Source organism: Arachis hypogaea, chromosome 8 (genome assembly GCF_003086295.3).
Source record: "Arachis hypogaea cultivar Tifrunner chromosome 8, arahy.Tifrunner.gnm2.J5K5, whole genome shotgun sequence".
NCBI lineage: Eukaryota > Viridiplantae > Streptophyta > Magnoliopsida > Fabales > Fabaceae > Arachis > Arachis hypogaea.
Window position 1 is genome coordinate 1,647,091 of NC_092043.1, and position 131,198 is coordinate 1,778,288.

At 35.8% G+C, this 131,198-nt stretch overlaps 6 protein-coding genes and 2 long non-coding RNA genes across 18 annotated transcripts in view; 5 read left to right on the forward strand and 3 right to left on the reverse strand.

Moving 5' to 3' along the window:
* The window catches only part of LOC112705608 (floral homeotic protein DEFICIENS), a 4,785-nt gene extending 900 nt beyond the window's left edge, over positions 1-3,885 (forward strand). Inside the window, exons 3-7 of the mRNA XM_025756480.3 lie at positions 19-80; positions 153-252; positions 2,850-2,891; positions 3,001-3,045; positions 3,416-3,885. Of these exons, the coding sequence (XP_025612265.1) occupies positions 19-80; positions 153-252; positions 2,850-2,891; positions 3,001-3,045; positions 3,416-3,595 (429 nt within the window). The 3' untranslated portion in view covers positions 3,596-3,885. The remainder of the gene's footprint in view (positions 1-18; positions 81-152; positions 253-2,849; positions 2,892-3,000; positions 3,046-3,415) is intronic.
* Positions 3,886-13,857: 9,972 nt separating this feature from the next.
* Positions 13,858-20,144, forward strand: LOC112705609 (uncharacterized). 5 transcript variants are annotated; one of them, XR_011864430.1, is made up of 8 exons: positions 13,858-14,199; positions 14,681-16,627; positions 16,726-16,780; positions 17,055-17,354; positions 17,463-17,611; positions 18,633-18,719; positions 19,048-19,176; positions 19,737-20,144. XR_011864430.1 is itself a non-coding variant. In XM_025756481.3 (7 exons), the coding sequence occupies exons 1-7, from the start codon at positions 14,131-14,133 to the stop codon at positions 19,818-19,820; spliced, it is 2,520 nt and encodes an 839-aa protein (XP_025612266.1). In that variant the 5' UTR covers positions 13,858-14,130; the 3' UTR covers positions 19,821-20,144. The 5 variants fall into 5 exon arrangements, 2 of the variants coding, with proteins under 2 accessions (XP_025612266.1, XP_072056486.1); XR_011864431.1 differs by having other exon boundaries at positions 17,105-17,354; XR_011864429.1 differs by having other exon boundaries at positions 17,294-17,354.
* A 7,812-nt stretch (positions 20,145-27,956) lies between these two features.
* On the reverse strand, positions 27,957-32,508 carry LOC112705610 (uncharacterized). Of its 6 annotated transcripts, none has more exons than XR_011864432.1 (4): positions 31,962-32,508; positions 31,753-31,883; positions 31,554-31,646; positions 27,957-29,098 (listed from the first exon to the last, which is right to left on the reverse strand). XR_011864432.1 is itself a non-coding variant. In XM_072200386.1 (3 exons), the coding sequence occupies exons 1-3, from the start codon at positions 32,380-32,382 to the stop codon at positions 28,960-28,962; spliced, it is 657 nt and encodes a 218-aa protein (XP_072056487.1). In that variant the 5' UTR covers positions 32,383-32,507; the 3' UTR covers positions 28,077-28,959. The 6 variants fall into 6 exon arrangements, 3 of the variants coding, with proteins under 3 accessions (XP_072056487.1, XP_025612269.1, XP_025612268.1); XR_011864434.1 differs by having other exon boundaries at positions 31,958-32,505; XM_072200386.1 differs by lacking the exon at positions 31,753-31,883 and having other exon boundaries at positions 28,077-29,098; positions 31,958-32,507.
* A 13,115-nt stretch (positions 32,509-45,623) lies between these two features.
* Positions 45,624-48,647, forward strand: LOC112705611 (leucine-rich repeat receptor-like protein kinase PXC1). The gene is made up of 3 exons (XM_025756485.2): positions 45,624-46,690; positions 47,076-47,496; positions 47,571-48,647. The coding sequence occupies exons 1-3, from the start codon at positions 45,758-45,760 to the stop codon at positions 48,251-48,253; spliced, it is 2,037 nt and encodes a 678-aa protein (XP_025612270.1). The 5' UTR covers positions 45,624-45,757; the 3' UTR covers positions 48,254-48,647.
* Positions 48,648-58,082: 9,435 nt separating this feature from the next.
* Positions 58,083-61,748, forward strand: LOC140174771 (uncharacterized). Its single transcript, XR_011864435.1, has 2 exons — positions 58,083-58,527; positions 61,507-61,748. It is a non-coding gene; the product is annotated as an uncharacterized lncRNA (long non-coding RNA).
* Positions 58,849-61,104, forward strand: LOC140174772 (uncharacterized). Its single transcript, XR_011864436.1, has 2 exons — positions 58,849-59,846; positions 60,303-61,104. It is a non-coding gene; the product is annotated as an uncharacterized lncRNA (long non-coding RNA).
* Positions 61,749-87,753: 26,005 nt separating the features above from the next.
* LOC112705612 (uncharacterized) lies at positions 87,754-93,079 on the reverse strand. 2 transcript variants are annotated; one of them, XM_025756486.3, is made up of 15 exons: positions 92,665-93,079; positions 92,494-92,578; positions 91,703-92,194; positions 91,426-91,594; positions 91,183-91,335; positions 90,930-91,024; positions 90,736-90,827; positions 90,460-90,530; positions 90,224-90,359; positions 89,734-89,793; positions 89,554-89,639; positions 89,380-89,456; positions 89,220-89,290; positions 89,015-89,072; positions 87,754-88,925 (listed from the first exon to the last, which is right to left on the reverse strand). In XM_025756486.3, exons 1-15 carry the CDS (start codon positions 92,889-92,891, stop codon positions 88,779-88,781), a joined length of 2,019 nt encoding a protein of 672 aa, XP_025612271.1. In that variant the 5' UTR covers positions 92,892-93,079; the 3' UTR covers positions 87,754-88,778. The 2 variants fall into 2 exon arrangements, 1 of the variants encoding a protein (XP_025612271.1); XR_003155519.3 differs by having other exon boundaries at positions 88,465-88,925; positions 89,554-89,658.
* Positions 93,080-96,421: 3,342 nt separating this feature from the next.
* On the reverse strand, positions 96,422-98,443 carry LOC140174888 (zinc finger BED domain-containing protein RICESLEEPER 2-like). Its single transcript, XM_072201634.1, has 5 exons — positions 98,061-98,443; positions 97,390-97,924; positions 96,934-97,050; positions 96,571-96,822; positions 96,422-96,466 (listed from the first exon to the last, which is right to left on the reverse strand). The coding sequence occupies exons 1-5, from the start codon at positions 98,441-98,443 to the stop codon at positions 96,422-96,424; spliced, it is 1,332 nt and encodes a 443-aa protein (XP_072057735.1).
* Between the last annotated feature and the right edge of the window lie 32,755 nt (positions 98,444-131,198).

The window sequence follows — 131,198 nt, forward strand, 5'->3', positions numbered from 1 at the left end:
TTGTTCTCTTTTTTTCAGCATATGCAAGAAAACTTGAGGAAGCTGAAAGATGTAAACAGGAATCTTCGTCAGGAGATTAGGTATTTAACAGCTTCCTTAATTTCTTTTTTAATTTCTTTTCATATGTTCAAGTTGTTATACATACGGTGCAGGCAGAGGATGGGAGATTGTCTGAACGATCTGGGCATAGAAGAGCTTAAACTCCTTGAGGAAGAAATGGACAAGGCTTCTAAGGTTATTCGCGAGCGTAAGGTTAGTAATAAAATTGCCAGAGTACTTAATAAAATTGAGAGAGTACATAATAAGAACTTGCTTAAAAATATATACATATTGATTGAATATTTTTTATAGAGATACTTTTATGTGTTCATGATTTTTGCCTATTTATTATTAATGGAAAAAAATTGACAAATTAACTTTTCTTTAATGCAAAGTATATAAATACTTAGCTTCAAGTGGCCACAAAAGAAAGTATTATTATTAGGTGGATACTACAATGAAGATGGCAAAAATATCTTCTCATGAAGATGCTTTGGTTAAAAGTGTGGTTTATTTATTTAGCCACACTTTAAACAAAAATAACACTTTTATAAATATCAAAATCTAACCATTCAATCCATCATCCAATGGTCAAAAAGAAATATATTCACATGAAGACAATTATAAGATCTTCATTGTAGTATCCACCTTATTATTATATACCCATACATCATAATGAAAATAAAGTGTGTTTATTTTAAAATTTTGCTAAATATTTCATTCAACGGGAACCTAGCTTTACATAGGTACAGCAATTTGCTATACCTCTTGTTGTGCATTAAAAAATAAAATTATCCAATTCTAGTTAGGTAATTAAAATTTTTAGAAGAGATAATTTTGGAAATACTATTAAATCTTTCAATAATTTAACTTTTTATAATTAATTTGGATTGGTCGATTGGTCAGCTCATTCGATTGTCTAATAGAGTTTTTTTTAGAACTTTAAATATGGAATTTATAAAAAGTGATTTTTTTAATTTTATTTTACAATAAAAACGATTGATGAAATGAGATCAGTCTTTTCATAGAAAAATAGATAATTTTATTTTAGTCAAATATCAATTAAATTTTGTTATTTTGTATAATTTTTAAATTGAATTGAAATCAAATATTAGAGTTACAAATTTCATGTTTAATCTCAAATCACTAATTATAACATATAATTTCACAAATGCTAATGTGATATTTCATGAGACCTAAAATAAAATTGATCTGGGATACTGAAAATTGCTAAAGTCATTTATTATTTGGAAACAAAAGTATGAAGTATTGTATTTTAAATTTGTGAACACTAATTATGAACAAAAAATTGTGATCAACAAGGTAAGATAATTTTTAATAAAAAAATTCAAGGATAAGCAATTTTAATATATATTTGTTAGTATTTTTAGTGGGTAATTCAACCTATTTAATCTAACAATTTAGCACTATTTGGTGCTAACTAAAATTAGCTAGAATTTATCTTATTTAATATTTATTAATTATTATAATAATTAATAAATATTAAATAAAATAAACTTTGACTATTTTTTTATTTTCCTAGCATTACCGTTTTTTTATTTACCCGATATATATGGTAAGTGGAAAGTGATGCTAACTTGCCTCAAATTTTTGGGACCTCGCCTGTAATATGGTTTGGAGCATAGTAGCTAGAATCTCGATTTAACTCTTAAAATCTTCCGATATTATGATTTTAAATGAGTTTATCGATTTTACGAAATTTGTACTAAATCTGACGATTTTACGATTTTAATCTTGTTAAGATTTTACGTTTTACGTTTTTTATTTACTTTTTCGATTTCACGTAAAATCTCGATTTTCTCTACTTTGGTTTGGAGGCCAGTGTTGTATTATTAAAGTGATATTTAATCTCAAATTATTAATTATAATATATGATGCTTATGTGATATTTTGTAAAATTTAAAATAAAATTGAATTGATATTGAATATTGTTAAAGTCATCAATTATTTGGGAACAAAAATTAAGAGCACTTAGTATTATATTTTATTTTCTTTGCAACTTGCGATCAACAAGGTAAAGTAATCTTTTAATATAAAAAGAAAAACTCGAGGATAAGTAATTTTAATATATATTTGTTAGTATTTTTGGCCAATAATTCAACACAATTAATCTAGCAATTTTTTTTTGTGACAATTAATCTAGCAATTGAGTACTATTCAGTGCTGAGAATTTTTTTTATTTACCCAATGTATATAATAAGTGTAAAGTGATGCCAAGTTACCTCAAATTTTTGGGACCCCATCCGTGTGGTTTGGAGGCCAGTGTATTATTTTCATTTGAGGAATCACCGGGTTCATGACCAAATTGAAAACTAAAGAATCATGTATTAATTTTTTATTAGGTGAAAATTTAGGTATAATCAACTTTTCAGTAAAATTGATAAGTGAGAGCCTTTAAATTAAAATTTATCATTCAAATCATTTAATAAATTTCAGTTATCAACTTTAAGTAAAATTTACAGCATTTGAATTTTCACTTTTCTATTATTGGTGAAGGCGGGTCGGGTAGACCTGCGTTCCTATTTCAATTTTTTTACTTGATGGATAGGATCTTCATCAAGTATATATGTAACGTAAATATCGTAAATCGAAAGTTAACCATTACATACATTAAACACTTGTGTCAATTAATGCATTCAGTAGTTGTTTTTCACTTTTTCTTTTTCAGAGAAAAAGGAAAGGAAACATTGCTACTTGACTTATTTGTCATCCTGTTTAAGATTGCGAAAATACTATATTATATTCTGTTCCGTTATGCTAACGAGTTCCTTATCACAATGGGTGGACAGTACAAGATGATCACAAATCAGATTGACCAGCACAGGAAGAAGGTATGTAAAAATGGTTACTAATTATATATTCTGCTAGTTTAGTAATATATTCTTTTAGAGGTTGCTTGGTTAACTTAATTTAACTTTTTTACCTTTTTACCTTTTGCAGTTTAACAACGAGAAAGAAGTGCACAACAGACTCCTGCGTGATTTAGTATGTATTTCTGCACATGCTTTTTTGTAGATTACATATATGCTTAATATAATTGAGTAATACTATACATCTAAGTATTTTTATGAATCAAGTCCAACCAAGTTAAACAATAAGACTTGGGGTAATGTTATTCATAATTGATTTTTGTTGATGTTAGATCAACTTAGTTGGACTTAGTTAACAAAAACACTTGAATGTGTATCATTATTCTAATATATATATCTGTCTCTCTCTATATAGTATTTGTTCTTGACTTCCATCTTCTAAAGTTAAATTAAATAAATATACTCTGTAACTGCAATGATATGGTTGATTATTATTATTATTATTATTATTATTATTATTATTATTATTATTATTATTATTGTAGGATGCAAGAGCAGAAGATCCACGTTATGGATTGGTGGATAATGGAGAGTATGAATCTGTCATAGGATTCTCGAATTTAGGTCCTCGCATGTTTGCATTGAGCCTACAACCTAGCCATCCTAATGCACATAGCGGAGGAACAGCAGCCTCTGATCTTACCACTTACCCTTTACTTTTCTAGTAAGCAATATCAAAGCTCAGCTCTCGCATCAACAAAAGGAAATACTACCATGTTCCTTCACTTCCCAATAAATTATTAAATGACTGCTGAAATTTATGTTATTACTATTCTGTTTAATTAAACAATGCACATGCCCATGCAGTTAAGTGTGTATCCATAGAACACTACATACTGTATGTCACGAATCTTTATGTTCCAAGGTAAGCTCATGGGTGATGAATTATAGCTGCTGAACTATTGTTATCTTATAATCTGACTACTGCTGTTTAGTGATGCTTTCTTTTGTGAAACATTATTGTGTATGTGCTCATAAGACCAGTATAACTTAGATACTATGTTTTAATTAGAAAAATGATATATATTTTATATATATATAGGTAAGGTAAAATGCTTTTTTTTTTCTTCATTCTTTTATTTACATATTTGTAATGGGATAATTAAACACCCATAAAAATAAAGTCGAAATAAGTCCTGTTTTATAAAGGTTAATCCAATTATTTTTTAAAATCGTTCCTAACGGTTTTGCAATATCCAATATTAGAGTGGTTGATATTTTATTACTAATCGTTTTGTGACAATTTAAAACTATCACTATCTGTCAACAATCTTATAGGGCATTATTGTTATATATATAGAGCATAATAAGAAGTGTGATTTTTTTTTTTGAAAAAAAAATATAGTATAGACGTTAACAGAAGAAGTAACACATAATTATACAATAAAAGATATTATTTTTATTCTTTTAAAGAATGCATAAAGAATAAAGAAATAAAACAATAAGAAACCTGATTCCGTTAAATAACTTTTCTTATTTTGCATATAAATCATTCACCTCTCTATGCATTGTTGGATACTAGGTAGAATAATGCACTAAAAATTTGTGGATGGAAAATGAAAGAAACTGAACTGATAAATTTAGACATTAGTAAAAATAATATGATTAAGTGATAAATTTAATTATAATTTCTGAAAATATATAGAAAAATCTACAATAGATCCTCTCATTTATATTATGGAAATAACACTTATACAAAGAGACGATTATATATATAAAAAACTTTACTATTATTTTTTTTTCCTTAATGTTTACTCACAAACTTCTTATTTGTAACAAAGCTAATGGAGGCAAAAATAAAATCTTCCGCAATCAACTATTAGTTAATTGCACCCAATTTGTAGCAAAGCTCATCTTTCTTGTTTTTATACCATGTATATATAGTATTATCTTTTATCAACTTCTATTTTGATAAAAGCTATTTGCATCATACTTTGACTCTAATTAAAGTTTATTTGACTGTAATATTCTTTGATTTTCTTCAAGTTTCAACAAGGATATGTCTTCTCCAAATATCAAATAGTTCACACCTAAAAAAAGTAAAAATACTCATCATAGAGAGATTTCCAGAGCAACACATGAACCATTCACAATACATCCAAAATCAGCAAGATGATTAAGCTTAACAATGTTCAAGGAGGCTTCCAAGAATTCAACAACAACGATGAAGGAATCGGATTTTGCTGAACTGTCGTACCTTGAGAGAATTCATTAGCAGCATGACGAATTAGTATACTCACTCTCTCTTTTTGGGTTAAGATTTTGTTGGATATGGTTACTCACACTTAAATGCCAGAATTCATGATATCTAATCTTCTTCAAAATCTAAAGTGTGGGATCTAGGCAATATGTGCATAGTAACTTGAGTTATTATACAGTTGGAAAAATTGGACAAAAAATGCGTTTTTGACTGTCATGCACAGTGATCCGAGTTATTGTGCATGTTTGAAAGTTTGACCGGACGAAAATTTTTTTGAAACGTTATACATAGTAACTGAATTACTGTGCAAATAATAGAATTTTTTGGTTATGTGCAAAATACATTTGTGCACAATAACCACAAAGTTAAAAATGCGTAAAGATTAAAAAATTTTTCAACGATGCATAGTGTTCTTGTGTGAGTAACCTAGACTTAACTCGATTTTTAGAAGTCGATGCCGAGCTGTTGCCTTCAACGTCGAGCTATAAGCTAGGAAGATTCGAACTCTTCGTTCAGAGAGATGTCGTACGCGTCCCTGACGCGTGCGCGTCATTTGCACAAATGTTCATCCACGCGTGTGCGTGCATGACGCGCACGCGTCGTATGAAAATATTGGTTTCCAAGTCACGCAAACAGAGAGTTGTGCGAGCGCGCGACTGCCTTCACGCGAATCGCGCAAAACCCAGGGCACGCGGACGCGTGCCCGATGCTTACGCGTCATTAAGAAAATTCCATGACCTACGCGTACGCGTCGCCTACGCTGCACAACTACACTATTTCGCCGCCCGGTTTTAATTTTCTTTCCCCCTCTCCCAATCCTAATTCTCTCTTATTCTTTTATCCTTTTCTTTTTCTTTCATCATAATATTTGTCTCTTTCTATTTTCAGTTCTTCTTTGTTTGAGGACAAACAAACCTTTAAGTTTGGTGTTAACGCTTCGCTTAAGGGTTTTCTGTTTATTGCTATGGCACCAAAAGGTAGGCGAATCATCTTCACTGAGGAACACAACCTGAAGAATAAAATGACCACTAGGATAACTAAGGTGGTTGAGTTCTTTTCATTTTTATTCCTCCCCTCTTTTTCTATGTTACGTTCCGGTTTTCTGCTATTTTGCTTTGTTTGTTGCATGATCTTTTATTAGTTAGAATCCTAGGACTAGTTTAGTTCTCCCTATTGCTTTAATTCTGAAAAGATGTCTCATGTATTACTCACTGAGCTGGAATCCAAATAAAGAAAATACAGGAGCGATATGCTGCATGAGAAAGTGGGTCTATATTTAAGAATATTCTTATTTACTTAAATGTGGTGGTATTTTCTGTAATTCTGAATACATGACATGAACAGTGCATATTTTTTATAGTGAATTTATAAATGTTAAAATTGTTGGCTCTTGAAAGAATGATGAAAAAAGAGAAATGTTATTGATAATATGAAAAATCATAAAATTGATTCTTGAAGCAAGAAAAAGCAGTGAAAAACACGAAGCTTGCAAAAAAATAAAAAAATAAAAAATAAAATAAATAAAAAAAGAAAAAAAAGAAGCAAGCAGAAAAAACCAATGACCATTTAAACTAAAAAACAAAGGGTAAAAAGGATCCAAGGCTTTGAGCATTAATGGATAGGAGGGCCCAAAGGAATAAAATTCTGGCCTAAGATGCTAAATCAAGCTGTCCCTAACCATGTGTTTGTGGAGTGAAGGTGTCGAGTGAAAAGCTTGAGACTGAACGGTTAAAGTCGTGAACCAAAGGAAAAAGAGTGTGTTTAAGAACTTTGGGCACCTCTAATTGGGGACTCTAGCAAAGCTGAGTCACAATCTAAAAAAGTTTACCCAGTTATGTGTCTGTGTCATTTATGTATCCGGTGGTAATACTGGAAAAACAAAATGCTTAGGGTCACGGCCAAGACTCATAAAGTAGCTGTGTTCAAGAATCAACATACTGAACTAGGAGAATCAATAACACTATATGAATTCTGAGTTCCTATGGATGCCAATCATTCTGAACTTCAAAGGATAAAGTGAGATACCAAAACTATTCAGGATTGCAGTTGTAAACCCCACTATAAGAAGAGACATGAGCTTAATCGAACTCTCATTCTCATGCAAATTCACATCCTAAACTTATATTAGTTTTGGTTGCTTGAGGATAAGCAACAATTTAAGTTTGGTGTTGTGATGCGTGAGCATCTTTCCTATATTTTCCTAGTGAATTTGCATCTAATTTGTTGAGTTTAATAAAGAATTAATTATCTTTTTAGCCAATATGGATACTACTTTGAGTCTTTTGCAATTTTGTTTATTTTAGGTAGCATTTGGCTGGATTTGATGGAGTTTTTGCAGCACAAGAACAAAATGAGATGGCAGCGAAGAGCGACATGTACGCGTGATTGACGCGTACGCATAATTTGGAGCTTTCCATGGCGACGCGTGCATGTGACTGACGCGTACGCGTAATTTGAAGATTTGCTCAGCAACGCGTACACGTGACCAACGCGTCCGCGTGATTTGCGAAGAAGACCAGCGACGCGTACGCGCGACTGACGCGTACGCGTGACATACACCACATGCAGAAAATGCAGAAAACGCTCGGGGCGATTTCTGGACTGCTTTTGACCTAGTTTTCAACCCAGAAAGTACAGATCAGATACTGCAGAGTGAAGGAAACCAAGTGGTCCCCACGTTACAAGACGCGGAGTAGTTAATTAATTCTGATTTAAATTCAAATTTGAATTTAAAATAGGAAAATATATTATCTTAATTTTAGATATTAGATTTTAAATTAATTAGGATTAGTTATAAAAAGGAGAGACTTCTCTTCTATTGAGATTACATTAGGGAGATTCCATTAGGGAATTCTATTCCAATTCTATACAAATTTACATTCTGCATTCCATGAGCAACTAATCCTTCATTGTTAAGGTTATGAGCTCTGTCTATTTGTATGGTTGATTTTATTGCTTTTTCTATTTTAATTTATACATGGATTTATAATTTAAGAATTGTTTTCGCTCTTTATTTTATGAATTTGGGTGGAACGGAAGTATATCCCTCTTTCTATTTGAGTTCTTGTATAACTTGGAAAAGCTCTATACTTGAACAACAGCTTGAAAACAAATTCTTCTAAATTTTAATTATCTGAATTTAACAGGATACATGACATATAATCCTTTTATTTCTTGGGTAATTAGAGTTTTTGTGGCATATAAACTATAAATTGATTATCACCATCTAATTGGAATTAATTGACCAAGGAATTGGTAGTTAATGAATTTTAGAGGAGACTAGGAAGGTCTAAGAAATTAGGGTCTAGTCACATACATTTGCCATAAATTAAATCCTACATAATTAAAATAGTTAGTAAGAAAAGTAAATCCGGAAAAATAGATAACTCTGAAGCTTTAACTACTTTCTCAATATTTTATTCCCAACTTATTTCTTTGCCTATCTTTAATATTCCAAATTTACTGTTAATGCTTTTGAACTTCCAAACACTATTTTCTGTTTATCTAACTAAGCCTATCAAACACTATTGTTGCTTAATCCATCAATCCTCGTGGGATTGACCTTACTCACGTAAGGTATTATTTGGTATGACCCGGTGCACTTGCCGGTTAGTTTGTGGGTTATAAAATACCGCATCAGTCATCAAACAAAGCCGGAAGTGGAGCAGGTGTTACTTTTAGAAAGCAACCAAGGAACTCGGATAGAACTCTCCCTAAGGTTTGAGTTTTCTGCTTCTAACAACCAAGTAGAGTACGAAGCCTTACTTTCTGGCTTGAAGCTGGCTAAAGAAGTGGGGGCGGAAAGATTGATGGTGTTCAGTGATTTGTAAGTAATAACTTCGCAAATTAACGGCACCTATCAAGCAAAAGACCCCACTATAAAGAAGTACTTGGATGAAGCCCGAGAACAACTAACACACTTTGTAGAAGGAGAGGTCTGACATATATCCCGGGATCTAATGTCCGAGCTAACGCCTTCTCTAAATTAGCCAGCACCAAGCCAGGGGACAACAATAGAAGTCTTATTCAGGAGACTCTGCAAACACCATCAATATCAAAAGAGGAGGATAATTCAGAGGTATTGACCATATCCAATCAAAACCTAGGATGGATGACTCCTATAGTCAACTACCTCAAATTTGATGTCCTCCCCAAGAATGAAAAAGAAGCCAGAAGGCTCGTAAAAGAGGTGCAAAATTACATATTGGTCCACAATATTCTATACAAAAGAGGGATCTCAACACTCCTCTTGAAATGTGTCTCGACCTTCAATACAAAGAAAGTCTTAGAAGATGTGCACAGTGGCATATGTGGAAATCACTTGGGAGCTCAGGCACTGGAAAAAAAAGTGATCCGAGCCGGCTTCTTCTAGCCGACCTTACAACAGGAAGTGACCGAGTTCGTTAAGAAGTGTCCACCTTGTCATAAACATGCCAACTTCCACGTTGCGCCACCTGAGGAACTTATTAGCGTTACCTCACCATGGCCATTTGCAAAATGGAATCTCGATCTGCTCGAACCATTTCCACAAGCACCAGGACAAGTCAAATATCTCATAGTAGGAATTGACTACTTCACTAAATGGATCGAGGAAGAGCCCTTAGCAATTATCACCGCTCAGAGAAGTTGAAAATTCTTGTATAAAAATATTGTCATAAGGTTTGGAGTTCCTCACTCCATCATCACGGACAATGGGACTCAATTCAATGACTCAACCTTTAGGAATCTGGTGGCCGACCTAAAAATAAAACACTAGTTCACATCGGTAGAGCACCCCAGGCCAATGGACAGGTTGAAGCTGCCAACAAAGTCATACTGGCCGGGTTAAAGTGCCGACTACAAGATGTGAAAGGGACTTGGGCTGATGAGCTCCCTCAAGTCTTGTGGGCATATCGGACCACCCCGTATTCTACAACAGGGGAGTCACCTTTCCGACTTGTTTACGGAATGCAAGCAATGATCCCCATAGAAGTAGCTAAAGAATCACCCAAAGTCGTATTCTACAATGAAAGAGCTAACTCCCAAGCACAAAAAGAAGAGCTCGATCTCCTCCCCAAAGTCTGAGAAAGAGCTTGAATTAAGAAGGAAGCCCTAAAGCAAAGGATGGCTCTAAGATACAACCAAAAGGTGATCAAGAAGAGCTTCGTCACCAACAACCTCATCCTGATCCGAAATGACATCGAAGTACAAAAATCAAGAGAAGGAAACCTAGCTGCTAATTGGAAGGGACCTTACAAAATAGTTGATGTCTTAGGCAAAGGTTACTACAAAATGTCCAACCTCCAAGGGCAGGAGCTCCCGAGGTATTGACACGCATGTAATCTAAGAAAGTATTATAGTTAGACAGCGAAACCTTTTCCATCACTGTACTCTTTTTCTCGATTTTAGGTTTTTTTTTAATGAGGCACCAGCACAGGAACTAGGAGTACTCAAGCCCCTAATACGTAGATTTACGTAAAGGAATTTGTTGACTATTAATAAAATTCCTACTTCTTTCTTTAAAGGTTTCCTATTAAAAATGCATTAATTTAAGGTCGACAAACCGCGAAAGTCATTGTCCGACCTAACATGGTCGGCAAGATGAAGTGACGAGGTACAAATTAATGTAAGAACTTATATAAACAACTAGTGAAAACAACCTCAATTGTTAGGCCAGGTAAAAAATGAGATGTAGAAGTAACTTAATAAAGACCGACTACTCGAAATCGGAATTAGGAAAGGAAACTCATAAAAGAACTACTCATTTGACAAAGTTGCTAAGATTCAAAATCAGGCAAACCATATTTAACTTAAAAAACCTACCTCCATTTCAAAAGCAGAAGTGTTATTTGAGATATAAAGAAAATAACTTGAATACTACTTTATAAAAGTTGTGAAGCAACTAAAACAAAAGGTAAAGTGTTCAAGAAACTACCAAATATTACAAAAGAAAGTAAAGTGTTATAAGACCCTCTGGTCGGGTCATTCCAAATAGGTTTAATTTCTCTGTTGATCCCTATAGTTTCGCAAAATTTTCAATTAAGTCGCTATACTTTTTTTTTCTTTTTAATTTGATCCCTACACCATATTTTTTTTTAATTAGGTCCTTCTTGGTAGTAATTGGCTTAATTGTATAAGGACACATCTAAAAAAATTGGTGGAGGGACTTAAATAAAAGGAAAAAAATGTAGGGACTCAATTAAAAAAAATTGGTGTAAGGACTCAATTAAAAGGAAAAAAAGTATAGGGACCTAATTAAAAATTTCGCGAAACTATAAGGACCAACAGAGTAATTAAACCTTCCAAATATCTAAAACAAAAACAAAGAGAATTTAAGGTTTCTTGCCAAGCAGCGGGTTGAGATCCTCGCCTTTAGTAGCATCTTTTCCCTTGACAAGAGGGGTCGGAGGATGCATAGAAATCGGCACGGCCGGGATAGACGCAGATGGTGAAAAAGAGGCCTCCACATTGACGACCTCGGGTTGGACCTCGGACAGTGCAGAAGCTTGACCGACTTGGGGAGCAGAAATCTTCGGGTCGAGAGGAGGCCCCTCATCCTCATTAGGGGCCGGCATAATCTTCCCGTCAACAACAATGTTATCTTGACTAAGTGGGGAAAGGTCTAGGTTGGGGGCAAGGACTTGGACTTGAGCCTTTAAATTTTCAAACATCTCGTCCATCCCCCCGACCACATTCTCCTGAAGATCGGCATACTCCTCCCGAGTTGCTTTCAATTCATCCCTGAGGTCAATAAGCTCCCGTAGGTCCTAGTGTAACTTTCCTCGGCCTTCTTCTTTACCCCTTCCGCCATCAATGCTGCTGCTTCAGCCTTTACTGCTCGAGAATGAGCTTTCTCTAAGTCAGACTTCAGCCTAGCGTTCCCCTCCTCTAACTCCTCCTTCAAGCCATTTAACCTTTCCACTTCAGCTCAGGAAGAGTCAAGGAAAGCCTAAATAGCATGGACATGAGTCTTTCTCAGCTTCCTAGCCAAAGCAGTACTCACCCCCGCCATACGGATACAATTACGGGCCATATGGTGCAGGTGATTCTGGATAGCCACGTCGTCCATAGCTATTTAGCTATGGGCAAGATGTTCTTTTCACTCCAAACAAACCCGTCAAAATCCTTATCATTAATGCTCGACTCCCCGTCAGTTTTCTATTTTTTGGGAGGAGGCCCTGACAGTAACGGGGAAGATGGAGCACCCGAGCTCTCAGAAGGCATGTCAGAAGATATCAACCAAACGGAAGGAGTTGGGATTACCTTATTCTGGGCTATGGGGCCAGGGTCCGACTTCTTAGAGGAAGGTCAGGAAGAAGCACCCCCAGCCTCCTTATCCTGAAGGCCCCCGAGCCACAACCGTTTTTTGGGTTTGGCGCAAGTATTTCATGGACGAAGTTTTAGAAGTCATTGTATCTGCAAAAAATGAGAGGCATATTAGAACAACAAATACAATTTGAGAAATCATAAAGGGGGTTTGAAATGAAGAGGGGCACGTCAAGCAGCAAGACATTAATAATCCTCTTTAAAGAACTCTTCCGAGAAGAATGAGATTAGGAGAACCTTGAAAAATGGAGTCGCAAAGTAAGACGAAGGAAAAGAAAGGATCTTTTTTCACAATGATAGCAAATGAAAAGGCTTTCAGAAATGGAGAAAAGGAGAAGAAGAAAGGCCACGATGCTTTTATAAGAAACAAAGAGTAACAGGCCTATTTATTCATCTTTAAAACGTGCGCACAATTCAAGGAAACTGCCGTGCCAACTTAGCCCCTCGTTTAAAGGGAGGCAACATTCAAATTTTCAAATACGTCGAGTACTCGACCTCTGGAAAGATGGGAAACCCGATGTTTAAGCAAAAATTATGAAATGCTTGAGCTTGACCTATAGAAGGCTCAGGACTCAAGCAGGGGCACTGCTCATACTCTGGCCCAATAAGCAAAGCCAGGTCCAACAAACAAAAAGGCCCACCAAAAACGGTGGCCTCTACAAACATACCCGACCTCTTTAAAGAGGTCGGACACCGACAAAAGAGCCCAACTCTACGTGTCCAAAGCAAGAAACCGACTCCGCGAATCTTGCCTGCAATCTCTATCTTTACTAAAAGATATCAACTTCCAAGATCCGTCAGAAAAGATGGAACTACTCCAACAAAGGCGGTTATCGACCCTACTATAAATACACTGACATCCTTTAGGTATAATTCACGTTTTAATCTACTAAAAATCTGTATAAAGTCCTTGCTAACTTAAACATCGAAGTCTCTTACAGATACCACCCCCATCTCCTCACAAAGAAATCGAACAGGCGGTATCTTGACATCAACAAATTGGACATTGCCATACAAAAAAATTTGGACTCACGTCCCGACCCAATTCCACGTTTCGAACAACTCTTGAAACAATTTCTATTCTTTTAACAATTATCACCATCATCATGTAAACAAAATTTTGAACTGAATCATTATAAAAAATCAAATATATTTCATTATTAAAAAAATAATTATACTAAGTATATAATAAAATTAATTATTAGAGTGAAATATACGATAAAATTTAAAATATATATTAAAAATAAATTAAATATATATTTATTATAAATATTTAATGATTGATTTTGACATATAAATAATATTTTTGCAAAACTACTATAACAAATCGAATCACATAATATTGGATTGTTTACACGAAAATGTTACATGGTATGATTTAGTTATTAATTAATTTATTATAATGAAAAGGAAAAAGGAAAAGAAACAAACAAGTATCTGCCAAGAAAGAAGAATGTAACGTTATCCCATTTTTCCATGCGGTCTGTTATACTAATTAGTTATTATTATGCTTTTATTTCTATCGTCTTTGTAAACAGCATTTCAACTTTTCCGAGTGTATATAGGGGTTTTGTGTTCTGTGATAGTGTGATGTGAGCTAAGAGCTCTTAAGTCTTACATACAAAGAGAAAGAAAATACCAAAAATTCACAACAAGACGACGATAGACTGTGTCAGTGGTGCCGCCGCCGCTGCAATGGGTGCTCTTGCCACTCTGCCTCCTTGGACTTCCGAGGACGACCCTCTCCTCAAGAACGCCGTTGAGGTTCTCTCTCTCTTTCCAATTCACTCTTAGCTTTCGACTTCAACCTCTATTCCTAATCTTTGCCTTTGCATCCGCATGTCTGCTTAATTTGCCATCTACCTAATGTGCTTTAGCGCCTTTTCTGATGAATAATAGTTGTACTGTTAGGTAAAATTGGCGCGTACGTTAAAAGCCAGGAACGTGTGTCTTAGAGGGTTCTTAGGTTGGGATCAACGAGTTATATTCATTGCACATTCATGCTATTTATCATATAAATGTGGATTATTTGAGGTCTTGGGGATAGTAGACACTCGTATCATGGGGCAAATGTGTTAGTCCTTCACATATTGAAGAGTGAATCTGTTTGTGTACGATTCTGAATGTTGTGGTTTATGTATGTCAAGGGGCGATTTCTCTGAATTGGATAGATGTTTGTTCTTGCCGTCTGGTTTGAGTTTCGAAGGGGGACTCCATGTTTAGTCTTTGACTTGTCTATTTGCAGGCCGGTGCTTCTTTAGAGTCACTAGCAAAAGGTGCGGTGCAGTTTTCTCGAAGATATAGTTTTAGAGAAATACGCGATAGATGGTACTCTATCCTCTATGATCCTATTATTTCTGCGGAAGCATCTGCAGGCATGACAGACTTTGAGATTTCTACTTCACCTCTCCCATCGAAGTTCATCAAGTTTGGAAATTCAAGAGAATGCAAAATTGATTCTGCAAAAAGAAAAGCTGAAAGTGTACGGACTTCCTATTATGCTATGCGGAAAAGAATTCGCAATGACGCATTTAATTCCATAGATTTAGGTTTCCTTGTTGATCCTGAAAATGACAATTATGGTGTAAATGGAAGTGAGAGTTTGCCTAAAAACTGTTTGGCCGAAGGTGAAACGTCCAATCATTTTGGTTTCCATGGTTCACATACTGATCCTGCTCAGTATTCTTTTCCTGAAAATATGATGAATGGTGGTGCTATAACGAATGGAGTTACTGTCCATGCATATTACACCGGAGCTAAGGATCCAGTTCAAGACAATATCCCTGCTGAGCAACAAGATGTACTTAGAGAAGAACCTCAATTTCTTCGAGGTGATGTTTCCAATGGAGCTGCAGAGGAGATGGGTGTTCCAGAAGAACTAGCCATTGATAGCTTCATTGATGACGATAATTTAGAGACCCCATTTGATCAGATCAACAGTGACCCTGGAAACCTGTGTTCTGAGTTTGATGGAAATGATGTATTTGATTCATCTGAAATGGAATGTGGTACATCATTTAATAGCTTACATTTGTCTCCACTCCCGGAAATGCCAGTGTGGAAAACACATGCGAGCATTCAAGAACCTGAAATGCCATGTGGTGATTTTAAGGATTCTATTGCTTGTGGGGAGGCTTACCTGGCAGAACTGTCCAATTCTCTCTTAAACTTCACAAATGAGGAAGAACTCTATCTGATGGATGTTGATGGAAAAGACGGGATTGATAAGTCTTATTATGATGGTCTGAGTTCACTTCTACTAAGTTCTCCTAATGATGTTAGCCAAGATCAGATGCCTGAAAAGGCTGAGGCAGAGTCTTCAGTGGCCTCACAAGCAAAAGTTTCAAATCTGTCAGTTTCATGTCATGCAAAAGTAGATGATAACAATAGACTACAGTCTAGCGATGCCCAAACAGTTCAAAAATCAGATATCCAAGTATCATCTTCTATCTCTGTTAAAGATCCTCGTTTTCCTGAACTAATCAATGGAGTTGTATTCTGTGCTCTAAACACTGAAGAACCAGAAGTTCCATGCAATGTTGATGTTTTCTTACTACCCTTGGATGTGCCTCCTTCAACATCTCCGTATTCATCTGAATGGGTGTATACAGAATCCAATAAGCCAATTTCATCATGTGTTCAGGATTATGGATTTAGTAACCATAAGGCTCTTGAAAGAAGTAGAATGACAAAGGTAGAACAGAAAAAACCCGCAGAATTTCGTGGATCTTCTCAGGTGATGGGATCTCCTCCCTTTCCAGGGGTAAAGTGTGAATTTTCGAATGCTCATGCATCACACATAGCGTCCAGGAGTGCTGTGACTGTTTCTGGTGGGTTAGGTGGAAATAAAGCTAGCACAACCAATGCTATCATGCATGCAAACCCAAAGGACACACCTATCAATGTAGGCTCGACACATTGTCTAAATAGTCGTGTGACAAACTGTTATAGTGAGAAACCAACCCTTGGGTCTAATGACTTCAGAAATCATCCTTATTCTGATGGATCTGGCATGAAACAGGCAGAAAACTTACCCTTGCCAATTCAAGATCGTCATTTGCAACATGCTGAAGTGGGGTCTTCAGATGTTCCCAAGTCTCATCTGGTGGCAATTTCTCCAACTTTAGATGAAGAAGAGCAATATATGGAGAGTGATGATGATGTTCCTTGTTATTCTGATATAGAGGCAATGGTAAGGCGTGTGGTGCAGACCTTTCAATCAACAGTAACCTTAACCTTGTTTCATAACTGTAGCTATTTTCTGAGTTATTCCTTCATTTCCATCTACAGATACTTGATATGGATCTGGATCCAGATGATCAGGATTTGTTTTATAATGAGGAAGGTATTACAAAGAAGTTACTTTTGTCATTGCTTCTTGCATGATGCTATCTGCATCTTTTATATTTTGTTTATTTGGAGTACAGATAATTAATTAATGTCCCAACTGAATAACATTTCTGTTTTGTGCTGCTTGTCTTATTCTGCCTCATGCCACAGAAGCATGGCTCAGTTACTTGGGATAATCTCATAAAAACTCATTTTGCTTCCTTATGGTTGCCTATTTTTTATTCAGCTGTTGTCTTAACTTATTATAGTACACTGATAAAATGTGATAGACCCTTGGGCAGGTGATACTTTTTAATAGTATCTTTTCTTTTTGACGAAGCTTGCAAAATTTGATGCTTTCCCCTGATGAGTGCCAGTTCACTAGTGACATTTTAGAAACATGCTAGTAGTTATGAGGCATATGGGTGAGCTCTTTGTTGTGCATTATGGACCAGACTTCATGTCATGATGTTTGATGCATGACCATGACTTCTGCTACTTGTTTACATAATTTATGGAACTTGGGCAGTATATATGCAGTTTATGTGTGCCTTTGTATGAATATGCTTTCCTTGATCAGCAGATATTCAGTAAGTATTCTGTTTTTAAATGGTTGGATATTTTTCCTTTGTTGTTGATTTCACTGTGTATTTTCTTTTATAATAGCTTAACAATATTATATTCTGATTGCAATATAGTATCAACATATCAACATGAGGAAACTAAGCGGACTATCATAAAGTTGGAACAGGGTGCTCATTCCTATATGCAGAGAGCCATTGCTTTACATGAAGCAATTGCCATTTTATATGGTCACCATTCAAAGCATTATATTAAGAAAGCCGAGGTATTTTACATGAGTGTGTTTTTTAATTTTGGGTATATCCATGTATTGAATTTATTTCAACTATAAGAACTGAGACACACAACATGTGTCTATAAACAGATATTAGTTGCTTTATTCTGATTTTGTTTCTGATTTGAGACTGATTTGATTGTAAATTATGGAGTGAACTGTGGTGAAGGTATAATAATTAAAGAATAGTTGGACAGATCTGTTCTCTGCCCTTCAGTGAAATCCATTTCTATGTTTGTGTGCGTGTTAATCTTTGAGCCTTTAAATGTCTAAGCTGTGATGGTTCTTTTTGGAAGTAACACCAACCAAATGATGCAAGGAAAGTAACTAAATTACTATTCTCTAGGAGGCAATTTACCTTTCCATAGAACAACAATCAAGTTAAAGTGCCAATAGAGAAATGATTGAATTTTTATTGCTCAAGTGATTTGCAGGGAAGCTATAGGATGGTAAGACCTAGGAAAAAGTGATATTGGCTCTTAGCTTAGCAGAGATCTGGGTTTACAAGTATGAAAAAGAAAAAAGAGGGGGGGGGGGGGGGGGGGATCAAAATCAAGGAAGTTATAGCTAGTGTACCATTAAGGGAGTCCACTTTGAAGATGGAAGGGGGACAGAGAGAGCTTATCCAGCTCAGATAGGATAGTAGCGAACCAGAAAAAATCCCAGTAGATTAATATGGTGGACGTTGAAAATTTTCCAACAGATAATATGGAATACTCTTATCAAAAGACGAGCATTGTACTCTTCTTTGGGGCAGAAAGATGCTAACTTGGTTTCGGGCTAATGAAATGACAATTACCATAAGCCTCCAGAAAGAAGACAGGGAGGGGATCGGTTATGAATTTCATTCTTTGAAACTACGTGTTAGGCTAAGAATCCCTCTCTATTTTTATCTCTTTTATGGGCACTTCAAAGGGTCTGACATGTGAATTACTATCAAACCATAATGATGATGGAAACTGAATCTAAGACTTGGATAATGCTTTTAGTGATATCTCAATTTCTCCTGCAGGTTTTACTTGGACGGGCAACAGAAGGTGTTCCAGTAGATATTGACTTAGGCAAAGGAGGTTATGCAAATAAAATATCTCGACGCCAGGTTAGTCATATTACCAAATTTGACTTGGTTCATGATGCAAGAACGATTTTGGTACATTCATATATTTTGTTAAGGACATAGATAGTCTGCTCCTCATTTCAGATTCGTATGATGTGTGTTTGCATTAGCAAATTAGTTATGATATACTAATCAAGTCAATATGCTTTATGAAATACATAGAACAATTAAGCACTATTATAGCCTCTCCTTCCCCCCGGCAAAAAAAAAAAAAAAAAAACCAAAGTTTTGGCTTCAATGTAAAGTCTCTGCCATACAAAAGTTGACCTGTCGACATATAAATGATGTTTCTTCCCTTGCTAACTTTCAGGCAATTATAAAGCTGGACAATGATGGATCTTTCTACATTAAAAACTTTGGCAAGACTTCAATATTGGTGAATAACAAAGAAGTGCAAACTGGTCAGTCTCAAAGACTACACTCCAATTGTTTGATCGAGGTATGATTCTATAGCCTAGGTATTTCAGATTTGGTTATTCACTTGAATAACCTCATATCCTCTTTGAAAAACTTTTCCTGCATGCATGTACACATGCTCTTAGTATTTGTGCATATGGATAAAAGTTTTTTACTAGTTCTCAACCATGTGTTGTCCACAATCAAAATGAGTCTCAGATTTTGATTGCGGAGTTAATAGGTGCTGGATGCTCTGCAAATTCCGTTTTTTTTTGTTTCTAGTTGTTGGTGGAATTAAGTGTCATGGAATCTTTGTGCTACCAATATCCTTAGTAGGAAAATAAAAACACAGTTTTTGTTATGAGAATGAGCATGTTATTGTTTGTTTATTTCAATTCCATCCCTGCTTTCTTCCAGTTTACAAAATAATCAAATATACGTAACTCACTACCACTATTTTCTAAGTTGAGGGAGGTGGAGGCGGTTGGAATTATAAGATGCCCTCTGGATTAGTTATATAAAATAGGAATGAAGTCTTAGTTAAATTGCTACAGTTATCTCGAAATATGTGTGAAATAAAATACAATTTGTTTTATTTTGCAGTTGAGGGGGATGCCATTCATATTTGAGACAAATCCTAGTCGTGTGAAGCAGTATCCGGATCAGCATATTACAGACAATTCATAAACCTTGTAGTGTCAAATGTAAATGTTAGCAAGAGATCCACTAGAACAGAAAGTCAGAAAGTGCTTATTTTTATTGCACTTTCTGAATTTTGGTAAGGAAGCGTTGATGATGTATGTCAATGCTTTTTGATGCTATAATGGTGTTTCCATGGGAATGGGAATGGGCTTCTGCAACTCGGTGCTCTCCTTCCCCCCTGTTTCTCTGCCGACGTAAGTAAATAGTTAATTTAGCAACACACTTGTATTAAGTCAAATTTAACCCCTAACCTGAAGTGAAAATGCTTGTTCACTCGCGAATGCTGAATCTGAATCTCATTACTAGAAACAGCATTCTTAATCTATTTTTTAAATTATTTTTTTAATTAGAAGATAATTAGGAGGATAAGTTAAAAATCTAATTGTTTATCTTTTATATTTTTTATCTACTTTTCTTACGGGTTGCTTCCACTTAGAGGGAAATTCTGCCCCATATTGTCAGCATGGAGATGATGATAACGCGTGGTGGATTGGGAGCATGACATTTGGTTAATAACTCTTGAGAAAAGCATAGTATACAAGCGATTAGGGCTTGTAACTGTTACAAGTTCATTAACGCCTAATCCACTAAAACGCGCTGCAACTCCTACGTCACTTACACGCGCTATACAAAGATCCCGCGTTTGTATAACTACTAAATTTAAAAGATTTGTTTTCTTCTTTGTTTTCTTTCTTTTTAAATTTCATCGTTCTTCTTCTCGCGCGTCTTCCCCTGGTTTTTCGATCGTTCTTTTCCTCTCCTTTCTCATTGGTTTGTTCTTCGTCATTGACGTTAGTTTTTCTCTCTGTAACTCCAGCTTCGTTTTGACATGGTGTATTTATAGTTTTTGACATGGTGTATTCTGCAACCTTTCTGTTGTTGATGACCAGTTTGTTCCGAAGGTTGGAATGACATTTACCACCCTTGAAGATGCTGGAAAATTTTACAGGAACTATACCAAGGTTGCAGGTTTTTCTACAAGAGTTCGGAGCACAAATAGAAAGGAAAACGAAATTAAGAATCAATTGATTACATGTAGCAGAGAGGGAAAATGAAATTCTCATAGCAAAGACTCATTTGATAGGAATTGGAATGATTTTCTGCTAAACTTTGGTCTTGTGGACAACAAGTGGCTTTCATGTAGTGTTGGGTTAAAATCTGCAGCAGAGGTGTAAATTTAATTTTTTATCAGGTGTATTTATAGTCTGTGTTTGGGTGTATTATGCAGATCTCTATGCAGACCGTCATATACGGGTTTCAATCTATCTGATCACCACTTCATATTATAGTACCTGTAAATCAGACATTTTGAATACACCAGAGAGAGTTTAATTAATTTTGGTCTTGTGGACAACAAGTGGCTTTCAGGTAGTGTTGGGTTAAAATCTGCAGGAGAGGTATAAATTTAATTTTTTATCGGGTGTATTTATAGTCTATGTTTGAGTGTATTATGCAGATCTCTATGCAGACCGTCATATATGGGTTCCAATCTATCTGGATCACTACTTCATATTATAGTACCTGTAAATCAGACATTTTGAATACACCAGAGAGAGTTTAATTATGGAAAAAAAATTTACTTATAATTGGATCAAATATATTTACACCATGTGTTCAATTTCTTAGAACAAGAAGATCAATAAAACCTAGAAGAACATAGAAGAACAGTAAAACATAGTTCTTCGATTTCGAAATCAGAAACAGAAATGTGGAAAATGTACAAGATGAGTAAAACAATAACGTACCTTGAATAATATTTTGTTGATGGTTTCTGCTATTATTCGCGACGAGTTCAAATGTCTCTTCAGTTTGGAATGTTGCTCGAAACTTGAGGATTTGTGTTATCTTTGAAGGAGAAGAGGAAGAGTGAGCCATAACGAGCGATTTTTTCGAAGCGTAATCGTTCGAGTGACGCGCGTGAAATTGACGCTCCATTTAAAGGGAGGGAGTGCGCGTGGATTAAACCTGAGTTGGGCCAACTTGTAAAAATTGTATGCGTTATTTGCTTGTATGTGTAGCGGGGCCCATAACTCTTCTTTCCCTTGATGTTATTTATTTTTTGTTCCCATCACTTTGCTTAGTTATAATTAATGAAATTGCTAAGTATTTTTGGTTTGTAGGCTGGTAATAGACCATAGTGAATAATACTTCATACCATTTTCAATAAAAAAGAAAACATTATCCCAAATAAAAAACATAAATTCTTTTTATTTGTTTTATAATTAAAATTCGCTAAAGAATAGAGCTTTTTTTTTACTTTGAAATATATAAAATAGATTATTTTATTTTATTTAAGAATTTCAATTCACTTGTCTTTATCTTTTTCAATGTATAAAATGTCAAAAAAAATTTTTTATAAATAAGTGTCTAGCAAAAATAATTTTATTAAAGATAGAGTTATTTACAAATTAAAAGAAAATTTAACATATTTAACAGTAATTTCAATCCAAAAGGTAGAATTCAATTCTACTTATATATTTAAATCATTTCAAATCAAGAAATTGAATTTCAAATAAAAATAAATTCTTTTCTTCGTAGAATGCAATCCTTATCTCATATTAAAAAAAATTTTCAAAGACACTCTTTGAAAATACAAAATTATCAACACACCAAATTAAAGGTATAATCTGCAAATGTGGGATGTTTTATTAAATTGAATATTAATTATAAAAATATGATTAGTTAATTTAGGTCTATCTTTAGTAAACTCAAAATTTTTAAACTCTTTTTATGTGCACAATAAATTATTTATAAATATGACCTATTAGAGATTTAATAATAATAATAATTATTTTACATTTACTCCAAATTTTTTTAAATTTATAACGGATAATCTTAATTTTTTAGGGTTATTTCTTATGAATTTAAAAATATTTAGGATAAATATAAAATAATAATAATTATTATTAAATCTTTAATGGGTCATATTTATAAATAATTTATTGTGCACATAAAAAAATCTCAATAAAAAACTTGTACTTATAAAGACAGTTCCAAATCAACTAATTATATTTTTAAAATTAATATTCAATTTAGTAAAACACCCCATATTTGTAGATTATACCTTTAATTTGGTGTGTTGATAATTTTGTATTTTCAAAGAGTGTATTTGAAATTTTTTTAATATGAGATAAGGATTGCATTCTATAAAAAAAAGAATTTATTTTTATTTAAAATTCAATTTCTTAATTTAGAATGATTTTAATATATAAGTATAATTGAATTCTATTTTTTAGATTGAAATTACTGTTAAATATGTTAAATTCTCATTTGATTTGTAAATAACTCTATCTTTGATAAAATTATTTTTGCTAGACACTTATTTATTAAAAAAGATATTTTTGATATTTTATACATTCAAAAAGATAAAGACAAGTGAATTGAAATTCTTAAATAAAATAAAATCATCTATTTTATGTATTTCAAAGTAAGGAAAAAAAAGGCTCTATTCTTTAGCGAATTTTAATTATTAAACAAATAAAAAGAATTTATGTTTTTTATTTGGGATAATATTTTTTTATTGGAAATGGTATGAAGTATTATTCATTATGGTCCATTACCAGCCCACAAACTAAAAATACTTAACAGTTTCGTTAATCATAACTAAGTAAAGTGATAAAAAGGAAAATAAACAACATCAACGAAAAGAAGAGCTATTAACCAAGTGTCACGCTCTCAAGTTGCCACGCGTTATCATCATCCCATACTGACAATATGGATCAGCACGGTAAAATCTCTCTCAACTTAATATATTATTGTGGGTTAAAATCTCAAAATTCATTAGTCCATCTCGTAATTAGGTTTTTGAATTCTATATTTAGTATAGAGAAACAATGATAATTGGAAACAACGAATTAAAAAAAAGTAAAATTAAAATTAAAAATTAGATCATTTAATTATTTAGTACGAATTATTTGTAAATTACAAAAAATCCCATTTATCAAGGCACAACTTCATGAAGTTGTTTTTGAATTGTTGATACTAATTATTATTTGGTTTGGGAAAAAAATCAGTTTATTGTATATACATAAAATATAAATGGTTGAATTAAAAAAAGTCAATTTAAGTTGAACTCAGCGTTACTTTTATTCCTTTTTTTTGTTATGTTCTTGAGTTTTGTTTTTTTTTAAATACCAAATTTTACTTTTTCAATAATCTATATACATATATTTTACGAGAATTAAATAAATAATAAAAATAAAAAATAAATTTAATCAAGAAGGATGAAAAAAAAGAATATACCAAATTCATTATTTAGGGATAATATGTAGAAAAAAATTGAAAACAAAAACTTTGAAAGATGGTTATTTGATTGATCCAAATCGATTTTTTTCAAACAAAAAAAAGTATTTATATAAAATAAACCGATATTTTTATCAAATCAAATAATAACATACTTCATTAATTTAAAAACAATTTCATGTAAAATTGACTACAGGTAAATTTTCACTATTTATCAAAGCATCAGACAGTTGTTTGTAGTCTGGTCAAAGGATGTTGTGCTATATTCTTTTGTCCACCTAAATGAAACCCCTCCTGGCCTCAAATACGTCTCTTTTTTTGTTTAATTACTCTGTTGGTCCTTATAGTTTTACGAAATTTTCAATTAAGTCTCTATACTTTTTTTCCTTTTAATTGGGTCCCTATACGTTAATTTTTTTTAATTTAGTCCTATCGCGACAAAATCGTTTGATATAACAGAATATTCTGTTCAAAAATAGAATATTCTCTTAATTAAATTAAAACAGCTAATTGAACCCACATCCATTTTTTCAAAATACCAAAATCACCCTTGACATTTTGTCCCAAAAGTAAAAATCCTAGCTAGCGATTGTTCTCTGAAGTAAGTGGCGTTTTTCCTCCCTTTGTTGGTGTCGTCGTTGTCGTCCTTGGTGGCGTGAGCGTCGTCGTCGTTATTGTCCATCGTCCTTGGTCTACGCTGCACTGCTCTGCTCAGCGCTGATGGTGTGTCGCTTCCATCGCGTTCCATCGCCGTGGATCGCCGCGCCATACCTCGCGTCGCCGCACCACGCCTCACCTGGCCACACCTCGCCTTGTTGCCTGAGGTCCTCGGTCGCAATTGGTCAGTTTCACCTTCAATTGCACTTTCCTTTTTAGCTTTTTGCCTCAGTTTGGTTATGCTCTTTTCATGTGGAACGGATTTTTTGTGGTAGCTTTAGGTTTTTAGAGGGAAGGAGAAGGAATCAAACATAAAAAGAGGGTTTAGAGAGGGAACAACTCTGTTTTTCCATTACAATTGGGGTTAATAATATTTTAGAAAAAAATATGAGGGGATTAGGATATCCATAATATTTGTAAGTAACAGCAAAAATTAATGAATATATAAGGCTCTGCCTCCGAGTCTGACCTTGATTGCAGCAGTTGGGTTTATTAGTGTCCTTTAGAAGGAAATTAACATTATATGCTACTAACATTTAGCATTTAGGCAGGTTTTGATGGGTAAATAGTCTTGAAATTTTAGTGTATATATAAACTAGGAGTGGAAGGTTTTGATTTTTGACTTCTGACTGGTAACTTATAATTGATACTGACTCTGGCCATGCATGAATGTTGCTATGAAAAATTGTGTTGACTCAATATATTATGAATATCTTGTTACTGCTTTGTGCTGGCTGTAAATAGTTGGAAATTTGGATGCTTTTGATATTGAAGGTGTCCAAATGGTTTATTTGCTATATGTATCATTCTATCATTCAAAGACATGGCAAAGGTTCGGTAAATGGTTAAGTCTTTTAGGATAGGGCCATTTCATTTTGAGGGTCCATAGTTTAATGAATTGTTAAGTCTTTTTATGGTTGATGCTGCATACAATGCAAAGGATTTGGTTTATGATATGTTAGTATTAATACATGGGAGAGATTAAGAGAAACTTATTGAAAACTCTTCTTATGGATTCATAAAGTCTACTATGACTGATGGTGTAAAGGATGACCAATTGTATTACCATGATGATACATATCCTTTAAATTTAAAGTAATCATGAACATGATAACAAAACAAACTACGTCTCTTTCTTGGTATATGTCTTTAGATTTAGAGGCATCTTGATTGGTACAAAATCCTCTGTCTATAAACCATGAATAATTTTGAGTTCGATTTAAGATGAGATATTTGTTATTGAAAATGTGATAATTCTTGATAGCTTTATTCAAATAATAAGTTCATTATGACTCTATATGTTGATGTATTCTCATTGATCTTTTGGATCAGAATGAGTATTCTTTTACTGCTTTTGGGAAGGAAAGGAAAGAAAAGAAAGCTAGAGTGTGTTCTATAAGTTAACAAACTATATATGCTGACTTTGTAGCATGTATTGCTGAAAGCAGGCTACTAAAGCTTTTGGTGGAGATGACTATCTTATTGGGACATCTGCTGAACTCATATATGCTCTTTCAGAATTTTTTTCGGTTGGAAACCAGCCGTTATCAATATTATTATTGATTTCCATGCTGGTTCAAAGAGTGGGAAACGGCAACATAAGAACTAATTTCTACATTATTTGTATTACACTAAAATTACGTTTTCTATTATTTTCATTTTTAGATTTCAAATTTCAATAACACAAATTTTCTAGCTTTGTGGTTTTCTATAGCGTACCATGATATGATAAAGACACAAACTATATTCTATGAATCCACACAAATATAAAATGTTACATGATCATAATGAATACTTGAATGATGGAAACTAAATTTTATATATACTTATTACTACTATTTCTGTTTTATTTTATCCATTCTTTTTTTAGGTTCTTAAGATAAGGTATTATAAAGTCATAAAAAAAAGAGAAGGTATTTTTGGTACAATTTGTATATAAATAAGCAAAAGAATGAGTGACAAAATAAAATGGATTATAAGAATATTTTTCATGTCTTAGAATCATTGAATAGGGATTATAGGAATATCTTTCATTGAATATTTATAGTTTTACCAAAATTTTCAATTAATTCCCTATATTTTTTTCTTTTCAATTAGGTCCCTAAGGGTATAAAAGTAATTTTATAATTCACTAACATTTTTTTGACGTTTAACGTTAATAGGGACTAAATTGAAAAAAAAATTAACGTATAGGGACCCAATTAAAATGAAAAAAAAGTATAGGAACCTAATTGAAAATTTCGCGAAACTATAAGGACCAATAAAATAATTAAACCCTCTTTTTTTGCATTCCTTAAATATCACTCATTTTAATTAGCATTTATTGAAAGATTGTTGAGATATATTAGCCTAATAAACACATTGTTTAATGTTGAATAAAAAAATGTGGAATGAATAATTTTGTAATTAATTTTTAATGTTGAATTTATTTTCAAATTAGTATGAAAATGATTGGAGTGAAAGATGTTAATTGGTAAAGTTGTACATAACAAATTTCAAAGGAAATTAGGTTTCTTTCATGCATTATTGAAAAAAAATGTTAAGATAAAATATGCTTTTTATTTTTAATGTTTGTGATTTTTTTTAAAATAACTTTAATGTTTAATTTTATTTAATTTTATTTTTAATATTTTTTATTCATTCAATTTTATCTCTAACATTTTCAATGCAAATCGAAAATATTAGAAACAAAATTGAATGAAATTAAATGTTAGAGATACGTTTGAATAAAATCACAAACATTAGAGAAAAGAAAATATATTTTGCCCAAAAGTTAAATTCTAATAAAAATAAACCACAAATAGTTAATACTTTTAAATTCAAGAAAAATAGCAAAACAACATGAAAAAATGATATTTTGGGAGGTTAACAAACTAAAAATTCTCATTCTGTTATAAAATGATTATTATTGTGGATGTTTTATCATGGAGTATTATCATACATAATAGAGTATGAAACATTATTAATTATAGTTGTCCTATCATAATGGAGTATGAAATATTATCAATTAATGGGATGTAGATTTTCATAATGTGTTTTTACTTATTAGTAAGTAGATTAGGTAAATAATGTCTTACTATTATTTAATTTAAAACTTTTATTTATAAATAGATCCTAAAGCGAATATTTTACACACCAAGAATAACACAGAAGAGAATACACATAACTACCTATTTCAAGTAGTCTTTTAGCTTATTTGAGAAGAATATTACATATGCAATATTGATGTGAATGTGTTATGTTATATTGAGTGACACATATTAAGAATTATAACAAAGTTCTCTTACTCTCTCCGATAATTTTCTAGCTCTATTTCTAACTATTTATCTTAATAACACATTGTTTTTTTTTTGGGTAATAGGATGAGGCCTAATCCCAAAGAAAGAAAACTACAAATTGAAAAGTTGAGGAGTACAATCATTTGTTTTATATCAGTTGCTAACAAATCACATAGTGTTGTCATTTGCTAGCCAATCAGCATTAGCATTTGTTTCTCTATTTATGTGTGTGAAAACTTCAACTCCCAAAATCTATGCGTAAAGGCTTCAATCTCTCGAAGAAAAATGTTAGGTACTGTGTTATTATGCTTTTGTATATTTTCTTATAGACTCTCATAGAATCTATCTCCATTGTTACTCTTCTCATTCCTAAATCCCACGCCATTCTCAATCCATGAATTATTCCCTAAAATTCTTTTGTGTGATCGGACATGACCCCAGATTAGCTTTAAATCCTTCTATTCACTCCTTTTATAATTTCGTAATAATTCTCCACATGCTTTTCTTGCCTCCTTTCTTACTGATATTGTCCAGCATAAGTCTCTTCTTGTGAGCTTTTTTGTTCTCTTTTATAATCTTTCTGATGATGGCAACAACATTTGTTGGCCTAATGTATAGTGAGGAGAAGAGTTCCTGATTTCTCCATTTTCATATTCTCTAACAAGTGACGAAAAATTCATCCCTCTAATCATATGTCTCCGACTTTTCAAGTTTGTTATCTTGATCCAATCCTAAAAACTTATTCCAAAAAAGATTGTTATAGCCACAGGTTGTACCATATGGATCTAAATTTTGCTGTCCTTAGGCAATCCCTCAAGGCATGGGTGATAGTTTCTTACATTCTTTGACAGTGGTGGCAGTATGGATTTGCTCCCATCATCCTAGCTCTTCGGTCCGCAGTTAACAATTTACCATGAAAAGTTTGTCACATAAAAACTTTGACTCTTTTAAGCCCTCTCCACTTCCAAATCACTTTCCACACCGAACTTTCTTCTATGTAATTTGCTATTGTTAACTTTTTGTAGACTGATCGAGGCTACTGTTATTCTCCAATTAGTGTATGGTCCATTGCATAGTACTCTTGAACTAAAATATGAGTTTATTTAAAACTTAAACCAAATTTTTTTTCAAAACATACATCTATACACACAATACAAATTACCACACACACACACACAGAGAATCCTATCACTCTTACTATAATAGGATACGTGAAAAAAAAACTGTTACGGTGATTAATAACCGCCTTATGTATCTTTTTAAAACCAAAGACTTAATATCAAAAATTCGAAATCCTTTCTAAAAGAGAAAATTGTTAATTCTTCAAAAATCCAAAAGCCTTTTAAAAGTTTTTTCTAGACAATATGAATAACCAAGCTGTTCCAAGTATAGGCTCATTAAGTCTATGCTAATCCAGTTTAGATTTTCATACTTTTCTAAACCAAAAAGACAAACCAAACACAGCCTTCGGCCCATCTCATAATCAACCACGACACTAGACCCAAACAACTCAATCCACAACCAATCCATCATAATCCAACCAATTTTCAGTCACAAATTCAAGTAAGAAGGTTCAAGCACAATCAAGCAGTTACTTCAAGTAGAGCAGTTAGCAATAAAACATAATTATTCACATAGATAAACCAAGTTCAATATGCGCACCCAAACAATGTCACATAGATGCATATGATGCATGCCATCCTAGTGACCGATGAGTCTCATTTGTCAGTTATAAAGCCAACTCGACAAGTCCTGGTAGCTAACCATTGGACTATCCCTCTGTTGTACATCCCCAACTCGAGTAATTTCCAATCATATATATATATATATATATATATATATATATATATATATATATATATATATATATATATATATATATATATATATATATATATATATATATATATAACACCCACACTGGTGTTTATGCAAGGGGACGAGCTCATCCAGAACTTTCACAGTGTCCGGCCACACTTACGATATAGGGTCAGCAGAGTATCGAGTCTCAACCTGGAGCACGTGGTGGCTAGCCACTGCTTTCACCTAGGAAAACTCGTATCTCAGATTTTTGAAAGTGCATCAAATCACATTGTCAATCAATAATCATGTACATATACTTACTCAGCCATAATTCAATATTTATCACAGCCATCCGGCTCATAACATAATCCATAACCAGCCATAATTTATTATCAAATATAGCCATTCGACTCATAACATAGACAACACTTCCTTCACAATCCATTTTAAGTTAAATCATCATTCATGCCATATAATACTTTTTCTCAAATCACTTTTCTTTAAAAACAACAATCAAATTCATCTTTGTCTCAATTTTGAAATCCTCATTTCTCAATAGTTTCTAGCTTATACGCCATGTTTCCTCAAAGTAAGTTCCCTTTTCAAAACAAAGCCACCCTCAGCATCATCTTTCCAAAACTTCCAAAACCATGCCAAATTAAAAATCTCTTCTAAAAGATTCAAAATCATCCATCCTAAAACAAGGTTTGGTAATAAAATTCATCAGCAGAGTCTCAACACTTTAAGGGAGAGTAACCTAGCTCATTTCCTCAAATTCATTGAAAATCTTTAAAACCTTAGCTTCTTGATTTGAATCGATAAATAATAGAATTGGAGCCAAAAAAGTTGTGTAACTAATTACTCCAACAAATTTTCAAAAAACCATCTCTTATACTTAAACCAAAACCAACCCCAATTTCATGATTGATTCTGAAACGTTTCCAATAGCTCATAAATAGTTTTAGTTTTGTAAAAATTCAGAATTTAAAGAATACTTTAAACATTTCCTAGAACGTTGTAAAATGAGACTTGTCAATTAAAATTCAAGTTCTTTCAAAGTCACTGAAACTCTTCCAATTGAAAATCCTCAAGTCAAATTCAAAAATATAAACCCTTTTTACCTTTAAAACAATCTTAAAACATAAGTTTCTTCAAAATGACTTGCACCCAAAAATATGATACTTTTCTGAAGAAACAAAGCTAAAATCATAATTCTCTTTTCAATAATTCAATTCAAAACATAATTCATCACTTTCTTAAATAATTCAAGTAAAGATAGTAAAAGTTGCAAATTCATAATTTTTCAAATAACATTTCAAATAAAGTCTTGGACTTTATACGAATTTCGATAACACCTCCCCTAAAACTTGGACTTTCTCACTCTTTTCGGGTCCCAACCAAACCATTCCACAACCTTCTTCACCGGATTCAAAACCAAATCAGTTTAAAACCAGGTTGATTACAAAAGTGCATATCATTTTCACATTTCAACAAAACCGATTCAAAATCAAATCAATTTTCAACGAATTAAACTTGTTTTTAAAACTTTAAAGAAACAACTTCAAGAACCGTCCGTTTAACAAACTAAACAATAATCCAGTCAAACAAATATTCATATCCATCCAAGATACCAAATAATACATAAGACTTATACAATCACTAAAGGTACATTTCTCAAACCAGTATCCGTATATAACAATTCAAAATAATAAAGTTTTGTTTCTTGAAAAAACCCTACCTCGATAAGTCGAAACCATAACCCAAACGCCTCACAGAATTCCTTTCGTCTCGACCCAAATTCAATGGTAGCTTCAAATCACATCCCTGCACGCTTTTGCAACAACATAAACAGCTTTAAAACACAACATGAAACCTCGGTTACTAACTCCTAATACAACAATATCGCAAGACTTTATTACATGAAATAGAACACTAACACAGGGGGTTTTTGAAACGTAAGTATTCACTGTAATACGAAAACGAAGCAGCGGCGGTCTCTGAACCGGTTTGGTGGTAGCCCCGGCAGCCACCTCAAGCGGCAGCGGCGACCAGACTCTGACGACGATGACTAAAACCAACATGTAATAAAAATAAAACTCCTAGAATCTCAAAAGCAACGAAAACAAAACTCAAAATCATTACCGACAGTGGATCTCGACGGTGATAGTGGCGTTCTCCGGCGGCAGAGGCTCGGCCACCCATCTCCAGGAGCGGCGACGAAGCAAGCGACAGTGGCTGGATGCTGCGATGGTGGCAGAACTGGCTCCCTCTTTCTCTTTGAGCACTCTCTCTTCGCGGTTTTGTTGCTCAATGGTGGCTCGTGGACGGTTCAGCGGCGGCGACTCGGTGGCGTAGTGTCCCTCCAAGATCTGACGATGATGCGACAGTGGCGGCGAGCGTGGTGCAGCGGCAGTGCGGCGCAGCTTCTTTGCTCCCTCAACTCTGCACTCGCTCTCTCGGATCTCCCTCTTGACGGCACAGGGGGGCGACGGTGGCAGTGATGCCCACCAGCGCAGTTTCCCTCTCTTTCCCCTTCTCCCTTTCTCGCGGCTCCCTTCTCCTTTCATCCCTTTCTTCTTCCTCGAGCCCCCTTCCCCGATCCCCTTATCTTTTTCTTTCTTCCTTCTTTCTGCGTGCGTGTGTGTAGTGTGTGTGTTGGTGATGAGTGTGGGTGGCTAGGGTTCACTTAGGAAAAGGAAAAAATGTGTGTTAATTAGGGTTAGGATTTGTATTTGGAATTAGGAATTTTGGGGTTTAATTTGAAAACAAATTGAATCCATAAAATTACTTTGAAAATATTATTTGTTGTATCAAATTCCTATTTAGTTTTCACTCAAATACTCTAATTGAAAATATAATACAATATAATTAATTTTCTTTATTAACAAAACCTAAAGTGCTTATTTATAAAAATATTATCATATAAAAATCTTATTATTTTACAACTACTAATTTTATAATTTAAATATAAAAAATAATTTAATAATTATAAAATTAGATAAAATTTTAATTTAAATAGCCAAACATAATTACTTTTGAATTTCTAAGACTTTACATCATAATTAGAAAAATAATCCATAATTATAGATTTGGATAAAAGTCTTAATTTATTTCAAATCCAATTAATCAAAACTATCTTTAATTATCTTCAATAAAATAATTTATGAAATTAAAACTATAAATAAATATATAATTTGAAATTAGTTCATAATAACTTTTCAAAAGTTCTGGGTCTTACATTCCACCCATCTTATAAAAATTTTCATCCTCGAAAATGAAAGTAATACATAAAATAATACATAGCCTTAGTGATCTACTTTTTTAAATACTTTTTAGAAAAGTAAGAAATCTTGGCACATATATATAAATGTTCGAATACCGGATAACCATAAGATTTAAATATAAGGGTAAAGTATGGTGTAAGACAGAAGATACAAGATAGTCTCGATGCAAAAAAGATTATATAATTTCAAAATTTTACAAAAGTTTTGAGGAACAAACTAGGGTATAAGTCAAGATAGACGTTCAGAAAGTAAAGCGGTAGTTAATGTGGCAAAAGGCTACATAGCAGGCTGGTATTAAAACAACATATATAGCGTTCGCTCACAGATATCGTACCCACTTCAGAATTTCAACTCCATCCATCGCTTTACAACCGCATAACCGGTCACAAGCCTAACACCTACAAACTTTTACAAGGAACAAAACTACCACAACTCCTCATGACGTTACACACTTACCGATCCACCTTTTCACGTTCATGAACAGCATTCTAAAGAGGCTAATGTTTTGTTTGCTACGCCTGAAGGTCACATGTGACTCTAAAGCAATCCTCGAGTTTATTCAGAAGGATACAATACCTAAGAAAAAGGACAAGTGATAGGGATAGCGTCTACAAGAGTATGAGAGAATTGTTAAAATTACAAGCAGATGAGGAGGTAAAAACATTAAAGGGTGCTGGAGAGAAAATTGATTGACAATTTTGAGGCTTAGAAAACAATACAGCAGTTTGAAACGAATTCAAGCTGAGTCAAGGAGTACGAAGGTTATAGAAAAAGAAAATCGAAGGCCAAAGACAAAACTCACAAAATTTGAGTATAAATGAAACTCTTTCGAATGCATTGCCCATAAGAATCGAAACTTAAGAAAAATTATTTTACATTCCAAAAGAGAAGTATGCAACAACACTTTGTAAAAGAATGACGAAAGCATAGATGTGACATTACTTTAATACAAACTCAGGTTGAAGGAGATTATGTAAGGTTTGAAAAAAGTAAGAGTAAAAATATTTAGGTGCATTACTAACCAAATGCATGCATAAAACTTGGCATATAGTCGAAAGAAAAACCAAGTTATATTACATTAAAACAATTTCCAAGTAAAAAAAAAATGGAACGGGGGAGTTTCAAAAAGTGGAAATCATAACCAATACCCAGTACTCAAAGCCTAATCATTAGTTATGAAACTTAAATAGTGATTAGAAAAGATTAGTAAGCTAAGGAACGATTAATATGTAAAAGAAACAATTTCAACAAAACAGAGGGGTCATGCGTACTCATGCCATAGTCTCGCATACTGGTGCACGAAATTGTGATCCCAATGGCGCCAACAACTTGGTACGCACAATTGTAATCTCAACTTTTTTCACAACTTCACACAACTAACCAGCAAGTGCACTGGGTCGTCCAAGTAATAAACCTTATGTGAGTAAAGGTCGATCCCACGGAGATTGTCGGCTTGAAGCAAGCTATGGTCATCTTGTAAATCTCAGTCAGGCGAATTCAAATGGTTATAGAGTTTTGATAATTAAAAGATAAATAAAGATAAAATAAAGATAGAGATACTTGTGTAATTTATTGGTGGGAATTTCAGATAAGCATATGGAGATGCGTTGTTCCTTCTGAATCTCTGCTTTCCTACTGCCTTCATCCAATCCTTCATACTCCTTTCAATCTGGCAGCATTCTTACTCCTTTCTGTCACCACGCCCAACACTTGCGAGTTTGAAACTTGTCACAGTCATCCCATCCCAGATCCTACTCAGAATACCACAAACAAGGTTTAGACTTTCCGAATCTCAAGAATGCTGCCAATTGATTCTAGCTTATACCACGAAGACTCTGATCGTGAACCAGAAGGCTAAGAGATATGCATTCAAGCTCGTTTGCATGTAGAAGGGAGTGTTTGTCAGGCACGCGTTCATAGGTTGAGAATGATGATGAGCGTCACATAATCATCACATTCATCATGTTCTTGAGTGCGAATGGATATCTTAGAACAGGAATAAGCATGAATTGAATAGAAAACAGTAGTAATTGCATTAATACTCGAGGAACAGCAGAGCTCCACACCTTAATCTATGGTGTGTAGAAACTCCACCGTTGAAAATACATAAGTGATGATGGTCCAGGCATTGCCGTGAGGCCAGCCCCCAATGTCTAAGATAGCATAAAACTGATCAAAGATCCCAGCATGTCTAATACAATAGTAAAAGGTCCTATTTATACTAGACTAGTTACTAGGGTTTACAGAAATAAGTAAATGATGCAGAAATTCACTTCCGGGCCCACTTGGTATGTGCTTGGGCTGAGCATTGAAGCTTTCACGTGTAGAGATTTTTCTTGGAGTTAAACGCCAGTTTGCAGCCTGTTTTGGGCGTTTAACTCTAGCTTGTAACTTGTTTCTGGCGTTAAACGCCAGAATAGAGCAAGAAGTTGGTGTTTAAACGCCAGTTTGCGTCGTCAAAACTCGAGCAAAGTATGAACTATTATATATTGCTGGAAAGCCCTGGATGTCTACTTTCCAAAGCAATTGAGAGCGCACCATTTGGATTTTAGTAGCTCCAAAAATTTCATTTCGAGTGCAGGGAGGTCAGAATCCAACAGCATCAGCAGTCCTTTTTCAGCCTATGAATAAGATTTTTGCTCAGGTCCCTCAATTTTCAGCCAGAAAATACCTAAAATCACAGAAAAATACACAAACTCATAATAAAGTCCAGAAATATGATTTTTGCATAAAAACTAATAAAAATATACTAAAAGTGACTAAATCATACTAAAAACTACCTAAAAACAATGCCAAAAAGCGTATAAATTATCCGCTCATCACAACACCAAACTTAAATTGTTGCTTGTCCCCAAGCAACTGAAAACAAAATAGGATAAAAAGAAGAGAATATACAATGAATGTCACAATATCAATGAAACTTAGTCCCAATTAGATGAGCGGGGCTAGTAGCTTTTTGCTTCTGAACAGTTTTGGCATCTCCCTTTTTCCTTTGAAGTTTAGAATGATTGGCATCTATAAGAACTCAGAATTAAGATAGTGTTATTGATTCTCCTAGTTCAGTATGTTGATTCTTGAACACAGCTACTTTATGAGTCTTGGCCATGACCCTAAGCACTTTGTTTTTCAGTATTACCACTGGATACATAAATGCAACAGACACATAACTGGGTAAACCTTTTCAGATTGTGACTCAGCTTTGCTAAAGTCCCCAATTAGAGGTGTCCAGAGTTCTTAAGCACACTCTTTTGCTTTGGATCACGACTTTAACCACTCAATCTCAAGCTTTTCACTTTGACCTTCATGCCACAAGCACATGGTTAGGGACAGTTTGATTTAGCCGCTTAGGCCTGGATTTTATTTCCTTGAGCCCTCCTATCCATTAATGCTCAAAGCCTTGGATCCTTTTTACCCTTGCCTTTTGGTTTAAAGGGCTATTGGCTTTTTGCTCTTGCCTTTTCTTTTTTATTTCTTTTTCATTTTTGCCCCTTTTTTTCGCAAGCCTTGTCATTCACTGCTTTTTCTTACTTCAAGAATCAATTTCATGATTTTTCAGATTATCAATAACATTTCTCTTTGTTCATCATTCTTTCAAGAGCCAACAATTTTAACATTCATAAACTTCACTATCAAGAACATGCACTGTTCAAGCATTCATTCAGAGAACAAAAAGTATTGCCACCACATCAAAATAATTAAACTAATTTCAAGATAAAATTTGAAATCCAAGTACTTCTTGTTCTTTTGTAATTAAGCACATTTTTCATTTAAGAGAGGTGAAGGATTTATGGAATTATTCATAGTTTTAAGGCATAGACACTAGACACTAATGATCATGTAATGAAGACACAAACATAGACAAACATAAAGCATCAAATTCGAAAAACAGAAAAATATGAACAAGAAAATCAAAGAACGGGTCCACCTTAGTGATGGCGGCTAGTTCTTCTTCTTTGAAGATCCTATGGAGTATTTGAGCTCCTCTATGTCTCTTCCTTGCCTTTGTTGCTCCTCCCTCATAGCTCTTTGATCTTCTCTAATTTCATGGAGAATGATGGAGTGCTCTTGGTGCTCCACCCTTAGTTGGTCCATGTTGTAACTCAAGCCTTCCAAAGAGGTGTTGAGTTGCTCCCAATAGTTGTGTGGAGGAAAATGCATCTCTTGAGGCATCTCAGGGATTTTCTTGATGAGGAATTTCCTCATGCTCTTGTTGAGATCCATGAGTGGGCTCTCTTGTTTGCTCCATCCTTTTCTTGGTGATGGACTTGTCCTCTTCAATGAGGATGTCTCCTTCTATGTCAATCCCAGCCAAATTGCATAGGTGACAAATGAGATGAGGAAAGGCTAACCTTGCCAAAGTGGAGGACTTGTCAGCCACCTTATAGAGTTCTAGAGGTATGATCTCATGAACTTCCACTTCCTCCCCAATCATGATACTATGGATCATGATGGCCCGATCCACAGTCACTTCAGATCGGTTGCTAGTAGGAATGATGGAGCGTTGGATAAACTCCAACCATCCTCTAGCCACAGACTTAAGGTCCGGTCTTCTCAATTGAACCAGATTGCCTCTTGAGTCTCTTTTCCATTGAGCGCCTTCCACACATATGTCCATGAACACTTGGTCCAACCTTTGATCAAAGTTGACCCTTCTAGTGTAGGGGCGTGCGTTTTCTTGCATCATTGGCAAGTGGAACGCCAACCTTACATTTTCCGGACTGAAATCTAAGTATTTCTTCCGAACCATTGTAAGCCAATTCTTTGGATTCGGGTTCATACTTTGAACATAGTTCCTAGTGATCCATGCATTGGCATAGAACTCTTGAACTATTAAGATTCCGACTTGTTGAATGGGGTTGGTGAGAACTTCCCAATCTCTTCTTCGAATTTCATGTTGAATCTCTGGATACTCATTCTTCTTGAGCATGAAAGGGACCTCAGGGATCACCTTCTTCTTGGCCACAACTTCATAGAAGTGGTCTTGATGGACCTTTGAGATGAATCTCTCCATCTCCCATGACTCGGAGGTGGAAGCTTTTGCCTTCCCTTTCCTCTTTCTAGAGGTTTCTCCGACCTTAGGTGCCATAAATGGTTATGGAAAAATAAAAAGTAATGCTTTTACCACACCAAACTTAAAAGTTTTGCTCGTCCTCGAGCAAAAGAAGAAAGAAAGAAGGGGGAGAAGAAGAAAATAGAGGAGATGGAGGGAGATAGAGGTTCGGCCAAGGGGGTAGGAGAGTGTTTGTGATGTGTGAAAATGAAGGAGTGAAGAGGGGGTATTTATAGGGAAAGAGAGGGAGAGTGGCCGAATGGAATTGGGTGGGTTTGGGAGGGAAAAGTGTTTGAATTTGAAAGTGAGGTAGGTGGGGTTTTTGGGGAAGAGATATGGAGGTGATTGGTGAAGAGAATATAGGGAAGAGGATAGGATTTGATTGGTGAGTGGTGTTTTGGGTGGAGTGTTATAGAGATGAGTGAGGGGGAGAGAGAGAGAGAGAGGTGGGGTAGGTGGGGATTCTGTGGGGTCCACAGATCCTGAGGGGTCAAGGATTTCTCATCCCTGCTCCTTTTAGGCGTGCAAAACGTGCGTGCAAAATGCCCTTATTGTGCAATCCTGGTGTTTAACGCCAGACTGCTGCTTGTTTCTAGCGTTAAACGCCAGATTTTATACCATTCCTGGCGTTTAACGCTAAGCTGTTGCTTGTTTCTGGCGTTAAACGCCAGTCTGGTGCCCATTTCTGGCGTTAAACGCCCAGAATGGTGCCAGACTGGGCGTTTAACGCCCATTCTGCTACTCTTATTGGTGTTTAAACGCCAGTAAGTTCCTCCTCCAGGGTGTGCTGTTTTTAATGCTGTTTTTGAATTTCTTTTTAATTTTTGCAGTTGTTTTTGTGACTCCACATGATCATCAACCTAAAGAAAACATGAAATAACATAGATAAATAAAAATTGGTTTGCCTCCCAATAAGCGCTTCTTTAATGTCAATAGCTTGACAGTGGGCTCTCATGGAGCCTCATAGATATTCAGAGCTTGGTTGGGGCCTCCCAACATCAAACTTAGAGTTTAGTTGTGGCCTCTCAACACCAAACTTAGAGTTTGATTGTGGCCTCCCAATACCAAACTTAGAGTTTGAATGTGGGGGCTTTGTTTGACTCTGTATTGAGAGAAGCTTTTCATGCTTCCTCTCCATGGTTGTAGAGGGAGATCCTTGAGTCTTGAATACAAGGTAGTCCTCATTCAATTGAAGGACCAACTCTCCTCTGTCAACATCAATCACAGCTTTTGCTGTGGCTAGGAAAGGTCTACCAAGGATGATGGATTCATCCTTATCCTTCCCAGTGTCTAGGATTATGAAATCAGCAGGGACGTAAAGGCCTTCAACCTTCACTAGCACGTCCTCTACTAGTCCATAAGCCTTTTTCATGGATTTGTCTGCCATCTCTAATGAGATTCTTGCAGCTTGAACCTCAAAGATTCGCAGTTTCTCCATGACAGAGAGTGGCATGAGGTTTATGCCTGACCCCAGGTCACACAGAGCCTTCTCAAAGGTCATGGTGCATATGGTACAAGGTATTAAGAACCTTCTGGGATTCTCTTTCTTTTGAGGTAATGTCTGCCTAATCAAGTTATTCAGTTCATTGGTGAGCAAGGGGGGTTCATCCTCCCAAGTCTCATTACCAAATAACTTGTCATTCAGCTTCATGATTGCTCCAAGGTACTTAGCAACTTGCTCTTTAGTAATATCTTCATCCTCTTCAGAGGAGGAATAGTCATCAGAGTTCATGAATGGCAGAAGTAGGTTCAATGGAATCTCTATGGTCTCTAGATGAGCCTCAGATTCTTTAGGTTCCTCAAATGGGAACTCCTTTTTGTCCAGAGGACATCCCATGAGGTCTTCCTCACTGGGATTCATGTCCTCCTTCTCCTCTCTAGGTTCGGCAACACCAAGTAAGGTTCTGGCCTTGCACTCTCTTTCTGGATTCTCTTCTGTATTGCTTGGGAGAGTACTAGGAGGAGTTTCAGTGACTCTTTTACTCAGCTGGTCCACTTGTGTACTCCAAATTTTTTTAATTTTTTAAATACAAATCAGTGGGTCTGATTTGTGTACCCCAAATTTTTAAAATTTTTTAAACACAAATCAGAGAGTCCGATTTGTGTACCTCCCATAGTTTTAAAAAAAAAACAAAAATTATCACGTTAAGGTATAACACTCCTCCTACTTCCATATCCAATTTTTTTAGTCTAGAATAGAACAGATGATAATTTCAGCAGTTTGTCTAAATCTGCCATAAATTGAACGATATGGTGGCTGGGGAATTAAACCGCTGCAGTAACTGCCCAAAATTATCAGATAGCGGCATTTTTTCAAATTGTCCCAAATTGGTCGCCGCTAACTTCCGTTTCTATTTTAGTGAAAAATTAGATTTAGTTGTACAAAAATTCTTCATTTAATCAAGCACTAAGAATTTAGGAGTAAGAGTTGTGATTAAATCATACATTATGGACAAATTATTAGCAATCACAGTCTCATTACCTTGTTCTATCACATATGAAAAATAATCCAGCAACTTAGTCCACCTTGCATGCCTTTTGTTCAAGATCCCTTGAGCTATCAAATACAAAATATACAATACCTTGTCATATGTTAAAAATTTGAGACATGTTTCATGTAACTGCTCACCAAAGTTTTGAATTAGTTACCTTTCTAGTGAATTTTCAAAACCTTTAAAAATTGACATAAAAATACTAGGCAATTCACGGTTAGATATATGAGAAATTAAAGACTCTTTGGAATTCAATGATACTAATACACTATTGTCTAAGCTAGAAATTTTTAGATCTTTCTCACATGTGTATTTATTAGTCTCAGTTTTTTTCTCTCATTGACTCCTCTCTTTTACTATTCTCTTTTTTTCTCTCAAAACTCTCGCTTTCACTCAAACATTGATTTTTTCACTTAAACACTCACTCTCTTTCTCAGTTTATTTTCCTCTCAAATTCTTTTCTCTCTTGTTTTTCAAATTTTTCACATCACAAAGACCCGTTTGAACAATTCTGCACCACTGGTTCGGGTACACATCTTCATCTATAATATACTCAATAAATTCTTTCATCACTAACTTTGAAAAAGAATTAAAGATAGAATTAGAAGAAATCTTCTTATGTTGATTTATAAGATTCTTCTTAAAATCTGGTACTTTGAATTTTGTTTTATCCCCAAACTTTGCTCCTGATAGAATTAGAATCAGAAGAACATCAAGTTACCATAAATTGTTACATCTTCTCATAATATGTACCTTTTTTTTATGTGTGATCAAGTGAGGTGAGTGATTTTTTTTGTTTGTTGTATGAAAAAATTTGAAGGATCCAACCTAAAGAAATTCTTAGTGTTAGTTTCATTTGGTATCAGAGCTCAGGTATTATATTAATTCTTATTAATCTATATTTGTTTTTCTTTTATTATAATAAAAGAATCCAGTGTCTGTCGTGTCTTTCTTTATATTCTTATGTTCTTATTTTCTGTTTGCGTTTTATTATTGTTGATTTTATTGTTAAAAAAAAGCATACAGTTCAAAAAAAAAAGAAAAAAATACAAAAAGAAAGAAAAAAAATAAAAAATAGAAATTATCTTCCTTGTAAGTATTGTCCTTTTCATATACTATTTTTTTCACCTACAAGATTCGAGGACGAATTTTTTTTTTGAAGAGGAGAATGATACGTGCCTCAAATGTTCGTGATATGAAGAGTTCAAGTATTATTTAGAAGATATTAGTTTATATTTTTAGAATGTTTTAATTTTATTTGATGTATTTTGATTTTATTTATTTAATTACTAGATTGGACCTTATGTTTATGGGCTTTAGGGTTTTCTTTGTTTTAACCTAATAAGAGGTTATAAATACCTCCTTAGCTATTGTAGTTGTAGCATAGAATAATTTAAAGGTTTAAAAATCCCTTTTTGGTTTCGTGATGAAACCATGGTGTGGACAATTGAGGTTGAGGAGTCCCTCTCTTATTGCATCGGGGAATTGGATAGAAGGTTGAGGAGTCCCTTCGATTCAATTTCAAAATTATGGCGTTGACAAGTTAGGTTGATGAGTCCCTTTCTTGTTGCATCAAGAAATTGGGTAGAAAGTATAGTGATTCTCTTTGTACTCAATTTCAATCTATCTATTTAGTTTCTATTTCAATTTCAATGTATCTTTTCTATTCAGTTTGAATCTTTATCTTTTTGTTTATCTTTTATTTCTTTATGATTTGGTATCAGAGCTCAAGTATTAGATTAATTCTTATTAATCTATGTTTGTTTTTCTTTTATCATAAAAAAAGAATCCAGTGTCTGTCGTGTCTTTCTTTATGTTCTTGTGTTCTTGTTTTTTGTTTGCGTTTCATTATTGTTGATTTTATTGTTAAAAAAAAGCATACAGTTCAAAAAAAATACAAAAAGAAAGAAAAAAACAAAAAAATAGAAATTATCTTCCTTGTAATTATTGTCCTTTTCATATACTATTTTTTTCACCTACAAAATTCGAGGACGAATATTTTTTGAAGAGGAGGAGAATGATACGTGCTTCAAATGTTCGTGATATGAAGAGTTCAAGTGTTATTTAGAAGATATTAGTTTATATTTTTAGAATGTTTTAATTTTATTTGATGTATTATGATTTTATTTATCTAATTATTAGATTAGACCTTATGTTTTTTGGCTTTAGGGTTTTCTTTGTTTTAACCTAATAAGAGGTTATAAATACCTCCTTAGCTATTATAGTCGTAGTATAGAATGATTTAGAGGTTAAACCCCTTTTTTGGTTTCGTGATGAAACCATGGTGTGGATAATTGAGGTTGAGGAGTCACTCTTTTGTTACATCGGGGAATTGGGTAGAAGGTTGAGGAGTCCCTTCGATTCAATTCCCAAACTATGGCGTTGGCAAGTTAGGTTGAGAAGTTCCTTTCTTGTTGCGTCAAGAAATTTGGTAGAAAGTAGATTGATTCTCTTTATACTCAATTTCAATCTATCCTTTTTATTTTTATTTCAATTTCAATGTATTCTTTTTTTATTCAGTTTGAATCCTTATCTTCTTGTTTATCTTTTATTTCTTTATCAGGTCATTTTTGTTTTATTGGTGAATAATTAAGCCTAAAGATTGTGAGTTATGAGAGAAGGGGTTAGCGAATCAAATATCGCAATTCTTCAAGGCGTGTGTCATACACACTTTCCTTTAGGCTTAATTTGCCCCCACTAATGAACAATGCTGTGCAAAATAGGTTACTGGCGAATTTTCTATAGGATACAATGAAGAACACTTGACTTGTTTATGCACTCACATAATCAAACCTTACACTAAATGATAACTTACAGAATAATATTCTATATTCTTCATTTTGCACATAAAGAAAGTATTGAGATGGATTGTTCAGCAATAATGAAATGAGGAAAATTTATAGATACGAAGTACATGCAACAAGCAACTACGTACGTACTTAACAGACACAACTTTTCAAATAGTTATAACCTTTCAACAGACATAACTTTTCAAATAGTTACAATCTTTTAACCGTCATAACTTTTGAATAAATCACAAATTTATGAAGAGATGTAACTCTTTAAAATAGCTTTTCACATATTTTAAAAATATATCTCACGGACGTAGTGGCGTGCAAGGAGAGATGTACCTTGAGGGCGCTCCAGAAAAATTGTTAAATTTCTGAACTTAATCTTAATCTTTTTTATTTCAAAATTAAATTTTGATAAAAGTTCAAATTAGTTATACTTAGAGTTGGTGACCTATATTTTTCTATTATATTATAGACAAATAAATTCGTAGAAGGCCGAGTGGATTAGTAGAATATCCTTTTATACAAGACCTGTCTTAACAAATGCGGGAATGAAGAAGCGACATGGAATTGTCGGTTAGAACTTAGAACAAGAGTAAAATCCCCTTCCTGTATGGAAAGAAAGTAGTTAGCAGTAAATACGCAATATTAATACTGTTTTCACTCATACCTTGTTTATTATGAATTCACTTTATTTACTTATGATGATAAATAAACTAATGAAGTATAAGTTAACATCACAGTTTACACTATATTACACATAATACACTTGGTGTCGAAATCAGTTTCAAATATACATAATGCATAGCAGTGGCCAGTGGCAACCTATTGTGGGGGCGTTGGTTGGTTATTGTTAAGTAACTTTTAGTAGGTCTAATCTGATCACATATTACGCCACAATAATGCAGCACACTTTGTCACAACCAAAAGACAATAATGTAAGATTACTACTGCATTATAATTTATTAAAATCTAATTATTTAAATCTATTTTTGGTGTAGTTTTTCACTCCACCTAATTTATCCTATTAATCTTTCTTTTTTACTGTGTAACCTCTGCAATGTGTTATCTAAATTCCTCCTGTAATATTCTAACATGGTAGATGGAAAGATCATATGGGAACTAGAATCCTAGAATCAATAATCACAACATTTCTTTTTCCAACTTTGGCAGAACAGGAGAAGCAAAGAAAAGGTAAAATGACTAAAATCTCGTCACTCATACTCAATATTCTTGAGGAGAGAGTGGCCAACAGTAATCATACAAACCAACCATCCTCTTTCCATATTATTCCACCTTTAATCATATCACATTGCCTCAGTCTCAATTACCTTACACAAAATATAATTACATTACAACAACCTCATTTGCACACAAAACGGAAAACGAATTGTCTCAATTCAGACACCAATTGCATTATAACTAGATTAAAGTATATATCACACTTAAATTCAACCTGTTAATTTTTTTTTTAATAATAAAAGTACTTAGAACACTAAAAATTACATAAACTATAATCCGATCTTCTATTATAATATTGTCTTTTTTTTTTGTATCATTGTATAAACTAATTTATCTTACATTTTTTATTATTAAAAAAGGAATTTTTACCACATTGAATATTCAAAATTTTCTTTTTTAAAAGTAGTGAATTACTTTTGATAGCACAGGAAGTACCTTTTTCTCTCGATCAACGCACATTCTCTCCAATCATGCCACATTTTCAATTTTAAAAAAAAATCATACCACGCTTTTCTAGAAATTATTTTTAATATAGAAATAAAAATAGTGTTTTGGTTAAATATTGATGTTTAAAATGTATAACAGTATTATGAATGTGAAAAAACATGTCTAAGTTTGCCAGAATATTAACGTATGTCCAATATATACCTTGTGTGTTACCACAATGATGAAACGTGTCCAACACACACAATATGTCAACATTCTAGCCATCACGCAAAATGTGTGCTGAACACATTTTCTACACATCCATAATAATACACTTCAAATATCAATATTCAATTAAAATATTATTTTTATTTCTATCTTAAAAATAATTTCTTTCTTTTTATTTTTTGCAAATATGATTGCTGTTCCAAATTATAAAAAAATTTAGGTAATTAATATTTTTTATTTTGTCTTAATTAATTCTCTTTTAATAGGGGCTTCCTCCTCCCCTCCCTCTTTTCCATGATCTTTGACCTTTACTGTCACCAGTCACCAGTCACCAGTCACCAATCAAGAACCTTCTTCCCCACCTTTTAATTTCAAAAAACACACTAATCCTTTGCTCCCCTCTCACACTTCCTCCCCCACACCATATCATGGACAAGGTTCCTCTTCTTATTCTTACTTTGGCATTGGCGTTTATGTGCTTCAAATGTGAGAGTGCACCACAAAATGATACACACGCACTCACCCAATTCCGCCTCCAAACCGACGCACACGCCTCTCTCCTAACAAACTGGACAGGCGCCGATGCTTGCGCCGCGGCCTCCACTTGGCGCGGCGTCGAGTGCTCCCCAAACGGCAGAGTGGTGGCACTCTCCCTCCCTTCCCTCAATCTCCGAGGCCCCATCCATTCCCTTTCATTACTTTCCTACCTCCGATTCCTTGATCTCCACGACAATCGCCTAAACGGCACCGTTTCCACTCTTTGCAACTGCACCGACCTCGAACTCCTCTATCTCTCCGGCAACGACTTTTCCGGCGAGGTTCCTCTGGAGATTTCCTCCCTCAGGCTCCTCGTGAGGCTTGACATCTCCGATAACAACCTCCGAGGACCGGTTCCCAAGGAAATTTCAAGTTTAACTCACCTCCTCACGCTCCGCCTCCAGAACAACGCTCTTTCCGGCGAAGTCCCCGATTTCTCTTCTTCCCTCGTTAACCTCAAGGAGCTCAACATAACCAATAACGAACTCGTCGGACACTTACCGAATTCCATGCTCAACAGGTTTGGTATTGCAAGCTTCGCTGGGAATGGCGCACTTTGTGGTGATTCACCACTGCCAAAATGTTCCTCCACCGAGACTCCTTCTCCTTCGTCCTCTTCTGATAACAAAACTGGTCCTTCAAACCCGAGCGTCATACCGAAAACGAGTAGCGTAGTCGCAGTTCCGAAGAACCCACCATCACGGAAAGGTTTAAGTCCGGGGGTGATCGTGGCAATTGTAGTGGCGGTTTGCGTGGTGTTTCTTGTGGTTGTCTCTTTCACCGTGGCGCACTGCTGCGCCGGTGGGAGAACCTCAAACTCAATGGTGGGGCTGTCCTACACAAAACTTCATTTTTACTCGCATACACTACTGCATGCGTATTGTATACATATTCAATTATACATACATGTGCGTCATACTGTGATTTTAAAAATCGGTTTCTAATTTTCTCCCATTTCAAATGAGAAAAGCCCGATGCCGTTAATTTTTTATTTATACTACTATTTTACGGATGTATTTAGACTTTTCTTTCTATATCAATAAATTTGTGGACTGATTATTGACTGAAAACAATAATTTGTGTATGTTATTTGGCCTAAAACAAAAATTTGTGCTGATACAGTAACATTGTTGATTTTAAATTTCTTAAAATTGCGATATTTGTGTATGTTATTTAATACTTGTATTCGTATTTATGCAATGTATATAGGTTGGGAGTGAAAGCGGCAAGAGGAAGAGTGAGAGCAGCTACGGGGTGTACGCTAGTGGCAGCGGGGCAGAAAGGGACAGTGATGGAACGGTGGACACTGAGCGGAGCAGGCTGGTGTTCTTCGACAGGAGAAGCCAGTTTGAGCTGGAGGATCTGCTTCGCGCATCGGCAGAGATGCTCGGGAAGGGGAGCTTGGGGACTGTGTATAGGGCGGTGCTGGATGACGGGTGCACGGTGGCGGTGAAGAGGCTGAAGGATGCGAACCCTTGTGAGAGGAGCGAGTTTGAGCAGTACATGGATGTTGTGGGGAAGATGAAGCACCCAAACATTGCGAGGCTCATAGCGTTTTACTATGCCAAGGAAGAAAAGCTTCTTGTCTATGATTATCTTCCCAATGGAAGCTTGCATACACTTCTTCATGGTTAGTTGGGTTTAGTTTTAGTTATGTTAGCTTATTTTAAATTTGTTCAACATGGTAATGGTGTATATGGACAGGGAACCGTGGAGCAGGAAGAATCCCATTAGATTGGACGACAAGAATAAGCCTGGTGTTAGGAGCAGCCAGAGGACTAGCTCGCATTCATGCAGAGTACAGTGCTGCCAAGATCCCTCACGGCAACATCAAATCTTCCAACGTCCTTCTCGACAAGAACGGCGCTGCATGCATCTCCGACTTCGGCCTCTTCCTCCTCCTTAATCCCGTCCACGCCATAGCCAAGTTGGGCGGTTACAAAGCACCGGAGCAATCAGAACACAAGAAACTTTCCCAGCAAGCCGATGTCTACAGCTTCGGCGTCTTGATCTTGGAGGTTCTAACTGGCAAAGCACCGTCTCATCAGCATCCTTCCATGCCGCGACCTCGGACGGAGTTGGAGGAACCACACTTGGATCTTCCCAAATGGGTTCGTTCCCTTGTGAAGGATAGTGAGGAGTGGAACGCGGAGGTGTTTGATCAGGAACTGCTGAGGTACAAGAACATTGAGGATGAGCTTCTCGCCATGATGAATGTGGGGTTGGTTTGTACGGAATTGGAGCCTGAGAAGAGGCCAACTACGTTGGAAGTTGTGAAGATGATTGAGGATATCAGGGTGGAACAATCGCCTCTTGTGGAGGATTTTGATGAGTCGCGCAATTCGCTTTCGCCTTCCATTCCCACCACTGAAGATGGCATGGCCTAGCTTAATAATGCTTACACTCTCCATTTCAAGATATCTGTCATTTTGAAGAAGCCGTATATTTATAACTTTGTATTCGGATACAATTTGTATCATAATACACCGACTTATAAATGTATCCAATGTTTGAAGTGATAGTAACAATGGGATTGGGGAGTATCTGAGTATCCCTTGATGAATCTGATTGTTCATTTCTGCACTGGTTCCTCTGTTCTCTGGTTGCATTATTATCTGCCTATTGTCACTTGTTGTACTGGGTGATACTTCAAATAATTGTGTTATTATTGTTGTTATTAATTTCTTTGTGTAATTTATGCGCTTAGTCATGAAATGTTATCTATTACTGCTTGTATGCAGCTAGTAAGTAGAGTCTGAAATTTTGTTTGCAGCTGATTAACTTAGAGTATGTGGTGATATTTATTAGTTGAATTCTAGATGCACATTTTGGGGTTTATGCTAAAGCGGATCTTGAGACATAACTAGTCTCTTGTATCAACTGGCCCCACTCGCAGTTGAGATTCTCGTAAAGTATGCAGTGACTGTTTTATAATGCAAAGTAAATCGACGAGCAGTGAAAAAATAGATTTGAAGAGGAAAAACAAACGAAACAAAGACAGACAGGGTGAGTGGTGTGTGTCGGCATGCTAGATAAAATTTAACTTTTTAAGAATAAAAATGTTTTATGTAAGGTAGAAATTTACTTCGAGTGAACTTCACATAAAGTTATTTTTAGATGGATAACAGGTATTATCATTTGATTTTAAAAAAACCAGTTTATTTTGTATAAATAATTTCTTTGTGAAATCAATTCATATAATTATGATGTTAAATTTTTTATCCTATTTTATTTTAAAAACAAATTGACTAATTTAATTTAAAAAATTATAGTTAATTATTTACTATATAATTTTCTTTTAACTAAAATTATAATTAAAATCATTAAAAATAAGATTACCTAATATATTAGAACAGCTCAATGTTAATCAGATTTTTTATTTCTATTATAAAATATAAAAAAAATAATTCTCAAACAAAAATTATGTTATTTTTTAGGATATAATTTTTTTTAATGTGTTTTCATAAAGTTTTCACAAAATTCACTTATCACATTTACTAAACTTATTTATTTACGTAAAGTTTGTTTATGGACTCAACAAACTTGTTTACATTTTAATACTACTTGAATTATACTAGTATATTTTTATTTTTTAATCAATTTAATTTCATTTAAATAATTAGAATTTAAATTATAAAATTTGTATTAGTTTGTAATTTAAAATTTAAATAGATATAATTTAAATTAATGATTTATAAAATTGTATGTATTCGTATTATTATACTCATATGATTAATTATATTTATTCGATTTAAAAAAAACAATGGTTGTTAATTTTTAACTAACAAATAAATACACTTATATTATTTTTAAATAAATATACTCTTATTATTTCAATTTTTTAATTTAAATAAACATATTTGTATTATTTTAAATAAAATTTAAAATTAATATAAGTAAGTTTATTTAAAATTTGAAATTTTAAAATTTTAAATAAACACATTCTTATTATTTTAAAATTTTTTAAATTTAAATAAACATACTCATATTCTTTTAAATAAGTATATTCTTTTAATTTGAAAATAATATGAATGTATTTAAATAAAAAAATTAACCACCCTTATTTTTTTTAAATTGAATAAATATAATTAATTATATGAGTAAATACATACAATTTTATAAATCATTAATTTAAATTATATCTATTTAAATTTTAAATTACAAACTAATACAAATTTTATAATTTAAAATTCTAATTATTTAAATAAAATTAAATTGATTAAAAAATAAAAATATACTAATACAATTCAAATAGTATTAAAACGTAAACAAGTTTGATGAATCCATAAACAAATTTTATGTAAATAAATAAGTTTAATCAATGTGATGGGTGAATTTTATACAAACTTTATGAAAACACAATAAAAAATTAAATCCTAAACAATAACATGATTTTTTTAGAATTAATTTTTTTATATTTTATAATAAAAAAACCTGATTAACATTGAACTGGTCCAATATATTAGATAATTTTATTTTTTTAAATATAATTTTGGTTAAAAATTATATAGTAAATAATTAACTACAATTTCTCAATTTAAATTAGTCAATTTATTTTTAAAATAAAATATGGTAAAAAATCTAACATCATAGCTACATCAATTGGTTTTTTAATTAAATCATTTATATAAAATAAATCATTTTTTTAAACCAAATGGTAACATTTGTCATCCATCCAAAAATAACTTCATATGAAATCGACTGCATGTGCATTTCTGCCTTTATGTAACCTTTTTCATTTTGACTAACATTATAGGTGAATTCTATGATGTAGAAGGAAGATTCTTTTTATACCTATATATTTTTGTTGTCAAGAGTAATAAGTGATAAGTGTCTAGAAAGAGAAGAGTTGAGGACAATGTTTCGTAATGTTCAAGTAAGTTTCAGTGTATTTTATTTCCTGAAGCACGTGAAGGGATTTATTGATTAAATATGACAAATGTAATTATAATGATGGGCTTCAGTTTAAATGGTTTTTTTTTATAAAATACTATCCATTTTGAGTCATATCATATTCACAAAATGGTTATATTTTTTATTTGCATTAAAATACGTACTAAGTATTCATATGTTTAGACTCATTTTAACTAAATTCATATACGAAACATAAGCAAAATAAAAACGTCCCCATTTAATTTTATAAAAAAAAATAAAAATTCATCAATTGTTAATTAAGGACTAATATAAGTAGGTTTATCGATTATGTTGTAGGAGATATTACTGCTGATTAAAAAACAAAATAAAAATAATGAGTTGTTACTTAATCAATTTTTCCTCCTCTTGATAAATGTATATTTTTTGTCAAATTTTTTTTTGAATTTTTTTATTAATCAATACAAAAATAGTTGCTATGTAAGTTGCTTAGTTAGGTGATTTAGAGTTCAATGACAATATTAATAAATTATTTGGTCTTTCCCTTTAAAATAAGATAATGTTTATGTCATTCTTAAAATCTCTAATTAAAATTTTAAACAAAAGCCAACATAAATGTTGAGTTTTTGGATTAAAGATTGACATTTAAGATTTAGGAATTAGAATTTATGGTTCAGAGAATAATATTATATTTAGGAATAGATCTATGATTTAAAATGGTTTAGGTTTTAAATTTTATGAATGTTTCGTTTACCGTTAGAATTTAAAAACAAAAGGTTAAAAATTTAGGGTTTAAAGTTTATGGTTTACAATTTAGGATTTAAATTTAGAGTTTAAGATTTATAGATTAGGATTTAGAAAGTACGATTTAGGATTTAGAATATGTAGTGTAAAATTTAGCGTTGAATATTTATAAATAAGTGTTTACGGTTTAGGCGATATACGTTTAGTATTTAAAGTATTAATTTAAATAAACATTTTGAAATAATTATTGAAATACAGTAGAAATACGATTAGAATAATAATTACTTAGTAATAAAAATTTTAATTAGTAATATATACTTTAAAAAATGTATTAATTTATTTATATATAAATAATTAAATATATTTATATATGAATATATAATTATATATACATATTAAAATAAGTAGTTATTAATAAATGTTTGGGAGTTAATTTTATTTTTTTAGTGTAAATAAAAGAAATTAATTCATAAAAAAGGGAGTGTCCATTTCACGTGAGTTTAGAGGGATTACTTTGATGAGTACATATAGCTTTTTTTGTAGGTTTAGCAACTCACAAAAATACAATTTAAAATTCAATGAGAAAAAAGGGCTATACATTAGTCCTTAATTGATAGTTGATAAATTTTTTGTATTTTTTTTATAAAATTAAATGGGAGCATTTTCATTTTATTTATGTTTCGTATATGAATTTAATTAAAATAGGTCTAAAGTATATAAATATTTAGTACGCATTTTAATGCAAAACAAAAATATAACTATTTTATAAATATGACATGACCCACAATTAATATAATTTTACAAAAATCATTTAAAGTGAGGCCTATCATCATAATCACATTTGCCATACTTAATCAATAATTCTTTTACGTGTTTTATGAGACAAAGCACACTGAAACTTACCTGAATATGATAAGACATTGTCCTCAACTCTTCTCTCTAGACACTTGTCACTCACTATTCTTGACAACAAAAATATATAGATATAGAAAGAATCTTTCTTCTACATCATAGAATTCACCAACGTTATAAGTACTATTTTTGTATATACATCTGTTCGGAAGTCATGCTGAGCTACCGAACTTATAGGGAACTTCTTCCTTTCTCCAATGCAAACTAGGCTGAGAGGGTAATTTGTAAAAATATTCAAACTTTTAAATTAGATGGTGTCTTAAGATGTTATGTGAAACTCTACTTATCCTATTTCATCTTTCTATTTTAATTATGTGTCGTTGTATTTAGGTATAATTTGGTTTTTGATTCTTTTGTTGGGGTGAATCATCACTGTTAGTCAATATTTTTGGGATGTGCTTTGATGAAAAATGAAGATATTCAATCATTCAAATGGTTATTTGAATGTTGCTTTCATTGCATGGGAGGTAATGTTCCAAAAGAAATTCTTACCGATTAACGCGCATCGATGCAAAGGGTTATTGAGGCTTGTATACCTACAAGTATTCACCAGTGGTGTATTTGACATATCATGAAGAAGGTCCCAAGTAAATTAAATGGCTACAAGCGACACGAGAAAATTATACCCGAGATGAGTCATGTTGTATGGAACTCTCTTACAAAGAAGTATTTGATAGGAATTAGAATGATTTTTTGATGAAGTTCGGTGTTGGAGACAACAAGTGGCTTTCAGGTAATAGTGTCTTTATTAGGATTAACTGATATTTTTATGTGTTTCGGTGTAATGGTGCCCAATAGAGGTGTTAAACTGTATGTCTTTTGGTGTATTTTCAGTTATGACTTAGTATTTTTATGAATTTTTCAGAGCTTTACAAAGTTCGTCATTTATGGATTCTAGTTTATCTAGATCACCACTTCTAGGCCGGGATGAGAAGCACACATAGCAGTGAGAGCATGCATTCTTTTTTTTAACAAGTTTACTACGCGCAACAGTTTACTTATATAATTCGTCAAATAGTATGATAATTTCCAAGGAAGTAGAGAACAGAGAGAGAGAATCGGATGTTGCATATTTTCATATTGTCATACTTTGTGCAACAAAATCCTCAATAGAATGAAGCTCAATTTTAGCATGTGTATACTCAAGCGAAGTTTAGGAAAATCTAAGCACAATTTAGAGGAAAGGTGAATTGCATCACAAGAGCAACTCAGTTCGCTCTAAGTTATACGGTATATGAAGTTTTGGAACAGGTTTCAAACTTAACATTTAACAAGTTTACAGTTACATATGACATTATATCAGCTCAATTTAAATGCCAGTGGTTATTATTTGAGTCAAGAGGGATATTGTTCAGTCATTCTCTGAGCGCGTTATGCTTTGAGCAAGTAAATAAAGTGTCACCAATATATATATTGGAACGATGGAGTAAGAACGTAAAGAGAAGACACACACATATCAAGAGCAGCCACGACAAACCTCCATTGGAGCCAAAAAGCAGGAAATTTGATGATTTGGTATTTTAATCACAAAATATTTGTGAATTTGCATCATAATCTGAGGAGTTGATTACGATTCTGCACCGTGCTTACGATAATGTTATGGCTGAGATGAAAAAATACAAAGCCAAAAGTAAAGGAAAATATTCGCTATCTCACCATGATGCTTCATTGGGAAGATATTAACGAGTTTCAAACCCCTCCATGGATTAGAACAAGAGGACGTCCAAAAAATAGATTGGGGTCAAACACTGAAAAAATAGATTGCAAATGTTTCAAAGAAAAAGAAAAGAAAGATCTAACCAAGGTAAAAGTGATGTTCGTTAAATACAAAAAATTGAGTTTGTGCATGTTAATAGTTGTGGTAATATATGATTTACTTTTTTCAATTGAACCTTTGTTATGGTGGTTTTGTGGTGCTGTCAAATTTCGTAAAGTTATCATGGACATGTTATGAATTATCAATTCAGAGATTCAGTAGCATAGGATAGTTTTTCTGGTGTAGTGTGACACTATTTTGGTGTACTGTGAAACAATTTTTGTGCATTCTGTATGCTCCTCTTTTTTACATTTTCTTCATTTGTTTCATTTTGACATGTTTATTTTGAAATTAGTGTCTTCAACTATCTAAAGAAATTTATTTATTTTAAATATACAATACATAAACAATTCAATACTTAAGGAGGGTAACAATTCAAATTACAGAATTTTCGTATCTCATGGTTATAATTTACAGAAAAATATGTATGCATGTTTTTCAGTGTATTTTGAATAGTTTACGGTGTATTCGTAAAGAAATTTTGTGTTTTTGATAATTTATCTTGTTTTTCTAGATTTTTTTGAACCTGGATTCATTCAGATTAATAGCATTTCAATATAGACAGTTTCATAGAAGTTTATTTTTTACAAAAAAATTTATAAAAAGCTTAGATTAAATATTCACAAAGATAGAAAGTATGTGTTCAAACAGACAATTTAGTACACAATTTTTAACAATGTGTGATGTAGTATTATCATTGGTTAGGAATTTCACACAAATAATCTCGTCGAAGTATAGTTCCCAACCACCAAATAACACTCAATCAAAGTTTAATTTTGGTTGTCAGAAGTCCAATTCAATAAAAATAACCGAGTATTAGTCCAGGGTCGTTCTTCCTAGGAATCACAATCGAGTGCTCAATTATTGGTTATGAGTTTCACGGGTTAGGTTGATAAAGAAACAAGAATTTAAATGACAATAAAATAAAGCAAACAACGAAGGATAGCAAATACTAAAAAGAGGCATTCATGGCAAGGTTTGAGAATTTAGGCTTCATATCCTAGTCATTAATCATGATACAATACTTAACAAGAGCTAATCCTATTTCGTCATCTCCAACATAGGAAGAAGGTATAATGTTATCTTCATGTTGAGAGAAAGTCAAATAGGACTAGTGAATCTCAATCCATAAGTCCTAATCAACTTACTAATTGAATTAGCAAGAGATTAGAGTCAATGGGAATAATATTAACTAACAACTCTAGATCACCAATCTAAATTGGGTATTAATGACTCAAGATCACCTAATTTCTCTTTCCAAGCCAAGAATGCTCAAAAAGCTATTCTAACATCCAACTAAGCATTTTTTCAAACACTTGGAAGGCATGAAATGAAAGCATAGTAAATTGCAAGAATAATAAAATCTACAACAATCCAATACAAGAAAATAACAACAAGAACTCAAGCAAACATCAAAGAAACATAAAAAGACATCAATTGAATTAAAGGAAATTGAAATCAATAAAAGTTCATCAACATAAAAAGAGGCATAAAAGGGAAATTAACAATGCAAACTAAGAAAATAAAGATGTAGAAACAAGAAATTGTAAAGAAAACTAGATGAAAATAAGAAATTAAACCCTAAATCTAAGATGAAATTAACCTAAAACACTAATTCTAGAGAGAAAAGGGAGCTTCTCTCTCTAGAAAACTACCCTAGATGGTCCTAAGCTAATCTAATTGCTCCCCTCCTTTGTCCATCTTGAGTTCTGCATCAAATAGCCTCAGAAATGAGTTGGATTTGGGGCTGGTTGGCTCAAAAATCGCCCCTAGCTTATTGCCTTCAATGAGGTCACGTGCCTAATGTCACGCGTGTGCGTGGTCGACGCATGTGCATTTCCGAAATTCATCCTCACTCGTACGCGTCGTGCGCATGGCCATGAATGTCCATCTCACGCGTACGCGTAGATGAGGCGTGCGCGTGGCTCTGAATTCTCCAAATGCTCATTTCATCATGAATTCTTCACTTTAAATGTTTTTTTCTTCACTTCTTCCATCCAATACTTGCCTTATAAATCTGAAATCACTCAACAAACATATCAAGGCATTGAATGGAATTAAATTTGATTAGAATTAGCAATTTAAAGGCCTAAAAAGCATGTTGTCACTCTTAAGCACAAATTAGGGAGAATTTCACAAAACATGCTATTTCATTGAATAAATGTGGGATAAGTTGATAAAATCTCCTAAATTCAACACAAGATAAACCACAAAATTAAGGTTTATCAAACCTCCCCACACTTAAACTAAGCATGTCCTCATGCTAAACTCAAGAAAGAGACAAAGGGTATCAACATTTATTCAATGCAAACAAACTATCTAAATGCATGCATTTACTTGGTCAAAATAAATCAATCTCCAAGAATACATATATGAACATGACGGCTAAAGGTATTAACAACCAATTCAAATCCACAATTGAATTAAGTTATTGAAAACAATTTACAACTTGCAAGAAAAGAGATGATCATAGGTGAAAACATGTAACTGAGCGATCGAACCTCACTGGATGTGTGTCTGCTCTAGTCGCTCAAGTCTATAAGGTTTATTCACTCAATTCTCCTCTAGTCATGTTTTTCAAGATTTATTTTTTATCTAACAATAAAAAATTATTCCATGCATCCATACAAATATCATGAGGACTTCTCATAAGGTTGTAATAGGGCTAGGGTCAAGGTAAGGATGCATATGACCAAGTGAGTTTGAAGTTTGAATCTTTGATTAACTTAAACTTCCCACCTAACCTATGACAACATATACAATTTAAATGCTAACCTAACTACCCATTCTTCACTTTTTCATACACTCATGCATTCTCTTTTTTATCACAACCTATATGCATTGTTTATTATTGAACTTCACTTTGGGGAATTTTGTCCCCTTCTTATTGCGTTTCTTTTTCTTTATTTTTTTTCTATTTTTTCTTTTTATTTTTCTCATTTTTTCTTTTATTTTTCTCTTTTTTTAATAAGATATATACAAAAGTATCAATGCATATGGTTTAAATATAATTAATGCATGAGTATGTACCCAATTCTAAAATTTTTTAACAAAACTACCAAGAACACACTTTTATCTCTACCCAATGTTCCCAAATCTCCCACAATTAAATGATAAACACTCTCACTAGGCTAAACTAATCAAAGATCCAAACAAGGGACATTTATTGTTTTTCGCTTTAAAGCTCGTAATGTGCTAAAATTAAAAAAAATGGGTTTAGTATAGACTCAAAGTTGGTTAACAATGGTAGATAAAAGGTAAGGCTGTTTGGGTAAGTGAGCTATTTGACACAATGGCCTCAATCATATAAATGCATTCATACACAAAATAATAGACATAAAGAATCAAACAAATCAAAGATTACAATCATACACTACAAGAAAAAAGGCATGTCGGCACACTTTTTTCTTGCCACGCTTTTAAAGCGTGCCGAACAGTGGTCTATGGCCAAGCTTTTGCGAGGGTGGCCATTGATTTGGCCATAGAGAGAAATTGGCACGCTTTTACGAGGGTGCCCACTTACTTGAAATTTGGCCACGCTTTTTTACTGCCACACTTAAAAAGCGTGGTGATAGAGGAAAATCGGCACGTTTTTACAGTGGGTGGCCTCTGATTAAAAATTTGGCCACCCATTTTTTTGTCACGCTTAAAAAGCGTGGCCATAGAGTGAGACCAGCACGCTTGAAAAGTGTGGCTAGTTATGGTCACCTTTTTAAAGCGTGCCCATATTCTGTTTATTTTGGCACCCTACAAAAAAATGTACCGATAGAATTCCCTCCCCAAAAATTTAGTTTCCCACCCAATATTTTCCACACTTAACTTTTTTTCCTTAGTTTTCAATTTTAACCCTCAAACAACATCACACTAGTTTTAACTGATTAAAAGTGACCCAGTGACCAAAAAAACCCTAAAAGTGACCCATGACCGTTCATCGCCTTCATCGCACCCATGACCGTTCATCACCTTCATCCTCGTCTGTCTAAGCCAATGACCTTCGCACCCATGCCTTTCCTCTAACCCTCGCACCCGACCCTCTTTGTCGAACCCTTTCTCAACCCTCGTTCATCTTCATCGCACCTAGCCATCATCGCCTTCATCATCATCTGTGTAAGCCAATGACTGTAGCACCCATGTCGTTTGTCTAACCCTCGCACTCGACCCTCTCTCTGTGGAACCCTATTGCTGTTTCTCAACCCTCGCCCATCAACGCAACCCTCATTGGCCCACTGTCTGTCGCACCATCAACGCAACCCTCGTTGGCCCTCCTACTCCCTCAGCGCAGTGGTCTCTCTCTCTCTCAAACCCTCATAAACACTGGTAAGTCTTTCTTCCCTCTGATTCTCTATTTCTCTGTTTCTCTATTTTGGACCGTTGTGAATTTCAGGTTTATTACCTTCTTCACCATCAAAATTGTGGTAGCTGAATTTGATTTTGGGTCTTTCACCATCTCTTTGATACTTTATCAGTTTCCAAAGCACATCACTAAATCCTCTAGGTCCACCGAAGTTGAAGACAAGCACAATTATGAGATAATCTTTATATGTGACATCTTTCTAAATTTCTATTTTTTGTTCTAATATGATATTTGGTTTAGGGATTTTATTCTAAACTTTGACATTTGGTTCTGTTCTGTTGTAGCTTTGGTAGTGCTTAACTGCTGCTATGTGATGAACTGCTACTACTTTGCCTGAATGTGTCTCTTTTTGGGTATCAATTTTTTACGCTGGATTTTCTTCTCAGTTTTTGCTTCATCCCTTTCTTTCATATTTTGTCTCATTTTGTCTCTGCCTTATTGTTGGGATTCTCTTCAATCATATTTTGCAGCACCCCAAACTTCGTACCTTCCCCTGTAATCACATTCTTTTTGCTTTCTGTTCCACTATCTTTACTACCCACATTCTCATTAGCTTTTGCGCAATTTTACCACAAATTATCTTTGGTACGACTGTCAATGGTCCATAGGGATATTTTTTTCTCTTTCACCTTTTTACTCATTTTTTTAATAGAAATCCCATCTCTACCCCCTGTCTTCCTCCTCCACTTGTTCTTGCCTCTATTTGTCTCCTATAGCAGTGCTTTTCTTGGCTCCTGCTTGTGTTTGCTTTGGTTTGTTACCCCTAGGAACAATTTTCTTTTTCGTGACCAACCATACCATAGAAAAAGCAAATGTAATGTAACTCCTCGTGCTCCATCGCATATTTCACCTATTGAGATACTAAAGGTTGAGTGAGGTCTAACTCTACAGAAAGCCTGGAAAAAATTTTTCTACATTTGTCGGTAGTGTCAGACTCAACCTTTAGAATTTTTTTCACGGCATTCCCAATTCTCTGAAGGATGATTTCTTCATAGTATTCGATGGATAACCTATGAAGCCTCACTCAAGTAGCTACGCTATCAATAGTGGCTTTCATAAAGTTAAAATTAGGCTTCTAGAATCTGATTGAGAGATAATGATCAAAGATCCTCCAAGGCTTCCAATGAATGCAAAGTCAAGGTCTTTGTGAATAGAATTTCACAATAAAAAATCATTCCCTAAATTTATAACTTCTGCGTTTCTTTATTTTTTCCACATCGCTTATAACCTTCTGCTCAAGACAGACAGCAAAATTCTTCTTCTAAGAAGCTTGACAATCAAGGTATCCTACTATGATCGTAAGACTTGAAGTTTTGAAAATTAAATAATAAGTTAATTGAGATTTATTTATTTGTCTAATATTTTTTTAAAAATTATTTTACTAAAATTAATTAAATCAGATATTTAAAATTCAAGTTTGGTTTAATTAGAACTCTTACATAAATTTTTTAAGCATGAGGCATTTTTGCGTATTTAGAATAATTGAGATTCCAAGTTTAATTTTTTGAACTAAAAAAATTAATTAAATCATCTTTAATTTAAAATTTAAGTGCTTATTTGAAACTAATTAGTAAGTTGATAAATAAATAGTGTTCCTAAAATAGTTTTATTTTGTAGATTTGATTCTAGTTACTATTTTTTTGTCTAATTTTATAAAATCTGTACAATACCCTTACTTCTCTTTTTTCCAAATCAAACTCTAACCCTAACTTTCTAAATTATCAACCCCTCCAATCAGTAGAGAGAACAAAAGAAAACGAGAAAAAGATCAAGAGATAAACAGATCGAGGAGGAGAAGAAAAAGAGAAGCAAAGGGGAGGGCAGCACTAGCAGAGGGGGGATTTTTTATCACTGCCACTGTTGCATAGAAGGGAGCTAGAGGAGGAGAGAGAGTGACACAAGAGGATGAGAGAGAGATGAACAAGGTTGAGATGGATAGAGAGAAGGGAAATGCTGCTATTAGGGCTCCTTATCGAAGCCACATCCGTCATCGTCGCTGGATTTATTGGCATCTGCCGTGACAGTGCACGAAGAAGGTCTTCAAAGGGAGAGAAAGAATTCGTAGAGAGAGAGAAACATGACCAAACACAAACAAAGGGGGAGAAGGAACTCGCCGGAGGAGAGGGAGACCTCGTCGTCATGCCTCTAGTCACCGGAAAACAACATTGTTGTCGCTGGAAACCACCACCGGAGCCACTATCGCTTGCTCAACTCTGTCCCTGTTTCTGGTTCACCTTTTGTCCGCCGAAGCCCCATGTTGCTATGGTGGTTGCTACTGGCCTGGAGTTGGTTGATGCCATCGTTGCTACTGCTAGAACCACTGTGCTTCTGCTTGTCCAAAATTATTGTCAAAGTTTTTCAAAACTATCACAAGCTCCATCTTACCATTGTCCCGGTCTAAATTCTGTACTCTTTTATTTCATTATACATCGACCCTCTTCATCCTTTAACTCGACACTCTGGGTTTGGTCTCTTCGGTCCCTTAGGACTAATTTGTGAGTAGATTTTACATTTATAATTGTTTAACTTTGCATCTATAATTATTTTGATATACATTGCTTTAAACTTATAATTATACTTACAAAAATTACTATTAAAAAATTTTAATTTGACTTGAATAATTGATTTATTAGAACTAAATATTTATTCTTGTTAAGCTTATTTTAATCTGCACATGAGATTATATATTTTTATGAGACTATATACTTTTAAAACTAATTATTGATACTTGCTATCGTTGGAATCCTTTATGATTTAAAAAATACGATTGAAAATTATTTGTATGAGAAAGTATTGATTGATCTGATTTGAGATTGTGTATTAAAATGATTAAATAGTTTGCTATATTTTGAATTATATATTTTGAATTGGTTGGGGAAACTTGTATTGGAAAATTGTAGTTAACAGCGGTCATGACATTAACTTAAATGCATCTGACTCAGGTCTCAACTAGTATGGACGTTGCTAGCCTAACGTGTAGGCCACACGTAGCATCTTTTATTCTATATGGATACACGAGAGAAAAAAGGGCTATCCTTAGGAGGTGAAGTCGCCCAAATATGGATTATTTGATTTGATTTTTGTACTGAAAACTCCTTTATTGATTCACTTATTACTATCAACTACTATTTTTTAATTAAAATTACTTTGATAATAATATTTATATGGTTTCATGTGGATTATAGATGTATTGTTTAATCACAGAGTTACAAAAATTACTTTGTTTTTTTTAAAATATTTTTCAAGAATAAATACTCGATATGTTAACCTTTTGGTGGACGAAATTGTGATCAACAATATTGGCTCTTGGGCATGTACACAAAAACTATTGTGACTCTTGTTCATTCAAAATCCTTATTATGGCACTGGTTGAATTCACAACTCCGTTCAACTAACCAGCAAGTGTACTGGGTCGTCCAAGTAATACCTTACGTGAGTAAGGGTCGAATCCACAGAGATTATTGGTTTGAAGCAATCAATATTTATTTTATTAATCTTAGTCAGGATGTCAATAGGATTAAAAGTGAGATTACTAGATTTGATTATAAAAATAAAAGAGGGAACAATGTTACTTTGTTTTGCAGTACTGGGGAATATGTTGGAGTTTTGGAGATGCTTTGTCCTCTGACTTCAACTCTTCCTTGAAATCCTCTTCTCACACGCAGGTTCCTTCCATGGCAAGCTCTATGTAGGGTGTCACCGTTGTCAGTGGCTACTTCCCATCCTCTCAGTGAAAACGTTCCTATGCTCTGTCACAGCACGGCTAATCATCTGTCGGTTCTCAATCAGGTTGGAATAGAATCCATTGATTCTTTTGCGTCTGTCACTAACGCCCAGCCCTCAGGAGTTTGAAGCACGTCACAGTCATTCATTCCCGGAATCCTACTCGAAATACCACAGACAAGGTTTAGACTTTTCGGATTCTCATGAATGCCGCCATCAATCCGGCTTATACCACGAAGATTCTGTTGGGGAATCTAAGAGATATTCATTCAGTCTGATGTAGAACGGAGGTGGTTGTCAGGCACACGTTCATGAATTGAGGAAGGTGATGAGTGTCACGGATCATCACCTTCTTCACAATTAAGCGCGAATAAACATCTTAGATAAGAACAAGCGTGTTTGAATGGAAAACAAAGGAATTGTATTAAATCATCGAGACGCTGCAGAGCTCCTCACCCCCAACAATGGAGTTTAGAGACTCATGCCATCACAAAGTATGTAATTCAGATCTGAAAATGTCATGAGGTCCAAGAAATGTCTGTAAAAGTTGTTTAAATAGTAAACTAGTAACCTAGGTTTACAGAAAATGAATAAGCTAAGATAATTGGTGCAGAAATCCACTTCTGGGGCCCACTTGGTGTGTGCTGGGGCTGAGACTAAAGCTTTCCACGTGTAGAGGCCTTTCTTGGCGTCAAACTTCAGGTTATGACGTGTTTTGGGCGTTCAACTCCGGATAATGACGTTTTTCTGGCGTTTAACTCCAGACAGCAGCATGAACTTGGCGTTTAACGCCAAGTTACGTCGTCTATCCTTGCGCAAAGTATGGACTATTATATATTGCTGGAAAGCCCTGGATATCTACTTTCCAACGCCGTTGAGAGCGCGCCAATTGGACTCCTGTAGCTCCAGAAAATCCATTTCGAGTGCAGGGAGGTCAGGATCCAACAGCATCAGCAGTCCTTTTTCAGCCTAAGTCAGATTTTTGCTCAGCTCCCTCAATTTCAGCCAGAAAATACCTGAAATCACAGAAAAACACACAAACCCATAGTAAAGTCCAGAAATATGATTTTTGCCTAAAAACTAATATTATTTTACTAAAAACTAACTAAAACATGCTAAAATCTACATGAAATTACCCCCAAAAGCGTACAAAATATCCGCTCATCACAACACCAAACTTAAACTGTTGCTTGTCCTCAAGCAACTAGACAAATAAAATAGGTTTTAACAGAAATAAAGAAGTAATAATATTCTCGAGTTTTAAATGAAGCTCAGATTCTTATTAGATGAGCGGGGCTTGTAGCTTTTTGTCTCTGAACAGTTTTGGCATCTCCCTGTATCTTTAAATTTTCAGAATGATTGGCATCCTTAGGAACTCAGAATTCAGATAGTATTATTGACTCTCTTAGTGTAGTATGTTGATTCTTGAACACAGTTATTTTATGAGTCTTGGCCGTGGCCCTAAGCACTTTGTCTTCCAGTATTACCACCGGATACATAAATGCCACAGACACATAACTGGGTGAACCTTTTCAGATTATGACTCAGCTTTGCTAGAGTCCCCAGTCAGTGGTGTCCAGAGCTCTTAAGCACACTCTTTTGCTTTGGATCACGACTTTAACCACTCAGTCTCAAGCTTTTCACTTGGACCTTCATGACACAAGCACATGGTTAGGGACAGCTTGGTTTAGCCGCTTAGGCCTGGATTTTATTTCCTTAGGCCCTCCTATCCATTGATGCTCAAAGCCTTGGATCCTTTTTACTCTTGCCTAGTGCTCATGGCTTGTGAATATTTTTTTTTTGTTTTGTTTTGTTTTTTTTTTTTTGAACTGCTTTTTCTTGCTTCAAGAATCAATTTCATGATTTTTCAGATCATCAATAATATTTTTCGTGTTCCTCATCCTTTCAGGAGCCAATATTCATCAAATTCAAAGTACATATTATGCACTGTTCAAGCATTCATTCAGAGAACAAAAAGTATTGCCACCACATATAATTAATTATAATTTTTATTATTAAGAACTCGAAAAATATAGATTACTTCTTTATTCTAAAAAATCTACTACTTTATTCATGCCTGATGATGATGAGAAAAATAAATTATAGCTTAATTGGAAATAAAATCAAAATAGAGATACTAATTACTACTACTAATATATAACTTCTAAGGTAAATTTCTAATAAGAACAGTTATCACAGAGTTAGGGCAAAGATTAGAACTCAACGACCTGTGTTTTGGCAAGTGGATGTTCCTCTAGTCTGTGGGGTGCCTTCAAGAATTAATTTCTGACGCTTCAGCTCCTTTAAGTTCACATCCTTGCTCTTCTTGTTCCCTTAGGTGCCATGATCTTGATGAGTTTTAGCTCAGTGATCATGGCAACTCACACCAAACTTAGAGGTTTGCTTGTCCTCAAGCAAAAGAAAGGACAGGAGAGGAATAGAGGGAGAGGCAATTTCAAAATTCAAAAGATATGATGAGTTGAAAAAGATTTGGATTGGAAAAGAGTTGGGTTTATGAATTAAGATATATTTGATATTTTTGAAAAAGGGATTTTAGAAATTAGTGTTCTTATAAATTAGGATTAAAAATTTTGGAATTGAAGGATGACATTTTGAAACATGTTTATGCAAGAAATCATGAATTGAAACATAAAAATTTAGAAAAATTATAAAGAAAAACGAATTTTACCTCCTCCCCACCATCCTGGCGTTAAACGCCCAAACGATGCATGTTTTGGGCGTTTAACGCCCAAATGCTGCTTCTCCTGGGCGTTCAACGTCCAGCTGATGCTTCTTTCTGGCGTTGAACGCCCAGATGGCTACCCTTACTGGCGTTGAACGCCCAGTGGGTGCTTCTTTTGGGCGTTCAACGCCCAAAATGTTTCTTACTAGCTTTTTCACGCCAGTGAGCTTCCAAATTTCCCTGTAACTCTGTGACTTCAACCAATTGCTATTTCACCTTTTGAAGATACTGTAGCATCTACCTGTAAAACTTTAATTTATTAGAAAAACGAATAAAATTAAATTTTGTGATTGGCTGGGTTGCCTCCCAGCAAGCGCTTCTTTAATGTCATTAGCTGGACTATTACTGAGCTTTTAATCAAGTCTCAGTTTTGAGCATTCTTGCTCAAAATTGCCTTCAAGATAATGTTTAACTCTCTGTCCATTAACAATGAACTTTTTGTTAGATTCATTATCCTGAAGCTCTACGTATCCATATGGTGATACACTTGTAATTACATATGGACCTCTCCACCGGGATTTTAATTTCCCGGGGAATAATTTGAGCCTAGAATTAAATAGCAGAACTTTCTGCCCTGGCTCAAAGACTCTGGATGACAATTTCTTATCATGCCATCTTTTTGCTTTTTCCTTGTAAATTTTTGCATTCTCAAAAGCATTGAGTCTAAATTCCTCTAGCTCATTTAACTGGAGCAATCGTCTTTCTCCAGCTAACTTGGCATCAAGGTTCAGGAATCTGGTTGCCCAGTAGGCCTTGTGTTCCAGTTCCACTGGCAAGTGACACGCCTTTCCATACACAAGCTGGTATGGAGAGGTCCCTATAGGGGTCTTAAATGCTGTTCTGTATGCCCACAGAGCATCATCCAAGCTTCTTGCCCAGTCCTTTCTACGGTTAATTACAGTCCGTTCCAGGATTCTTTTAAGTTCTCTATTTGAGACTTCAGCTTGCCCATTAGTTTGTGGGTGATATGGAGTAGCTACCCTGTGGTTGACTCCATACCGTACCAGGGCAGAGTAGAGCTGTTTATTACAGAAATGAGTGCCCCCATCACTGATTAACACTCTAGGGATACCAAATCTGCTGAAGATGTGTTTCTGGAGGAATTTTAACACTGTTTTAGTGTCATTAGTGGGTGTTGCAATAGCCTCCACCCATTTGGATACATAATCCACTGCCACCAGAATATAAGTGTTTGAGTATGATGGTGGGAAAGGTCCCATGAAGTCAATGCCCCATACATCAAACAACTCAATCTCCAAGATTCCTTGTTGAGGCATGGCATAACTGTGAGGCAGGTTGCCTGATCTTTGGCAACTGTCACAATTAAGCACAAATGCTCGGGAATCTTTATAGAGAGTAGGCCAGTAGAAGCCACTTTGGAGGACTCTTGTGGCTGTTCGTTCACTTCCAAAATGTCCTCCATACTGTGATCCATGGCAATGCCAGAGGATCTTCTGTGCTTCTTCTTTAGGCACACATCTACGGATTACTCCGTCTGCACATCTCTTAAAGAGATATGGTTCATCCCAAAGATAGTACTTTGCATCTGTGATTAATTTCTTTGATTGCACCTTACTGTACTCTTTGGGTATGAATCTCACTGCCTTGTAGTTTGCAATGTCTGCAAACCATGGCACTTCCTGGATGGCCAGCAGTTGCTCATCCGGAAAGGTTTCAGAGATTTCAGTGAGAGGGAGGGACGCCCCTTCCACTGGTTCTATTCAGGACAGGTGATCTGCTACTTGATTTTCTGTCCCTTTTCTGTCTCTTATTTCTATATCAAACTCTTGCAGAAGCAGCACCCATCTGATGAGTCTGGGTTTTGAATCCTGCTTTGTGAGTAGATATTTAAGAGCAGCATGATCAGTGTACACAATCACTTTTGATCCTACTAAGTAGGATCTGAATTTGTCAATGGCGTAAACCACTGCAAGTAGCTCTTTTTCTGTGGTTGTGTAATTCTTCTGTGCATCATTTAGCACACAGCTGGCATAGTAAATGACATGCAGAAGCTTGTCATGCCTTTGTCCCAACACTGCACCAATGGCATGGTCACTGGCATCACACATCAGTTCAAATGGTAATGTCCAGTCTGGTGCAGAGATGATTGGTGCTGTAACCAATTTAGCTTTCAGAGTCTCAAATGCCTGCAGACACTCTTTATCAAAGATAAATGGTGTGTCTGCAGCTAGCAGGTTGCTCAGAGGTTTGGCGATTTTTGAAAAATCCTTTATAAACCTCCTATAGAATCCTGCATGCCCCAGAAAGCTTCTGATTGCCTTAACATTAGCAGGTGGTGGTAATTTTTCAATTACTTCTACCTTAGCTTGGTCCACCTCTATTCCCTTGTTTGAAATTTTGTGCCCAAGGACAATTCCTTCAGTCACCATAAAGTGACATTTTTCCCAGTTTAAAACCAGGTTAGTCTCTTGGCATCTTTTCAGAACAAGTGCTAAATGGTTAAGGCAGGAGCTGAATGAGTCTCCAAATACTGAAAAGTCATCCATGAAGACTTCCAGAAATTTTTCCACCATATCAGAGAAAATTGAGAGCATGCACCTCTGAAAGGTTGCAGGTGCATTGCACAGGCCAAATGGCATCCTTCTGTATGCAAATACTCCAGATGGGCATGTGAATGCCGTTTTCTCCTGATCCTGGGGATCTACTGCAATTTGATTATAACCTGAATATCCATCCAGGAAGCAGTAGTATTCATGACCTGCTAGTCTTTCTAGCATCTGGTCTATGAATGGTAAAGGAAAATGATCCTTTCTGGTGGCTGTGTTGAGTCTTCTGTAATCAATGCACATACGCCACCCTGTAACTGTCCTTGTAGGAACCAGTTCATTTTTTTCATTATGAACCACTGTCATGCCACCCTTCTTAGGGACAACTTGGACAGGGCTCACCCAGGGGCTGTCAGAAATAGGATAAATAATCCCAGCCTCTAGTAATTTAGTAACCTCTTTTTGCACCACTTCTTTCATAGCTGGGTTCAGCCGCCTTTGTGGTTGAACCACTGGCTTGGCGTCATCCTCCAACAAGATTTTGTGCATGCATCTGGCTGGGCTAATGCCCTTAAGATCACTAATGGACCACCCAAGAGCTGTCTTGTGCGTCCTTAGCACTTGAATTAGTGCTTCCTCTTCCTGTGGCTCTAAGGTAGAGCTTATAATTACAGGAAAGGTTTCACCTTCTCCCAGAAATGCATATTTCAGAGATGGTGGTAATGGTTTGAGCTCGGGTTTTGGAGGTTTCTCCTCTTCTTGAGGGATTTTCAAAGGTTCTATTATCTTCTCTGATTCCTCCAAATCAGGCTGAACATCTTTAAAGATGTCCTCCAGCTCTGATTCGAGACTCTCAGCCATATTGACCTCTCTTACCAGAGAGTCAATAATATCAACACTCATGCAGTCATTTGGGTTATCTGGATGTTGCATGGCTTTAACAACATTCAACTTGAACTCCTCCTCATTGACTCTCAAGGTCACTTCCCCTTTTTGGACATCAATGAGGGTTCGGCCAGTTGCTAGGAAAGGTCTTCCTAGAATGAGAGTTGCACTCTTGTGCTCCTCCATTTCCAGCACCACAAAGTCAGTAGGAAAGGCAAATGGCCCAACCTTGACAATCATGTCTTCAATCACGCCTGATGGGTATTTAATGGAGCCATCAGCAAGTTGAAGACATATCCTGGTTGGTTTGATTTCTTCAGTCAAACCAAGCTTTCTGATAGTAGATGCAGGTATTAGGTTGATACTTGCCCCAAGATCGCATAAAGCTTGCTTGGTACAAACACCTTCTAATGTGCATGGTATCATAAAGCTCCCAGGATCTTTAAGCTTCTCAGGTAAGCTTTTCAGAATGACTGCACTGCATTCTTCAGTGAGGTAAACTTTTTCAGTTTCCCTCCAATCCTTCTTATGACTTAAGATCTCTTTCATGAACTTAGCATAAGAAGGTATTTGCTCAAGTGCCTCTGCAAACGGGATCTTTATTTCAAGAGTCCTGAGATAGTCTGCAAAGCGGGCAAATTGCTTATCCTGTTCCGCTTGGCGGAGTTTTTGAGGATAAGGCATTTTGGCTTTGTATTCCTCAACCTTAGTTGCTGCCGGTTTATTACCTACAGAAGTGGGTTGGGAAGCCTTTTTAGAAGGGTTGTTATCAGCACTTGTATGTGACTGATCACCCACTGGCGTTTGAATACCAGGGGTGGAAGCTGGGGTGGCGTTAAACGCCACCTCCTTGCTTGTTACTGGCGTTTGAACGCCAGAACCATGTTCCTTTTGGGCGTTCAACGCCAGATCCATGCTTGTTTCTGGCGTTGAACGCCAGAAATGAGCATGGTCTGGGCGTTCAGCGCCAGCTTTATCCCTTTCTGGGCTCTGCCTGTCCTCAGAGGGATTTTGAGTAGCTATTTGTTCATTTCCTGTCTTCTTGCTGCTTTGAAGTGAGGTATTTAATGTTTTCCCACTTCTTAATTGAACTGCTTGGCATTCATCTGCTATTTGTTTTGACAGTTGCTTTTCTGTCTGTTTTAATTGCACTTCCATGTTCCTGTTAGCCATTCTTGTTTCCTGTAACATTTCCTTGAATTCGGCTAGCTGCTGAGTTAGAAAGTCTAATTGCTGATTGAATTCATTAGCCTGATCCACCGGACTGAGTTCTGCAGTTACTGTTTTAGCTTCTTCTTTCATGGAAGATTCACTGCTTAGGTACAGATGCTGATTTCTGGCAACTGTATCAATGAGCTCTTGAGCTTCTTCAATTGTTTTTCTCATATGTATAGATCCACCAGCTGAGTGGTCTAGAGAAATCTGAGCTTTTTCTGTAAGCCCATAGTAGAAGATGTCTAATTGCACCCATTCTGAAAACATTTCAGAGGGGCATTTTCTTAGCATCTCTCTGTATCTCTCCCAAGCATCATAAAGGGATTCATTATCTCCTTGTTTGAAGCCTTGGATGCTTAGCCTTAGCTGTGTCATCCGTTTTGGAGGGAAATAGTGATTCAGGAATTTTTCTGACAGCTGTTTCCATGTTTTTATGCTGTTCTTAGGCTGGTTATTTAACCACCTCTTAGCTTGATCTTTTACAGCAAATGGAAACAGTAGTAATCTGTAGACATCCTGATCCACTTCCTTATCATGTACTGTATCAGCAATTTGCAGAAATTGTGCCAGAAATTCTGTAGGTTCTTCATGTGGAAGACCAGAGTACTGGCAGTTTTGCTGCACCATGATAATGAGCTGAGGATTCAGCTCAAAGCTACTAACTCCAATGGAAGGTATACAGATACTACTCCCATATGAAGCAGTAGTGGGGTTAGCATATGACCCCAGAGTCCTCTTGGACTGTTCATTCCTACTTGCTTCCATAATGGAATACAAGTTGAGAATTTATATGTTGAGAATTATTTATTTTATAGTAATGGAATAAATAAAAATGGAATAAATAAAAAGAAGTTAAAAATATTTTTTTTTCAGAAATTTTTTTTTTGAAAAATTGAAATTAAAATCTAAAAATTTTAAAAAAATTTCGAAAAAGTAGTTGGAAAATATAAAATTTTTGAATTTTGAATTTTATGATGAAAGCGAAAAACACACAAAAGACACAAGACTTAAAATTTTTAGATCTAATGCTCCTTATTTTCGAAAATTTTTGGAGAGAAAACACCAAGGAACACCAAACTTAAAAATTTTAAGATCAAGACACAAGAAAAACTCAAGAACACTTTGAAGATTCACAAGAACACCAAGAACACAAGAAAGAACACCAAACTTAAAATTTTTAGAAAATCAAGACAAGTTTTCGAAAATTAAAGAAAGATTAACAAGAAAACACCAAACTTAGAGTTTGGCACAAGATTAAATCAAGAAAAATTATTTTTTTGAAAAAGATTTTCAAAAGTACTGGTGCTCCCTCATCAAGAATACAAACCAATGCTTTAGCCAATTGGGAATAAATATGACACTTGGTGCAGATGTTCCAATTAGTGCTTTAAAAGGAACACAAGTGAAACAAGAAAAGACACAAAGCAAGAAAAACTCAAGATCAAACAAGAAAAATAAGCAAGGACAACTTGAAGATTAATGAAGAACAAAGATCACAAGTCGAAAATTTTAAAGAAAAATATGAGGTATGCAAGTGACACCAAACTTAGAACAAGACACTAAAACTCACGAAAATTAGCAATTAATTAAAAGAAAATAATAAATTTTGAAAAGAAATTTTTTTGAAAAGAAACTATCCTATCAAAATTTAATGACTCTATAACAATAAAAATAAGAATAAAAATAAAAATAAATTATTCCTAATCTAAGAAATAAAATAAACCTTCAATTGTTCAAACTCAATAATCCCCGGCAACGGCGCCAAAAACTTGGTGGACGAAATTGTGATCAACAATATTGGCTCTTGGGCATGTACACAAAAACTATTGTGACTCTTGTTCATTCAAAATCCTTATTATGGCACTGGTTGAATTCACAACTCCGTTCAACTAACCAGCAAGTGTACTGGGTCGTCCAAGTAATACCTTACGTGAGTAAGGGTCGAATCCATAGAGATTATTGGTTTGAAGCAATCAATATTTATTTTATTAATCTTAGTCAGGATGTCAATAGGATTAAAAGTGAGATTACTAGATTTGATTATAAAAATAAAAGAGGGAACAATGTTACTTTGTTTTGCAGTACTGGGGAATATGTTGGAGTTTTGGAGATGCTTTGTCCTCTGACTTCAACTCTTCCTTGAAATCCTCTTCTCACACGCAGGTTCCTTCCATGGCAAGCTCTATGTAGGGTGTCACCGTTGTCAGTGGCTACTTCCCATCCTCTCAGTGAAAACGTTCCTATGCTCTGTCACAGCACGGCTAATCATCTGTCGGTTCTCAATCAGGTTGGAATAGAATCCATTGATTCTTTTGCGTCTGTCACTAACGCCCAGCCCTCAGGAGTTTGAAGCACGTCACAGTCATTCATTCCCGGAATCCTACTCGGAATACCACAGACAAGGTTTAGACTTTCCGGATTCTCATGAATGCCGCCATCAATCCGGCTTATACCACGAAGATTCTGTTGGGGAATCTAAGAGATATTCATTCAGTCTGATGTAGAACAGAGGTGGTTGTCAGGCACACGTTTATGAATTGAGGAAGGTGATGAGTGTCACGGATCATCACCTTCTTCACAATTAAGCGCGAATAAACATCTTAGATAAGAACAAGCGTGTTTGAATGGAAAACAAAGGAATTGTATTAAATCATCGAGACGCTGCAGAGCTCCTCACCCCCAACAATGGAGTTTAGAGACTCATGCCGTCACAAAGTATGTAATTCAGATCTGAAAATGTCATGAGGTCCAAGAAATGTCTGTAAAAGTTGTTTAAATAGTAAACTAGTAACCTAGGTTTACAGAAAATGAATAAGCTAAGATAATTGGTGCAGAAATCCACTTCTGGGGCCCACTTGGTGTGTGCTGGGGCTGAGACTAAAGCTTTCCACGTGTAGAGGCCTTTCTTGGCGTCAAACTTCAGGTTATGACGTGTTTTGGGCGTTCAACTCCGGATAATGACGTTTTTCTGGCGTTTAACTCCAGACAGCAGCATGAACTTGGCGTTTAACGCCAAGTTACATCGTCTATCCTTGCGCAAAGTATGGACTATTATATATTGCTGGAAAGCCCTGGATGTCTACTTTCCAACGCCGTTGAGAGCGCGCCAATTGGACTCCTGTAGCTCCAGAAAATCCATTTCGAGTGCAGGGAGGTCAGGATCCAACAGCATCAGCAGTCCTTTTTCAGCCTAAGTCAGATTTTTGCTCAACTCCCTCAATTTCAGCCAGAAAATACCTGAAATCACAGAAAAACACACAAACCCATAGTAAAGTCCAGAAATATGATTTTTGCCTAAAAACTAATATTATTTTACTAAAAACTAACTAAAACATGCTAAAATCTACATGAAATTACCCCCAAAAAGCGTACAAAATATCCGCTCATCACCTTTCTATTTACGAGTAACGATCTTCATGAGTAGTTATTCTTTATTGAATTTTTAGACGTTATATATTTCATATATAATAGATAAGATCCAACTATATTTATTTATTTTATTTTTTGTTAAAAATATCTAACTGTTCATTCTAAAAATTATAAATTTATTAAAAAAAATTATAACTTTTCTATTTAACTTATATTTGAATCTATTAAATTTGTTAGGAGTCTATTTCTCTGAAAGTCAATAATGACTCTCTTGGAGTTATGACAATGATCGACTCAAGTTCTTCGTGGCTTCATCATTAATAACAAAGTTATATATTCCACATTTTTTTATTGGTAATTATAGAGAGAGAAAAAATTGTCATAACTTGTCTTATTTAACATTTATTAATTGTCACAATAATTAATAAATACTAAATACGATAAATTATGATTGTTTTTGACTAATTTTCTTAAGTTACTAAATATTTCTGTTTTTTTATCCTGATCTCTAAGCCTTTGTTGTTCTTTGCATCCCTGGGTTTCTCCTTTTGCTTTTCACCATTCATATCTATTTTACCCTCGGAGATATCTTCTACTTCATCCTCAGATTTTGAATCCTTTTTTTCTCCTCTATAATCACCAGTCTCTTCCTTCTTCACCAGTCTCTTTCTTTTTCTTACAGCCTCACTAAAAGAACATTGCTGGTTTATCCATACCAAAGATTTTTCTTTATCCACTCATCATCCAGTTCTCCTCTCTTGGAAAAGGAGGAGGGAGGGAGGGGAGGGGAGGGAGGGAGGGGAGGGGAAGGGGAAGGGGAAGGGGAAGGAAAAGTGACTCCTTCCTTGTGATCTCTTGATCACTACTATCTATTTTGACTTTCTTTCCATTTCGATGCATCTAATCATTCTCCTTTTTCGTAAACCTTCTAAATTCACGAGCTTTGAAATGTCATTCACAAATAAAATCGTCTCTCATGATGATGGTCAGCAGCAAAAAATGCAATGATGTACGGAGAGAAAATGCTCATTATATAGAGAGAAAAATTTTCTCCTTTTTTTTGGTCAAATAACAAAAAAATCATTAAAAGAAAGCTTATTTGTCGTTTTTGCCCAACGAGCTCCTAAAGTCTTAGTATTGTTTTAAAGTTATTATTATTCAAGACTTAGGACCTCTTTGAAAAGTTTCAAAAGTAATTTTTTTGAGTTTTTGACTTATAAAAAGTAGTAGTATTAATGTTTAGTTTAATTTTCAAAATCAAATTGCATCTTTCTAAAAAACTATTTAGGAATTTATAGAGAAATTAAAAAAAATGACTTCTCTAATACTACTACTTTTTATCACATTTCTATAAAATAAACACTTTTAGAACTAAAAACCAAACACAAAATAACTTATTTATAAGCTACTTTTGATATAGTCATTTATTGTTTAATCTATTTTTTTAAAAATAGATTAATTAAGCTATTTATCCAAACTGAGCGTAATTCTATACATTAATCTCATATATTTTTTGAATTCAAAATTTTTTATTATTAAGTATGTATTGGATTAAAGTTTACAAACAGAAGTTTGCATAAAATTGAGTTTATATACTTGATTTTCATGAAAAGTAAGTTTGTGTTAACGTAATTTATGTTTGACAATTTTTATATCAAAATGGATTATAGTAAAATAAATATTGTTTAGATTACACTACTCAACATTACTTTTAAATGAAGAATTACTAAAAAAATATCAATTTAAATAATTTTTTATTTTATCCTATCATTTTAATTTTAGATATTTAAATAAATATTATTAATTAATTTTATAATAAATTAATATTTACTTACTAAATTAAAAATAATATATAAAAATTGACAAAATATACTTTATATTAAAAATAAAAAATATGAATAAACTAATAGTTTAATATGTTAACATAAATAAATATTAAATTAAAAGATAAATGATACGAATTCGTATCAAGAACTAGAGAAAATTAGAGATAATCAGAGAGAATAGGAGAGAAATCCCTAGAATTAAGGCCAAAGAGAGAAAATAGAGTTTCCAATTACACCATGCATATCCTACATTATTACATCATACTCCTATTTATAGTATAATTGTCTAATTGGGCTAACCCAATACTAATTGTATTATTACCCTACCCTTCAAAATAACCTTGTCCTCAAGGTTGCGGAAAAATATATATCCTAACAAAATTTGTAAATACTAATTACAAGTAATAAAAAAAATTATAGCAATCCTAAAATAATATTTGCTATGCTACTGCTTAAAAAAAATTTACCACCAGGATCCCATCGCTTAAAAAATTTTTGACCCACCAATTGTATAAAATAATTTGGTTTATACATTGGCCCAGCTTTTGGCCCACAGAAAAAGCCCAAATTCTGACTAGGTTCAGCATCCTTTCCTCATTCTCATTGATGAAGAGGAAAGGCGCCCACTGAGCGTTGTTGTATCTCTGCGCCACTGCACTGCCCAGAGATGTACCCGCCGCCGCCGCCACTGCATCCAACCCGCAGCCACCAGTCGTCGCGAGCTTGCATGGAGGCATCGCCGCTGCCGTCCAGCTCTCGTCCCTCCGCTGTTTGCTGTTCGGGTTCTCTCTGCCTCTTCCCGAAGCCGCCACTCGCCCCTGCATGCCGTCTTCGTTTCGCCCTCCGCCACGATCCCAAGGGAAGATAGCCACCATGAGTGCTGGTGGTTTAGCCACTATCGAAGAAGAACGGCGGAGCCAACCTCTGCGAAAAGCTCGCGGTTCTCCGTCGCACGGCACGACAATGCCGTTGCGAAGCACACCCTCCTCCTCTGCCGTGAGTTTCCGCTCTCCCATCGCGGAAGCGCCGACCACGGCGCCGCTACCTAGAATCAGATTGGCTGGTGCTTCTTCCTCGGCGCCGCCTCCGCTGTTCCGCATTGAAGTGTTGTCAGTGCCACCCAAGACCACCACGTGTGAATTCAGATGCGGTGGTTTTGGTGGTGGTTGTGGTACCCTCACCTCTGTCGGTTCTGAATCCGCGAACTGCACCCTCTTCATCGCGACGACGCTACTTCTAGTCCCATCACAGTTGCCCAGATTGGTTCCATCCACTACTCGTACGTCAGCTTCGACACCGTCAATCATAATCGCGATAGGTAATTCCAAATATGACTATGAATCTTCTATTTGGTGAATTGCTTGTGTTGTCTTGTCCCGAATTGCACAACCCTGTAATGTTGATTGAATTCCTGGATTGATTGAAATTTTAGCTTGTTCTGTATTTGCTATTAAAACTGGAGCTGAATGATGGATCTGAATTTCTGGGTTTGAGATTTGAATATCCTCTTGATCCACACCTTCTGTTGAGTCTTGTTGTTGTTGAGGTTGAAATTCCAAATTGAAAGTTGTTGCTTCCTGTTCTATGTGTGCAGAAGTCATTGCTAAGTCCACCATTTTTTGTGCTGCATTCTTGACTTGTCCATTTGAGATTTGTCGAATTTTCTACCTCTGAAATATCTGCTTCTGGATTTTAGTTGAATTGGTTGCTGAACCTGGTTCTGTATAATCTGATTCTAGCGTCTGAACTTGCAGAATTGGAAGTGATGAGATATCTGCCGCTGGATTTGTTGAATTCTTGTGGAGCAAGTGCAAATGTGATTCTGATTTGGCTTGAATCTGAAAAATTGGAGGCTGCTGGAGTTGTTGATGATTGTGCAAGGTTGCACAAATTTTGGTGCAAGTTGCTTGAATTTCTGCAAGTATCTTGGATCGTTTTTCATAATCTGAATTCAAGCGATCTAAGCTAGATTGAATCTGATCCCAAATTGTGTCATCATAGGAATTTGGCATGGTGTTCAATGAAAGCACCATTTGATACGAATTTGTATCAAGAACTAGAGAGAATTAGAGATAATCAGAGAGAATAGAAGAGAAATCCTTAGAATTAGGGCCAAAGAGAGAAAATAGAATTTCCAATTACACCATGCATATCCTACATTATTACATCATACTCCTATTTATAGTATAATTGTCTAATTGGACTAACCCAATACTAATTGTACCAATAAAATACCAATAAACTACATAAAAAATAATATCTTATACATAATTAAATAAAAATAAGTAAAAAATCAAATGAACAAAACCAAATTAAAAAAAAAAAGACTTCCTAAAAAATTAAACATAAAGAGTAATATAATAAATGATAAAAAAAGTTCATATGAACTAAGAAATAATAAGAATTTCAATAAACAATAACATATATGAGAAATTAGAATATTAAAAAATATAAAAAATATTTATTATATAAATAAAATAAATACAATAAAAATAAAAACATAAAAGAGAGTACTACAAATTTTGTAATGTCAAAACAAAAAAAATATTCTATAATTTTTTTACTATTCTCAATATATTCTTTAATTTAGCATTATTTTAAACTATAAATTTTTATTATTTATAACTACTTTATTGTTATTTATGGTTAGTTTGTTATTTATTTTGTCTTTTTTATTGGGTCATAATTCATATTATACAAAATTTTAATAATAAACATAAATTGTTATTTGTATTCATTTTATATAAGAAAACAAAGGATAGAGTTGATAAGAAAAAAATAAATTTTTATCTAATTTTCTCTCTTCCTTCAACGCTAACCAAACACACCCTAAATTATTCTTAATAATTTGTATTTAGTAATTTAATACTAAACAAAATAATATAATAGAATTCTCAAAGAAATAAATTATTTTCTCAACTATTCATAAACATATATTTTTTTCTTTCTTCTATCTACTATATTCTTTAAATTTTTTATTTTTACCGCTACTCTAATTAACATTCTTAAATTTTTTCAATTAAAGTTTAATCTGATCAAAGTTATAAACAAAATTTAATAAAGACTGTGTCAACATTATATTTGCCAAGTTGTTATAGCCACCATAATTATTAAAAAGGCTAATATTAGATAATGAATTCTTTTCAGTTAATATTAACTAATTTTTTTAAAAATATTTTATTTATTTTAAACTTTAAATTCTAAATTATAAAATTTTAATTTTAACTAAATCCTAAATTAGAAACTTAAATATTAAAACTAGTTAAATTAACAATCTAAAAGTTGATTCATGTACTTTTATGGTAGAAAAATATGACCACTTTGAATGCTCTTCTATAATACACATACATATTAGAGTGCCGCTATACATATATAGTTAGATAGATTGTATGTCTTAGTTATTGGTGATCTATTGATCTCCTTGAACTAAGAGACAAAATTAGGATCATCACTTTAGTTAGTCTAGTTTGTTGAGTCATTATTTATGTGATTGCATTGTAAGTATATAGGTATATTATTGGGGTTTATTAGGCTTTGCAGACAAGTAGCAAAGGCAAAGGCTTTGCATGTGTATATTATTGGGGTTTAGGCTTTGCAGATGTATTATATGATGACTAATTTATTACTGTACAAAAACCATTTATATTTTCCTTTTACCATTGCAATTAAAAAGCATGATACATTAATGGTCTTGTTAAAGTTGAAATTTTGGTCTTCTCTACATCTCCAAAGCGTTGATAACTTTTGTTGGAACTGTTTTATTTATACCATGATTAATTCAGCAAACATAGCCCATCAACAAACGTTCATGAATATTTATAGCTAATGTTCCTACCCTGACCCAACGGTATGGCCCAGGTCCAAATACACCAAAAGGCCCAATTCAAAGATTGGTCTTCGTTATTCACCGACCTCTTCAAAAGAGGTCGGACTCAACACAGACTTCTTTCCAAAGAAGTCGGGCTCAAAAAATAGCTGGCAGATAACACTTATTCAAATAAGTAACTGCCCCTAAAATCTCTCTAACCACTTCTAGAAGCCATATCCCAACAATCCCTAGATAAAAGGGACGGTTATCCACCTAAAAAGGTGGCACTACTCCAACGGTGGTTATGGGATCACCACTATAAGTCCCTGACACCCCTCAGGTATCTCTAGTTCCAATACATTCTAAACCTGCTTAACCCCATGCTGACTTAGGCATCGGAGTGTCTTTGCAGGTACCACCCCCCATCTCTTGGAACACACAACCCGGAGGCGGCTCCAAGTCGGAGACCACACTCCTCCAGCGCTTGGGCCTCAAACAAGTCCAACCACCGTCCGGTTCTAGGTAAGCCCCGGAACATTGGCGCCGTTGCCGGGGAACTGGAGCTCAACTCTTGATAATGGCGGATGATCAATAACATAGTCAGACAACCACTCGACATGAATAAGATGCAAGCATGTTAAAAAGAAGCTGGAATACAGTTTCTATGGATACCAGAAATCCCGTAAAAACTTCTCCCAATGGGCAGAGGATATCAAATAGGGATGATGATTCTACTTCTACAGTTAAATTGGATTAAAAGAGAAGAAAGCACTGTCCCAAGGCCATTGTAGAAAGCAAACCAAGATGAACTCGAAAGCCAATTGAATAAAAGAATTTTCAATTCAGAAAATTCAATTGGCAAAAGAAGTTACGAACTCGAAAGCCAATTGAATAAAAGAATTTTCAATTCAGAAAATTCAATTGGCAAAAGAAGTTACGTGAAAAAAAAAGACGAACTCAAAAGCCAATTGAATAAAAGAATTTTCAATTCAGAAAATTCAATTGGCAAAAGAAGTTACGAACTCGAAAGCCAATTGAATAAAAGAATTTTCAATTCAGAAAATTCAATTGGCAAAAGAAGTTACGTGAAGAAAAAAAAAGAGGAAAAGGGAACGTGACTAATCCCAACCTCTTCGTGAAATAGGATGGACAATGGCATCTGTGCCGACTTACAATCTCGGAAAAATCCATAATACCCACTCATGGAATGGAGCAGTTGCATGTTCCAAATACACAGGTTTTATAAATAAATAAAATATCTCATATTAGTCAGTAATTGAAGAAAGAAGGGAAAACATTGTTGATAAAAACAATGAAACCTTTCTTTTCAACTTATGCCAAAAAGTGCAGCATCAGTCCATTTGAATGCAACCCAATCCGACAATGAAGTGATGAATCCAGTTTTTTCTTCATTGGATTCACATATCAATTACAACAGAGCAGTGAATAACACAAAAAATTCACATGGTACATCTTTCGTTGGTTGCTCACAAATTACATCACTGCCAATGAATATGGAAAGAAATATTCCTGTGGTAGAATTTGATGTTGTTTGCACACCAAGAAAACTGGAGTCCGATCCAAAGAAAAAAGAAAGTCGGGGTAACAAAGGCCCAGTCTTCATTGGAGGGAATGATGATCAGACTTTTCTTCAAAGGTCGGATGAGCCGGGAGCTTACAAAGAAAATCCGACCTCTTTTAGAGAGCTCACGAATAAAAGTCCGACCTCTTTTAAAGGTCAGACTTTACAATAAGGCCGGATGAGTTGGGAGCTCACCAAAAAAATCCGACCTCTTTTAGAGAGCTCACGAATAAAAGTCCGACCTCTTTTAAAGGTCAGACTTTACAACAAGGTCGGATGAGTTGGGAGCTCACCAAAGAAAATCCGACCTCTTTTAGAGAGCTCACGAATAAAAGTCCGACCTCTTTTAAAGGTCAGACTTTACAACAAGGTCAGATGAGTTGGGAGCTTACCAAAGAAAATCCGACCTCTTTTAGATCCCACGAAGAAAGTCCGACCTCTTTTAAAGGTTAGACTCTACAATGAGGTCTAAAGCCTCATTGCTCAGAAGAATCCGACCTCTTTAGATCCGACAAGGAAAAAATCCGACCTCGTTTTAGAGTCTGTAAAAAATCCGACCTCTTTCACGATCAACTCTACAATGAGGTCAAAAACCTTGAAGAATATCAGAAAGAGATTCCGACCTCTTTTAAAGATCAGAGTCTACAATGAGGTCGAAAACCTCCAAGCTTAGAAAGAAAGTCCGACCTCTTTCCAAGCTTAGAAAGAAAAATCCGACCTCTTCTAAAGATCCAAGCTTATGAAGATAATTTGACCTCCTCTGAGGATTCAAGTCTACAAATAAAAATCTGACTTCCTTTAAGAGCTTACAAAGAAAAGTCTGACTTCTTTCTTGAGGTACAACTTCGAGAACCAGATCCCAAGCATAAATGGCCATGAGAAGGTCATACGAAGAAATTTCTCAACTGACAACCTCGTCTTGATCCAAAATGACATCAGACCAAAATCGGACGAAGAAAGGCCAACACCAAAAAAGATCCCAACAAAGTCACTTAAGACTTGAAAAAGAACTACTACAACATACTCGACTTATCGAAAACAATCTACCTAGATTGTGCCATGTCTACAACAAAAGGGATACTACAGCTAAAAAGTGCACCTTACTTCCTGATGCACACCTTTTTTGAAGTGACAAGATCCAAAGGGTGTAAGAAGTTATAAATACAAATCGTGGTCTAACCTCATTAAGCCACTTGTACTAAAACAAGCTGGCAAGGGGCAAACCTGAAACGAATTGCAAAAATAACTTGAGGACAGCGTGACCATAATCAAACATCAATACGAAGAGGATGTAAACCCGACCTCACAACAATTTGTTTAAAACAAATTGAAAAAAGGATGGCGATTTATAAGAATGTCTCCTCGAGTCAAGAGATAAGGATCCGACCTTACTAAGTTGACACAACAAGTATAAAACAAGTTATCCGACCTCCCAAAAAGAGAGTCCAAAATAACTTGTAAAAGTCACATAGCAACAAATAGTAAGATTCAAGAATGGCATGACTGAATACTCGAGTCCGACTTTATGAAGCTCGACCTCGAGTAGGGGCACTGGCTTATCATGAAAGCTAAAGTCCAAAATTATTAAAAACTAAAGACAACATTCTACAATGATGCTAGAGCACGAAAGAAGAACGTGACCCCTTTCCAGAAACCTGAGAGCAAACTCAGATAAGGAAAGAGCTCTTGAGACAAAGGATGGCTACGAGATTCGCCGCAAAAGACCTCATCTTGATAAGAAAAAATATCAGGCTACTGAGTTCGGGCGAATGAAAGCTGACAACAAAAAGGATAGGACCCTACAAGATTATTGAGATCTTAGGAAAAGGTTATTACAAGGTGACCGACTTAAACAGCACCGAGCTACCAAGGTCGTGGCATGCTTGTAACATGAAAAGGTACTATAGCTAAAAGCGAACTTTACTCCCTGATGTACTCTTTTTCCAACTTCATGATTTTTTCCCAAAAATTAAAGGATTTTTTCTGAAGAAGGGTTTTTAACGAGCATCATAGTAGAGACTAAGGGATCATAGATAGTGAAAAACCCTTAGTAGCAGTAAAAGTACCTTCGCAAATAAATAAAGATCTTTTATCTCTTATAAATTCCTTCTCGTTTTTCTTTCTTTCTACGAAACGCGCCGACTTAAACTCGACAAAGCGTGAAAATCCCATGAACCGACCTAGATGGTCGTCAGGATAAAACGACGAGGTACAAGTCGGTGTAAAGAGGTTATAAAAGTCGATCGTAATAAACTCGGAAATTATCTGACTTACAAGTCGGAAAAACCGAGAAAAAAGGAAACGCATCGCAAAAATAACCTAAATCATAAGAGCTCAATAAATCAAAAATTGAGTATAAGGAATACCAAAAAGAGATCAGGAAACCTATTGAAAGCACTAAGGCAAAAGGCTGTCCCGAGTTGTTAAGAAAAACTTAACTTAAAGAAAGGGACAGTCAGCCAAGAAAAGGGTTTTTCAAAACAAAGATCAAAAAGGTTTTTTCTAAGATTACTGAAATCTTAGAAAAGGGCTACTACAAAGTGTCTAACTTCGAGGGTGAAAAACTACCCAGGTCACAACACACCTCCAACATAAGGAGATAAAACAATTCCTTATGAAAATTGATTTTCTACAATTAACACACACCAATTGAAGCTCGATAAACCACGAAAATCACGGGCCGATCATATAGAAATCGCCTGGATGAAGCGACGAGGAACCAATTGGTGGAAAGAAGTTACATATGCGAATTGGAAAGAAAACACCTCGAAACAGCTCGGGCCAAACGGGTTGAAAAAGTTGTGTTTAGAACAAGTCGCAAAACGGGTTAAATATTCCCCTTAAGGCATAAATACGATCTAACAACTCGATCCACACGGATAACAAATGGATCGTACAAAATCTCAAGCCCACAATCTCATCTCTACAAGTTCTAAAAATAAATGACCTAGTCGTATAAAATAGAACACTTTCACAAAAACAAGTTGTTCCAAGAAAACTCGTTCTAGCATTCACAACAACATAAGGATAACTTGGATTAAACGAGTTATGCCAGTCAACCATATTTTCAACGAAATTGTGTCAAGCACAAGTCGTGTCTATCTAAAAGCAAATCTTTAAAAGTGATTTGTATCAAAATGAATCACTTCAAACGACTCGTATAGAAACGAGTTAAAAAGGAAGGATTGTAAACATTTTTGAACAAAATCGAAACGTAAAAACTATCTTCCAAAACAACTTGGATAAAACAAGTTGTATCATACACAAGGACGACAACCTTGTAAAAACTAGAAAGGGGAGGGAATAAGCATATAATCCCTTCACCTAAGGCGCCAATTTATGCTCGACAAAGCGCAAAAATCACGAGTTGGCCTTTTCAATGGTCGCTCGGATAAAGCGACGAGGTATAAATTGGTGTCCAATGGTTATAATACGGCTTGATGATTTAAAACAACTCAAGCCCATGAGTTGAACAAAATCGAGTAAAAAATAACCATATGATCTAAGTAATTTAAATTGCGCAAAACAACTTGATATATAACGAGTTGTGCTTCAAAAAAGTGACTTGTATAAAAAACAAGTCATCTAGAAAACTCAGAATGAATGAGTTCAACAAAAAAAGGCTTCATTCGAAAATCCTTTCTGCTTGATTGCTCGAGTCCGACTTCATAAAGCTCGACCTCGAGCAGGGGCATAATGGATAAAGCAACGAAGTCCGATGGTTATAAAGATGATCTGATAGTTTAAAAGGACTCAAAATAAACAATTTGTACTTGAAACAAGTTGTGAAGTCTTAAAAAACAGCTCGAATTTAAATGAGTTGTATGAAATTAGATCAAGAAATAGCCACGTTTTAATTAAACGATTTGAAATGAAACAAATCGTAAGACCTTAAAACTACTCGCATCGAACGAGCTAGATGAGGTTATACTAAAAAAATAATTACGAGTTTTGAAATAAACGATTTGTATCAAAACAAGTCGTAAGAAATCAGAATAAGTTTCAGAAAGGTGATTTGTATTAAAACAAGTCATGCATCCTCAAAACAGCTCGAACTGAACGAGTTATACAAAATTAGGATAAGAAATGTTTTCTGGTTAAGCACGATGTGCTAAAACCAGTCATACAAAGCCTACAAGCCTTAAATAACTCAGAAAGAACGAGTTGTACCAATCAGTCTTAGAAAAAAGACTTGGCCAAAAACAAGTCGTTTAAAGAGGGAAAAGTATTTATAGCACGCCAGGGGCATAAGGGTAAATTGACGTGATCATTAAAGAAACGCGTTGTTACCAATGTAACTGCTCCCACGTGTAAATGCGAAAACCCCAACAGACGCGACGTTTGATTAGACTTGGCGGTTAAAAAATTTAAAATCACGTCAGTTTTAAAAGTCACGTCAGCTACAGACCAAGTTCAATACTCGAATCCAACTCATAAGCAAAAGAGATTGGACTCGAGTAGGGGCACTGTTCCTACCCTGACCCAACGGTATGGCCCAGGTCCAAATACACCAAAAGGCCCAATCCAAAGATTGGCCTTCGTTATTCACCGACCTCTTCAAAAGAGGTCGGACTCAACACAGACTTCTTTCCAAAGAAGTCGGGCTCAAGAAATAGCTGGCAGATAACACTTATTCAAATAAGTAACTGTCCCTAAAATCTCTCTAACCACTTCTAGAAGCCATATCCCAACAATCCCTAGATAAAAGGGACGGTTATCCACCTAAAAAGGTGGCACTACTCCAACGGTGGTTATAGGATCACCACTATAAGTCCCTGATACCCCTCAGAAATCTCTAGTTCCAATACATTCTAAACCTGCTTAACCCCATGCTGACTTAGGCATCGGAGTGTCTTTGCAGGTACCACCCCCCATCTCTTGGAACACACAACCCGGAGGCGGCTCCAAGTCGGAGACCACACTCCTCCAGCGCTTGGGCCTCAAACAAGTCCAACCACCGTCCGGTTCTAGGTAAGCCCCGGAATAGCTAGTATATCTAAGATTCAATCATCAACTATTTTGAAGAAATGAAATGGAAGGAAAAGAATCAAGCAGTATAAAAGATTTTTAATGATTTTAGTAATGATTAGTAGTACAATCTAATAAGGATGCTGAAAATAACACAAGGCTTTCTACTAGTTACCTAAACAAACTCAATATAGAAGAATGATTATTATATTGATTCGATGATATAAAAGTTGCATGCATGAAATTAACAGAAAAGGAAGGAAAATGAATAACTAAAAGAAAGTAGAAGGGACGACGATGATTTTAGGGTCGGTAACAGTGAGGTTTGCACATATGGTGACAGTCATAAAGACAAGGTCCTCCGCAATGAAGAGGGCACTCCAATCTCATCCCCTGGCATCGTGTTCTTGCCATGCATTCTGCATACTCTCCAATCCTATAATCTTTCTTATTTTCAGATATGCCCTTCCTCTTCGGCTTATTGCTACCATGCCTTGTTCGTTCCCCTCCACAACCCCATTTCCACCATCCACCACCACCTCCTCCTCCTCCCCATCCCCATCCACTCCCACCCCCTCCTCCTCCTCCTCCTCCTCCTCCTCCTCCTCCTCCACCCCATCCCCATGTATAGCTCCCACCACCGCCTTCACCCCAACCACCTCCACCTCCACCTCCTCCTCCTCCTCCTCCACCACCACCACCACCGCCTCCACCACCGCTGCCTTCCCCTCTTCCTCTATAATACCAACTACTACCTTTGACAACTTTGTTCTCGGAGCTAGTGTTGTGCTTTCCCTGAGTAGAGTTATTAGTTACGAAGGTGGCATTATTGCTTTGCCTGGGAGCAGTGTCATTTTTTAGCTCGACACCTTTAAGACCCACAAATACAAATAACAGACAGAGAAGCGGAGGAGAATTTCTCAAAGTAAACGCCATAAGAACAAGAATGTTTTTGCATATAATTGGTGCCGTCTCCTTCAAGCTCATGTGCGTGTATATATAGTAGTAGTCGTAGGTGTGGAAGGTGCATGTTGTTGCAATGTGCGTCCCTACCTAACCAGATCTATAACAATTAAGATTAATATATAGTATAAGCACGAAATTAAGGAACATGCCTTTATCCACACTTTGTCCCCACCACTTACTGATAATGACATAAATGCTAAGTGTATAGTAGTAAGTTAGTAAGTAAGCAGTGTGACACTAACATCGGTTGTCCCCATAGCTCTCTCAACAAACCCTGTAGGGACCTGTCTTGGCTTTGTCTATTACCTCATTTTTTAGTGAATTCATTCAAACTAATAATTTTTTTTTATATATCTTACAAGGTGGACTCTAAATCATACTTTTTTCTGCTTAAATTATTGATATTTTAATTTTATTATAAAAAATTTGATTGATCGGATCAAATAAAACTAAGCCATCTACATTTTAAATTAAAAAAAATGCTTTTGGCAGCATGCATAGTGTACATTGAATTACTAAAAGCACTGTAATTTATTATAAATTAAAAGAAGAAAGGTAGACTACCAAACACAAGACGCAGGACCAGATTACTCTTTGTATCAAGCATTATGATTTATGAAACTTTTGCCACAATCTAGCTATATTCAAGCATGACTCTATACTTTATATAAAAGCATGAGTTCAGTCGTCACAGATACTCACCGCGAAGGTAATCACTGTGAGGACCAAATGGTTAGTTTTAAGTCTTATTCAACAGGAAGTTGGAACACAGCACAGAAGTTCTCGACCAAAAGTGCTCTTTCTATCTTATGCCTAATGTTAGTTATGCCATAGTGGGACACTAGGCTTCAATGCCTGGAATTTTGTCTTCTCTCAAGGTCTCTCCTTAATTAATTTTCTCATGAGTTTGACTGTTTGAGAAACATTTACTATAACTACATATATATTCCTTAATTTTCTTTTGTGGTATAAAATATTCCTTTTTTTTTTTCACAATACAATATTCACGTTAAGAATTATGAATTCAAACAGCTTTTGAATATTAAGCCAACAAATTATTATTGTTAAATTGTTATAGGTTGTTTATTGGACATTCTAGAAGATTTTTGGACCGCTGCAATATTTATTATTGTGTCACAGACACAGGTTCTTGATATAAGAGTATGGAAATGTCATATTAAAAAATTTGAAAATGAAACACCCTTTAAATAGCAGTAGTGCTATGTTACCAATTTTTTATCTGTCAAAATCTGCCAACTTGAATTGGGTTGGACATGAAGCCCATCTACTAAATAAAGCCACATCTAAGTTAATCATGGTTTAATCCTAATTTATTACGTATTGGTAATAGTTGGCAGACTCTCTCTTGATAACGTATACTTTTCCTTTAAATAGATGCAAACAATGTTCGACTCAATTCAAAAAACATGTGATTCGACAAAGAATTTTTTCAAAAGGAAGAGTAGTATGATGATATGAATATGGGAATGCGAAACTAAAAATAATGTGTTAATAACTTAATATTGTTAAATTCGTTTAAGTTATTTATTGGATATTTCAGAAGACTTTAGTAAGCTGTGATACACACTGATACTCATTAGTCGTCTAATCATTCACATTTCACCATGTTGATTTGGTCAATAAGATTACAATAACTGTATATACGATAGTGGCGAAATTAAATTAGTGAATGATTAACCTCTTGAATCAACTACCTGTACTTACATATTTAACATATTTAAAACAAATTAAATAACATACTTAACACTCCAGGCAATTCACTTAACGCTATCATGCATCACCAATGTGCTGGTTGGTATTTGATAATTGACTAGCATCTCCTTCGTATTTATGTCCAACCCAGCGTCGTAAGTTACTATTGCTTGACCTTTACGCCTACGAATCTATAGAACAACGTATAATACAAGACCTAGTCCTCCTAATGTGGCTTAGTGGGGATGGTTGTGGGAACATCGAAGATGTGTTGCTGCATATACCATCCATACCATATTGGTATCCGAATCACTTGCAACGCACATGCTTCCCACCACCATCCACGTGAAACCCAGTATCAAGCTAAAGAACCACAACAAATAAACTAACTAAATAAAAATCTTAAGTATATCTCTCTAATTAGCACCTTTAGTTGTATTGTATTCCTATAGGTCAGCTAATTGATATAATATGCCGATCCAGAATTAACATAGGGGATTTGTGAATACAAATCGTAATAATCTCATCATGATCAAATTAAGGCTGGCAAATAGACGACAAATGCTATAAAACAGAGAAATGAAGGTAACTATGGTAAGACAACTTCAAAAAGAATAATACATTATGACCATTTTTCAATTGTCTCCTAACCCCCTTTCAATAGGAAGTTCGGGATCTTTTAGCTTCCAATCTTATCAGCTATCTCCACACACTTAATGACACAACATTATTATTCCTTCTAATCGTACTAACACAACCTGCTCCGATCCACCAACAAACATTGCTAGCCACACCACTCTTTAGTGTTTATCCGTATATAGGGAGTATCCAAGAGAGAAAATTATATTGATATTAGTCTGTTAACAAAGCAGCAGAAGAGTGGAAGAGAAAAAGGAAAGAAAATGCAAGCTAGCTCGCTGTACTCTTCTGCCCCTGGGGGCTTTCAGGTTCATTTCTGAAAATAGAGTTATAATTGTCCAATTCAAGGTACTTAAGTATATTCCGTGTCTCCTGCAGGTAGCTAGCGTGGCCTTCTATCAATTGTGTCACATCAATCTGCAAAGTAACAAAAGAAGATGGCAACTTTAAGCAATACAATGTAAAACAGTTCAACTAAATATAGGAATAGGATTGAAAAATCTTACATTCTCCATCCCTGGAACATCAACAGGTTGGATTCCAGCTAGTCCTTGAGAAAGCAAACTATGCACACAAAATTTATTTCAAATATAGGTCTAGTCAAATCTATATAAAAGGACAAGTAGGAACTAACATTTTGCAATATATAGTATGCAGCATAATGAATGTTAATTAGCATGACTTGGCGTAAATCATGTAGAGAACCTGTACCTGGCACGAAAAGTTACACCTAGTGTCCAGTCATTCTTAGAGTAAGCGTTCACAAACCTTCCAGCTACCATCTGCATGTGGGTTGGATTACTGAATACTTAATAAAAAGTGAATAGATGGAGATTTAAAAATAGTTTGTAGGGATGTTATAGCTGGGTACCTTTCTAGCTGCCTCCCAATTTTCATCTTTAATCGAGATGGGTGCTCCAAGGATAACAACCCTTTCCACCAGTCCGGCTGTATAAGTTAGCATAGTATGAAGGTTTCATAAACTAAAAAATAATCTAATTTTTCAATACATATGAAAATCAAGAGATGATGATATTCAGACTACCATTGTCTCCTTCGGCCTCAGCCAGACATTGGAGACACTTGAAAATAACGCGGGCTCCCAATGAAAAACCTACTAGTGTCACAGGCCTGGACCATAAATAGAAAGCTACAAAATATATCGGATTATACAACGAGGCAATAGCATAATCAATCTTTTTGCTGTAACATTAGCTGGTGTTACCTGTTTCCCTGCAAGCCTTTCAGCAAGACATCAGCAAGCACTTTACCCGCCTTGTCTGATCTGTTCCAACAAAGAGGATTACCAGGCTACATATGATGTAAAAATTTTAAAGAATCAACAAAAGTTGATTCACAATTCACAAGATCAGATCACTAGCGGAAAGTAATTACACCAAGATATTAAGGAGATTTTCTTAACCTAAATAAAAGAGACAATTTCCTCAGGCGAAGACAAATTTATCAAAGAAAATGAATGGACCAGAATAGATCAGTAGATACAGATATGATGAAACCATAATATTGAATCGTTAAGATCATGAGTACCGCTAGAAGCTTATAACTGAAAATTCAAGCAACTGAGCCTCTGTCCTTGTAAGAAATTTCTAGGCTAACTGTGTGTGCTGTTTTTGAACAGCCATCGCGGCATTTCTATAGGCATGAATATATTTTATCTATTGACAGAAGTGGTACAACCAAGAAACATAACCAACCTATCCACTGCAATTGCCCATCTGCTGTCTATAAAATCAAATGCAGTAACTAAAGTTGCAGGCCACGCTAATGCTGACACAAGGGTACTTAATACTGTCAGCATGGCACCATCTTTCATCAACTCGAGCATAATTTCTACAATATTGACCAGTAAATACTTTCAATTAGAATATATCAAATATATTTGACTCTTTAAGTAAAAATTAAAATAAAAAACAGGGTTCAACAGAGCTACTTGATCTGATCCAGTCCTGGATGGCAGTGCTTAGTGCAATCAAAATTTGTGACTCATATTGAAGCACATACCTACACAGACAAGATATTAAATACAGCAACTGAAATATTTGAAAATGAAACTTTTAACTTAAAGCACACGGAATTTTAAATTCCTCTGAAATAACATTTAGTAAAATTAATAGTTAATTAGATTAAGGTTATTGGATATAGAAGGTCATCATATACTTTTGCATGTCTATAAACATCTAGTTCTTGTGGAATAATTTTTCCTCACCTCTCCATGTTATTGCAGTAACCTTCCCAAGGTTCTACAAAATCTTTTTCCTGAAACGCAAGCCCTGAAATGAAGATTCCTACTGCTAGACGCTGAAATTGAAAATTTTAACAATCATAGTCCTGTAGTGATATAAAGTTGAATATCCTGCTTGGTTAAGGGTGATGTAAATTATAAAGACTTTTGGAACTTACACCCTGATGAATGTCTCCAATTTCTTTCAACTCAAATTCCTCAAGACTTCCAATTCTTGTTGCCATCTTACTACCAGTAAGGCCAGCTCCAGCAGCTGAGATACAAAATAATCTTAAAAGCATATCAATTAGCATTTATCTTGCAGTGAAAAAACTGCCAAAGCCTCTACAGCACAATAAGAGGCAGATGTTTTATGAAGTTAAGTAAAGATTGGATATAAACTTGAGCATTTTGACCGTATTTCTTCCTCACCTCCAAATGATGCAGCAACGGCTACTGATCCAGCAGCAGATCCTGTAGCAGTTGCTGCTGCAGCAAAACCACCAGTTCCAATGGCAGGAACAATAGTGCCCAGTGTAGGAGCTAAAGCAGTTAATCCATGGGCAATTGCTGGGGCAGCCAAGCCTATCACATTATTCACAACACTTAAGAAGCCGATACTATCTCATTCTTGGGTTAGATAAAGATACTTATGAGATAGAGATGCAGACATACCACCGGTTATAGCCATTAAGGTTCCTCCTGTTAAAGCAGCTGCTCCAATAATACCTCCACGCTTCCATTTATCCCAGTTGGTTTCTGCTTCTACAGTTTCTTCCTCCTTGTCTCCTCCTTTAATCGCTGAATTCATCACTGAATAAACAACCATTGACTCCATTGCTTCCTACAAAACATTATGATTAAGTTTGTGATTAGACAATAGAGTTCTCTCCAACAACCGCTTTGTTAAAACCACCAAACCATAGACATACAGGTATCAAAGCACACAGACCATTTCATTCGACTTGACACCGAGCCATAAAGCAAGCAACCGCAAAGCAACACGGTGACGAGCATCATACCCCTGCCTTGCACGACAGCAGTTCTTGTCATCCTTAGCAATATCTGCTACACAAGCTGAAAGAAGTGCATAAAGAACTGTCACTTTCCTCTGGTAACTGATAAGGGTTGCCTCCTCCAAAGGTTCTTCAAAAACATCATTTTCAAGTGCAAGGGAAGCTTCTTTCTTCTGAGGCACCAGAACTGAGCTCTCGATTGTTTCATGACGTGGCTGAGCAACCACAGCAGATGATTCTGTCGTAGCATTGCTTGAATCTCCTTGGTTTCCATTTTTCAACTCATGGCTTCCACGTTCTGCGCCTGAAGAATCAGCATCAGTTTCCTTGCTTTCAACTGTGATATCAAGAACCTTGGCCAATGCAGCTTCTTTAGCCAGTCTTTCTGAAGAAGCTTCATCACCTTCCTCGGACAGTAGTTTCAAGAACTGAAACAAAGTCATATAACTATCCTTTTTAACATTTCATTTTCAGTAATATTATTATTATTATATGAACAACGAATGAAAATGCAGATTGAGAAAAATAAAACAAAATCAACACAGGCCTTCGCCCTACCTATCACTATAACATGATTTGTGGTTTCTCTCTCTTTATGAATGTTTACCTGTATATCCATTTTGGCATTTTCTTTCTACATAGCGACAAATCGAATTCGTTCTACAGGCAAAGAGATAACAACGGATAGTGAAACTGTGAAAGAGAAAATAATGAATGAGCGACTTACAGCTCCAACGTGATCCCTGACTTGAGGAGAAGAACCTGCAGTTTCCTTTAGGCCACACCACGCTTGGTCATCCACTCCGAGAAACCTGTTAATTTTATCAACCTATCATTGAAATTTCAAAGATTCTTAATGCGTTAACTTTGATGAGATGAGTTGAATTGAATTGCGTACCTAAACACTGGGAAGAGCAAACCACGCTTATCGTGGATCCAAAGGTCAGAATCGTCGGAAACAGAAGCCTTGGCGGAGGCGGGGCTAGTAGCATCACCGTCGGCATCGGCGTGAGGAGTGTCGGGAGTTTGAGATTGATGGATCTGAGAGTGGTGAAGTGCGAGAGCAAACAGAGCAGCAGCTGCGTATCTCTGAGTAGGCAACAAGATAGAAGAGGTTTCATCCATCGCATTAACTCGTAATTAGAATTTTCATGGCGAAGGAGAATGAATGAATAGCTATGCTTATTGGATTTTTGTTTGGATGTTGGATCATTAGAACGAAAAATAAAAGAGCTGCGAGCTCCTTTACTTTTTCAAACTTCAAAATCGGAGGGGTTATTTCCTCTCGCGCCAGCGGGAAACGCGACCAACACGTGAAGTACTCTGCTCAATTTATGACTTATATTCTTCAATCAATTTCTTAAATAAATAATAATAAAAAAAAAACACTATGGATATTGGATAGTGAAAAGTATGGTTGATTTCTTTCAACATGGAAAGAAATTTGGAGTTACATGTTAGAATAGATGTGTATGAAGTAATTACACTGGCGTTAGAACAAAATGCAGGTTGTGATTTGATTTTTTTTGTTTTTCTTAATTCTAAGATTTATTTCGAATTTTTTTCTATTTTAAAATATGCAAAATGTAAGTTATGATTTGTGTTTTTTTTTTAAATATAAATCGTAGGTTACATTTTGTATTATTAAAGTATTTTAATCTAAGAGTTTGTCTATAAATATCATTGTTATTCATTTCTTTTTTGCTTGTGATTTTTTTGTGATAATTAGTAATGTCAAAAAAATTGAGTGAGTAGAGGTTGAGAGTTGAGACTATGAAAGGTATTGCAAATTTGTGAGTGTATCATAATAGTGAGATCATATCAAACACATACGAGAGAGTGACTTTTGTGTGTGAATATCCATTTTCTTTTACTAATCTATGTACCATGAGTTTTGCGAAGTTACAAAATGGTTTATGTGAGAACATACAAAGTCACATTTTAAAAAGGGTGATCAACATTTAATACAGAAATCCTGTACAAATATTTGGTGGGTTAATATAGTTTCAAATCATGCCTATCATTGATGACGCATGCATGCAACATATGTTGTATATTTATCAACAAACTCGATTTCACGTGTTTAAAATAGAGTTGTACGTTGAATCTGAACAACATATGAGCCTAGACACAGTTGACGAGGAGTTGAATATGGATGAAATTAGGACATAGCTTGGGAAGAAGATAACCACGACAGTAAATAGGAATTCAAAGCCAACCACGAAGTTGATGACGAAAACGACGACGGGAACGAGATAGACAATCTGGCGGTACAAAATGAAATAGATACAATTGTCAACCAGCATCCCTTCGTTGTTCTATCTTTTATGCGAGTTCTAGATCTCGCAGTCATGCATACTCTGAAATTTTCTGAGTATGCAAACATGGGTATGTTATGTTTATTATTCATTAAAGTTACTATTACCATTTTTTATTTAATCTTGAATGACTAATGATAGTTCGTATTTGACAGGTGAAGGCAATGTTATGGCAGAAGACTGCGAGTTTAGTATCGGAATATAATTTGGTTCTAGAGAATCAATGATCTCTGCAATCAAAAGCTACACTATTTCTAGAGGAGTCGATTACACTGTGTATGAGTCAGAGCCACATATATTCTACGCAAAATGCAAGGGGTACGACAGAGGATGTGATTGGCTTATCCGAGCTAACTTGATTTGAAAGAAAGATTATTGGGAGCTCAGAAGATACAAAGGCAAGCACATGTGTACCATGGGGACGATTTTACAATATCATGCTAATTAAACTCAGACATGATTGCAAAAACTATCAGGTCGTTGGTTGAAGCAGACCCGTCACTAAAAGTAAAATCTATTATTACAGAAGTTCAATCAATGTTCAACTACATTATAAGTTACCACAAAACTTGGTTAGCAAAGCAAAAGTCCGTTGTAAAAATTTTTGATGATTGGAAAGATTCTTACCAGACTCTGCCAATTTGGTGCAAAGCAATATGTACCAAGATGCCAAGGTCATGCATTAAAAAAAAAACGCAGCCTGTTTATCTGAGAGGGAGGAGGTAAATGGTGTGAAAGTTCTCCAACGAGTATTCTGGACTTTCTATCTGTGTATTACAATATTTAGACACTACAAACTATTGGTGGAAGTTGATAGTACACACCTTTACGAAAAATATAAAGGTGCACTTTTGGTTGTAGTTGCACGAGATGGGAACCAAAGCATTGTGCCATTTGCTTTTGCCATCGTGGAGGGTGAGATGGCAAATGCGTCGGACTCTTTTCTTAATAATTTGTGAAAATCTATTGTTACTTGAGATGGTGTGGGTATTATTTCTGGCGGCCATAATTCCATCGAGGCAGTAGTAGCTCATAAAAACGGTGCATGAGCACCGCCAAGAGCATGACACATGTTCTTTATTAGGCACATTGGTTCCAACTTCTTAAGGAGATTCAAGGCTCCATACTTGCATAAGCTCATGGTGAACATAGGTATTTGAAGTTTTTGTTTCAGGTTCTATTCTTAATAATTTGTGCAGCCTACTTATGATAATATGGCTTGTTTTGCAGGTTATTCTAGGATGAAGCAATAGTACAACAAAAATTACCAAAGACTTAAGCAGCGGGGTGAGACATATACTCAATGGTGCAATGAGATCGGTGTTGAGAAATGGGTATTATCATTTGATGAGGGTCATCATTGGGGTCACATGATCATGAATCTGATAGAGTGCATAAATTTGGCCCTTAAAGGTGCGTGCAACCTTCTTGTGACGGTCATAGTCAGATCTACTTTATGCTGGCTAAACGAATTGTTCACTCGCAAGAGTGCTGAGGCTCATGAGTGCGTTCGCAATGGATTTACATATTCGGAGTTTGCCACTCGATGAGTTGAAGAAGGTTTTTGACGTGTAGAAAACATAGTTGTCAACCAGTTTGACAGACGTAATGAGGTGTTTGAGGTTCGTGAAATGTGTGACGGTTCGATACACACTGTTAATCTTGCACAACAACTTTGCGATTCTGGTCAATACCAGATCGAGTGACTTCCAGCGTCTTGACTGTTCAATACACACTAATCGATACACACTATTCTTACATGTTGTGCCAACCAGCGTCTTGGCTGACAAGTATATGTACATGACGTGTACAAGATGTCATAAATTTGGAAGATCTATAAAGGCGAGTTTATACCGATGGGCGAACCAGATACATGACCTAGATATGATGGTCCAAATGACATCACCAATTGGACATTTAGGTGTGCGACTAAAGGACAGGGATGGCAACGGATCTCCAAGGGGCCGGGGACATGCCCCCCGCCCCCCGCCCTCCGCCCCCAATATCTGTCCCCGTCCCCGCCCCGTCCCCATGACGGGTAACGGAGACCCCATATCTGCCGGGGACCTGGGTCTCCGCGGATATTTGCGGATTTTTGTAAAAATTAATAAAAATTGAAAAAATTAGAGAAAATAAAAAATAATCCTCAATTGTCATTACAAACATAATATCCATAGTCTTTAATGACTTAAATAGCAATAATAACAAACGTAATAATTCAAACACATCCATAAACAACCAAATATTACATAAATAACCAACTATATTCATAAACAACCAAATAAAGTTCATGACATCACATCATAAAAATATAATTCCACCATCTCAATCTTCCTTTCATCCTGTAATGGTAGTGATGGTAGAATCCGACTTACTTGAATCCTACAGCAACAAGAAAACAATTTAAAGTTAAAATCATATAATAACTCAATAAGTCAATAATATAAAAACATAGTGTGTTATATGTAATTTAATAGTTTACTTACGTCAACATCTCCTTCAATGTTATAAATTGTGTAGCACTCAAATCCTATGTTCGTTGTGGTGCCAAGTTCATTCCAAAGCCAATCTTGATTACACATTAGAGCCTCTAATGTGTTCGGATGCAACCTACTATGATGTGGCATAACAAATCGACCACCCGTACTAAATGAAGATTCAGAGGCAACGGTAGAGATAGGAATCGCCAAAAAATCCCTAGCAATAGCTTGCAAAGTAGGAAACTTCGCTCCATTTGACTTTCACCAATTTAAGATATCAAAATTATGTTCAGTTTGTGGTACCGGTCTCTCTTCAAGATAATAATCCAACTCACTCTTTGTATCAATAAATACAGATTCCTCACTTACATGTGCAGCAAAATCAGCTTGCCAATCTTCATGACTGAACTTCCTCCCCTTTGAACTTAAAGGAATTGATGGTGGTGGCGGCATATCTAATTGAGCAGCTTGGTCTCTCTCTCTTCCCTTTGTTGCATATTCTAAAACTAAATCTTACACTACCCTTTTCACTTGACCAATTATAACACATGCCTCCGTCTCATCATATATTTTATGAAAAAAGAAATTCAATAAATACATCTTGTACCTAGGATCCAAAAGAGTCCCAATAGACATAACTCTATTAATCACACCCCAATATTTTTCAAACTTAGTTATCATACTAGTAGCCATCATTTCAATTATCTCATTTTCACAATTTTTTCACTCCATCAAAGCCAACTTAATCACACAAACCTTAGGAAAATAAAGATTTGATGTAGGATAAGTTGTTCTAGAAAATAATTCAGTCACATAAAAAAATACCCTCAATGTTTGAAAAATCTCATCCGCCATATCCCAATCTTTCTCACTAGGCAAAGATTTATATTGACTCTCACGCAATGACAATCTTTCAAATACATCTCTGTACACAATTGCAACTTCAAGCATAAAAAATGTTGAATTCCACCTAATTTTACAATCAAGACAAAGATTTTTTGTGTAGGGTATTTTAAGTTGCACACATGTTTCCTTAAATTTTTCTTCTCTTTTAGGTGTTGCAGTCCAATAATGAACACTATCCCTCACCCTTTCAATAGCATGTGAAATACGTTGTAACCCATCCTTGACAATCAAATTTAATATATGCGCACAACATCGCATGTGAAATAATTTACCACCCAAGATGAAGTTTCTATGTGACATTTTAGTCAAAATATTCTCAATCATAACGTCATTAGTACTGCAATTATCAACAGTCAAAGTGGATACTTTCCTATCAAGATTATAATCCATCAAACATTCCACAAGAACCTCTGAAAGTACCTCAGTAGTGTGGGGAGCCGGCACATATATAAACCTGTAATGATAATTTAGTACAATTATAAACAAGACAGCTTTGCAATTGTACACAAGAACATATCGTAATTATATAAACAAGACAGCTTTTCAATTATATAAATATTCAGAAGTACCTATATTAATAATATTATTACCTCACAAGACGGCTTTGCAATTTCCAAGAATCATCAATGTAATGAGATGTGATTGCCATATAACCTTTATTTTGGCTGCTTGTTGTCCACATATCAGTCGTAATTACAATTCGGATTTTATTACGCTCAAGGACATTCATTGTCTTCGATCTCTCATCATTGTAGAGCTTCAAGATGTCACTCTTTAAAGTGTTACAAGTAATCACCTTGAAGAGAGGTTGCAAAGCATTGCAAAATCGTCGAAACCCAATGTGGTCCACAATAGATAGTGGATACTCGTGGGGACAAACCATAACTGATAACTCTTTCCTTGCATTTTCTTGGTCGAATGTATATGCACCAACCACAACTGTTTTCCCACTAGTTGTTGGAGTTGTCTTCATCATACACTATCTTATATCTCTAGTGGTGCGGAGCTTGCAGCTTTTGAAGTGATCACGCAAGTGCGAAGTGCCTTGTTTTGGGTCACCAAGTAGCTTCGATTTGCAATAATTGCATTCAACCTTTAATTTTTCCTTGATTTCCACAATCTTGGAATCACTTCGTAGGTCAACTTCCTCTTTCGAACACCACTTGTAGAGTTTGTCGTTCCTTCATTAGTAGTTACGGTATCCGTTGGGGGTTCTTGAGGTTAAGATTGAGGAGCCTCTTGTGTAGTTTGAATATTAGTGCCTATAGGTTCCTCCGATGGAGTACTCTTCTCAAGAGTATTACTCAGTGCATCCGAAGAAGACATTCTATAAATCATGAAATAAATCATGAATTAAAATCACATAAATCCAACTCAGATATTTTCATAATACATTTAACTTAGTTTTAAGACACTTGTTAATAGGATAATTAATGTGCAATAATTGATATTAAACTTTAATAGAATAATTAATGTGCAACCTATATAAACTTTTTGTTGTATTAAACTGACAAGTAAAATAATAAATTTCTATATTATGGACCACAAAGCCACAAACTAATAGACAAATTAGAAGGTTAATGGAAAGTTAGGAACAGACTAAAGGGAAAAGGTGCAATAATTAATATGACATTCAAGCCATCACCAGAAAAAAAAAGTTACTGACATTTCAATTTCGAATAAGAAACACCGAGGAGATGGGTCGGTCATATACTCATGTAGAGTACTTTTAAAGTGAATGTTATAAAAATCTTGTTACACAAATACCAACTAACATAAAGGAACACCATTCGAGATTAATATAAACAACAAAACATCTTACACTATTATCATGTCAAAGTAACAAATCAACATTTTTATTACCCCAAAAAAATCAACATTTTACAAATAATTTTTATCAAATTTGCATTGATGGAAAGAAAAAAAATTGTTTTCCATCTGATATGCAAAACGCAAATGTACTTCTGCAGTTTTATGTTGACCTAACTAAGTTGCCATTGGTAAATATTGAATCCAAACATAGAGAACCAAAATTCTTGAGCATTTTTCAATTTCTTGTTCATCTCGTTGATATAAAAAACTTGGGTTGCATCCTAAAAAAATTGATCACTTGCTAGATCTCATTGACCAAAATTGATTGCCATATCCATACAATAACTATCCTAAAACAAATATGCTTAGCCAACATTTTTTCTTACTGCTTACGAAATTGTCAATACTCAATATGGGGACAATAATTCTCATGGATACTCCAAAAGAGATCGGCACCAAAAAACTTATTTCACTATCATTTCCTTTCCATTTTCATATGGCATTTGGGCATATGTATCTGCTAGAGGTTTGTTATGTCCCCCTTGAATTATATGACACAAATCTTTAAGCAGAGAGTGTATAAGCAGGGAAGCATAGAAACAAATTGAAGATTATAATATGGGAATTGGAAAATTTGTTTCATAAACACTGTTGGGTTTAATCTGCTCAGATCTTGAAATATAAATTACACAACCAGAAATTCATAGTCGAAAATTCATTAACCTAATCAGAAATTAACAAATTAGTTAACCTAATCAGAAATTCACAAATTCAAATTTCAAAAATCCAAAAATTCAAAACACAGCAATTCAAAACACAGAAATTCCTTACCCTAATTCAGAAATCTAATTTCAGAAAAGAGGATGGAAGAACAACGAAGACTAGGGCTAACATACCTGAACCTGACGAAAAAAAGGGGAAGGAAGACCAGCAAAGACTAGCGATGCGAAGAGGAAGACCCACAGTGGTGAGCTTGATTGCCTCGACACCTTCAGTGAGCGAACCGAGCCACTCAAGGGGTCTGGGGTGAGAGGCGGCGCTGAGGGACCAGATGTTGGAAGGCGGCGGGCGACGGTCGGCGGTCAGCGGGAAGGAGCCAGGAGGGGCTGAGTCACTGAGGGTTTGAGGAGGAGTGGAGAGTTCAGTTCTCTGTCTCTCTGAAGCAAGGAATGTGATGGCTAGGTTAGGTTATGTTCAAATAGCTGATGGTTTACATATTATATATATATCAAGGGTATTTTTGTCTTTTTACACAAATGGGGATTTAACGGGTCCCCACGGGGCAAGGACCTCTACCTCCGTCCCCGCCCCATTTATTATACGGGGCCCCGTCCCCCCGTCCCCGCGGGTAGAAAAAACCCCCCATACCTGCTCCCCGACGGGTAAATTCTTGCGGTACCCGCCCCGCCGGGGAGTTTCGCCATGCCTACTAAAGGACGACCAAAGTCAACCTGCAACTTGAATGAGATGGATTCGCGGGATATGCGCTCTCCTCGCCGGTGTACTCTCTATGGAAGAGATGGTCATAGCCGTAGTCGATGTCCTCAGCGCGCTGGTCCGAGTTCTGGTGGAGGTCAATAGGGTCAATAGTGTATGTTTTCACCTTTTATGTAAATTTTTTATGTATTTATGAATGTGAATTCTTTTATGAATGCATTTTTCTTTGTGCTAAAAATATTTAGCAGAAAAGTAGTCAAACATGAGTCTTACAAAATATAAGAAGAAAATATACGACATAAAAATAAACGTACAAAAAACTAAAAAAATACAAGACATAAAAGAAACTAAAAAGAATACAAACAATATATTTCTTTCTGAGCTTGTCCTTGAGAAACTACTTCCCTTTCTTGGCGAAATAAGATAGAGTATATTTTTTCGGTGGAACAATCTCTGTTTGTAGAAAATATGAATGCCACTTAGAAGCACCCACATCCTGGCCATTCGCTCCACCATTCCCACAAATCTCCTAAGTACTCAAATCTTGACCATTATCTCCAGTACCCTCATAAATCCCAAAAGCACTCATATCCGTAAAACTCGCTCCACCATGGCCGTAATCATGCTGGATATCACCTTCTCTGAACCCCTCTTCTTCCTCTGCACACTTGTTCAAATCAGACAATATCATATGCGGTGTTTTAAAAGTACACGGTGGCTTAACCCTTTGTGAATGTTGGCTCTATTTCGATGGTCCATATTAAAGTCACTAGCACAAGGTGAGATAAATCTATGACCAACAGATGGTTTAAAAGCAACAGATCTTTCTTAAGAAAAATGAAACAGTGTCTCGGTCTTCCTTAGTACCTGAGACAAGTTGGTGTCACCAAATTAGTTCAACAGACTGAAAAATTCTTTTGTTGGAATTACTTATTGTAGTGTGTATGGTTCTAGTTGCAGTTATGGTTGTGTCTCCAGTTCTAGTTTCGGCTCTGGTTCTAGTTCTGCTTGTTGAAGTGGTGGTTGTGGTGGATAAAAAGGAATTCGATGTTGCTGATAAATTAAAAACTAATGTTGTTGCCCAAAAAGCTGAAAACTAATGTTATTGCTCATGCTCCGAAAACTATGGTTGTTGCTCATACTCTAGAAACTGTGGTTGTTTTTCATAATCCAAAAACTGATGTGATAATAAATTAGGGGACTTTAAAAACGTATCATGATGTTGCTACTCATAAACTAGAAACTGATATTGTTTCTCATAATGGCAAAATTGATGTTGTTGCTCATAACAGGAAAACTAGTGCGGTCCAGGTGGTGGCGGAGGCGGCTGTGGTTGATTCGCTCGTGGTCTGCATGCGAAACTCTCTCTAACAGCCTTAGATGATTATCATACTATTGTGTGTACCAATCATAGTACACCGAAAGAGGGTGAAAGTCGACAATTTCGTCTCCTATTTGTAGCGTAGCATAACATTGATTATTCCACATATCGACCTAAACTCTATTCCTTTCCCTCCAGTCATGGAACTGTGCTCCGATCAACCGGCTGGAGTGAGCTTTCCTAATTTGGAATTCTTTCTCTAATGGAAGTTAAGTCCAAATTGACACTAACGAACACTTTGTGAAGCACACCCACAGTTGTAAGGATAGGTCCTGAGGAACATTAACTCCCATATATGGCCGCCATATAAACTACACAACAATAAATACAATGACAATCAGTTAAATTATTAAACATAAAATTTTTTTAACAGAAATTGTTAGCACATACGTTGTTCACACCCATGTGATCTAATTGTTGCCTAAATTGCGTCGTAGACCTTCGAGTTAGCAGAATTGGTCGATTTGTCTGGAAACACAATAGTTCCAAGCAAGAAAAAAAATGTAAGTCTAGACATACCGCTCAATAGACTCTTGGATATCTATGGTTTAGTGTTTCTACGTTGCTAAGCCCATATTAGGTTTACCTTACCTAACGTATGATCGTGCGGATCGGGTTGCCTACCAAAAATTTCTATATAGTTCTCCACCAAGAACGAGAGACTACTTTTCGTTCTGCCTATCACGGGATCCCATTAATTGGTAAGCCAAAAATATGTGTTACGTCTTCTAAGGTGACACTCATTTTGCCAACAAAAAGGTGGAATGTATGAGTTTTCGATCTCCATTGCTCTACTAAAGCACTCAACAGTGCATAATGTCATTTCACTTCACCTAATCGCAAAATATGATGGAACTCGGTTGATGCTAGGACGACTGCTATGATCTCGTTATACATTTTTTACGGATCAAGTTTTCTGGACAATAAACTCCTGGTAGGCTATACTAAAAAAAAATATAATATATTAATACAACAACAACAACAACAACAACAACAACAACAACAACAACAACAAAATAATAATAATAATAATAATAATAATAATAATAATAATAATAATAATAATAATAATGACAACCGTATAATAATAATAATATTCATAATTAAATAATAATCACAAAAATATTTAAAATAATCTAATAATAACTAACAGGAACATTATATAGCAAAATTCTATCAATAACTATAATAACAACAATAAATAAAATTATCTATAACTAAGATTGAAAAATACTTATACATTGAAAATTATTCAAATGTTTAATAATATATCTATAGCTAATGTAAAATCACGAATAATTTTAATATAATTAAATTTACACTGTAAAAAAAATTTCTCATAACCCTGAATTTCTCTTCTCAAACACAATTCTCGTTTATTTATTTCTTCTCCTCACTGAAGAACTAAAGAACACTTCTTCACCAATTTTAACAAAATGCAGGTTGAGCTTCAACCATATAAAAGAACTTGTATACGTTTCAAATGTGTAATATATCTCTTATCAAAGATGACTTGTAATTTGCTCTGCGTTTCCTGTAAAACACTGCGTTTTATTTAGTCCAAGGAAAAAGTGGTTAACGGAGCAGAACTTGTCTACACGTAAGAGATACGTTTCGACACATGTTTCCACTCCCTACTGAAATGCAGGTTGCATTTTGCAAAAGGCTTTAATTTTTTTTTCTTTTCTTTTTGACAAATGTATATTTAAATTACACTATTCTTTAATCTATTTATAAATTAATTTATGAAAAAATATATTCAATGTATTTTTGGATTAATTTTTTTTACAAAAAATATTTTTAAAAAGATATAGTTTTATTCAATTTTAATTATGTTTAAATACATCTTTTAAAAAATTACTTTTATTAAAAAATAAAATATTTATTTTTAATTTCTAAAAACCAATAATATTTTATTTTTGAAAACAATAAAAACAAAAAAGGTGTTTTACTATAATTAATAGTTATAGAAGAAAAAGAAAATTATCCTTTTCTATAATTAATAATTATAATTTATACACTTATTCCTAATTTTTCTTCCAAATCCTAATTTCCCTATATATTTATATTCATAATTTCCCTCAAAGTCTTTTACACTCGTCATCATTTTAATTTATGGCAAAAATACTTTTCAAAACTGGGCTCCACTAGTAGTATTTCTTCTCCTTTTTAGATTAAATTATAAAGCTTTATTTTTTTATTATTTATAGTCAATTATTATGAACTATACTTCAATTTTAGAGTTTTTACATCTATGTTTTCAAATTTTTTTGTTTTTTATTTTGTGGAATGATGAATGTTGTACATGTTTTTCACATATTGATTCCGTTTCTCAGCACAAAAAATGTAATTAGCAGTATTTATGAGTTCAAGAAAGCAAGGATAAAAGAAAGAAAATATAAACAAAACACTGACCGAAAAGATTTTTGTTTTCTTTGTTTTAATAAAACTAAAAAGGTTTAATATTTGAAAATATTTTTAAAAATTTTATCTAAATAAATATGAAATATTTTTTTATTAAAAAATATTTTTTATAAAAAATAAGTATTTTTTAAAAGCCAATTTAAATCGATCCTTATTAACCAAAGTATTGAACTCACTATTTTTGTTATCAGGTATGCTACACATGCAAGTCCTTTTGGCTTATAAGTCCTACAAGTTGGCTCAAGCCCAATAAAACATACGCGCATTACACTCTCCACACTCGAGAGTACATACACGCGCGTTACTCAACCGTTTCATGTTTCCAAAGCGCGCTACTTGTAACACCCTAATTAGCCTAAGTCTTACCTCGCGTCGTGATGAGCGGATAATTTGTACGCTTTTTGGCATTGTTTTTAGTATGTTTTTAGTATGATCTAGTTAGTTTTTGGTATATTTTTATTAGTTTTTAGTTAAAATTCACTTTTCTGGACTTTACTATGAGTTTGTGTGTTTTTCTGTGATTTCAGGTATTTTCTGGCTGAAATTGAGGGACCTGAGCAAAAATCTGATTCAGAGACTAAAAAGGACTGCAGATGCTGTTGGATTCTGACCTCCCTGCACTCGAAGCGGATTTTCTGGAGCTACAGAAGCCCAATTGGCGCGCTCTCAACGGCGTTGGAAAGTAGACATCCTGGGCTTTCCACCAATATATGATAGTCCATACTTTGCCCAAGATTTGATGTCCCAAACCGGCGTTCAAAGTCACCCTCAGAATTCCCAGCGTTAAACGCCGGAACTGGCACAAGAATGGGAGTTAAACGCCCAAACTGGCACCAAAGCTGGCGTTTAACTCCAAGAAGAGTCTCTACACGAAAATGCTTCATTGCTCAGCCCAAGCACACACCAAGTGGGCCCGGAAGTGGATTTTTATGTCATTTACTCATCTCTGTAAACCTTAGGCTACTAGTTCTCTATAAGTAGGACCTTTTACTATTGTATTTATATATCGGGGTAGCTATCTTTGTTCTTATGCTATCTTAGATCATTGGGAGGCTGGCCTCACGGCCATGCCTATACCTTGTTCTTATGTATTTTCAACGGTGGAGTTTCTACACACCATAGATTAAGGTGTGGAGCTCTGCTGTACCTCGAGTATTAATGCAATTACTATTGTTCTTCTATTCAATTCCGCTTGTTCTTGTTCTAAGATATCACTTGTTCTTCAACTTGATGAATGTGATGATCCGTGACACTCATCATCATTCTCACCTATGAACGTGTGACTGACAACCACCTCCGTTCTACCTTAGATTGGGTGAATATCTCTTGGATTCCTGATACACGATGCATGGTTGATCGCCTGACAACCGAGCGCTCGCCTGACAACCGAGCCAGCCATTCCGTGAGATCAGAGTCTTCGTGGTATAGGCTAGAACTGATGGCAGCGTTCAAGAGAATCCGGAAGGTCTAACCTTGTCTGTGGTATTCTGAGTAGGATTCAATGATTGAATGACTGTGACGTGCTTCAAACTCCTGAAGGCGGGGCGTTAGTGACAGACGCAAAAGAATCACTGGATTCTATTCCGGCCTGATTGAGAACCGACAGATGGATAGCCGTGCCATGACAGGGTGCGTTGAACATTTCCACTGAGAGGATGGGAGGTAGCCACTGACAACGGTGAAACCCTTGCATAAGCTTGCCATGGAAAGGAGTAAGAAGGATTGGATGAAGACAGTAGGAAAGCAGAGAGACGAAAGGGACACAGCATCTTCATGCGCTTATCTGAAATTCCCACCAATGAATTACATAAGTATCTCTATCTTTATCTTTATGTTTTATTCATATATCACCCATTACCATTTGAGTTTGCCTGACTAAGATTTACAAGGTGACTATAGCTTGCTTCATACCAACAATCTCTGTGGGATCGACCCTTACTCGCGTAAGGTTTATTACTTGGACGACCCAGTACACTTGCTGGTTAGTTGTGCGAAGTTGTGTTTATGCCATGGTGTTGAACACCACGTTTATGGATTATTTGAGCTGTAGTGATCACAATTTCGCATACCAAGTTTTTGGCGCCGTTGCCGGGGATTGTTGAGTTTGGACAACTGACGGTTCATCTTGTTGCTTAGATTAGGTATTTTTTTCAGAGTTCTTAAGAATGAATTCTAGTGTTTCATGATGATCTGTTGAAGTCTGGCTGGCTGTGAAGCCATGTCTAATTCTATTGGACCGAGGTTTCAACTTATCATCACAAGAGCTTGTTGATTTCTATCAATCTTGCCGTTGGAGCAGTGATCTGCTAAGGCTTGGCTGGCCATTGGCCATGTCTAGTGTTTTGGACCGAAGCTTTCTTTGAAAGCTTGGCTGGCTGTGAAGCCATGTCTAATTCCTGGACCGGAGTCTTAGACTAAACATTGCATGATTCCTGGAATTCTCATTAAGAATTTTGATACCTTTATTTTCTTTTCCACTTAATTTTCGAAAAAAAACACAAAAAAAATTTACAAAATCATAAAAACCAAAAAAATATTTTTCCTATTGAGACTCTATTCTCATGTTAAGTTTGGTGTCAATTGCATGTTTCTGTTCTTCTTGCATTCACGCATACGTCTTTATTAATCTTCAAGTTGTTCTTGATGATTTCATTGCTCTGATCTTTGAATTCAATTGACTTGAGTGTTTATGTGTCTCATATGCATTCTCATGTTGTTAGTGTCAGTAGTATACAAACTGCTAAGTTTGGTGTCTTGCATGCATTGTTATTTGATTTTAGTTGCATTTGATTATTCCTTATTATTAAAAATCCAAAAATATTTTTTTATTTGTGTCTTCTCAAGTCAATAATACAGAGAATTGAAGATTCAGAACACACTGCAGAGGAATCACACAGAAAAAGCTGGGCGTTCAAAATGCCCAGTGAAGAAGACAGACTGGCGTTTAAACGCCAGCCAGAGTGCCTGGTTGGGCGTTTAACGCCCAAAAGGGTAGAGTTTTGGGCGTTAAACGCCAGAATGTGCACCATTCTAGGCGTTTAACGCCAGGATGGCACAAGAGGGAAGATTTTGTTTTCAAATCAAATTTTTTTCAAGTTTTCAAAATTTTTCAAAATCAAATCTTTTTCAAATCAATTTTTTTCAATCAAATCTTTTTCAAAATCAATTTCTTTCTATTTTCAAAAATACTTGCTATCAATTAATGATTTGATTCAACATTTCAAGTATGTTGCCTTTTCTGTTGAGAAAGGTTTAATGTTTGAATCATATCTTTTCTTGATAGCCAAGTCATTAATTTTTCAAATCAAATCTTTTTAAAATGTTTTTCAAATCATATCTTCTCAACCACATCTTTTTCAAAATAATTTTCAATCAAATCTTTTTTATTTCTAATTTCAAAATCTTTTTCAAAAATCACTTGATTTTTTTTCTATTCTTGGTTTTCGAAAATCAATTTGTGTCTTTCAAAATGTTTTAAAATCTTTTACTTGATTTTCGAAAATTTCTTCCCCTCCTCTCACATCCTTCTATTTATGGACTAACACTATTCCTTAATGCACAATTCGAACTCCATCTTTCTTGATAAGTTCGAATTTTCTACCTCTGCCTTCTATTTTTCTTTTCCTCTGACACCTCAAGGAATCTCTATACTGTGACATAGAGAATTCCATATTTCCTTGTTTTCTTCTCTTTCATATGAGCAGGAGCAAAGACAAAAGCATTCTTGTTGAGGCTGATCCTGAACCTGAAAGGACCTTGAAGCGAAAGCTAAGAGAAGCTAAGGCACAACTCTCTGTAGAGGACTTAACAGAAATCTTCAAAGAAGAAGAACACATGGCAGCCGAAAACAACAACAATGCCAACAATGCAAGGAAGGTGCTGGGTGACTTTACTGCACCTACTCCCGACTTCTATGGGAGAAGCATCTCTATCCCTGCCATTGGAGCAAACAACTTTGAGCTTAAGCCTCAATTAGTTTCTCTAATGCAACAGAATTGCAAGTTTCATGGACTTTCATTGGAAGATCCTCATCAGTTCTTAGCTGAGTTCTTGCAAATCTGTGACACTGTCAAGACTAATGGGGTTAACCCTGAGGTCTACAGACTTATGCTATTCCCTTTTGCTGTGAGAGACAGAGCTAGGACATGGTTGGACTCACAACCTAAAGAAAGCCTGAACTCTTGGGAAAAGCTAGTCAATGCCGTCTTGGCAAAGTTTTTTTCACCTCAAAAATTGAGTAAGCTTAAAGTGGAAGTCCAAACCTTCAGACATAAAGAAGGAGAATCCCTCTATGAAGCTTGGGAAAGATACAAACAATTAATCAGAAAATGTCCCTCTGATATGCTTTCTGAATGGAGCATCATAGGTATTTTCTATGATGGTCTCTCTGAACTATCCAAGATGTCTTTGGATAGCTCTGCTGGAGGATCTCTTCATCTGAAGAAGATGCCTACAGAAGCTCAAGAGCTAATTGAAATGGTTGCAAATAACCAATTCATGTACACTTCTGAAAGGAATCCTGTGAACAATGGGACAAATCAGAAGAAAGGAGTTCTTGAGATTGACACTCTGAATGCCATATTGGCTCAGAACAAAATATTGACTCAACAAGTCAATATGATTTCTCAAAGTCTGTCTGGAATGCAAAATGCACCAAGCAGTACTAAGGAAGCTTCATCTGAAGAAGAAGCTTATGATCCTGAGAACCCTTCAATGGAAGAGGTGAATTACATGGGAGAACCCTATGGAAACACCTATAATCCTTCATGGAGAAATCATCCAAATCTTTCATGGAAGGATCAACAAAGACCTCAACAAGGTTTCAACAATAATAATGGTGGAAGAAACAAGTTTAGCAATGGCAAGCCTTTTCCATCATCTTCTCAGCAACAGACAGAGAGTTCTAAGCAGAATACCTCTGACTTAGCAACCATGGTCTCTGATCTGATCAAAACCACTCAAAGTTTCATGACTGAAACAAGGTCCTCCATTAGAAACTTGGAAGGATAAGTGGGTCAGCTGAGCAAGAAAATTACTGAACTCCCTCCTAGTACTCTTCCAAGCAATACAGAAGAAAATCCAAAAGGAGAGTGCAAAGCCATCAACATGGCCGAATTTGGAGAGGAGGAAGAGGCAGTAAACGCCACTGAGGAAGACCTCAATGGACGTCCACTGGCCTCCAATGAGTTCCCCAATGAGGAACCATGGGAATCTGAGGCTCAAAATGAAACCATAGAGATTCCATTGAATTTACTTTTGCCATTCATGAGCTCTGATGAGTATTCTTCTTCTGAAGAGGAAGAGTATGTCACTGAAGAGCAAGTTGCTAAATACCTTGGAGCAATCATGAAGCTAAATGACAGGTTATTTGGAAATGAGACTTGGGATGATGAACCCCCCTTTGCTCACCAAAGAACTAGATGACTTGTCTAGGCAGAAATTACCTCAAAAGAGACAAGATCCTGGGAAGTTCTCAATACCTTGTACCATAGGCACCTTGACCTTCAAGAAGGCCTTGTGTGACCTAGGGTCAAGTGTAAACCTCATGCCTCTCTCTGTAATGGAGAAGCTAGGGATCTTTGAGGTACAAGCTGCAAGAATCTCACTAGAGATGGCAGACAACTCAAGAAAACAAGCTTATGGACTTGTAGAGGATGTTCTGGTAAAAGTTGAAGACCAGTACATCCCTGCTGATTTCATAGTCCTAGAGACTGGGAAGTGCATGGATGAATCCATCATCCTTGGCAGACCCTTCCTAGCCACAGCAAAGGCTGTGATTGATGTTGATAGAGGAGAATTGATCATTCAAGTGAATGAAGAATCCTTTGTGTTTAAGGCTCAAGGATATCCCTCTGTCACCATGGAGAGGAAGCATGAAGAGCTTCTCTCAAAACAGAGACAAACAGAGCCCCCACAGTCAAACTCTAAGTTTGGTGTTGGGAGGCCACAACCAACTTCTAAGTTTGGTATTGAACCCCCACATTCAAACTCTAAGTTTGGTGTTGGGAGGTTCCAACATTGCTCTGAGCATCTGTGAGGCTCCATGAGAGCCCACTGTCAAGCTACTGACATTAAAGAAGCGCTTGTTGGGAGGCAACCCAATGTTATATTTTTATCTATTTTCCTTTGTTATTTTATATTTTCTGTAGGTTGATGATCATGAGAAGTCACAAAATCAATTGAAAAAGCAAAAACAGAATAAAAAACAGAAAGAAAAACAGCACACCCTGGAGGAAGAACCTGCTGGCATTTAAACGCCAGTAAGGCTAGCAGATGGGCGTTTAACGCCCAGTCTGGCACCATTCTGGGCGTTTAACGCCAGAAAGGGGCACCAGACTGGCGTTAAACGCCAGAAAAGGGCAAGCACTTGGCGTTAAACGCCAGAAATGGGCACCAGCCCGGCGTTTAACGCCAGAATTGGCTCAAAACGCGTTTTTGCATGCCATTTGGTGCAGGGATGACTTTTCCTTGACACCTCAGGATCTGTGGACCCCACCGAGATCCCCACCTACCCTACCACTCTCTTTCTTCTTCACCAATCACCTCAACATCTCTTCCCCAAAAACTCTTCACCTATCAAATCCCATCTTTCTCTTCACCACTCACATCCATCCTTCATAAAACCCCACCCACCTTACCATTCAAATTCAAATCACTTTCCCTCCCAAACTCACCCTCCCATAGCCGAACCATAACCCTCCCCTCACTCCTATATATACCCATCTTCACTCCTTCATTTTCCCACAACCTAAACACCACTTCTTCCCCTTTTTGGCCGAACACAAAGCCATTCCCTTCTTCCTCTATTTCTTCTTCTTCTACTCTCTTCTTTCTTCTTTTGCTCGAGGATGAGCAAACCTTTTAAGTTTGGTGTGGTAAAAGCATTGCTTTTTGTTTTTCCATAACCATTTATGGCATCCAAGGCCGGAGAAACCTCTAGAAAGAGGAAAGGGAAGGCAAAAGCTTCCACCTCCGAGTCATGGGAAATGGAGAGATTTATCTCAAGGGTGCATCAAGACCACTTCTATGAAGTTGTGGCCTTGAAGAAGGTGATCCCCGAGGTCCCTTTCAAACTCAAAAAGGGTGAATATCCGGAGATCCGACATGAGATCCGAAGAAGAGGTTGGGAAGTTCTTACCAACCCCATTCAACAAGTCGGAATCTTAATGGTTCAAGAGTTCTATGCCAATGCATGGATCACCAAGAACCATGATCAAAGTGTGAACCCGGACCCAAAGAATTGGCTTACTATGGTTCAGGGGAAATACTTGGATTTTAGTCCGGAAAATGTAAGGTTGGCATTCAACTTGCCCATGATGCAAGGAGATGAACATCCTTATACTAGAAGGGTCAACTTTGATCAAAGGTTGGACCAAGTCCTCACAGTCATTTGTGAAGAGGGCGCCTAATGGAAGAGAGATTCAAGAGGAAAGCCGGTTCAATTGAGAAGGCATGACCTCAAACCCGTGGCTAGAGGATGGTTAGAGTTTATACAACGCTCAATCATTCCCACTAGCAACCGGTCTGAAGTTACCATAGACCAGGGCTATCATGATTCATAGCATCATGATTGGAGAAGAAATAGAAGTTCATGAGGACAAGCCCATCACTAAGAAAAGGATGGAGCACACAAGAGATCCCACTCATCATGAGATCCCTGAGATTCCTCAAGGGATGCACTTTCCTCCACAAAACTACTGGGAGCAACTGAACACCTCCCTAGGAGAATTGAGTTCCAACATGGGACAACTAAGGGTGGAGCACCAAGAACATTCCATTCTCCTCCATGAAATTAGAGAAGATCAAAGAATCATGAGAGAGGAGCAACAAAGACAAGGAAGAGACATTGAGGAGCTCAAGCACTCCATAGGATCTTCAAGAGGAAGAACAAGCCGCCATCACTAAGGTGGACCCGTTCTTTAATTTCCTTGTTCTTTATTTTCGTGTTTTTCGAATTTTAGTGCTTATGTTTGTGCTTGTGATCATTAGTGTCTTAGTGTCTATGCCTTAAAGTTATGAATGTCCTATGAATCCATCACCTCTCTTAAATGAAAAAATGTGCTTAATTGAAAAAGAAAAGAATTGCATGAATTTTGAATTTTATAGCAGTTTGATTATTTTGATGTGGTGGCAATACTTTTATTTTCTGAATGTATGCTTAAACAGTGCATATATCTTTTGAATTTTTGGTTCATGAATGTTGGCTCTTGAAAGAATGATGAAAAAGGAGACATGTTACTGAGGATCTGAAAAATTATTAAAATGATTCTTGAAGCAAGAAAAAGTAGTGATTCAAAAAAAAAAACGAAAAAAAGGGAGAAAAAAGAAAAAGGAAGAAAAAAGAAAGAAATAAAGTTGTGATCCAAGGCAAAAAGAGTGTGCTTAAGAACCCTGGACACCTCTAGTTGGGGACTCTAGCAAAGCTGAGTCACAATCTGAAAAGGTTCACCCAATTATGTGTCTGTGGCATGTATGTATCCGGTGGTAATACTGGAAGACAGAGTGCTTTGGGCCACGGCCAAGACTCAATAAGTAGATGTGTTTAAGAATCATCATGCTTAACTAGGAGAATCAATAACACTATCTGGATTCCGAGTTCCTAAAGAAGCCAATCATTCTGAATTTCAAAGGATAGAGTGAGATGCCAAAACTATTCAAAGGCAAAAAGCTAAAAGCCCCGCTCATCTAATTAATACTGATCTTCATAGATGTTTTTGGAATTCATTGCATATTCTCTTCTTTTTATCTTATTTGATTTTCAGTTGCTTGAGGACAAGCAACAACTTAAGTTTGGTGTTGTGATGAGCGGATAATTTGTACGCTTTTTGGCAATGTTTTTAGTATGTTTTTAGTATGATCTAGTTAGTTTTTAGTATATTTTTATTAGTTTTTAGTTAAAATTCACTTTTCTGGACTTTACTATGAGTTTGTGTGTTTTTCTGTGATTTCAGGTATTTTCTGGCTGAAATTGAGGGACCTGAGCAAAAATCTGATTCAGAGACTAAAAAGGACTGCAGATGCTGTTGGATTCTGACCTCCCTGCACTCGAAGCGGATTTTCTGGAGCTACAGAAGCCCAATTGGCGCGCTCTCAACGGCGTTGGAAAGTAGACATCCTGGGCTTTCCAGCAATATATGATAGTTCATACTTTGCCCAAGATTTGATGGCCCAAACCGGCGTTCAAAGTCACCCTCAGAATTCCTAGCGTTAAACGCCGGAACTGGCACAAGAATGGGAGTTAAACGCCCAAACTGGCACCAAAGCTGGCGTTTAACTCCAAGAAGAATCTCTACACGAAAATGCTTCATTGCTCAGCCCAAGCACACACCAAGTGGGCCCGGAAGTGGATTTTTATGTCATTTACTCATCTCTGTAAACCTTAGGCTACTAGTTCTCTATAAGTAGGACCTTTTACTATTGTATTTATATATCGGGGTAGCTATCTTTGTTCTTATGCTATCTTAGATCATTGGGAGGCTGGCCTCACGGCCATGCCTAGACCTTGTTCTTATGTATTTTCAACGGTGGAGTTTCTACACACCATAGATTAAGGTGTGGAGCTCTGCTGTACCTCGAGTATTAATGCAATTACTATTGTTCTTCTATTCAATTCCGCTTGTTCTTGTTCTAAGATATCACTTGTTCTTCAACTTGATGAATGTGATGATCCGTGACACTCATCATCATTCTCACCTATGAACGTGTGACTGACAACCACCTCCGTTCTACCTTAGATTGGGTGAATATCTCTTGGATTCCTGATACACGATGCATGGTTGATCGCCTGACAACCGAGCGCTCGCCTGACAACCGAGCCAGCCATTCCATGAGATCAGAGTCTTCGTGGTATAGGCTAGAACTGATGGCAGCGTTCAAGAGAATCCGGAAGGTCTAACCTTGTCTGTGGTATTCTGAGTAGGATTCAATGATTGAATGACTGTGACGTGCTTCAAACTCCTGAAGGCGGGGCGTTAGTGACAGACGCAAAAGAATCACTGGATTCTATTCCGGCCTGATTGAGAACCGACAGATGGATAGCCGTGCCGTGACAGGGTGCGTTGAACATTTCCACTGAGAGGATGGGAGGTAGCCACTGACAACGGTGAAACCCTTGCATAAGCTTGCCATGGAAAGGAGTAAGAAGGATTGGATGAAGACAGTAGGAAAGCAGAGAGACGAAAGGGACACAGCATCTTCATGCGCTTATCTGAAATTCCCACCAATGAATTACATAAGTATCTCTATCTTTATCTTTATGTTTTATTCATATATCACCCATTACCATTTGAGTTTGCCTGACTAAGATTTACAAGGTGACCATAGCTTGCTTCATACTAACAATCTCTGTGGGATCGACCCTTACTCGCGTAAGGTTTATTACTTGGACGACCCAGTACACTTGCTGGTTAGTTGTGCGAAGTTGTGTTTATGCCATGGTGTTGAACACCACGTTTATGGATTATTTGAGCTGTAGTGATCACAATTTCGCATACCACGTCGTAAAGCAAAGGTTAATCAGAGATTACGACAGTTCTATATATAGAAGGAATAGTATATTCTAGAAGTTTGATGAAAGATATAGTTCAAAAACAGGATTTTAAAAGCACAAAACGTACTGACGAAGCTACTAGCTTAAGGCACAAGAAACAGATAAGATATAACAAAAGATAGGTATATAATATCATAAGAAACTAGTCACGACTCGCGAAGTTTAAGCCGGCTAGCCATATACAGGTATACAGAACCATACAGAACCTGATAGTTTAAAAACAGCTTATACAAGTTTTTCTCTCATAATGCAAGCCTCTAGGCAAAGACAAAATATAAAAGGAGAGATGTATAAACAAAATAAACCAAAAAGACTCCAAAAGAATCCACGATCCTTCGCTTCTGTTACCATCCAAAGCAACTCACCGAGGTGGGTTGCGACCTGCATATGAAAAACACAACAAAAATATGATATGAGAACCGGAGGTTCTCAGTATGGTAACAGTGCCTAGTGATGTAGGATATAAGACCCCGGGACGCCAAAGGCAATCCTAAGCTCCATATCCATCACGAGATTCAAACTTAAGGCATTCTAAAACAGATAAGCATAATGTACCAACATTAACATAAATAAACAGGGTAACCTACCTTAAAGGGTTTCTATTCTAACCAAACACCGCTGTCCCACAGCCTTCACCAACCGATCCTCCACGCGATTCCATCGCCACCACCTTCCGAACCTCCTCAATCCCATCAGAAAATACAAGTAATATACAATGCAACTAAAGCATAAGTAGAAGCATATAAGGCAAATAATTCAGATAGCAAGTAAGCATGTTATTCAATTAGGCAAGCCATTGCAAGTAAACAAAGCATACAAACAGATAGGAAATGCATATGATGAATGCCTGCCCTATTGGCTGTGATATCACATTGTCGGTTCAACTGCCAACCCGACACATCTCTATAGAGACGTCGCCCTTCGAATTTCTCATATGGGAATCCCCGAGATATTGTGTCCGGATCACTGTCCAAGTACTGGCGCCTGTACGTACTATAGATCCGAAGGGATGCGAGCGGGTTACTCTTGCCTCAGACCTCACATCTCAACGTAAGCGGGATTAACCACCGTCCTTATGCCGCCGCCGCTACCACGACAGGCGGGATTAACCACCGTCCCTGCCGGGCGCATAGCGTCTTATAATCTTAGTAAAAATATTATTTCAGTAGTTTTCAAAAAGCATGCATTTCCAGTGCACAGAGATCCATCATCTCAATCCGAGTCCTCGACTCATCTCAACCACTATCCATTCATAACTCAGTTTTCACTTATCACTAGTTCATCATTCCTCATTTCATATATCCCTCACCCTTCACCTAACGTCAAACCGTTCTCAGCACACCAGAAACCTAGGCCTCTGTTTTCTAATTTATCATAAAATCATGTACTAGAATGCTTAAGTCATATCCCATGTTCTATTACTCAAAACTAGGCCCAAAGGTCTTAGAATGGTGTTATAGAAGCTTACAACCGTATTGAGAAGGTAGAATAGTTGAAAAACAAGAGAAATTTGAGAAACAGGACGTGTGCGGCCACACAGGGGTGTGCGTGCGCACGCCCAGGAAATTTTTTAAAAGTGTGTGTACACACAGGTGTCAAAACTAAAAAGGTCTGTTCACTCGTACAACCTGTGCCAGCGCCCCCAACAGACTGGCCTTCCCGAAGTGTGCGTCCGCACAGACCTGTGCATCCGCACAGGTTAAAATTCTTCCTTAGATATGCGCGAGCACAAGCTGTGCTAGCGCTGCAAACAGAACGCACTTCCCTGCCTATGCGTGTGCACAGGTGTGTGCGTCCGCACATGTCAAAATTTTTCGCAAGGTGTGTGTCTGCACGAGGGTGTGCGCTCGCACATATCAGAAATCATGAAATTCTGCAACTTTGCAGAATTTCAGATTTTTAACACCAACTTTGAATGATCATAACTTCTTCCACAAAATTCCAAATTTCATAAACTTAATATCGATTTAAAGGGTTTTCAACGATCTTTAATTCTAGATAAGTTTTATCAATTTTTGAAAACCGAGGCAAAAGTTATGATTGAACAAAATTCACCAAAAACCTCATTTTACCAAACTTCACAATTTCCTCAACTCCTTTACAAAACACAAACAAACCAACTCAAACCATTCCAAACCATTCAGAGCTCTATTTTTTCATCAAAATTGACCTCTTGTGTCATAGTACATCAATCATACCACATTTTTCCCTCACATTTCATTATCCATACCTTAAATATCACATATACAACATATTCCCCAATCTTCATTATATTACCATCAATTCTCATCATCAAATCAACCACAATTCAAATTAATATTCAACAATGCTCATTTATCCACATCCATCATATCTCACTTCATCATTTAACCATAACAACAACACCAAATTATTATACTTCATCAACACAAACAATCATCAACAACATAAAATTTCCAAACCTATCCTATGGGTCACTAGCCTAAGTGTCCATGAATATTATATACTACATAGAGGAAATCGAAACCATACCTTGGCTGATTCACTTTATGAACCAAAACTCCAAATTAGCACAAACAAGCTTCCAACCACAATCTAAGCTTTCAATCCCACTCCAATAAGCACAAATAAGTTCCAATAGCTCCCAAAGCCACAAAAATCAAGCTATAATCACCTCAAATCAACCTAGGATTCCAATTAAACATAAATTCAAAAGGGTTTAATGGCTCTTACCTCTTCCAACAGATTTGGATATCAAAACCCAAGGCTAAGCAAGGCTTAGAGTAAACCTAATCATCCAAAATCACAAAAACTCATTTAACCCCAAAGCCCTAGGAACCGAAATTTTGGAGAGAAGAATAGAAAATATTTCGTGGTTACCTCTCCAGTTTCTTGTATGGGCTTTGTAGAGCTCATCACGAGGAACGCGTAGCCACAAACAGTGCGGCGATCAGAGCTCTCTAGCTCAAGATATGAGCTCCGGAAGATTGAGGTGAATAGTGCTTCTTCTTCCTCTCTTCCCCTTTCTATTTTCTGAAGTGTGTGTGTGTGTGTGTTTAATGGGGTTGTGGCTGGTTTGGTTCACTTAATGAGCCTTTTATATGTTGGACTTGGGCTCAACATGGGCCCGGTCCAACTCGTTAGTGTTTTTAGCCCGTTTGGTCCAACTTCGGGCCAAATCTTTAAAATTAACACCCGATTTTCTATTTCTAACATTTTTATAAGGTTTTTGCCAGTTTTCACTTTTCTCATGCAGTACCGGGCAAACTTGAACCGGTTCAACTGCTGGTTCACAGTTTTTCGCAGAAAGTACATTTTTTGACTCAGAAAAACCTACTGAGTTCAAAAATCACCTTTAAATTCTCAAATTTTCTCTCTAACTTTTTGGAATCTAGTTTGGGTAATATTAATTTCTTAACTAACCAGTTCGATTAATTGCGGTTCTTACACTACTCACCATTATGAACGACTCTTCCTCTTCATCCTCAATCAAAATCCCAACCCTCGAGATTCAAGCCACATTTGAAACCAACTGTAATTCTGAAGAAACTGTCAAACTCCTCGTGAAAACTAGACGAAATCAAGAAGAAAACATCTAAATCTCCATAAAAACACCAAAAAGAACAAAGAAACATTATTGAAGGTACTGTTTCACTGTTCTTCTAGGTTTTTCAGATTTCTATTTCTCATTTTCAAAGACGAAGCATTATATCATAGTATTTCTCTCTCTGTTTCACTGATCTTGGTTTAGGTTTGATATTAATGTTCTGATGAAACAGTTCAAGTCGTTTACGCTAAATTTACATACTTCTAGTGAATGGTTTAACATGTGTTTTTGTCTATTTTTGTGCATGTTTGCATGTTTTAGAAGTGAGTTTGTATACATATAAACTCTATATTGAATTTCTAATGAAATCATTTTTGGGTGTATATGGTTGATTTTTAGGTGTATATGTCCAAATTCGAATGTGACTGGTGCTTCTAGTGGAATTTTGAACTTAAATATCATTCTGAACTCATATAATGTCATGTAATCCAAAGAAAATAGAGGTGTATCGAACTGATATATATATATATATATATATATATATATATATATATATATATATATATATATATATATATATATATATATATATATGTTAAGAGTATTAAAGTGCAACTAGTGCTGTTGTACCTTTGCTTGACCTTGTAGTATCATTGTATGCATGTTTGATTGAGTTGAATATCATTTTGAACTCATTTAATTTCGTGTAATCGAAAGAATAATACATGTGTGTATAGGACTGGATTTGGGTGTATGAAGCTGAAATTTGGGTGTACGTGGTTGGTATTTGGGTGTATGTGTCTGTTACTTGCCTGGTATTTTTATCTATTAATAGTATTTCTTATTCCTGACAGTAAAAATGACAACCAAAGGCCAAGGTGAAAAAAATACAATGTAAGCACACACACGCACGCACGCACGCACGCACGCACGTGCGCGTGCACACATACACACACATATATATCTTAGAACAAATAAATTATTCCTAATATAAATATGGCTTATTTAAATAACTCTCATTTTGTTTTGTTTAGAGCAAACCAAAGACTTGAAATGTGCCACAAGACTATTAAGTGAAAAGTTTGAAAAGATGAGTGAGCCAAAGAAAGAAATCGTTCGCGAATTAGGATTTGGTGGCCTCATGCACATCCTGCCAATGAATGTGCCACACAAACTGTTAAAGGAGTTGGCTAACTCGTTTACTTTGGGGAAAAAACAAACTGGACACAAGCTTTGGTTCGTTTAAAGTTAAACCCAAAATAATAGGGTATGCCATTGGCCTCAATGCATCAGGTAACTGATTACAAAAAACCTCTATACTTGTATTCTCTTTAATATCTTATTCTAATATCATGTTTAGTGATATTTGGGTGTATTTCATGTGATTTAGAATGTAAATTGTTTTTTTTTTATAGAAGATCTATTTTTCGATAAAGTGAGTTTTAAGGATCTTTCTGAGGAGAACAAGGTCATTTTTAGAAGATTCCAGGAGTAGACATCAAAGAATTTGACTGATGAGATGATGAAATCGGTGTTGAGAACGACCGAGATCACCTGATGTCAAGAGGGTTTTCATACTCTATGTCCAGATGGCGTTCTTGTTGCCAACAACGATAAACAAAGTATCTCCTGTCCACCTAGCTCTAATTTTTCGGATGGACAACAGAACTGAGGGCAATTGAGGTGCCCATGTGCTCAATTTCATCATGAAAGGTGATGAGCGGATATTTTATACGCTTTTTGGGGGTAATTTCATGTAGATTTTAGCATGTTTTAATTAGTTTTTAGTTAAATATTATTAGTTTTTAGGCAAAAATCATATTTCTAGACTTTACTATGAGTTTGTGTGTTTTTCTGTGATTTCAGGTATTTTCTGGCTGAAATTGAGGGAGCTGAGCAAAAATATGAGTTAGGCTGAAAAAGGACTGCTGATGTTGTTGGATCCTGACCTCCCTGCACTCGGAATGGATTTTCTGGAGCTACAGGAGTCCAATTGGCGCGCTCTCAACGGCGTTGGAAAGTAGACATCCAGGGCTTTCCAGCAATATATAATAGTCCATACTTTGCGCGAAGATAGACGACGTAACTTGGCATTGAACGCCAAGTACATGCTGCTGTCTGGAGTTAAACGCCAGAAACACGTCATGATCCAGAGTTGAACGCCCAAAACATGTCATAACTTGGAGTTCAACTCCAAGAAAGGCCTCAACTCGTGGATAGCTTTAGTCTCAGCCCCAGCACACACCAAGTGGGCCCCAGAAGTGGATTTCTGCACCAATTATCTTAGTTTACTCATTTTCTGTAAACCTAGGCTACTAGTTTACTATTTAAACAACTTTTAGAGACTTATTTTGTACCTTATGACATTTTCAGATCTGAATTACATACTTTTTGATGGCATGAGTCTCTAAGCTCCATTGTTGGGGGTGAGGAGCTCTGCAGCGTCTCGATGATTTAATACAATTCCTTTGTTTCCCATTCAAACACGCTTGTTCTTATCTAAGATGTTCATTCGCGCTTAATTATGGAGGAGGTGATGATCCGTGACACTCATCACCTTCCTCAATCCATGAACATGTGCCTGACAACCACCTCCGTTCTACATCAGATTGAATGAGTATCTCTTAGATTCCTTAATCAGAATCTTCGTGGTATAAGCCGGATTGATAGCGGCATTCATGAGAATCCGGAAAGTCTAAACCTTGTCTGTGGTATTCCGAGTAGGATTCTGGGATTGAATGACTGTGACGAGCTTCAAACTCCTGAAGGCTGGGCGTTAGTGACAGACGCAAAAGAATCAATGGATTCTATTCCAACCTGATTGAGAACCGACAGATGATTAGCCGTGCTGTGACAGAGCATAGGAACGTTTTCACTGAGAGGATGGAGGTAGCCATTGACAACGGTGACACCCTACATAGAGCTTGCCATGGAAGGAACCCTGCGTGTGGGAAGAGGACTTCAAGGAAAAGTAGAAATTCAAAGGACAACGCATCTCCAAAACTCCAACATATTTCTCATTATTGCACACCAAGTAACGATTTGATTCTCTCTTATTTTTCTAATAATTTTAAATACTTTGACTTCTTACAATTAAATCTAAATAATCTTATTGGCTTCCTGACTAAGATTAATAAAATAAACATTGATTGCTTCAAACCAATAATCTCCGTGGGATCGACCCTTACTCACGTAAGGTATTACTTGGACGACCCAGTGCACTTGCTGGTTAGTTGTGCGGATTACAAATTCGTGCACCAAGTTTTTGGCGCCGTTGCCGGGGATTATTGAGTTTGAACAATTGAAGGCATATTTTATTTCTTAGATCAGGAATAATTTATTTTTATAGAGTCATTAAATTCTGATAGGATAATTTCTTTTCAAAAATTTCTTTTCAAAAAAATTATTTTTCTTAATTAATTGTTAATTTTCGTGAGTTTAGTGTCTTGTTCTAAGTTTGGTGTCAATTGCATATTTTATATTTTTTTTAAAAAAAAAATTTCGACTTGTGTTCTTTGTTCTTCATTGATCTTCAAGTTGTTCCTGCTTATTTTTCTTGTTTGATCTCAAGTTTTTCTTGCTTTGTGTCTTTTCTTGTTTTTCTTGTGCTTTTTCAAAACATTAACTTTCAAAAATTTATATTTTTATCCATAAATATGATACATTTTTAAAATCAACATTGAAGTTACTGCCCAATTGGCTGGAGCTTTAGTAGTTGTTCTTGATAATTGGGTATCCCCTTTGGAATCTTTTTCAAAAATAATTTTTCTTTGATTGAATCTTGTGCCAAACTCTAAGTTTGGTGTTTTCTTGTTAATTTTTCTTTAATTTTCGAAAATTTATCCTGGTTTTCTAAAAATTTTAAGTTTGGTGTTCTTTCTTTTGTTCTTAGTGTTCTTGTGAATCTTTAAGGTGTTCTTGAGTTTTTCTTGTGTTTTGATCTTAAAATTTTTAAGTTTGGTGTTCCTTGATGTTTTCCCTCCAAAAATTTTCGAAAATAAGGAGCATGGGATCTAAAAATTTTAAGTCTTGTGTCTTTTGTGTGTTTTCCTCTTTCATCATAAAATTCAAAATTTTAAAAAAAATTATCTTTTCTAACTAATTTTAAACTATATTTTCGAAACTTTTATATAAAAATTCAGATTTCAATTTCAAAATATTTTCAATTTCTTTTGTTTATTTCGTTTTTATTTTATTTTATAAAAAATTAATTTTTATAAAATAAATAATATCAACATACATATCATCTCTTTTATTCCATCATGGAATTAAGTGGGAATGAACAGTCTAGGAGGACTCTGAGGTCATATGCTAACCCCACTACTGCTTCATATGGGAGTAGTATCTGTATACCCTCCATTGGAGTTAGTAGCTTTGAGTTGAATCCTCAGCTCATTATCATGGTGCAGCAAAACTGCCAGTATTCTGGTCTTCCACATGAAGAATCTACAGAGTTTCTGGCACAATTTTTACAGATTGCTGACACAGTACATGATAAAGAAGTGGATCAGGATGTCTATAGATTATTATTGTTTCCATTTGCTGTAAAAGATCAAGCTAAGAGGTGGTTAAATAACCAGCCGAAGAACAGCATAAAAACATGGAAACAGCTGTCAGAAAAATTCCTGAATCACTATTTCCCTCCAAAACGGATGACACAGCTAAGGCTAAGCATCCAAGGCTTCAAACAAGGAGATAATGAATCCCTTTATGATGCTTGGGAGAGATACAGAGAGATGCTAAGAAAATGCCCCTCTGAAATGTTTTCAGAGTGGGTGCAATTAGACATCTTCTACTATGGGCTTACAGAAAAAGCTCAGATTTCTCTAGACCACTCAGCTGGTGGATCTATACATATGAGAAAAACAATTGAAGAAGCTCAAGAGCTTATTGATACAGTTGCCAGAAATCAGCATCTGTACCTAAGCAGTGAACCTTCCATGAAAGAAGAAGCTAAAACAGTAACTGCTGAACTCAGTCCTGTAGATCAGGCTAATGAATTCAATCAGCAATTAGACTTTCTAACTCAGCAGCTAGCCGAATTCAAGGAAATACTACAGGAAACAAGAATGGCTAACAGGAATATGGAAGTACAGTTAAGGCAAACAGAAAAGCAACTGTCAAAACAAATAGCAGAAGAATGCCAAGCAGTTCAACTAAGAAGTGGGAAAACATTAAATACCTCACTTCAAAGCAGCAGGAAGCCAAGAAATGAACAAATGGCTACTCAAAATTCCTCTGAGGACAATCAGAGCCCAGAGAGGAATAATGCTGGCGCTGAACGCCCAGAACATGCTCATTCCTGGCGTTCAACGCCAGAAACAAGCATGAATCTGGCGTTGAACGCCCAAAGGGAGCACAGTTCTGGCATTCAGACGGCAGTAACAAATGGGGAGATGGCGTCTAACGCCACTCCAGCTTCCACCCCTGGCATTTAAATGCCAGTGGGGGATCAGTCACATACAAGTGCTGATGACAACCCTTCTAAAAAGGCTTCCCAACCCACTTCTGTAGGTAATAAACCTGCAGCAACTAAGGTTGAGGAATACAAAGCCAAAATGCCTTATCCTCAAAAACTCCGCCAAGCGGAACAGGATAAGCAATTTGCCCGCTTTGCAGACTATCTCAGGACTCTTGAAATAAAGATTCCGTTTGCAGAAGCACTTGAGCAAATACCCTCTTATGCTAAGTTCATGAAAGAGATCTTAAGTCATAAGAAGGATTGGAGGGAAACTGAAAAAGTATACCTCACTGAAGAATGCAGTGCAGTCATTCTGAAAAGCTTACCTGAGAAGCTTAAAGATCCTGGGAGCTTTATGATACCATGCACATTAGAGGGTACTTGTACCAAGCAAGCTTTATGTGATCTTGGGGCAAGTATCAACCTAATACCTGCATCTACTATCAGAAAGCTTGGTTTAACTGAAGAAATCAAACCAACCAGGATATGTCTTCAACTTGCTGATGGCTCCATTAAATACCCATCAGGAGTGATTGAAGACATGATTGTCAAGGTTGGGCCATTCGCCTTTCCTACTGACTTCGTGGTGCTGGAAATGGAGGAGCACAAGAGTGCAACTCTCATTCTAGGAAGACCTTTCCTGGCAATTGGCCGAACCCTCATTGATGTCCAAAAAGGGGAAGTAACCTTGAGAGTCAATGAGGAGGAGTTCAAGTTGAATGTTGTCAAAGCCATGCAACATCCAGACACCCCAAATGACTGTATGAGTGTTGATATTATTGACTCTCTGGTAAGAGAGGTCAATATGGCTAAGAGTCTCGAATCAGAGCTAGAGGACATATTTAAAGATGTTCAGCCTGACCTGGAAGAATCAGAGAGAATAGTAGAACCTCTGAAAATCCCTCAGGAAGAGGAGAAACCTCCTAAACCCGAGCTCAAACCATTACCACCATCCCTGAAATATGCATTTCTGGGAGAAGGTGATACCTTTCCTGTAATTATAAGCTCTACCTTAGAGCCACAGGAAGAGGAAGCACTAATTCAAGTGCTAAGGACACACAAGACAGCTCTTGGGTGGTCCATCAGTGATCTTAAGGGCATTAGTCCAGCCAGATGCATGCACAAGATCCTATTGGAAGGTGACGCCAAGCCCGTGGTCCAACCACAAAGGCGGCTGAACCCAGCCATGAAGGAAGTGGTGCAAAAGGAGGTCACTAAATTACTAGAGGCTGGGATTATTTATCCTATTTCTGACAGCCCCTGGGTAAGCCCTGTCCAAGTCGTCCCTAAAAAGGGAGGCATGACAGTGGTTCACAATGAAAAAAATGAACTGGTTCCTACAAGAACAGTTACAGGGTGGCGTATGTGTATTGATTATAGAAGGTTCAATACAGCCACCAGAAAGGATCATTTTCCTTTACCATTCATAGAACAAATGCTAGAAAGACTAGCAGGTCATGAATACTACTGCTTCCTGGATGGATATTCAGGTTATAATCAAATTGCAGTAGATCCCCAGGATCAGGAGAAAACGGCATTCACCTGCCCATCTGGAGTATTTGCATACAGAAGGATGCCATTTGGCCTGTGCAATGCACCTGCAACTTTTCAGAGGTGCATGCTCTCAATTTTCTCTGATATGGTGGAAAAATTCCTGGAAGTCTTCATGGATGACTTTTCAGTATTTGGAGACTCATTCAGCTCCTGCCTTAACCATTTAGCACTTGTTCTAAAGAGATGCCAAGAGACTAACCTGGTTTTAAACTGGGAGAAGTGTCACTTTATGGTGACTGAAGGAATTGTCCTTGGGCACAAAATCTCGAACAAGGGGATAGAGGTGGATCAAGCTAAGGTAGAGGTAATTGAAAAATTACCACCACCTGCCAATGTTAAGGCAATCAGAAGCTTTTTGGGGCATGCAGGATTCTATAGGAGGTTTATAAAGGATTTTTCAAAAATTGCCAAACCTCTGAGCAACCTGCTAGCTACTGACACGCCATTTATCTTTGATAAAGAGTGTCTGCAGGCATTTGAGACTCTGAAAGCTAAATTGGTTACAGCACCAATCATCTTTGCACCAGACTGGACAGTACCATTTGAATTGATGTGTGATGCCAGTGACCATGCCATTGGTGCAGTGTTGGGACAGAGGCATGACAAGCTTCTGCACGTCATTTACTATGCCAGCCGTGTTCTAAATGACGCACAGAAGAATTTCACAACCACAGAAAAAGAGCTACTTGCAGTGGTTTACGCCATTGACAAATTCAGATCCTATTTAGTAGGATCAAAAGTGATTGTGTACACTGATCATGCTGCTCTTAAATATCTACTCACAAAGCAGGATTCAAAACCCAGACTCATCAGATGGGTGTTGCTTCTGCAAGAGTTTGATATAGAAATAAGAGACAGAAAAGGGACAGAGAATCAAGTAGCAGATCACTTGTCTCGAATAGAACCAGTAGATGGGGCGTCCCTCCCTCTCACTGAGATCTCTGAAACCTTTCCTGATGAGCAACTCTTTGCCATCCAGGAAGTGCCATGGTTTGCAGACATTGCAAACTACAAGGCAGTGAGATTCATACCCAAAGAGTACAGTAGGCAACAATCAAAGAAATTGATCACAGATGCAAAGTACTATCTTTGGGATGAACCATATCTCTTCAAGAGATGTGCAGGCGGAGTAATCCGTAGATGTGTGCCTAAGGAAGAAGCGCAGAAGATCCTATGGCACTGCCATGGATCACAATATGGAGGACATTTTGGAAGTAAGCGAACAGCCACAAGAGTCCTCCAAAGTGGCTTCTACTGGCCTACCCTCTATAAAGATTCCCGAGTATTTGTACTTAATTGTGACAGTTGCCAAAGATCTGGTAATCTGCCTCACAGTTATGCCATGCCTCAACAAGGGATCTTGGAGATTGAGTTGTTTGATGTATGGGGAATTGACTTCATGGGACCCTTCCCACCATCATACTCAAACACTTATATTCTGGTGGCAGTGGATTATGTATCCAAATGGGTGGAAGCTATTGCAACCCCCACTAATGACACTAAAACAGTGTTAAAATTCCTCCAGAAACACATCTTTAGCAGATTTGGTACCCCTAGAGTATTAATCAGTGATGGGGGCACTCATTTCTGCAATAAACAGCTTTACTCTGCTTTGGTTCGTTATGGAGTTAGCCACAGGGTAGCTACTCCATATTACCCACAGACTAATGGGCAAGCTGAAGTCTCAAATAGAGAACTCAAAAGAATCCTGGAACGGACTGTAATTAACCGTAGAAGGGATTGGGAAAGGAGCTTGGATGATGCTCTGTGGGCATACAGAACAGCATTCAAGACCCCTATAGGGACCTCTCCATACCAGCTTGTGTATGGAAAGGCATGCCACTTGCCAGTGGAACTGGAACACAAGGCCTACTGGGCAACCAGATTCCTGAACCTTGATGCCAAGTTAGCTGGAGAAAAACGTTTACTCCAGCTAAATGAGCTAGAGGAATTTAGACTCAATGCTTTCGAGAATGCAAAAATATACAAAGAGAAAGCGAAAAGATGGCATGATAAAAAATTGTCATCCAGAGTCTTTGAGCTAGGGCAGAAAGTTCTGCTATTTAATTCTAGGCTCAAATTATTCCCTGGGAAATTAAAATCCCGGTGGAGAGGTCCATATGTAATTACAAGTGTATCACCATATGGATACGTAGAGCTTCAGGATAATGAATCTAACAAAAAGTTCATTGTTAATGGACAGAGAGTTAAACATTATCTTGAAGGCAATTTTGAGCAAGAATGCTCAAAACTGAGACTTGATTAAAAGCTCAGTAATAGTCCAGCTAATGACATTAAAGAAGCGCTTGCTGGGAGGCAACCCAGCCATTCACAAAATTTACTTTTATTTGTTTTTTTTTCTAATTGATTAAGTTTTACAGGTAGATGCCAGAGTATCTTCAAGGTAAAAAAAGCAATTGATTGAATTCACAGAGTTACAGGGGAATTTGGAAGTTCACTGGCGAAAAAAAGCCAGTAAGAAACATTTTGGGCGTTGAACGCCCAAAAGAAGCACCCACTGGGCGTTCAACGCCAGTAAGGGTAGCCATCTGGGCGTTAAATGCCAGAAAGGAGCATCTTCTGGGCGTTAAACGCCAGAAAGAAGCACCTTCTGGGCGTTTAACGCCAGATTGACAGCATCCTGGGCGTTCAGAAAAATGCCCAGTGACAAAGAACTTCCTGGCGTTCAACGCCAGAAAGATGCATCAGCTGGGCGTTGAACGCCCAGGAGAAGCAACATTTGGGCGTTAAACGCCCAAAACATGCAGCGTTTGGGCGTTTAACGCCAGGATGGTGGGGAGGAGGTAAAATTCGTTTTTCTTTATAATTTTTCTAAATTTTTATGTTTCAATTCATGATTTCTTGCATAAACATGTTTCAAAATGTCATCCTTCAATTCCAAAATTTTTAATCCTAATTTCTAAAAACACTAATTTCTAAAATCCCTTTTTCAAAAATATCAAATATATCTTAATTCATAAACCCAAATCTTTTTCCAATCCAAATCTTTTTCAAATCTTTTTCAACTCATCATATCTTTTGGATTTCGAAATTGCCTCTCCCTCTATTCCTCTCCTGTCCTTTCTTTTGCTTGAGGACAAGCAAACCTCTAAGTTTGGTTTGAGTTGCCATGATCATTGAGCTAAAACTCATCAAGATCATGGCACCTAAGAGAACAAGAAGAGCAAGGATGTGAACTGAAGGAACTAAAGCGTCAGAAGTTATTCCTTGAAGGACCAAGCACCCCACAGACTAGAGGAACATCCACTTCCCAAAACTACAGGTTGTTAAGTTCTAATTTTAAGCTTTAACTCTGTGATAGTATTTTTATAAAAATTTACCTTAGAAGTTATATAGGAGTAGTAGTAATTAGCATATCTATTTTGATTTTATTTTCAATTAAGTTATAATTTATTTTTCTCATCATCATCAAACATGAATAAAATAGTAGATTTTTAGAATAAAGAGGCAATAATTTTTTTCGAGTTCTTAATAAGAAAAATTCTAATTATTTATATGTGGTGGCAATACTTTTTGTCTTCTGAATGAATGCTTGAACAGTGCATATTTTTGATATTGAATTTTATGAATGTTAAAAGTGTTGGCTCCTGAAAGAATGATGAACAAGAGAAATGTTATTGATGATCTGAAAAATCATGAAAGTGATTCTTGAAGCAAGAAAAAGCAGTGAAAAAGCAAAAGCTTGTGCGAAAAAAAAAGAGGAATAAAATAGAAAGAAAAAGAAAAAGCAAGCAGAAAAAGCCAATAGCCCTTAAAACCAAAAGGCAGGGGTAAAAAGGATCCAAGGCTTTGAGCATCAATGGATAGGAGGGCCCAAGGAAGTAATTCCAGGCCTAAGCGGCTAAATCAAGCTGTCCTTAACCATGTGCTTGTAGCATGCAGGTCCAAGTGAAAATCTTGAGACTGAGTGGTTAAAGTCGTGATCCAAAGCAAAAAGAGTGTGCTTAAAAGCTCTGGACACCTCTAATTGGGGACTTTAGCAAAGCTGAGTCACAATCTGAAAAGGTTCACCCAGTCATGTGTCTGTGGCATTTATGTATCCGGTGGTAATACTGGAAAACAAAGTGCTTAGGGCCACGGCCAAGACTCATAAAGTAACTGTGTTCAAGAATCAACGTACTACACTAGGAGAATCAATAATACTATCTGAATTCTGAGTTCCTATGGATGCCAACCATTCTGAATTTCAAAGGATAAAGTGAGATGCCAAAACTGTTCAGAAGCAAAAAGCTACTAGTCCCGCTCATCTAATTAGAATCTGAGCTTCACTTGAAACTCTGAGATATTATGGTTTCTTAAATTTCTTTTCATCCTATTTTATTTATCTAGTTGCTTGAGGACAAGCAACAGTTTAAGTTTGGTGTTGTGATGAGCGGATATTTTATACGCTTTTTGGGGGTAATTTCATGTAGATTTTAGCATGTTTTAATTAGTTTTTAGTTAAATATTATTAGTTTTTAGGCAAAAATCATATTTCTGGACTTTACTATGAGTTTGTGTGTTTTTCTGTGATTTCAGGTATTTTCTGGCTGAAATTGAGGGAGCTGAGCAAAAATATGAGTTAGGCTGAAAAAGGACTGCTGATGCTGTTGGATCCTAACCTCCCTGCACTCGGAATGGATTTTCTGGGGCTACAGGAGTCCAATTGGCGCGCTCTCAACGGCGTTGAAAAGTAGACATCCAGGGCTTTCCAGAAATATATAATAGTCCATACTTTGCGCGAAGATAGACGACGTAACTTGGCGTTGAACGCCAAGTACATGCTGCTGTCTGGAGTTAAACGCCAGAAACACGTTATGATCCGGAGTTGAACGCCCAAAACACGTCATAACTTGGAGTTCAACTCCAAGAAAGGCCTCAACTCGTGGATAGCTTTAGTCTCAGCCCCAGCACACACCAAGTGGGCCCCAGAAGTGGATTTCTGCACCAATTATCTTAGTTTACTCATTTTCTGTAAACCTAGGCTACTAGTTTACTATTTAAACAACTTTTAGAGACTTATTTTGTACCTTATGACATTTTTAGATCTGAATTACATACTTTTTGATGGCATGAGTCTCTAAGCTCCATTGTTGGGGGTGAGGAGCTCTGCAGTGTCTCGATGATTTAATACAATTCCTTTGTTTCCCATTCAAACACGCTTGTTCTTATCTAAGATGTTCATTCGCGCTTAATTATGGAGGAGGTGATGATCCGTGACACTCATCACCTTCCTCAATCCATGAACATGTGCCTGACAACCACCTCCGTTCTACATCAGATTGAATGAGTATCTCTTAGATTCCTTAATCAGAATCTTCGTGGTATAAGCCGGATTGATGGCGGCATTCATGAGAATCCGGAAAGTCTAAACCTTGTCTGTGGTATTCCGAGTAGGATTCTGGGATTGAATGACTGTGACGAGCTTCAAACTCCTGAAGGCTGGGCGTTAGTGACAGACGCAAAAGAATCAATGGATTCTATTCCAACCTAATTGAGAACCGACAGATGATTAGCCGTGCTGTGACAGAGCATAGGAACGTTTTCACTGAGAGGATGGGAGGTAGCCATTGACAACGGTGAC

What these genes read in the sequence shown, in the direction of transcription:
- LOC112705610 (XM_072200386.1), bottom strand. Translation starts at nt 32,382, where the DNA reads ATGAAAGGAGAAGGGAGCCGCGAGAAAGGGAGAAGGGGAAAGAGAGGG. An exon ending in ACCGTCGAGATCCACTGTCG is followed by an intron (nt 31,647 to 31,957) that starts GTAATGATTTTG and finishes TTGTTGCAAAAG; the next exon opens with CGTGCAGGGATGTGATTTGA. An exon ending in TATGGTTTCGACTTATCGAG is followed by an intron (nt 29,099 to 31,553) that starts GTAGGGTTTTTT and finishes CTCATATTTTAG; the next exon opens with TTCAAGAGTACTATGCAATG.
- LOC112705609 (XM_025756481.3), top strand. Translation starts at nt 14,131, where the DNA reads ATGGGTGCTCTTGCCACTCTGCCTCCTTGGACTTCCGAGGACGACCCT. An exon ending in TTTGTTTTATAATGAGGAAG is followed by an intron (nt 16,781 to 17,462) that starts GTATTACAAAGA and finishes ATTGCAATATAG; the next exon opens with TATCAACATATCAACATGAG. An exon ending in ATTATATTAAGAAAGCCGAG is followed by an intron (nt 17,612 to 18,632) that starts GTATTTTACATG and finishes TTTCTCCTGCAG; the next exon opens with GTTTTACTTGGACGGGCAAC.
- LOC112705612 (XM_025756486.3), bottom strand. Translation starts at nt 92,891, where the DNA reads ATGGATGAAACCTCTTCTATCTTGTTGCCTACTCAGAGATACGCAGCT. An exon ending in TTGGAGACATTCATCAGGGT is followed by an intron (nt 90,828 to 90,929) that starts GTAAGTTCCAAA and finishes TTTCAATTTCAG; the next exon opens with CGTCTAGCAGTAGGAATCTT. An exon ending in TGAGGCCGAAGGAGACAATG is followed by an intron (nt 89,457 to 89,553) that starts GTAGTCTGAATA and finishes TAACTTATACAG; the next exon opens with CCGGACTGGTGGAAAGGGTT.
- LOC112705611 (XM_025756485.2), top strand. Translation starts at nt 45,758, where the DNA reads ATGGACAAGGTTCCTCTTCTTATTCTTACTTTGGCATTGGCGTTTATG. An exon ending in GGAGAACCTCAAACTCAATG is followed by an intron (nt 46,691 to 47,075) that starts GTGGGGCTGTCC and finishes CAATGTATATAG; the next exon opens with GTTGGGAGTGAAAGCGGCAA. An exon ending in CTTGCATACACTTCTTCATG is followed by an intron (nt 47,497 to 47,570) that starts GTTAGTTGGGTT and finishes GTATATGGACAG; the next exon opens with GGAACCGTGGAGCAGGAAGA.
- LOC140174888 (XM_072201634.1), bottom strand. Translation starts at nt 98,443, where the DNA reads ATGAAGACAACTCCAACAACTAGTGGGAAAACAGTTGTGGTTGGTGCA. An exon ending in TTGCAAAGCCGTCTTGTGAG is followed by an intron (nt 97,925 to 98,060) that starts GTAATAATATTA and finishes TTATCATTACAG; the next exon opens with GTTTATATATGTGCCGGCTC. An exon ending in AGATTTTTCAAACATTGAGG is followed by an intron (nt 97,051 to 97,389) that starts GTATTTTTTTAT and finishes TATGCAACAAAG; the next exon opens with GGAAGAGAGAGAGACCAAGC.